Source organism: Oryx dammah, unplaced genomic scaffold (assembly GCF_014754425.2).
Source record: "Oryx dammah isolate SB20612 unplaced genomic scaffold, SCBI_Odam_1.1 HiC_scaffold_10, whole genome shotgun sequence".
In the NCBI taxonomy this organism is placed as follows: domain Eukaryota; kingdom Metazoa; phylum Chordata; class Mammalia; order Artiodactyla; family Bovidae; genus Oryx; species Oryx dammah.
The window spans coordinates 19,799,103-19,943,281 of NW_024070194.1; the positions used below are offsets into that span (position 1 = coordinate 19,799,103).

The 144,179-nt window shown below is 44.0% G+C and overlaps 2 protein-coding genes across 10 annotated transcripts in view; one reads left to right on the forward strand and one right to left on the reverse strand.

The window, feature by feature from the left end:
* The window catches only part of EIF2S2 (eukaryotic translation initiation factor 2 subunit beta), an 18,547-nt gene extending 9,617 nt beyond the window's left edge, over positions 1-8,930 (forward strand). The window contains exons 4-9 of the mRNA XM_040247502.1: positions 138-273; positions 965-1,065; positions 1,651-1,799; positions 4,246-4,302; positions 7,729-7,814; positions 8,451-8,930. Coding sequence (XP_040103436.1) covers positions 138-273; positions 965-1,065; positions 1,651-1,799; positions 4,246-4,302; positions 7,729-7,814; positions 8,451-8,626 — 705 coding nt within the window. The 3' untranslated portion in view covers positions 8,627-8,930. The remainder of the gene's footprint in view (positions 1-137; positions 274-964; positions 1,066-1,650; positions 1,800-4,245; positions 4,303-7,728; positions 7,815-8,450) is intronic.
* Positions 8,931-18,961: 10,031 nt separating this feature from the next.
* On the reverse strand, positions 18,962-104,503 carry RALY (RALY heterogeneous nuclear ribonucleoprotein). Of its 9 annotated transcripts, XM_040247505.1 has the most exons (10): positions 103,997-104,503; positions 67,153-67,235; positions 26,540-26,804; positions 25,339-25,411; positions 25,103-25,150; positions 22,949-23,115; positions 22,160-22,273; positions 21,777-21,970; positions 20,514-20,562; positions 18,962-19,327 (listed from the first exon to the last, which is right to left on the reverse strand). In XM_040247505.1, exons 3-9 carry the CDS (start codon positions 26,793-26,795, stop codon positions 20,518-20,520), a joined length of 897 nt encoding a protein of 298 aa, XP_040103439.1. In that variant the 5' UTR covers positions 26,796-26,804; positions 67,153-67,235; positions 103,997-104,503; the 3' UTR covers positions 18,962-19,327; positions 20,514-20,517. The 9 variants fall into 9 exon arrangements, with proteins under 9 accessions (XP_040103439.1, XP_040103444.1, XP_040103445.1 ...); XM_040247510.1 differs by lacking the exon at positions 25,103-25,150; XM_040247511.1 differs by lacking the exons at positions 25,103-25,150; positions 103,997-104,503 and adding an exon at positions 103,220-103,604.
* Between the last annotated feature and the right edge of the window lie 39,676 nt (positions 104,504-144,179).

Sequence of the window (144,179 nt, forward strand, 5' to 3'; positions counted from 1 at the left end):
GAGATTTCTGATCTATAACTTCAGTTTTGAATATGTAGTACTTTTTTCCCCCAAGGCCATGTCAGCCCGTATCATTTAAAAATAAAAATAATAATAATTCTAGCAGCAAAATGTTGACTCTTATCTCACTTTCTTAGGACCTTAAGATTGAAAGTGATGTTCAGGAACCAGCTGAACCAGAGGAAGATCTTGACATTATGCTTGGCAATAAAAAGAAGAAAAAGAAGGTTGTCAAGTTCCCTGATGAGGATGAAATACTAGAGAAAGATGAAGGTAATATTGGTGGGCTTAACAGCTCATTTCTAGGTTCACGCAAACCTTTGGCCTAGTCTCTTTCATGAATGGGTTCCTTATTTATTTTTTCTTGGCCCCTTATTTCCACTACCAAGTAATGGAAGCTAAAAGGAAACAGAATCTAACTTGATAATGAAAGTTTAAAAGATTTCATGGGGGAGGAACTTGACAGATGTGATTACATTATAACATACTGATTTAGAGTATCAGGACAATTACTGTAACTGAATTTTTTTTTTCTTTTACTATTTTGTTAAAAGTGCTGTTTATTAGTTTCGAAGTACTATAACTACTTAAGAGAATTTAGTACAGTCAGCAGACAGGTTTTTATGGATGTGTTTGTTAAGTGCTTCAAAACAGACATTTTTTCCTTTAATTATCCTAGTGCATTAGTTGGTTTGTTAAATCAACGGTGTCTGTATTACCACAGACTCCTAATTAGAGGGGTCTTTATTAAGGATGATTTATGAAAGTTGTCATATCTCCCTATAGGAATATGGGGTTATTTGAGAGCCTTGATGCCTTTATGATTGAGACTGTTACGAATGCAGTTGTGGGAGGGAAGACAAATGTCCTAAAGCTTTCAGTTCTCTAGATCTGCTTCTCCCTTCCCCTTTTTGTTCTTGTATCAGGCCCTACCCCTCATTCTTACAGTCTTTGTTATCTGTAGCTTTAGAAGATGAAGACAGCAAAAAAGATGATGGTATCTCATTCAGTAACCAGACAGGCCCTGCTTGGGCAGGCTCAGAAAGAGACTACACATATGAAGAGGTAAGACAAATTCTGTTGTGAAAGGGGCTAAACTGTTCACCAGAACTCAAAAGCAGGATAAATGTCCCCTGAATTGAAAGAGCCATTGAAGTACAGGTTGATAATGAAACAGACCCAGAGAGGTCACCACAGCCAATGCACAGCACTGCCTGATGCCCACGTATGGGGCAGGCAGTCATTATAGTATCATCAGAATCCATGAACTTCTAAGATCGTTGGAGCCCCCCTGGAGGGGGACAGAGAAAGGAAGTGTTAATATGGGGCCAAGCTGGTCTGGAGTTTGTTCTAGGTAGTCTAAATTTTACTTTTCCAGGTACCACATATTTTCCCACAGTAACGGTGGAATTAGTAGGAGCTTGTTCGTTCCTTTAACTTTGAATATGGAACTGTTCTGCTTTCATAATGGACCGGTTGCTGTTCAGGGTTGAGAATTATTTTCAGGGAGCTCCCAGAACATGTGATGAATGTGTACATTTGATAAGAAGTAAAGTTTGTTCTTAAAGGAAATGCACAAGTTTCTCAAGTGGGAACTGTATACTCCTGCTGTTAATAAGACTGTACATGAATACCACTTTCTCTCTATAGCTACTGAATCGAGTGTTCAACATCATGCGGGAAAAGAATCCAGATATGGTAGCTGGAGAGAAAAGGAAATTTGTCATGAAACCACCACAGGTTGTCCGAGTAGGAACCAAGAAAACTTCTTTTGTCAACTTTACAGATATCTGTAAACTGTAAGTTGGTTAATGCGGAGTCTCCATCCCAAATGCCAGGTTCTCAGTGGAGTAGATGTTAAATATCCTTAATGTGGACGTTATTGCCGGTGGAAGGAGACAGTACACGGGTGTCAGGGTTGGGCTGAGGGAGGTCACAGTTCAAGTCCGTCAGTTCTTTTGATTAATAGGTCTTAAGGCTTGATTTATTAGGCATCTAAAAGTAAGGGAAGGGAACTCATGCTGACTTATGAGAGGATTCTAACCAGATGGAGTGAAGAGTCAGGAGACTGAGTATAGTCCTTAGAAAGAAGCCTGGGAAGCCCAGGCAGATGGAGAAGCTCATCAGGCTGGAGTGGGCCTGCCAAGCAAGTATAAGCAGTGAGCTTTGGGAAGGCAGCTACATTTAATGTTCTGCTTCCTTGGTTATTGCCAAGACACAGTTGATGAGATTTCTACTTCATTAATTACCATCACATTCCATGCCTGTCTTACCCCCATGTCACTGTCTGGGCCTGGCTCTTCTCAAACTTCCTCAGCTACACCTTTTTTGGTAGGTTCCTTAGGGCAACTGACCTTATCTCCTGTTTGTTCTTTAATTTCATAAGTAATATAGGCTTGTTGTCCATAAAAGGGAAAAAAAGAAAAGAAAGTGAATTGCTCAGTCGTGTCCGACTCTTTGCAACCCCGTGGACTGTAGCCCACCAGGTTCCTCCGTCCTTGGGATTTTCCAGGCAAGATTACTGGAGTGGGTTGCCATTTCCTTCTCCAGGAGATCTTGACCCAAGGATTGAACCCAGGTGTCCCACATTGTAGGCAGACGCTTTACTATCTGAGCCACCAGGGAAGTCAAAATAAAGAAAATGTAATCACTAAAAATTCCCTGACCAGAGTAACCACTTGTTTTCATTGCTTATAGGCATGACTTAAAAAGTTTTAGACTATTTTTTTTGCTGGTGGTGATAATAGTATTTCTATCTATAGAAATTAGATAGAAAATGAGAAAATACAGACCTGCTAAAGAAAATGAGAACTCATCTGTTTTAAGTCCATCATTAAGAGATAGGTAATCATAGTTTAGTATTTTTATGTTTAGCTACTTTTTTTTGTTTTAATATTTATTTGGCTGCTCCGGCTGTTAGTTGCAGCACTTGGGATCTTTAGTTGCAGTGTGTGAACTCTTAGGTGTGGCATGTGGAATCTAGTTCCCTGACTAGGGATTGGATGTGGGCCCCCTGCATTGTGAGTGCAGAATCTTAGCCACTGGATCACCAGGGAAGCCCCCTCTTTAGCTACTCTGAAGCATCTAAATGTTTTTTAATAAATTGGTATTATACTGGTTTTTAACATATTTTTCTCAATATATAGTGAACTTTTTACCCATATCATTAAATAATCTTTACAAATGTTTTTAAGAGTTATACAACATATTCTGACAATTCCTTGGTTGAACATGGTTGCTCCCAATTTTTCAATATCAGGCAGAGCTTCACGGAACAATCCTAATACGTGTATCTTGGCAGAACTCAGAATAGAGCCTTAGGGCGAAAATTCCCAAAAGGGAATTGCCTAGTCAAAAGGAATGGACATTGTTTATAGCAAACATCGGCAAGTTGGTTTCCAGCAAGTTTATACCAGTTTATACTCCCACTAGCAATATGTACCGACCAGTTTTATTATATTTCACCAACCCTTACTCATTACATTTGGGGAAAAAAGCTTTTTAAGATTATAATAGTAGTATCTAGTTATTGGAACAAAATCAAACAGTGCCAAGTGAATAGAATTAAAAAGTGTACTGAGTGGCATTACTCTGTATTTGCTTTTTTCGTTTTATGTGCTTTTTCATTTTATGCTTTTTTGTTTTTAGAGACCTGTATTTTAAAAGCAGGATAGAATGGATGTACCATAATTTAACCACTTCCCAGTTGGTGAATATTTTAGCTGTTTTAAATTTCTGTTGTTGGGCTGCCATGAAATACTTACCTTTTTAAAAATAAATTCCAAACAGGAAATACATAGGAATTGGCATAACAAACACCCAAGTATTCATTGTCTTGATTTGGTGTGTTTTGATCTCTTGATACTTTAACTTCAGATCCTTTTACTTCTTTAAAAAGGGGACTTTACAGTTACAATTTAAGGCCATCTTTATCTTTCTGATCTCTTTTACTTTCCTTCCTAGAAAAAGATCTTATCCTTTAAAGTTGGTATTTACCTTTCCTGTCCATGTCTATAGACATTTACCAGTGTGTATGTACTTGTAAATAAAATGTTATATTGTTTTATGGGCTTTAAAATGTAAACAAATGGTATCATATGTATCTTCATTTCAGAGTTTGATGAACTGTGCTAAAATTCACCAAACAGCTGAGTAATTACAAAACAGTGAAGAGAGTGAGGTTTTTAGAAGTTTTGTTAGATTTCCATGAAAGATACAGTTTATATTATTCCACTTTCTTTTTAGATTACATCGTCAGCCTAAACATCTCCTTGCATTTTTATTGGCTGAATTGGGTACAAGGTAAGAAACTATATTCAGGTTGGTATACAGTTACTTACAGTATTAATGGACACTTTATAAGAACTTCTTTTAACTTGAAAAGATATGTAATACACTTAGGAAAAAAAACATCCACCTGATTGTCAGAAGAACTTTTAGGGCAATGAAGGAGGGAAACTTGTTTATTTCTATGGGAGAGGTTGGCTACTTGGGAATAGGAAAATGGTCCACAGTGGCTCATATGTGAACAGGCCTGTTAGGTATACCAAAGTAAGCTGAATGTCCCTTTAAAAATAAGTAATGTAATGAATATGACTAACATGTTAAGTTTCCATTGTGTGCCAGACTCTTTTGGATACCATCTCAATCTTTACAACAGTTCTGTGGACTGTTAGAAAGTAGTGTTACTCCATCTTAACACATTTGGAAACAGGTTTGGTGAAGTGAGGTTGTATAGGTGGTCACATAGAGAAAGAAAAAAGAAAAAGTGTTAGTCATTCGGTTGTGTCTGACTCTTTGCAACCCACGAAGCCTGTCAGGCTCCTCTGTCCATGGGATACTCCAGGCAAGAATACTGGAGTGGATTGCCATTTCCTTCTCCAGGGAATCTCCCTGACTCAGGGATCAAACCTGGGTCTCCTGCATTGCAGGCAAATTCTTTACCATCTGAGCTACTAGGTCACATAGCTAGTTAATTGCAGTTAAGATGTAAACTCAGGTCTACGTTTCTTGGGAGCTTTTAACTCTTAAAAGCCTTAATCTTGTGCCTTGTTGGTAGTACAGAGGTAATTAAGGTGTTCTCGTCTCTTCCTATCTAGAAACTCATTTTGTTGGAACTGGCTGTATTTGTTGTGGGGTTAAGGAGTAATTTTCTTGACCAGTGGTAGATATGTGGGCTGTGTTGTGGGAGAATTGTATTTTAAATGTAAATTTGTTACAAACTTACATAAACTGATGGAGCAAAAGGTAGCAGTATTTTTCCTACTTCTCAGAGTAATTACAGTTTTTGTGGAGGTGAGGTAAATTATAACAAGTTGTTACCAGTGAATTTATAGTCAATGAGCTAAATATTATAGGGCTATCAAGAAAACTGAATTTGACAGTGAATGAAAAAGATTTTCTGTGTCAAGCACTGGAATCACCTTTGCCTGGAAATTAAGGGTTGTTGTTCATGGAGGATGATAATAAACTCTTAGAGGAGAATCATAGGAGAGGTTCTTAGAAAAGGAATAGATTTAATGCTGCTTGGCTGGATTTTTGTTTACTTTCTGATTTGTAATTTCTTTTTTTCTTTTCACATTTTTGTATGGAATTTCAGCCATACAAAATCAAATTCTTAATTTTGATGAAACCCAATATATCAGTGTGTTTATTTGGTCACTTGTGCTTTTAAGTGTCATACTTAAGAAAATATTGACTAACAGATGGTCATGAAGATTTACGTCTGTGTTTTCTTCTAAGATGACTACAATTTTAGCTCTTATGTTTAGGTCGACAATTTACTTTGCAGCTATTTTTTGGTATGTTAAAAGTGTCAGAGTTGTTTCTTTTGTGTATAAATAATCTAGTTGATCTTGCACCATTTGTTGAGAAAACTATTCTCTGCTCCAGTGAATTATCTTGACACTATTTCAGAAATCAATTGACAATAAAATAAGGGTTTATTTTTGGACTCTCAATTTTTTCATTGATGTACATGAGCACTGTGGCTTTGCAATATATTTCGATCTCAGAAAACATGAGTCCTCCAACTTTCTCCTTTTTCATCATTATCTTGGCTATTCTCAGTCCCGTGCATTTCCATATAAATTATTTATTTATTTATTTTTACGTCAACCAACAAAAAATGATGTCTAGCCCAGAGCCTTGCTTTCTCAAAAGTATTACTTGTCAGCAACTACTTTAAAAAGTTTCTCTTTAAGCATCATTGACAATATGAGCCCTGTGATTTCAACTGTACTTTTGGGGGAGGGGTTGAAATTGCTTTGTAGATACAGTTCACACATTTAAAAATGTATAATCCAGTAGTTTCTAATTTGTTCACATAGTTAACCATCACCACAATTTTAGAACATCTTCATTAACTATATGCAACTGATCAAAAGATTTGGTCTTAGAATTTTTAAAGCTATCTGTAGCTGTTTTCATAGATTATATTTATAGTGCACCTCACTGCTTTGCATGTGGTTTGCAGTCAATAAAAGTGTGATTGTCCTTTGTTGCATGAATGGGTCATCACACAGTTAAGGAATCAGTTTGGTTTTTTTTTTCCTTCAATGGATGAGTCCAACTTTTTGTGACCCCATGGACTGCAGCATGCCGGGCTTCCCTGTCCATCACTATCTCCCAGAACTCAGTGTCCATTGAGTCAGTGATGCTATCCAACCAATCTTATCCTCTGTCACTCCCTTCTCCTCCTCCCCTCACTCTTTCCCAGCATCAGGGTCTTTTCCATTGCATCAGCTTTGCACGTCAGGTAGCCAAAGAATTGGAGCTTTAGCATTAGTCCTAATGAATATTTGGGGTTGATTTCCTTTACGATTGACTGGTTTGATCTCCTTGCAGTCCAAGGGACTCTCAAGAGTCTTCTCCAGCACCACAATTTGAAAGCATCAATTCTTCAGCACTCAGCCTTCTTTATGGTATAACTGTCACATCCGTACAAGACTACTGGAAAAACCATAGCTTTTAACTAGGCAGACCTTTGTCGGCAAAGTGATGTCTTTGCTTTTTAATACACTATCTAGGGTTGGTCATAGCTTTCCTTCCAAGGAGCAAGCATCTTTTAATTTCATGGCTGCAGTCACTCTGCAGTAATTTTGGAGCCCAAAAAGATAAAATCTGTCACTCTTTCCACTTTTTCCCCATCTGTCTGCATGAAGTGATGGGGCCAGAGGCCATATCATTTTAGTTTTTTTCATGTTGAGCTCCAAGCCAGCTTTTTCACTCTCCTTTTTCACCCTCATCAAGAGGCTCTTTAGTTCCTCTTCACTTTCTGCCATATGGGTGGTGTCATCTGCATATCAGGCTATTGATATTTCTCCCGGCAGTCTTGATTCCAGCTTGTGGTTCATCCAGCATTTCATATGATGTACTCTGCATGTAAATTAAATAAGCAGAGTGACAATATATAGCCTTGACAATACTCCTTTCCCGATTTTCAACCAGTCTGGTTTTAGACTTAATTATAAATCATTTGTTGCTGAAGATGTAATTAAAAATTGAATTTAATGTTAGGAAATAAGGGTAAGTTATTAGGCACCAAGTACTTAAATTTTGAGAAACCAGGTAGTATTGCCTCTATAACTTACCTGTGTCATTGAATATATTTTAGTATTAAAATATTTGAATATTTAATATTTATATATTATAAAAATTTAAAATGTTTGATTGGTATTTGATTCCTTATAGGAAAAAATAATAGAGATTTTTTGTTTTCTTTCATAGTGGTTCTATAGATGGTAATAATCAACTTGTAATTAAAGGAAGATTCCAACAGAAACAGATAGAAAATGTTTTGAGAAGATATATCAGTAAGTGTGTAATTTTTAATGCATCTCTCTGAAATGTTCCCATTGGGCTGAAATATTCTGGGTGACAGCCATTGGTTTTTAATGAAGCTAGACAGGCTGGCCTTAGAAGATGAGGGAAAATGATAGTGGTGGAGAACTGGGGTGGGAGGTGGCTCTTGGTAGACAGTTGGGGGTCTGGGGGTGGGATTTGGATTTCCTAAGAGCTGCTGGTTGGTTCTAGGCTGAAGGCCAAGTCAAAGAAGTCTATCTGCATTCAGACCTGATCTGACCTAGTTTTCTTACCTTCCTAATCACTTAAAATTGGCAGATCTGTTCCCACCTAAGAAAGCTATTAAGTTCTCTCTTGAGTGGGTCTCCTATAGACAAAGCCAGGAGTAGGCATCTGGCACGTGTCACTGCTTCTTTGGACATTTGGAGCCTTTTTTTAACCCATGGTTAAGTTTGTGAACTATAACATCAGATAGCTTGTGTTTTCTTACCTCTAGAATAGCTGGGTGTAGCGAAGATAAGCTTTCAGCTTGGGTTCCAGTGTGGGATTGCAGAGTTCAGTAGAAGCATTTTAGAAGAAAGAAAACCTCTGGGTCAGGTTAAAAAACCTGTGGCTACCAGGTAATATTTTGTGTTGTTTCTCCTCAGAGGAATACGTCACCTGTCACACGTGCCGATCACCAGACACAATCCTGCAAAAGGACACCCGACTCTATTTCTTACAGTGCGAAACTTGTCATTCTCGATGCTCTGTTGCCAGCATCAAAACTGGCTTCCAGGCTGTCACGGGCAAGCGAGCACAGCTCCGTGCCAAAGCTAACTAATTTGCTAATCACCACTGATTTTGCAAAGTGTGTTGTGGAGATTTGGCTGGACAGGTTTACCATCAGAGTGGATATACCACTGTATTAAAAACAAGATAGAAAAGCTGCCAAGTTCTTTGGCGTGTGGCTGGTTGGTCTGAAATTCTTGCAAGATGCCGTTGCTGAAGCTGTTGACATACTCATTGCCTACTTTAACAACTGTCAGAGAAATATGATGGGGTAAGGCGGTGCTTTTTTAAAATCGTTCATAGACTTCTGTAAAATGCAAGATAAATTAAAGTTATTATAACAGTGACTCTTTCAATTTGGTTTGTCCTTCAGTTTTCTTTTCTATTAAAGAAATTATGCTTAATGAATTCAGCACAACAGTTTGTGCCTGGGCAGCTCTGGTGAGGTCTCTTTATGCTTCTCCTGAGAACCTTAAGCTGAGTAGTCATTTTCCTTCTCAGTTTCTTGGGATGCCTAAAGTAGACAGCTTCACATGATGGTTGGAACATGAGATCTGGGAGGACAGCCTGTTTTTGGTGTCCAGAGAACAATTATATAGACTTGAATTCTTTTTCATTATGTGGGGATTGTTGCCACTACCTCACAGCTGAGTCCTCCATCTGTTACCATATGAGGAAATATAAGGTGCTAAGTACCTTCCTTAGAATTTTCCTCTTTATTGGCCACTAAGAGAATCTTAGAGATACAGCCGTTGAGTATGTCTTATAACTTGCTGGCAAACCAAGAATAACCGTAGTCGGGCATCTGTTGGTGAGAAAGTGGTGTGGCTTATGCAGTAGAGAGAACTCTTGACAGTCCAAACCATGATGCTAGAGGACACTTTTCTTTTTCCTCAACTTAGAGTTCTGGATTTGAAAAATGGCCCACCACAAATGTTTTTTTCTATTTTCTGTGTTAAAGTAGATTTTGAATGTGATCATGAGAAACCAAGAGGTGATTCTGATTGTGTTCCACTTCTGGGGCCTCCTTCCGGTTCTGCCTTCTGTGGTTTTGGCCAAAAAGGTATTTCCCCCCTGAGCACAAGAGAAAAGATCCTCTTAAATGCCTGCTGTGATCTGCCTTGCACACACCTGCTGAGGGTAAGGGCATAATGCTGCTCCTTTCTCTTTCTTGTTGCCAGACTATTCCAGGAGCAGTCACTCAGCCTTGAGTGTCTTGACCATGTTGTGTTTAATCACTGTGACCCAAAGGATAGGCCAAGTGTTGTAAGGTGCCTTGGTCAAGAAGTGGTAGAGGGGGCAGAGCCCTCCCTCAACCCAGTTAGGTCCTGAAGGGACTACACACTGGCTGAGCTGCCAACACTGCCCTGATGAACTCAACTGCTGTTTATTTCATCTTCCTTCTTCTGTATCTATATCCACACAATTCCCAATTGTTAGCTGTTATTGCGTGAATAAACCAAGGATCAGTGCCTCTTGTGTAATTAGTGCTTTTGTGCCTACGTATGTGTGTTTTGTTCATTTCTTTAGTCGGGAGACAAGGGACTTTGAGAGTTTGGTGACAGATTGGCAGTTTTATTGGCAGTTTCAACCCCAGTTCTTAAGTCCATTCTCCAAAACAGATTGTCCAGATGGATCAAGACTTTTAAGATAGTCCTGTTGAGGTACTATTTGGTCAAAATTGGACCAACTGTAGCAGACCCATTCAAAATGACGAGTTACCCTAGGTTAGCATTCCAGAGGCATCAGCCTCTGTTCTGTCTACTGTACTATCTCAGACCAGCCATAGCCCAGCTGGAAGGGATCTTCTATGGAGGGACAAAGCAAAGGCCATTGAGGGTTTCTGATCAAGAGCAATGTTCTAGTTATAAGGGAATCAGACCACCATTTCCAAAGTGTCTTCAGAAACTTAAAGGGTGTTCCTAATTATGCTGGGGGTGGTGGGGGGGAGTTTTTTGAGACCAGATAAACATGTTCCATGACAAAAGTGAAAGTCTTTTGTATGTGGATGTGCATTTTCTCAAGCATATAAATATGCAATTATATCTCTCGACTTTATACCTGCCCGCAGCCTCATCTACAGAAAAGTTTAAACTTTTCCTAAGATCTCCCAGCCCTTCTCAAGTCTCTGCCCACTTTATGTAAACAACTGTTTTACCCTCAGATCACCATAAGTGCTGAGAGCAGAGTTTACGAGTTCCTTGATGTATTCCCATACCTGGAGCAAGCAGAACATAGCTGTCAGTCTTTATAGCATGTGGTAGTGTTTATCTAATTAAGATGAATTTATAATTTCAAAGTTTTAATTCCCATAATCCTACCACCATAGAATCTTTTCATATCAAGAACATTTTCCAAGTTAGTACAGTATTTTTTAAAACTGCATTGATTATTCATGGTATACCATATACCATTGTCAGTACCCTAAATGGTGGGTATCAGTATAGGCCTTGAACAGTCTAGACTGGCAGCCTCCTATCATTGATTACATCCTGTATTCTCATCTATAAAATGAGAAAATGCCTATCTCAGAGATGATGAAGTATTCTATTTAAAGTGCTTAACCCAGGCCTGCCTGCCTTGCACTGTGCACGATCTTCCTTCTGTACTCCCCTCAGGCTGAATCAACCTGGTCAGAGGAGAGGAGACGCAATGGTAGATGGTACTTGTGAGCGTATCCCCTTTCCCGAACAAGGATGCTCTGCCTTAGCCCTGCCAAGTGTGCAAATCCTGAGGACTATAGGTACTAGCTATTTTTATGGTGACAGTAGCTTTTGACCTTGTGAAAAACTGCTATGCTTTCAGACAGGGTGGCTACCTGTCTCCAGGAGCATCAGTTCAGTTCAGTCGCACAGTCGTGTCCGACTTTGCAACCCCATGAATCACAGCACGCCAGGCCTCCCTGCCCATCAGCATCTCCCGGAGTTCACTCAGACTCACGTCCATCGAGTCTGTGATGCCATCCAGCCATCTCATCCTCGGTTGTCCCTTTCTCCTCCTGCCCTCCATCTCTCCCAGCATCCAGAGTCTTTTCCAATGAGTCAACTCTTTGCATGAGGTGGCCAAAGTACTGGAGCTTCAGCTTTAGCATCATTCCTTCCAAAGAAATCCCAGGGCTGATTTTCAGAATGGACTGGTTGGATCTCCTTGCAGTCCGAGGGACTCTCGAGTCTTCTCCAACACCACAGTTCAAAAGCATCAATTCTTTGGCGCTCAGCCTTCTTCACAGTCCAACTCTCACATCCATACATGACCACAGGAAAAACCATAGCCTTGACTAGACAGACCTTAGTCAGCAAAGTAATGTCTCTGCTTTTGAATATGCTATCTAGGTTGGTCATAACTTTCCTTCCAAGGAGTAAATGTCTTTTAATTTCATGGCTGCAGTCACCATCTGCAGTGATTTTGGAGCCCCCCAAAGTAAAGTCTGACACTTTCCATTGTTTCCCCATCTATTTCCCATGAAGTGATGGGACCGGATGCCATGATCTTCGTTTTCTGAATGTTGAGCTTTAAGCCAACTTTTTCGCTCTCCTCTTTCACTTTCTTCAAGAGGCTTTTTAGTTCCTCTTCACGTTCTGCCATAAGGGTGGTGTCATCTGCATATCTGAGGTTATTGATATTTCTCCTGGCAATCTTGATTCCAGCTTGTGTTTCTTCCAGTCCAGCGTTTCTCATGATGTACTCTGCATAGAAGTTAAATAAGCAGGGTGACAATATACAGCCTTGACATACTCCTTTTCCTATTTGGAACCAGTCTGTTGTTCCATGTCCAGTTCTAACTGTTGCTTCCTGACCTGCATACAGATTTCTCAAGAGGCAGGTCAGGTGGTCTGGTATTCCCATCTCTTTCAGAATTTTCCACAGTTTATTGTGATTCACACAGTCAAAGGCTTTGGCATAGTCAATAAAGCAGAAATAGATGTTTTTCTGGAACTCTCTTGCTTTTTCCATGATCCAGTGGATGTTGGCAATTTGATCTCTGGTTCCTCTGTCTTTTCTAAAACCAGCTTGAACATCAGGGAATTCACGGTTCACGTATTGCTGAAGCCTGGCTTGGAGAATTTTGAGCATTACTTTAGCGTGTGAGATGAGTGCAATTGTGCGGTAGTTTAAGCATTCTTTTGCATTGCCTTTCTTTGGGATTGGAATGAAAACTAACCTTTTCCAGTCCTGTGGCCACTGCTGAGTTTTCCAAATTTGCTGGCATATTGAGTGCAGCACTTTCACAGCATCATCTTTCAGGATTTGAAACAGCTCAACTGGAATTCCATCACGTCCACTAGCTTTGTTCGTAGTGATGCTTTCTAAGGCCCACTTGACTTCACATTCCAAGACGTCTGGCTCTAGATTAGTGATCACATCATCATGACTGCCTGGGTTGTGAAGATCATTTTTGTACAGCTCTTCCATGTATTCTTGCCACCTCTTCTTAATATCTTCTGCTTCTGTTAGGTCCATACTATTTCTGTCCTTTATCGAGCCCATCTTTGCATGACATGTTCCCTTGGTATCTCTAATTTTCTTAAAAGAGATCTCTAGTCTTTCCCATTCTTTTGTTTTCCTCTATTTCTTTGCATTGATCACTGAAGGCTTTCTTATCTCTTCTTGCTATTCTTTGGAACTCTGCATTCAGATGCTTATATCTTTCCTTTTCTCCTTTGCTTTTCACCTCTGTTCTTTTCACAGCTATTTGTAAGGCCTCCCCAGACAACCATTTTGCTATTTTGCATTTCTTTTCCATGGGGATGTTCTTGATCGCTGTCTCCTGTACAATATCAAGAACCTCATTCCATAGTTCATCAGGCACTCTATCAGATCTAGTCCCTTAAATATATTTCTCACTTCTACTGTATAATCTTAAGGGATTTGATTTAGGTCATACCTGAATGGTCTAGCGGGTTTTCCCTATTTTCTTCAATTTGAGTCTGAATTTGGTAATAAGGAGTTCATGATCTGAGCCAGTCAGCTCCTGGTCTTGTTTTTGTTGACTGTATAGAGCTTCTCCATCTTTGGCTGCAAAGAATAGAATCAATCTGATTTCGGTGTTGACCATCTGGTGATGTCCATGTGTAGTCTTCTCTTGTGTTGTTGGAAGAGGGTGTTTGCTATGACCAGTGCATTTTCTTGGCAAAACTCTATTAGTCTTTGCCCTGCTTCATTCCACATTCCAAGGCCAAATTTGCCTGTTACTCCAGGTGTTTCTTGACATCCTACTTTTGCATTCCAGTCCCCTATAATGAAAAGGACATCTTTTTTGGGTGTTAGTTCTAAAAGGTCTTGTAGGTCTTCATAAAACCATTCAACTTCAGCTTCTTCAGCGTTACTGGTTGGGGCGTAGACTTGGATAACTGTGATATTGAATGGTTTGCCTTGGAGACGAACAGAGATCATTCTGTTGTTTTTGAGATTGCATCCAAGTACTGCATTTCGGACTCTTTTGTTGACCATGATGGCTACTCCATTTCTTCTGAGGGATTCCTGCCCGCAGTAGTAGATATAATGGTCATCTGAGTTAAATTCACCCATTCCAGTCCATTTTAGTTCGCTGATTCCTAGAAATGTCGACGTTCACCTTTGCCATCTCGTTTGACCACTTCCAATTTGCCTTGATTCATGGACCTGACATTCCAGGTTCCTATGCAATATTCCTCTTTACAGCATCGGATCTTGCTTCTATCACCAGTCACATCCACAGCTGGGTATTGTTTTTGCTTTGCCTCCATCCCTTCATTCTTTCTGGAGTTATTTCTCCACTGATCTCCAGTAGCATATTGGGCACCTAATGACCTGGGGAGTTCCTCTTTTAGTGTCCTATCATCTTGCCTTTTCATACTGTTCATGGGGTTCTCAAGGCAAGAATACTGAAGTGGCTTGCCATTCCCTTCTCCAGTGGACCACATTCTGTCAGTCATCACTCTCTCCCAAAGGTTTGCAACAACAGAGGCATAGTCCTTCAAGCTTTGTCCCATTAATGGTGGTGCTCTCCAGAGAAGAAATGACCGAACACTTGCTGGGTCTCCTGTGATTGCTGTGGGTCCTTATCCCTGCAAACCTTCCCTGGTAACAGATACTCAAGAACCTTCTAATTACTGCCCCTTGCTTGAAGTGTGGCTTCTGTTTTAAACACAGTATTTGAAACCACTGGAGAACCAGCTGTTCTAAAGATAAGTATTAACAGATATTCTTATTGAACGTCACCATTTTAATGGGCACTTTTTAAGAATTATATTCATTGTACAGATTTTCATGAACTTTTAAGTGAGCCAGGAACCAAATTAAAGCCAAAATATTACATGAGATATTAGCCAAACCTAATATGCTGGGAAACAGCTTCACTATCATTAACTGTTTTGGCCTCAGGAGTTATGACTGCTTCACTTTTCAGTCCCAGCTCACTATGACAGACGTCTCTCACAGGGCCCCAAATCTGGGCTTTTTTTCCCCTTCTTCTGCACTATACAGCTTGTGGGATTAGTTCCCCAACCAGGGACTAAACCTAGGTTTCAGCAGTGAAAGTGCCAAGTCCTAACCACTGGATTGCCAGGGAATTCCCTTTGTGTTATATATAATCATTTATAAAATACATAGATAGTACTGCATAAGTACTATCCCTAATTTGTGTGAGATCCTGTTCTAGGTGCTTTTGAACTATAGTGTTGAAGACTTGACAGTCCCTTGGACTGCAAGGAGATCCAACCAGTCCATCCTAAAGATCAGTCCTGGGTGTTTATTGGAAGGACTGATGTTGATGCTGAAGCTCCAATACTTTAGCCACCTGATGTGAAGAACTGACTTACTAGAAAAGACCCTGATGCTGGGAAAGATTGAAGGCAGGAGGAGAAGGGAGCGACAGAGGATGAGATAGTTGGATGGCATCGCTGAAACAACGGACATGAATTGAAGCAAACTCCAGGAGATAGTGATGGATAGGGAAGCCTGGCGTGCTGCAGTCCATGGGGTCATAGAAAGTCAGACATGACTGACTGAACTGAACTGAAAGAGCAGACTGATGGGAAGTGAAAGACTACTTAGGTTATTGTAAATGTCTTTAAGAGAGAAAAGGGGGCTTAACCTGCTAAGGGAGTGGGACAAAAAACAAGTTAGAGCTAAGACATACCTTGGAAAAAACTAACATGATGCTGACATGGGCAATAGGGTAAAGAAATACACCGTTCTCCAAGATGCAGGATTCATGAAAATAAAGACGTCATTGTGTATGTCTCAGTCATGTCCAACTTTGCAACCCCATGGACTATATATAGCCCGCCAGGCTCCTCTGTCCATGGAATTTTCCAGGCAAGGATACTGGAGCGGGTTGGTGCCATTTCCTACTCCAGAGGATCTTCCCAACCCAAGAATGGACACCTGAGTCTCTTGTGTCTCCTGCATTGGCAGGTGGATTCTTTACCACTGCACCACCTGGGAAGCCCAAAGATGGGGAGGGCAGGGCTCAACTGAGGTCCTTGTGGACATCAAAGTACAGCTATCAGCTGGGTCTCTGTGTATGTCCCCTGGCACTCCTGGGGAAGATTGAGTTAGAGATGGTGGAGGCATGAATGTAAAGTCTGAAGCCATGGGTTTGGTGAGCCAGGAACTCATACAGAAAAATGATGAACAGGTGCCAGCATAAGAGGAAAGGAAATTTGAGTATGTAGAGGAGGAGAGCTGCAAGAGGCTTGTCACATGAATCGGGAGAGGAATTTCAAAGTTCACACTACATCCACCTAAAAAGTGGCTGTGGAGATTAACTAAGGGTAAAATGTGCCTTTTAGATTAATAACAGACCCTCAGAAGTGGTTTACTGTTGTTATGTAATAATTATTTATGAAGACTGTGGCCACAGGTAGAGGGATTTTGATTTACCCAAAGCCAATCAATGCTCCAAAGGGGATTCAAACTCAGAACGGCTGGCTCAGAATCTTTTGCTGTTCTATTTGTATTTCTGTGGTTTCATCAGATGGCCCACTGCATATACAGTGTCCTTATGGGGCTTCCCTGGTGGCTCAGACGGTAAAGAGTCTGCCTGCAGTGTGGGAGACCTGGGTTCGATTACTGGGTTGGGAAGACCCCCTGGAAGAGGGCATGGCAACCCACTCCAGTATTCTTGCCTGGAGATCCCCATGGACAGAGGAGCCTGGCGGGCTACAGCCTGTGGGTTCACAAAGAATCAGACACGACTGAGCGACCAGGCACAGCACATGGGACAAGATCTGACCTGGCCAGGGTTGGCTAACACCTGACACTCACAGACCCATGTTTCAATTCCTTGCCCATAAAAAACATGACCAAATTATCATATTACCATCTCCTAATAGTCTTTAAAAACTGCTCCAAATCCTGATAAAGCACTCTAGCAGCTGCTACTGAATGTTTTGAATTGACAAGTGAAATGAAACCTGAGGTAGGTTAAAAACAAATTATGGTCATAAAGAGGAATTTGGGTTCAGCCATACAATTTGTGTTAACCAACGGAATGTTACAAGCATAACACAAGCAAGGAGCTTGATGAGCACCTACGTATCAGTGCTTACCTGTCTTGCTGGCTAGATACTAGGAGTATGTGGCCCCCACTGTGCAACCACTTGACAAGTGCGTGGTTATCTGGGACCAATCAATTTCCAGTAATCTGCCAGCTCACTTCAGCCACACGAGAGCCCAGATGAGATAGGCAGAACAATCACCCAGCTGGTTCAGAGCCCAAATTGCCAAGCTACAGAATCAGAAGCAAATTAATGTTCACTAATCACTGACTCGATGGACATGAGTTTGGGTGAACTCCGGGAGTTGGTGATGGACAGGGAGGCCTGGCGTGCAGCGATTCATGGGGTTGCAAAGAGTCGGACACGACTGAGCAACTGAACGGAACTGAACAGAAGGTGCTAAATTTCAGAGTGGTTTGTTACACAAATGAAATAAGGCCCACTTACTTGTCTAGGCCAACCCCTCACACAGATGAGCAAACGGAGACCCAGCAAAGAAAAACAAATGCTAGGGTCACAAATCTTACCGGCAGCAGTACAGCGGGGAGAGTCTTAGTTCCCAATCCAGGAAACCCACTAGCAGTGGGAATCTACTAGGATCACAACGGATACTTTAAGATCTTGAAAGTATCCAGAGAATGTCAGTCCTTTGGGCAGAATCAGGTATCACGTTTCTTCATGATCTTTTGCTTTTCAAAGGTTGGAAAGAAAAATGAAACCTACGGAGCTCTCCTGTCCAGACAGGGAAGACAGGCCTGTGTGTGCAGGGTTTTGTGAATGTGAACCTCCCAACTCAAAGGCCCAAGTCTGGGTGTTCTTAGTGGCTGAAGTAGTTCTGGGGCTTTTCTGGGGTGCCAGGTTAGGGAATCCGACTCCTACTCATGTCCAGGGTATTTCCAGGTCCCAGGGTGATTAGACAGGGCCTCTGGGCAGGGCAGATGCTTCCAACCCTGGCAAAGGTTTTCTCTGCTCCTCTGGTGGCCTCTACACCCGGCATATTAGGCAAGCACATGGCCCCTGCTGTACTACCTGTCCCCCAGCTCTGAAAAGTGAGTGCTTCAGTCTAGCATACTGAGGAGGCCCTGTGCAATCTAGAAGTGTTACAGACAGTACAATGGACACACAGCAGTTAGCTTTGGGGACACAGGAACATGGAGTCAGTCTTCATCTGATGTTCACCAGGCACCAAACCCCCTTTAGACTCTGCCCAAGTCCCAGTCCAGGGCAGCACTTCCCTGCCTTGAACAGAGGGAGATGTGCAGGGGGAGCTCAGCAAGAGCTGGGCTTGACCTTCTGGGTGCAAGAACAGACTGCAGGTTCAGGGACCAGAGTACTATGCTGCACCATGGGCCCTTCAAGGGTAGAGGCGCTTCCTGCAACCCTTTCCTCTGGACACCCTCTTCATCTCTCCAGACTGACCAGTTCCTCAGGGTTACTTCTCAGTCCAGGTCTAGATCTCTGACTCACAGCCTCAGCTACTAGCCTCTCTTCCCTTGCTGCCCAAGCTCCCTGTGAAAAAACAAATGTCCTAAACCAGGACACAGAAGAGGAGAAAGTGGTGAACTGTAGAACCATTTCAGAGCTGTGAAAGACCAGACTTACTGAGACTGAGGCCTGAACCTACCACTGCCTGACCAAGAGGATCAAAAATCGTTTGGTACTTCAACCATGAAGGTGCTCTTGTGGGCACTGACACATTTGACCCTCCCCGATAACACTACTGGTCATTTTAATCCCCATTTTAGCCAAGGACACCACCACCCAGGAAGATCAGTATTTGGCACACTGGACAACACTCTCTGGCAGGGAGGAGTGAAGGGGGGAACAGAAGGGCATGCAGCAGACCTGCTTTCTGGTTGGACAGGAGGTCCAGGGCTCCTTCACAAAAAAACACAGCCATCCCATCTCAGAGCAAGTTGGGATCCAATCTCTTTATTGTCAAGGTCCCCTCCCTGTGGGCCCCACCCCGCTCCAAACCTATAGAAAAACCCCAAGCCTGGGAATGTCCTGGGGAGGGGAGGCAGAGTGTAGGGAGACTGTGCTCTGCCCTCTGGCCTGGGCAGTACCAACAGGGAGGGTACGTGAAGAAGGGATGCTGATAACTCCACCTGCAGAGAATGCGCCACTGGCTGATACACGTGAGGGAGGTGGTGCCTGCTGCCAGCTCTCCTCTGGGACCCGCTGGGGGTGCTATCCAGGGGTGGGTGCCCAGCTTGAGGCCTGGTACAGTGCACGCCTTTCTCCTGCTGGTGGCCATCGCTCCTGTCAGACTGAGAGAGACAAGACAGAACGAAGGCTGAGAGGAAGAGTCCCTTTGTGCTCTACGTAACAAGGTCTGGGAAGATGGGAGAGCGCAATGGTACTTGCTGTTTGCAGACACAGGCATGCCTGTGCCCTCACTCTGGCTTCCTAACTTTCTGGCCATGAAACCTTGGGTGACTCTCCTCCTTCCCTAAGCCTCCATGTCCTCACATGAGTCCCCAGCACCTCTCCTTCAAACTAGCTGAACAGGTACAACTTAGCCTCCCAGGTAAAACAAACCACGAAGACTGCCTAAACTTAAAGGTGTGGTGGAGCATATACAGACTCACAGCACGAGTGTGTCATGCATAAAGATACCTCTGTTGTTTGAGACCTTCCTCCACCCAAGTCTGTCATACCCTGGAAAGGGTCCCCAAAGGAATGGGGCAGAGTCTGGGCAGAGCTGGTGTGGCCTGGCTTCCCTCTAGGGTGGGGCAAAGCAGGGTGGTAAATACCAACCAGAGAGTGAGCTTTGAGGCCACACAGCAATAAGTTAGAATCTAGGCTCCACCAGTGATCACCCTGGGATCTTGTGGGATATGTGCTTTATCTCCCTGCCCTCTTCAGTGTGTCAGTTTCTATATCTATTATACTGGCACAATCACAACCCTGGGACACACAGGACATTTCCTCCCGACAGAATCCAACCCCAGCCTCTAATTCTGGCTCCCTGTCCCTACTGGGCGGAGTTGGGACTGCAGCTGCAGGAGACTGGCCCATTTCCCACACACCAAGGATGGCAGGTGTTCTGCCTCTGCTAAAGGTGTTCCCTTAGATGCTTTTCCCTCAGTCCTCAACAGGCTCGGCTACACATCACCTCTTCCACCGCACCCCTCTTTTGCCCCCTGCCTCTCCAGTCCCTGTCATTCTGCTCACACTGGGTGGTAATGGTCTGTTTTCCTCCACTAGACTCAGAGCTCCTTACAAGTGGGGACAGGCAATGCGCTGGGCATGTGCTGAGGGAACTGCTGTTGGGCAGACCTGGCTAGCCCAACCACGATTCCTGCTCCACAACCCACCAAGCCCCACCACAAATGGGCATGGCAGGATGGCGGGGGAACAGAGAGCCTTCACTGATGGGACACAGTACTACCCTGCCAGGTCTACTTCACGGCAGGCTCTCTACTTCACCCTTCCCCACCAGGACCCCCATACCTGCTTACTGCAAGGCCCCATCCTCCGCGTCTGTGTCCTGGCTGTGCTCCTGAAAGGAGGAGACAACAAGGACCACACATCACTCACGGCAAGTCTGTCCTGCCCTGGGGCCCAGAGCATATGTGGAGGTCACATTCGGAAAGGGGGAGGGGCAGTCAAAGGCAATAGCTGCCTCGGGATTCCAACAGGGCAGTCTGAGGGCCCCTCAGGAGACAAAGGACCAGTCAATGAAGTTCTAGGTGTGGCAGGGGACACATTCTCCACAGAAAGTCCTTCTCAGACTGGAGCAGACTGAAAGCCTAGTAGACTGGTGAGCTCCCCATCTTAGGAACATCTAAGCCTTCAATAGGACCTTTATGGAGAGTATGCCTGAAAAGAATAAAATGGGGTCTCTGGCTAGGTTCAAATAAGGAGAGACAGGCTGGGCACAAAGAAGACCTTTCTCTCCACTGTTATGGCCACAAACCCATCTATCCTTATACCAGGACCCAGCCACATGAAGACCCACTGACATCCAGGCTCCAATCCTGGCTCCAACCTGGCTCCACCCTCACTAGCCACAAAGCCCTGGGACAAGCTACTTGACTCCTCTGAGTCTCAGTTTCTTCATGGGTAAATGTAACAAGAGTAATACTTTGAATAGTTCAGGGCTACTGTTAAGGTCAAATGAAGTTAAAAACTGTGAACTACAGGGCCTGGTGCTCACTAAGTATGAGGTAGGTGAGTAGCAGGCACACCTTGCCTTCAGAATCTGGTCGACCTTTCCACTTAAGATGAGCTCCTTGCCTCAATCTGAAGAATTCTAATACCAAACAGGAAGCTTGCTTGCCCCATCTTGAGACAGCCTGTGTCAAGCTCAGGCAACAATGGCTTTTAGAAAATCCTCAGGTAGAGCAGACCCCTGCACTGCTTGTGGCTTCCCCAGGCAATCCCCCTTCTCCTGTACCCTGGAATTCTGCAGACCATGAGCCCTTGACTCTTCCCTTCTCCAACTCACGGGAAAGATGGAGTCCAGAATGTGCCTTCGGAGAGAGAGAGGTCCGCCACAGTCCTCTGTGGGGTTTCTGACTGACAGCTGAAAGAGCTAAGTACTCTCTGTTCATTTCCCCCTCTTCCTCACAGGATTAGAACTCCTGGTAAGGAAGGAGGGAGCTCACAGGGCGGCCAAGCAGTCAAGAGGTGCCCCCCTACTCCCTGCAGCCCTCCTGCAACCAGAGGTACACAAACACCAGTCCCAGCCGCCCCCTCAAGGCAGGCCCTCACCAGCTCTTCCTCGCTGTGTGTTAGCAGCCCCTCCTCATCGCCATCGTCTCGAGCCTGTGCTTCTCCCTGGGGCGTGCCTGCCTCAGAAGCTGTGTCCTCCGGGGGAGCCGGGGGCCGGCTGCTGCCACCAGGACCGCTGCTGCCACCGCCACCACCACCACTGCCGCTGCTACTCTCGCCCTTTTTTTTGCCATCTTCAGGGGAAGGGGTGAGGAAGGGAGAACAAAACTCAGCCTGGGGCAGCTGCCCAGGGTAGCACCTTGGTAGAGCCAAGGCCTCAGCAAGGTGGGTCCAGGTGGGATCGGAGGCCCGTGCACTATCCTCCCCACGCTCTGCCCTGTGCCCCTGCTCACTGATCTGGGCAAGGACCCTTGGAAGCTGACCTGGATTGGCCTTTTGCTCCTCGGCAATCTGCTCCAAGCGCCCCAGCAGGGCATCAATGTTGGACTTGATCTGGGTCAGCTCTGTCTTGATGGTCTGCAGCTCACTGCTCTTTACTGAGAGTGGAGGGAAGTACAAGGATGTCAACTGAGGGCTGGGGGCTTGACGCTAACACCAGACCTTAGCCCCATTCTGTCAAGCAGGAAGATAGGCCAATGGCAGAAACGGTCCTCATCCATGGTCTTTTTCTGGCCAGGGAGAGGCCAGAGCTGCCTGTGGCACCCCGAGACTTTCTTAAGGCCATTCCTACAGTAATGGGCCTGGATTTCCTCCCCACCCCCATGAAAGGATGGATAAAATGGAGGTGTGTGGTGTGTACCTCTGTGTGCACCTGAGCAAGAATGTTTCTCTGCTTATGTTATAGGATGGTATCTGTCTTTCAAGATGTATAAATGTGAGTGCTTTACAATCAGATTTCCTGAGTACCTGACCACATGTGCATCCCAGAATGACTGTGGAGTAGCGAGCCTGTGTGGACCTGTCCTTGTCCTGACTGAAAGATGACACCATTTCCTCACTGAACTCCACGTCACAGCAACTAGGCCCCACCTCCACAAATGTGAGTCTTTTCCTCTTAGAAATGCATGAAAATACTCACTTGGTTGTATTAGAGCAGCAGAACTGTGGGAGATTTGTTCTTTTATCTATTTTCCAATGTAAAAAAATGTGATTCTATTATTTTGCTAATGACAAAATGAAAGTTTATCTAGGAAGAAGATAGAGTCACTCACACTTGATCTTGGCTGTGCCGGTGGTGATGGCTGTAGAGCGGGCAAAGAGCTTGACAGGTATGGTGGTTTTGACACGTCGGACCAAGGGGACGGTGACCCGGGGTCGCTTCACAGGGACTGCTCTGGGAACTGGCACTGGTGACAGGCGGCCCCGATAGTCGAAGAGCCTGTGAGAGCAAATGGGCCAGAGGCTGCAGCATGGCCTGTGGCCAGCAGGGGGCACTGTGGCCTTAGACCAACACATGTAGGGCTGGTGAAGGGATGGGCAGCCTGCACTGCATACCCTTGGCCTGCTCCCAGTTAAGTCCTGAGGGTGAACAGGAAGGCCTTTCTGGACCTCAACAGCTACTGGAATCCTTACTACATCCACCTTTCCTACCATCCAGCCTGAGTAAGGGTAGGGGAGGTGACACAGGTTTACAACCCCATTCAACAGAGGAGCAAACAGAACTGTCCCCAAGACAGAATTCCTAGATCACCCTAATAACCAGGCCTGCTCTACTACTTGACTTGCCTTCTGCTCAGCCAACTGCACCCTAAGCTCTAGTCAGAGTTTGCAAATCTCCCTAAAGCAGTACAAATGCCCAGCTGGACAGAGGTGTGGGAGTGGGAGTCAATTCCTCAGCCTGCCTGAGCCTCAGTTTTCCCACATGCCTAGTGAGGATGACCACCCCAAATTCTGTCCTCCCACATCCCTATAAGACTGCTGTGAGGATAGAACGTGAGAGAACTTAGTTTAAAACACACATGTTAGAAAATGTGATAGGTGAAAGGCCAGGGTACTGAGACCCTCAACTCGATGGGTCTATGACTTGAGAGGCATGAGGCTGGACTCCAAGCCCCTTTCCTCATTCTGGGCTCCCAATCACCATATCCTTCTCACTCCACTTAGGAGAGGGAGGGGCTGGAGGCCCAGGGGAACATCAAGGTTTAGCAGCTCAGTCAGGCCCTCTGTGCCAGACAGTATGCTGCCCTCCGACATCATCACACAGCCCTTTCCAGGAGGGCTTCTTTTCCTTAGGCAGAAGCTCCGTAGGCTGAGTAGGGGTTTCTCCCACCACTGCTGCTTCTACCACCTCCCCGCAGGATCACTGTCCTGATGACAGCCAGGAAACCTGCCGACAGGAGGCAATGCAATGACCCATGCCTGGGTAACTCCTTTGTTTAGGGAGCTCCTGCCCTGGGGTGACAATGGCTGGAGATGGAGAGTCTCTGGGAATGGATCCAGTCCCGGACCCTGCATTTCTGCCCCTAAGGGGAGGGGGCGGCTCTGGCCTTGGTCAGAATCTCTGAACCACAGAATCCCAGAGCTGGAAGAGCCCTGAGGGATCACTTGATGCAAGCCCATTTCAGACTGGGAGGGGATGTGCCCAAAGTCATGTAATTCATTCAGTGGCAGAGCTGAGATTAGCACCCAGGTCTTCTGACTCCCAGGCAAGGGCACTTTCTACCACACTGCACTGTCTCCTGAATCTTCTCACAGGTGAGAAAACTGAGGCTCAGAGAGGTTCTGTTCTTCCTCGACAGCCTGGGGAAGGCCGAGAGGGTGGGAGGGAGACAGAGAAGTGGAAGGAGAAGTTTGGGCGAGCCCCCACCATGATTTCCACAAGAATGTGGCTGGTGCCATGGAGGTTGGGGTCTGGGTGGGTTTGGGGGTAGGTCATAGCCTACCAGGCACTAATTCAGACTTCCCAAGGAGGGCTGGCCTCCTGGGTATAAATACAAGGCTAAGCGGCTCAGGCTGAGTTCTGAGGTACCTTCAGCTGGCTGGGCACTCAGGGAGTTAATAAGGAAACTGCACAGCAGTGTGAAGGCTCAGATTCCCTGCACCTGGTTCTGTACTCCCACTTGCTACATTTATAGGTCCCTTGGCTGTCCAGTCCCATCAAGTCTCACCCCAGGATCAGGAGGAGGAGGGGCAGTCAGGGGGTTAGGAGACAGTGTGGGCCGGGGGGAGCTCCGGCCTGGGCACCTACAAAACTGGACCCTAGTCCCAGCTCTGCCACCAATTTGTGGAGCAGCCCTGGGAAGATGACTATCCACAACTCTGGGCCTCAGTTCCCACTTGGAGGACTGAGTGGGCTGCACCAGCAATCTCTCAGAACCCTTCCAGCTTGGCTGCTTCATGCCTGGGCACGCCCCTCCCCCGCTCACCTGTCGTAGAAGTCGTCCCGGTAGTAATCATAGTCAAAGCTGTAGCCACTGGGGAGACAAAGGGGAGAGGGCCGGGGCTTAGAGATGGCCACTCAGCCCACTCTCCACAGGCCCTCATCTCCAAACACCTCCCCAAATTCTAGGCTTGGCATCCCATTACCACCAGATCTCCCTCTGTGGAAAGAGGGACCAATCCCACCTAGACAGAGACAGACAAACAAGACAGAGTGCCCCACCTGTATATGGCAGATGCTGCTCTCTTTAGCCCCTTGGGTCTGTTGGGCTTCGGCTCTCCAGCCATGTTTATGTCTGTATGGAGGGAAGAGGCAGAGTCAGATGCCGATATATTGTCAGTGCCCATACAACTATCACCCCCATGGACATGTACAGCAATGTAAGTGTTTACAAAAGATGCACATGGACTGTACTCCCTAACATGGACAACAGAGGTCTTCACAAATAGACTCATACATTACATACACATAACTTTACATGTTCATATACATTCAGACACATGCAGGCTTACAATCATACATGCACACACACAATGTATGTCAAATCATATGCATTCCCAAGCTCTCTCACATAAGCATAGCCATCAAACACACACCCTCACACGTATGTTCACGTGTCCAGGAAATAAGATCACACAACTTCACTCATACTTGGCTCCAGCATCCTATATGTAACTGCCCATATGCAAATAAGCCAGTGCACATTCACACCAACCTTTCACTGAACATCTTTATGCCTGGAGTAGAGTTCAACAAATCTCAGGAACTCAATAAACACTTGGTAAATGAATATACGTACATCTGCTCACACACTGAAGTACATTCTGATACTTGAAAAAAGCTGGCTGGGCACTACATATATACCCAGAAAGTAAGGTGTGTGTACACATATTCTCCACGTGACTAGCTGCATCCACTTACCACATATTCAGCAATACACATATACACATCCCTTCTCAAACATACACAAATACACAGAAGTAAGTGAACATATACAAAAGCTATACATGCTTCCAGTGTGGCCACATCACACGCATGTAACACCAAGACCAAGCTTCACCTTATGCTCCCCTCCTCCTGGCTCTCAGAACAGGTTCTAACCCAAGCCAAAAGCAGCCCAATGTAAGAGGCTGTGCTAGTCCACTCTCCCCTTTCTCTGGGGGATCTTCATTTTAACTAGAACCCTTTCACTGTGAAAGCAGGGGCAGAAGTGTTCGCCTGAAACTTCTAAAATTCTCCATACAGGCACTGCCGTAACTTATAAATATAATTAACTTATTAACTATTTAAGTTAAAACATCTCAGACAGGGGTAGTGGGTTATGGGGGACAAGACAGAAAATGGGATAAGAGGGGAGCTAAAAAACGCGGGTCAGCACCTGCCCAGGAAAAATCCTGGGGCAGGGCCATGAAGAGATGCTTACCCAGGGTCTGGCCGGCCAGCACTCGCCCATTCTCTCCCACCACAGCTGCCCGGGCATGGCGCTCATTGGCATACTGGACAAAGGCATAGCCCTTGTGCACAGAACAGCCGGCCACACGGCCATACTTGGAGAAGATGGTCTCCACATCTGACTTCTTCACCACAGCTGTGTTGAGGTTTCCAATGAAAACCCGAGAGTTGATGGATTTGGGGTCATTCTTGTTGGTTACGTTGCTCGTCTGGATCTTCAAGGACATGTTGGCCACCTGAAGCAAGCAAGCCACTGTGAGGCTAGGATCTGACTTGGGTTCATGGGCTGCTCATGACCCACAACCTGGCTACACTGGATGGCTTTGTTCCTTCCTACACACATGCCCCTATCACATCCAACCTCCCCATCTGTGCTTGTTTCACTGGCTGGTGACCTCATACAGGTGCTTTACCTATGTTCTATTATATGGTGCTGACGTGATGAGCAGAACCGGCACGTTTTACATGGGAGGAAATGCAGTCAGAGGTCACAATGCCAGTGAATAACAGGACAGGAATTTGAACCCTGTCTGCTTGACTCAATTCTTTTTAAATTAAGGTTACACATTGGTTTATAACATTACAAAAATGTCATATTGACTTCAATTCTTTCAAACCCACTCCTTCTTTAATGCTAATTTTGAATGTTGCCCCTTGCAGAATCTAAATTTGAAGATCTCCCACAGTTTTTCTTCTGTTCCTTCAATGGTAGAACCACAGCAAAGAGGTCACAGGGTAACTGCAAGTAATGTTTGCTCTAAAACAGTATCATATTATGTGCAGTCTGAGTCCAGACATGGACCATGGCTGTCTTTATTGATATCAGCCATTTTAAAAAAGTGAGTTAAACCTCACTGAGCACTAAGAGTGGCATGCAATATTGAATAATTACAAAAGCCCATAAGTGGTATAATTATCATTCATATTTTACAAAAACAGACTCCAGCAAGTTCATTAACCTGCCAGGAATAGGCATTCAAACCTAGGTCACTGGTCCATAAAGCCCATTTGTATCAAATTTATCACTCTCCTTCCCAGTGTTAAATCCAAGTTAAATACAGTTGAACCAATTATGGGCTTCAACTGCATGGGTCCATTTTTATGTAAATGTTTCTCAATAGTAAATATTACAATACTGCCCATGGCCCATGGTTCCCGTGGTTGGTTGAATCCACAGGTGTGGAAGAACTGTGGATATGGAGGTTTGTTAATTATACACAAATTAAACCCTGTACTGTTTAAGGGTCAACTGTACTACAGTCAGTCAGCACATTTATCTGAGAATTGTTTTTAACAAATTAATTTTTGGAGTTATCCATTTTACACTTACTATTCAGATTCTGTTCTCTTTGCTTACAGATGATACTTTCTCTGCTCTTTGCTCTCTACACTCAGGCAATGTTTTTTATCCCAAAGGGTTGTACAAATCGCTCCTACTCCCCTTTCGGGACAGGTTAGAATCTAGGCACAGGCTCCAAAGGGAAAAGGAAAAGGAGGTTCAGTTCCAGTAGGAAAGGCCTTGGCATTTATATTCCTGGCCCAGTGTTCTGCTCACTGGCATGGGTTGGTGCAACTCCCTTTTGGAACACTCCTATCTTGAATTTGACCCTAAAACTATTGGAGAAAGTGCTCAAGAACCACCAACCAGTGTGCATAAATCAGCTTAAACTAACCATAAACACCTGCCTATTTACTTAATATTTGGGGGAAGAGGGAACTTCTTTTTAGTGAATTAGAGAGGAGCTGAGTACAAGGTGGGAGATCTGTATCTTTTGTCCCACTAGGGTAAAAGGCCGTTTCTCCTCAATCCTCCCAGCTTGAAAGTCGGCACTTTCTGACCAGCAGATGGCACTGTTTGCAAGGAAACCACAACCTGGGCTTGAGATTCTGGCTGGAGAAGAACCTGCTCCTACAGTAGTTCTTACAGTAGCAAGGATATGCTGGGATCAAGCGTGCATCATCACAGGGAAAGATGAGGGGCTGAGAGGGCACTGCTACTGATGAAGAGCCTGGTGCCAGCTTCGGAACTAGCCTGGAAGGACAGACTCTTTTGTTACTCAGTTTGTCTTTGCATCCAATCATCAATATTTATCAACCTAACCAGTGAGGGACACATAAAGAGATTGCCCATGAAAACACTTAACATACTATTTTTATGAAGAAGGAAACGCTCAATGTATGTGGGTTCCACCTCACAGTTCTCTGACAATCCTTCTCTTACCTGGATGACAAGCCAGGTTCAAGGTTCAAAGGTTAACTCCTTGCACATCCATGAGTATATAAGAAATTTGTGGGGCTCCTCCATGAGCATCAGATAACTCTCCCCATTGGTTCAGCTCAAAGTCATTAAGTTTTGGTCCAGGGAGATGCCACCTGCTTTTGGCTGGAGGGAGCCCACCAGGTCAGGTGTGTGGACCAAGATAGAAAGAAGAGAAGGGGGGATGACAGTTCAGAGGTCTACTGGTGACTGCTGCTGCTGCCAGTTACCTGGCAGGGACATGACCATCACCGGGTCCCCTCGGACTTCTTCCTGTTCAGCAGTGTTAATGACCTCTACCGCTACTGAACAGGAAACACTGTTGCGCACCTGTGCTTGGTGCTATAGCGGGATCAGCATTCATCCCTTGGCTGGTGAGCCAAGTCATCTGGGTTTGGCTCTACCTGGTCTTTGCTCTCATCACCTAGGGTTTGGGTCAATGTATACCAAAGGACTTTACAAACTCTGAAGCTCTTTATATGAAAAATTTACTTTGACTAGTTGGAACATCTCTGTTCTACTAACATAGCCATCTGGGGGCTCATCCTAGAAGAGAGTCAAGGTCAGACTGGAACACATTCTGTACAATGCCAAAGAGAAGAGGTCAGAAGCAGTATCAAATGGGGGTCAGTTTTCTGATCCACACAGAAGAGACCTAGGAAATGTACGTATGTGGCTGCTCTGCAAAGTCAAGGAGAAATGTCTGCCTGAAGCCTGTTCCAGGCTGTATTCCCAATCTGCTTTCAAGGTCTGCACACTCTTCAGAGGGCAGGCTGTGCTGCTGTTGTGCATAATCTCAAGGGGCAGGTACCTTTGGAGATTCAGAGGAATGGAGTTGGGGGTGCAAAATGAAAAGGAAGTGTGCTGAAACTAGCTCTCCTGGAACTGCTAGGTTCAGGTACAAAATCCCAAATTCAAATATGGTCTTCCAGGGTGTTATGAACATACCAAGTTGTTAGCCTCATTTATAAGTTATAACCTTTCAATGTTTAGACACATGGTACATGGATCTCCATCTGTACTCCTTTTCTACCTTGCAAATGTGAAAGGCAAGCCCGACAAAGTTGCACAATAAATGCTCAATGAATGTTAGGAGGAAGCAGTGAGGATGATATCCCAGAAGGTGGTGAGAAGGGCTCACGGTGGCCCTTGAACAAGGGCAAAGATGTGGGGGAGACTACGTGAGGCCGAGGTTCTCAGGCGCCTTCTTCTAGCCTAGGACACCAACACCCTGGTCCACACGCCAATATCCCCAACTCAGTCCTCTCCACACAATTCTACCTTGGCTCTCCCAGGCTTCCCACTAGGTTAAGAGTGGGAGCCCTAGAAAAGACATCCTATTCAGCAGAAGCTGCTTGACTTGATAAGCTATTTTCCCCTCTGGGCCAAGCTCTGCTTCACAGATTAGCTGTGTAATTGAAAGCAAGGTGTTTGCAGCCCCAGAGGCCCCATGCTTAGCGATGAGCTAAGGAGAAGTGGGGAGAGGGATTGTTCTTGGAGGTGTGGGGGAGGTTCAGGTTGGGGTGGGGGTGGGGATGGATTCAAGAACCCACCTTGTTCCCAGAGACTTCTGCAACATCAGATTAGCAAAGACTTTAGTGAGCATGGAGCTTATATGCCCTTATTCTGAGGAAGAGAGGGGAATGGACTTGACCAGGATGCCACAGCCAGTGAGCAGCAGGGCCAAGAACCTCATGGGTCCCTCTGACTCTAGGTCTTGGGTTCTTATATTTCACTGTTCCTTCTGGGCTGCTGACAGACAAGCCCCCAGCATAGTGAAGAGCTTGGAAGAGACAATATAGAAATGCTATGTTTGAGAAAACTGCAGACTGGCTCCCAAATAAACATCTTCACCTTTACCTGCTGAAACAACTGCTGCATAAAAGCTGGGCCCTCGAGCTAATTAAAACCCACCAGGAACACAGGCTTTGAAACGCAATTTACAGCTCAAAGGGACGGGCTCACTCCTCTAGGCTAATAAGAACAGAGGAAATTTGGGGAAAAACAAATTATTTTTCCCAGATGAAACATTTCAGATGGAAGCTGTACTGTGGAAGAGTCAAGCCTAAAGGTGATAAAGTGCCAGAGCTTTGCAAAGGCAGAAAAGCCCTAAAGAGTACCTGCACCCCTGAACTCTGGGTAACTGAGCCACCCAGAGGGGCATCACATTAAGAATATCCTCTAATTACTGACTGCAAGCTGTCAAGAGACTTTACATATCTCACCTTACTTAACTCTCACAATAGCCCTATGAGGAGTCATTTAGATAAGGAAAGGAAGCTCAGAGAGACAAAGTAACTGGTTAACAGAACAAAACCAGACCTGCACCCAGGTCTGACTCCAAAAAACCTGTGCACAGAGATGCCTTGGGTACTGATTCCCATTGTGAGACCCTGAGCCGGTCACACCCTCTCCTTGGTCCTTACCCCTTTCCCTTTTCTACTACAATGCCTCCCATCTGCATAGGATTTTAGTGAAGAAAGCTAGTTTCTATTCTTGGTCCTGACACTGTTTGTCCCACTTCATAGATGGAAAAGCTGAGGATCAGCAAAGATACATGACTTACTTAAGGTCCCCCTGTTGGTGAAGGGAGTAGCTTGAGACTTGAAAATCCAGGCTTCCTGTGACACGCTACCTGCCACTGTCTCTACTGGCCTAAGCACTCTGGCTCTGCCTTACTGAGCCTCTCAATGCTGCCTATCAGGACCTAGCCTTCAGCCTGACCTCTGAGGCACACAACCATCGGAACAGTCCCTTCCCCAACTCTATAAATCCTCCTCAGCACTGGATCTCCGCTGCTCGTGGTCCTTACCTCCACCATGCACCCCCACCTCCTCCACCACTCACCCCCACCCACCCAGTGCTACTTACAGCCTCTGTCTGGGCCAGTTCTGCTGATCAGCTCCAGCCTTATTCTCAAGCCTGGAGATGAGTGGTCATACCAGCCTATGGCCGGACCTCTGCCCTTAGATAAACCTGGAGACATCTGGGTGACTCTGAAGGAAAGCAGCTATCAGTGATGGGGAGACTATTTCTGGAGAAAGCCAAGCAATTGTACTGATCAGTACCCAGGGCCTCCTTGGTCCAGAGCCTCCTTGGTTACCAGGCAGCTAGGGGTGACAGAACATCTATTAATCTCGTTAAATTCACCAGGCCTCAGCTCATTATCATTGCCCAAATGATGATTACTGGCCAGACAGGACTAATTTTCCAAGGAGTGCTCTTTAGTTCTTGACCATTCCCACTCCCACGAGAAACCCTAGCTCCCATCAAGCTGAACACTGAGGGCTCATGGGGTGGAAGGGAGTGTAAGGGGTCTAGGTTACATGTCCACGAGGCTTGGCTCTGCTGCTCAGTCACATAACCTGCAACAAGTCATGAGATTTCTCGGAGCCTTGTCATCCTTATTCTAAAAACAGAAATAATCTTTTTCCTGATTACCTTTCAAATTCAATATGATGTGAAGATCCTCTATTGCCTCTGTAACATACTGTAGACAAACAGGGGATTACACTTATTTCTATTATTACCAAACTCCTAACCCCTTCACTAGGTGCTGGGAAACAGTGCCCACGGGCCTTGTCCTCTACTTGCTTTTTAAGAAAGCCTTCTCTCTAGGTACCTGTTCCTTGACCGTTTCCTTAAAACAAAACACTGCACATGAAATAGCAGAAACAGCACAGGCTCTGCAATCAGAGAGGACTGACTTCCAACTGTAGCCCTACCACTTACAAGATATAAACTTAATGAGGTCCTTTATCCTCCCTGGGCCTCAGATTCCTCAACTGCAAGATGGGAATTGTACCAATCTCCCAGGATTAGACCAGTATGTGGCAAGTGCCAGTATAATGGCTGTGACCAGGAGATATTTACATAAGAAATTCAAATGCCCAATGTCCTGTGCAGAGATGCATCTAGCCTGGCAGTCTGGATCCTCCACATTCCAGCTCTAAAGCCTGGTACCCACGTTGTCTCCCAATGCTCCAACTCTTAACCTGAGAATAAGATAGTCAGAGGTAAAGGCCATGCTCTCTCCCCTGTCCTAGTATCTTAGACCAAACCTAGAAACTTTGTAAGAGTGGCCCCCTTCCCCATGACTGTATGGGCTTGGGAGAGGAAAGAACACTGGTGGGAGGAGTTCCAGGCCTTGCTGAACCACTGCTTCACCTCTGAGTCCCACCATGAGGTCTCTAGTCTTACACTCTGTATGAGCATCTCTTAGGCAGTGAAGGGAGACCCCAAAGCAGAAACAGAAGGTAGAGCTGGGGCTTTAGCCATCTCTCCCCACAGTGTGGTCTGAGTATGAATGGGCCCCTATCTTGTACTCTTAACTCCCACCTCTGCTTATGGCCTTAGGCTGAGGTTTGGCATTTGTGACCAGCAGCTCTTAGAGCTATGGAGAGAAAGGCAACAAAGAGTGGGGAGGCATAAACTTGGTCCCCCAGTCCCGAGTTAAGAGTTGGGGAGCTACAAATGATTGTCAATTTCTTTATTTTTGCCAAAGAGGTCATTCTCTCTACCCCCCCACAGGAAGACTGGCCCTGCCTTTGTGGCTGATGTGCCATATGACCGTGAGTTGGGAGCATGTGACCACAAAGGGCCCTTCCATGGTTAACCATTACCAATATTTGCTGAGCACTTACCACATGCCAGGTATTGTACTACATCTTCTGCTGAGGTAAGTTGTGGCTTATATTGTGTCCATTTCACAAATGAGTAAGGGTTGGAGCTTAGCCCTATACAAGCTAGGAAACGGCAGAGCTGAGACTGGTGTGTATGAGACGAGAGCTAGTGCTCTCAACCCTGGCCCAGAATGGCTATCGGTAAGCGTGTACTGTACCTGCCAAGACATCAGTTTCTAACATCTTCTGATCCTTTGGGGAGAAACTCATGAAGCCTTGCTGAGGGCATACTCTCAAGTCCAAGAGCCAATAAGCACTCACTGAGAGCCTGGAGGATGGACTCCTCCCCCTCCTCACACCTTAAGGGGCCGACTCCTCACAGTGATAATGTGGCAAGATTAGTCACTGCTTGCTGTTGGTTGATTATAGCTATTCTTTTCTGTAAATGAAGTTTAAAAGTCATCAAAGGGTTTGTCAGCTGTGACTTATGAGCCTCTTTCCTGCAGGGAAGTCAGGCAGTGACAAATGCCCCTCTCATTCTGCCATCCATTACAAGGCGGAAGGTGCCATGTTCCAATTACTGGAGACCCCGACGAAGTCCATGGAAAACCCTGCTCCAGGCTGCAGCCATTACTCAGACCTGGCAGGACTGCCAGCAGAAAAGCCCTAGGCCCAGACTTCACAGGCTAAAAACGGAGGAAGAGCAGGTTCCTGACTTTGTGAGTCAGCCCCTCTACTCCATACTTGTGTTATCCCTGGTGGGTTTATCCTAGACACATTTCAAAAAATCATGTGGGCTGTCTCAAAGTACCCAGAATCAAGACTGCCTGAGATAGACAGACATGAGGAAATAAGGTCAGGCTGCTGGTGGAGTAGGTAGAAAATGTGATGCTCAAGGGAAAGGGGATAAAACAGCTATGATGTTCAGAGTAGAGACTAAAAGAACCTTAGAGATCATCTAGTACAATCAATTGCCTCAGTACTCAATACCTATTCTATGCTAAGTCCTGTTCAGCTAAATGCTGGGGAGCCAAAAATGAATAAAACATAGTCCCTACCACTGAGAGCTCAGTTCAGTTCAGTTCAGTCGTGTCCGACTCTTTGCGACCCCATGAATCACAGCACGCCAGGCCTCCCTGTCCATCACCAACTCCCAGAGTCCACCCAAACCCATGTCCATTGAGTCGGTGATACCATCCAACCATCTCATCCTCTGTCATCCCCTTCTTCTCCTGCTCTCAATCTTTCCCAGCATCAGGGTCTTTTCAAATGAGTCAGCTCTTCGCATCAGGTGGCCAAAGTACTGGAGTTTCAGCTTCGGCATCAGTCCTCCCAATGAACACCCAGGACTGATCTCCTTTAGGATGGACTGGTTGGATCTCCTTGCAGTCCAAGCAACCTCAAGAGTCTTCTCCAACACCACAGTTCAAAAGCATCAATTCTTCAGCACTCAGCTTTCTTTACAGTCCAACTCTCACATCCATACATGACTACTGGAAAAACCATAGCCTTGACTAGATGGACCTTTGTTGGCAAAGTAATGTCTCTGCTTTTGAATATGCTATCTAGGTCGGTCATAACTTTCCTTCCAAGGAGTAAGTGTCTTTTAATTTCATGGCTGCAATCACCATCTGCAGTGATTTTGGAGCCCAGAAAAATAAAGTCAGCCACTGTTTCCCCATCTATTTGCCATGAAGTGATGGGACCAGATGCCATGATCTTAGTTTTCTGAATGTTGAGCTTTAAGTCAACTTTTTCACTCTCCTCTTTCACTTTCATCAAGAGGTTCTTTAGTTCTTCTCCACTTTCTGCCATAAGCGTGGTGTCATCTGCATATCTGAGGTTATTGATATTTCTCCCAGCAATCTTGATTCCAGCTTGTGCTTCCTCCAGCCCAGCATTTCTCATGATGTACTCTGCATATAAGTTAAATAAGTAGGGTGACAATATACAGCCTTGACGTACTCCCTACCACTGAAGGTAGATGAGATAATTAAGGTTTAAAGAAGTGACTTGACCAAGGGTCACAAAATAAGTTACCGTCGGTGATGGAATGAGAAACCAGGTCTCCAGGGAAGTCGAGAAAATAGAATGACAGGGAGCCTTTCTGCGTGCCAGGCTCTTTGCACAGAACATGGCATAACAGTCAAGAGTGCTAGCTCCCATTCACACCCCAACTACACACTTACTACAGAGTTGGACTTCTGACAAGTCCTCAACCTATCCAAGTTCCAGAAAAATTAGGGTGATAACAAAACTTACTTGAGTGTTGTAGTGAGAATTAAGTAAGATAATACATGTACAGTGCATAGTGGCAGGCACATAATAAGCATCCAAGATATTATTTAATGTCAAGTAGCTCAAAACAATTTGAGGTAGGCATTATTAATCTGATTTTACAGACAAGAAGACTGAAGCTCTATTTAACTCTGACACACTAAGTAAGCCAGTACTTCTCAAAACTACTTGTGGTAAAGAACCAGTTTTTTGTTGTTTGGATTTTTAAACTCCCAATCCATTACAGACCAATACATTTGTAAAATACGACAAAAATGTCAAATTACTGTAAAGTCTCTAAGCACTTAGTCTCAATTTCTGTACTCATCACAAACAGTTAAGTTTGCAAACAAGCATTCATCTATTCATTGGGCTACAATCTGAATAGCACAGCTCTAAGCCACGTTCTGCAGTCCACGGGGTCGCAAAGAGTCGGACACAACTGAGTGACTGAACTGAACTAAAGCTCACCCAGCTCTATCAAACTCTATAAAAAGCAAACCAAAACAAAGTATAGTTTATTTCATTTTTTTTGAGTCCTTTATGCTGATTTCTTATAAAGTTTGGTGTTACACTAATTTACAAAGAACTATTCTGACCTTTTTTTTTTCTTTCTTCTCAAGAGAGAAGAGGGTAAACAGACCAGGGATGAGTTCAAGGATTTGCCACCAAATATTTTAGGAGGTGATTTATCTTGGTCATCTGCTCCAGGTCATACTATATCCTGCAAGCCAAGATGATCTAGGCTTACTGACAACTAACACCCTTCCTGAAGCCTGGCGATCTGAAAGGCAGGTCTATTCCTGAAGAGACTAGTACTCTGAGACCCTCTCACCGCATACTAGAGGACATGAAGAAACAAGCCAGGAAGGGGAAGCATGTTGTAACTCTTCTTTTTGGTATTTCTAATTTTCAGTCTTTTATCATGGCTTCTCTCTCCTTCTAGGGAGTTTCTTGACAGCAAGATGGATATCAGGTTCACAGTTCACTCCTGAGTGCCACTGTACACCCAAGAGTAAGACTGGCTGGGGCAGATGAGTAGCTTTTCACCAGTGTGCCAAGACATAACAATGTATCAGGAAGCTTCCAGGTACCTGGCTAAATTCTCCTCAGTGTACAAAACTCCGTTTTGTTCTGAACTGATGGGGTAGTGCCATCTTTCAGCACAACCCAGAGCTGAGCAGGTCACGTGATGCAGTAGAGGCACGGCTGGCTCCTGAGAACAGGGGCCTGCCGTCCAGCCAAAGCCAAAGCCAAAGCCTACGTGTACAGTGCCACGTGAGAGGCCACGTAACATGGTCAAGAGAGTCATCTCTGAAGCCAAAACACCTACATCCTGCCACTGAACTAGCTGTGTGACATGACTTTCAGTTAAGTATTTGAAGTTCTTTATGCTTCAGTTATCTCACCTATAAAACAGGGGTAGTGACACGCATCTCATGGGTTGTTGGAGGATAAAACTACCTAATTCACATTTAGCATGTCTGGCACATTACAAAGTATGCTGTTGTTATTAGTATTGTTATTGTTGGAACCCAGAAGAACTTTTTCTCAAGAGTATGAAAGGTGGTGAGTTCTACTGTAACATTAATCTAGAACTGAACTGTGATCAAGGAAAGAGTACTATCACTGTGATGCAATAAATTTTAATATCTGGAAATGTGCCTTGAACACAAAAGGAATCACAGGAGTAGGCACTCATTAAGCATTAAATGAATAAAGAAATAAGTATATAGAATAAAGCAGTCCCCCAAAAGGGGGTTGGGAAGAGGCCCCTAAGTGAAGGTTCTCAGAGAGGCCCCTTTGTACCTCAAGGATCCAGAAGGCAGGTTGGACTCCCCTTCTGAGCAGGGTTCCCAGGGCTGATATTGCAAGAAACCTCTGCTTGCTCAGTGTTCTGTGTCTCTGAAGGAACCCCCACATTCTGTGGCTACTCTATTCTGAATAAGGCTGCTGTAGGTTGTACCATGGTAGTACATACATCCCCACTTTCCAGACTATATCACAGGAACACAGAAAGGGCATCCTAACCCCTCCCAAGGAAGGTTTTGCCCTAAGTTAAAACAGTAACAGGGGATTCATAATTCAAAAAAGAAAAAAAATAGTAATAGGGGAGGAACATGCCTGGCGGTCCAGTGGTTAAGAATCTGCCTTGCAATGGAGGAGATGCAGATTCGATCCCTGGTTGCGAAACTAAGATCCATGTAGGGTAACTACGCCTGCGCTCCACAACTGCTGAGCCTTGCACTGCAACAAAAGATCCACATGATGTAATGAAGATCCTGAGTGCTGCAACTAAGATCCGATGCAGCCAGATAAATGTAACAAGACAGGATCGAAAACAGTGAAGTACACTTTTTAAGAAAGTCATAGGGTATTATCAGTTTTTAAATGCTGCTTGCCTGTGGAGTCCCAGGTCCCCAAACCCACTTCCAATAGCTGTGTGAACTTGGGAAGGCCTGTCAGTTCTCTGAGGTCTTTAAGGCTAATTGTCTGTAAAATGAGAATAAAAATTCTTGCCTTGCCCACCTGCAATGGAGGCTGTTTTGCAGGTCAAAGGAGATAACATATGGGAGGACACTGTTACCTGAGATTGCTACAAAAATGTGGACAGGAATATTACCTGGGATGGACAGTTCCTGCACATCTTCCTAGACAGAGGTATCCTGGCAGTGAGCCAGCTGGCTGGAAGCAGACGGTGGATGGTGCACAATTTGGCACTGCAGCCAAGCACTGTGCCCCTCAGGTGTAAGGGCAGTTGATTAAAATACTTTCATGTGGAATCAATATTTTCCTCATTACCACAATCCTTCTCCTTGAGAACACCTAATGCCATCCCTCACAGGCTCACAAAGGCTTGATCCAGCCAAAAGCATATGCATTTGACATAATAAATATATATATTTATTTTCCCTTTCTTTTCCCAGGAAAAGAAAGCTGACCTCTCTCCAGGGTGCTGATCTAAACTTCAACTCAGGGCTCTAAGCACCATCCCACAGTGCTTTATGTTTGACCCTAAAAGGACCACTGAGAATGAAGCCACTCTGTCCCTCTGGTAACGTTAATTTCGTAAATATTACTAGGCTCTGCCTCTTAAGTGAACCACTGAGCAAGCCTGTCCCTGTCTCCTGTTTAAGACTCTTCAGCAGCTTCCCACCACCAAGAATCAAGCCCAACTCCTTCAACGTGGTTTACAAGTCCCTTCACTAGTTAAAGGTTACGAAATCCATACACAACAATCCTCTAAGAGGTTATAAGTCACACCCACTTTACAGATGAGTAAACCCTAGTGCAGAAAGACAAAAGCAGTTGCCCAAGGTGACATACTGAGCAAGATGGTATGAACTGACTTCCCTAAGGGCTAGGTGTCAGATTCCAAAGTATAGACTCAAATTCATAATAATCTTTTCTTGGACTAGTCTATGTGATGCAGTATGGGGATGGGGCATTTATTGCCCAGGCAAACCCTTTCATTTCAGCTTCCTTTGTTGGAAAATGCCAATCTGAATTCTCACTCTCACAGCATGATTGATAAACTTGGCATAATGACCAAAATGTTCATTTTCTTGTAATATGGTACACAGTTGCATAACTAAGTTCAGGATGCCATGAGTATAAAAGTAAACCAATGGATCACAACATCTTGGGGGTGGGGGTGGGGGAGGCCAGCCCTGCAACCAACAAGCATAACATGCCGATACCTAATGAACTTCTAATTTACTCAACTGATGACAGAAGCAGCTGTGGTGTCTATGGTTTTTTTCCTTCCATTACCCTCTTAGAATTCACTAACCCTTTCTGGCCCCCTTTTCCTTCACTAAACAGGTTTCTACACTGCAACAGCTAGTTTAAAAAAAAAATTTCCCCAAAACTTTTGCAGATGTCTCAGCTGCACGATCAACAGCAGGGGCTCTAGACAGAGACAGACAAGGATCACTTATTTACTTATTGTGTGACTTTGGACAAGTCATGAAACTCCTCGAGCCAATGTTCTCTATTCTTTACTAGGCACATACTGGCATATACTTCTTCCCTCCACATACTGAATCACTTCCTGATTCTCACACTAAAACCAAGCCCTGATGATTTGGCCCCCTGCAGCTCTTCTCTGTCCATTCATATTAGCATTCAAATTCATCCTCCAGTCACAATATCACTATATGATTCCGTTGACTAAAATCAAAGTTTTGCTTTATTATTTCAAAATTTCTGGCCATTAATTTTGGTGTCTGTTCTTGTTTTTGAATTATCATAAGTAAATCACCTAAACCCCAACTCCTCTATAGAACATAACTATTGTTAGCATCCTGGTATATTTCCTTCCAGTGCTTTTTCTTGGGTATTATATTTGGATTACATAGTGAGGTCATTCATTCAGTTCTGTAACATAATTTTTTCAATTAGCATTATCACACATTATATATAACATATTTGCCTTACTGCCGCATAGTTTTCAATAAACACAATTTTAAAAATATTGTCATTTTTAATAACCCACTATTTTCCCATGAGTGGATTTATCATAGTTAGACAGGTCATAGTTCAGGTGGTCATGTAAGCTTCTTCCAATTTCTCACTATTAAAAATAACAGCATCTGAGGGAAAGTTCATTCTGTATATTGGATTATTTCCTTAGGACAGAGTTTCAGAACTGAAATTACTAGGTCAAAATGTACAAACATTTTTATGGTCCAAAGTGCTGTACCAATTTACACTGCTATCACCAATGAATGCTACTTTCATGGCAACTTCACCAGAATCATACACTGTATTAGTGGGGGGTGGGGGGGGGGGTGGGCAGGGATGGGGAGCAGGTGATAGTTAACAGGGAAAACAAATCTTCATTACTGTTTTCATGTATACATAACAACAAAAGTCTCCCACAATTATTACACCAAGTTGTGCATCTACAGAATTTTGATTGCCCCAAAGAAGTTATTGTAGGTTCTTAAGCAGAGCAATAATATGCTAAAAATTTACTCATTTATCAAAAAATCATTTATTGAGCACCTGTTTCTGTCAGACACTGTACAAAGTATAGAAATGAACACAGTATAATTCCTGCCTCCAAATGAATTCACAGTCCACACAGTCCAGTGGTGAGGATCTCAGGAAAACCAGAAACTATGTTTCATCTCTTTCATCTCCGTAAAGGCTATGACAGGAACATGTGGGAACTCAGAGGCATGTAACTTACCAAAGGGACAGGGCGGAAGGAAAAGAAAGAAGTCAAAGAAAGGAGTCATCAAAAAGTTCTGATCTTGTCAACAGTCAAGTTGATGTTAGCCCGCAAAGGAAGACTCTACACATGGACATCACCAAATGGTCAACACCAAAATCAGATTGATTATATTCTTTGCAGCCAAAGATGGAGAAGCTCTATACAGTCAGCAAAAACAAGACCGGGAGCTGACTATGGCTCAGATCATGAATTCCTTATTGCCAAATTCAGACTTAAATTGAAGAAAGTAGGGAAAACCACTAGACCATTCAGGTATGACATATATCAAATCCCTTACGATTATACAGTGGAAGTGAGAAATAGATTGAAGGGACTAGATCTGATAGAGTGCCTGATGAAGTATGGACAGAGCTTTGTGACACTGTACAGGAGACAGGGATCAAGACCATCCCCATGGAAAAGAAATGCAAAAAAGCGAAATGGCTGTCTGGGGAGGCCTTACAAGTAGCTGTGAAAAGAAGGGAAGCGAAAAGCAAAGGAGAAAAGGAAAGATATAAGCATCTGAATGCAGAGTTCCAAAGAATAGCAAGAAGAGATAAGAAAGCCTTCCTCAGTGATCAGTGCAAAGAAATAGAGGAAAACAACAGAATGGGAAAGACTAGATATCTCTTCAAGAAAATCAGAGATACCAAGGGAACATTTCATGCAAAGATGGGCTGATAAAGGACAGAAATGGTATGGGCCTAACAGAAGCAGAAGATATTAAGAAGAGGTGGCAAGAATACACAGAAGAACTATACAAAAAAGATCTTCACGACCCAGAAAATCATGATGGTGTGATCACTCACTCAGAGCCAGACATCCTGGAATGTGAAGTCAAGTGGGCCTTAGAAAGCATCACTATGAACAAAGCTAGTGGACGTGATGGAATTCCAGTTGAGCTACTTCAAATCCTCAAAGATGATGCTGTGAAAGTGCTGCACTCAATATGCCAGCAAATTTGGAAAACTCAGCAGTAGCCACAGGACTGGAAAAGGTTAGTTTTCATTCCAATTCCAAAGAAAGGCAATGCTAAAACTACTGCACAATTGCACTCATCTCACACGCTTGTAAAGTAATGCTCAAAATTCTCCAAGCCAAGCTTCAGCAATACGTGAACCATGAACTTCCAGATGTTCAAGCTGGTTTTCAAAAAGGCAGAGGAACCAGAGATCAAATTGCCAACATCTGCTGGATCATGGAAAAAGCAAGAGAGTTCCAGAAAAACATCTATTTCTGCTTTATTGACTATGCCAAAGCCTTTGACTGTGTGGATCACAATAAACTGTGGAAAATTCTGAAAGAGATGGGAATTCCAGACCACCTGACCTGCCTCTTGAGAAATCTATATGCAGGTCAGGAAGCAACAGTTAGAACTGGACATGGAACAACAGACTGGTTCCAAATAGGAAAAGGAGTACGTCAAGGCTGTATATTGTCACCCTGCTTATTTAACTTATATGCAGAGTACATCATGAGAAATGCTGGGCTGGAGGAAGCACAAGCTGGAATCAAGATTGCTGGGAGAAATATCAATAACCTGAGATATGCAGATGCCACCACCCTTATGGCAGAAAGTGAAGAGAAACTAAAAAGCCTCTTGATGAAAGTGAAAGAGGAGAGTGAAAAAGTTGGCTTAAAGCTCAACATTCAGAAAACTAAGATCATGGCATCTGGTCCCATCACTTCATGGGAAATAGATGGGGAAACAGTGGAAACTGTCACTTTTTTTTTTTTTTTTGGTCTCCAAAATCACTGCAGATGGTGATTGCAGCCATGAAATTAAAAGACTCTTACTCCTTGGAAGGAAAGTTATGACCAACCTAGATAGCATATTCAAAAGCAGAGACACTACTTTGCCAACAAAAGTCCGTCTAGTCAAGGCTATGGTTTCTCTAGTGGTCATGTATGGATGTGAGAGTTGAACTGTGAAGAAAGCTGAGCGCCGAAGAATTGATGCTTTTGAACTGTGGTGTTGGAGAAGACTCTCGAGAGTCCCTTGGACTGCAAGGAGATCCAACCAGTCCATCCTAAAGGAGATCAGTCCTGGGTGTTCATTGGAAGGACGGATGCTAAAGCTGAAACTCCAATACTTTGGCCACCTGGTGTGAAGACCTGACTCACTGGAAAAGACCCTGATACTGGGAGGGATTGGGGGCAGGAGAAGAAGGGGACGACAGAGGATGAGATGGCTGGATGGCATCACCAACTCGATGGACATGAGTTTGGGTAAACTCCAGGAGTTGGTGATGGACAGGGAGGCCTAGCGTGGTGCAATTCATGGGGTCGCAAAGAGTCGGACACAACTAAGTGACTCAACTGAAGATGAGAGTAAACATTTAGAAAAGAGGAAACAGCATAAGCAAAGTTGTGGAAGCTGGACCGTGCTTCTATATGGAATGAATAATAGACTGGATGTTGCAAGAGGTGACAGCAGAGAACCTAAAGAGGTCAGATCAGAAAGCCGTTGTGGGCTGTTGAGGAGCTTAGACATCATGGTAGTCATGACCCAGTCCTATGGCACGTGTAGGAGAGTGCTCAATAAGAAGGCACTCTAAGTCCCCACAGGTGTTGAGACCTGAACAACACAAGTCGACTCTCAATCAGAGCATCCCATCTGTGTTAACTCTTTTTGTTTCATATGTTCATCTTCTCTTGCCAAGCAGTGCAGAACTTCTGGGGTATTTTTCACATCACCTGAGCACATTACATTGCTAGGCACATGGCAGGGCTCCAATAATGCTCACAGATCCACTCACTGGAGGTAGCTCGTGAAATAATATACATACTCATGAAACCCTTACTGCCCTGGGATAGCACCTGCCAATCTCAGTGGCTCAGTCACTGCCTCTCCTGGCAGATGTACTGCCTCAGAAAGCTATCTCCCCTCTTCTTGCTCATTCTGCTAAATAAAAAAAAAATGTGCCTGAGTACAAGAAACTATGGGGTTCCCTGGTGTCTCAGATGGCAAAGAATCTGCCTACAACGCAGGAGACCTGGGTTCCGTCCCTGGGTTGGGAAGATCCCCTGGAGAAGGGCATGGCCACCCACTCCAGTATTCTTGCCTAGAGAATCCCCATGGACAGAGGAGCCTGGTGTGCTACTCAGTGGCGTTTCAAAGAGTCAGACACTAAGCACAGCATAACAAACTACAGTATGTGATAACTAAGGAGCATACTGGGCGGCCATCAGGGAGCTCTGAGGGACATAAATCCTTCCCCACAGTACATTCCTCAAGCCAAGGACTCCCTCAGCCCCACTGGCAGTTCAGGTGTGCTACTACAACCCCCTCACCACCATAAAAATAAAACAGGTTTTTCCAATTTAATGTGTTAGAAGTCTCCTTTGAACAGCTGGTGACTTTCTCTAAGCTGTTACTACTTTCTATATTAATAACATCTGCTTTATGCTGACAAGGATATTAACAGGATGATTATTTCAACAATTAATAAAATAGCCATTCATTCATGCCCTGCTCACAGTGGCATGAGCCAAGGGCAAGAGGGTCTGATGTGCTGTCTAAGATCCACCTGAGGAGGCAGTGTTTAAATGATCTGTTTCTGTGTCATCATCTTCCCTCCCAGGCTGTGAGTTCCTAGATGGCAGGAACCACAATCTATTTAATATCAGCATCCCTCTGGCCTTTCAGCATAGACCCTAGCCCAGAGTGGTTGCTCAGGGAGTATCTGCTGATGGGAATTTCATGTACCACTGTCCCCGTTCCTTTCCTCATTCATGCTTGTTAAGAAACAAAGAAGCAGGCAGTACAGATAATGAAGCCAGAAGACTTGGGAGACAGAAAGACATCTTTGCAAAAGCCCAATCCACTCCAGCCTTTAGGAAAGGTTGTTTTACAATGTAATAAATGATCATTATGATTTATTAATTATTTTTGTGGTAGATGCATTACTAAGTACTATACTTCTCATTCTTACAACAACTCTTTGAGGTAAGAATTATATCAAGGTCATAATGGCCCTTTCTGAGATTCTTTTAGAACTCCTGGGTTCAAACCCCAGCTCTGCCATGTATCAGCTGTATCATGCTGGGTAAATGTCTTTAATTCCTCTGTGCCTTAGCTTTCTCATTTGTAAAATGCGAATAGTATTACACTACCTTCCCCATAAGGTTGTGAAAATTTGGTCAGGTAATATACCTGCAAGTGAAGCATTCAGGAATTTTCTAAATGAAATTACTGTTACTACTGGTCCCATTTAATAGATGGCTTCAAATATCACACTCTTAACATTCAGTGAGATTAAGAGAGAGACTACTTCATCAATAAAGCAGGACCAGAACCAATTTCTGATTTGGTGATGGAATCTGGGGCCAGAAGGGTTTTCTGTACACAAAGTCACTGATGTCATGCCCTTGATGAAAACTCTTCAGGACAGCCTTTGTTTTCCATCCCCCTCCTCTGTATCTTGATAAGGACATTCTACAGACCTCTGTTGCAGCAACATTTGCTGCACCTTTGTATTTACCTACCTGTCTTTCTCCATTAGACTCTAAACTCCTAGAAGGCAGAGGCTCTGTTATTAATCTTTGCAATCCCAGCCTCCAGCACTACCTGGACAACCAGTAGACGCTCAGTGAATTTCTGCTAACAGGTGATAGAATCCTAGGTGGGCACTGCTTCAGTCAATGGTTTCCCAGTGTTCCTGACAAAGTAGCTCCTTAAGAGTGAACTGTGTATTTGATGTTCATGGGTCGAACCCAAGTCCCTCATCCGTCAGTAGGGCAGAAGGACAGGCAAAATAGTGATGAGAGAGAAAACAAAGGAGGGACAGAGTGAGAAGCTGGGGACCAGAGGTGTCTTTGTTCAGCAGACTCCAAGGAATAGGGACTCAAAAGAGAGGCTGAATCTCCAGGCCAGAAACTGCTATTGAAGCTCTCTGGGGTGGGGAGGAGGCAGAGGGTCCTCACCAAGTAGAGAGCAACAACAGCTAGAAACTGCCATCCTTGTCAGAAATCAACACAGCAAGGGAGACCCAGTCCACACTCTAAACTATCTGCTGACCCTGAGATGAGCCCAACCACTGGGCCCCACTAGGCTGGCTTCATGGAAAGACTACTGGGCAAAGAGTCTACTAATGTTTAATCCTTGGGAAAGTACTAATTTTTCTATTAATAAATATGAGGATCTACTATATGTCACAATTGCACTAAGCACCTGTAGTACAATAAAGGTTTATCACTAATTTGCTGTCAGACCCTGGACAAGTCACTACCCCTTTCTCTGAGCCTCAGTGTCGTCATTAGACATATGGAAGATAACTTCTATGTCAGGATTATTCTGAGTATCAGACATGTTTTTGGAGGTTTACTGCACAACTCTGCAAAGGTAAAAGTGCTATTTTTTACGAGAAGGCTTAGTAAATGCAAGGACAGCCCTCACCAAATAAATGCCAAAGACAACTCTCTCTGCCAGGTTCTAGACAGAAACCAGCAGCACATTCCTAACCCCTGAATTCCATGGAAGATGGTGATGAAAGAACAGAAATTTGACACATTCTCTTCAAATTCCTCTCAGGATCTTTCCCATAATCACTGGTGTCAGTATTCATCACAAAGAACTACACTACTGGCCTCTTGGATGAGCCCCTTGGTTACAACTGAAACATAATAAAACAAGAACAGACTTAAAATTTTGTGGGTCAGAGGCACCTTTCCAGACACTGAGCTAAAATTACCTGATCCCTGGTGTTTCAACTGTTTGGAAACATTTGGCAGCCATTTAGCCTGTTGTTTCCACATTTTCCTGCTTACTGGCACAAACACATCAAAACAGAAAGCTTGATGCTCTAACAATGCTCTCTGATTAGTGGTTTGCAGAATCCTCTCTAATTTTATGATTTGCTGGCTAGAAGAGGAAGAGCAATGGAGTACAAATGGTGGTGTGGCCCAAGAGAGGGTCAGGCACCCTGAACTCTAGTTTTGGTTCTGCTGTGGACTTGCTCTGTAAACCTGGCTGAGACCTTAACTGCCTGATACAAAAAATGGAGAACTGAACCAGAGTAGTGGTACATGAACTCTTTTATGAAAAACCAGTGCTCTTCAAGATGTTAAGGGCTCCCAGGTCAAATAAAAACAGGAAACAGCCTCCTCCATCCCTTCCTCCCCATCCACCCCAGTCACATGCACACTAAGGCTCTGAGAAGTCAAAAGAAATGCACTTTGCATTATCCAGTCTGACTTTTCTGAGATTATTAACATTCCTTCTGAGGAAGACACAACGGAACAGATCTCTAGGGTCTCTGTCAGCTCTAACCCACTGTGATTTGTATTAGAAGTACTCAGCCAGTGCCTGGAGCACCCCTGCTTCCCACTAATTCAGTTCTCTTAACCCAGTGAGACACTTAAATGATACTCTGACTTATAGAAATGTATTATATGTAGCTCATTTTACTGTAGAGTACTAATTTTCAACGATTCAGAATACAAGACACTTAAAACACTAAGATGGGAAACCTGCAGTTACTAAGGTCCTAATACTTGTTCCATACTGTGTTGGCATTTTTCTATACATTATATCTTTTAATTCTTAGACAGGAGATAAATACTGTTATCCTTTTATCACAGAGAAGAAAACTGAGGCTTGAGGAAATTAAGGAGCTTGCGCAAGATCATTCAGTTAGAATGTGTTGAACACCAGATTTCAAACCTAGGACTATTTGGCTCCCAAATCTTGGTCCTCTTTGGGGCTCTGCCACCATGAGCACCAGACAATTGACCACTGATCTTCCCTAACCTTCCCTGGTCACTACTGTCAAGTGAGAAAAGGAATCCTTGCACTGCTGCCCTCAAAGAGTTGCTCTAACACTCAAAGGCAATAATAGATATGAAAGCACTCTGTAATATATAAAGATATTAATATATAAGAGGCAGGTGAAATGTTGTGAGCAAATGTTGATATTTCCTTTCATGACTTTTTTTGAGGTAACTGAGGTTCTTGCAGGCTTCCCATCATGAAGTTAGTCATCCTTACTCCACCTTTAGTCCTGCTCCCTCAATATAGTGTTTCTTAGACTTTTCCAGTTAGGATTTCAGATAAAGAGAAAACATGTCAATTTCTCAGTACTGATTACTCTTTAGGCTATTTGTCAGTCACACTAAGCAGCCAATCTGCTTAAGGAGTTGGAAGTAAAAACAGCAGAGAGGGTGGGGAGTGTTGAGAGATCTGTAGATAAAGAAGATGCCAGATTCCCCTTAAAACATCACACATGCCTGGGACATAGGTCCAGAGAGTCATTTGGGACAGATCATAGAATCCTTTGCATGAAATCTATCCAGAAGATCAATAAGTATGTTGTACATAGGGGGAGGAAGGGGCAGGATTAGCCAGTTTCACCTTGTTCTGGGATAGAAAATACCTTGGCAGAGACCTGAGCATAGAAACAGCAGTAGATGGGTGCAGGGCTCTTCACTCATCCTGTAGCCCAGAATGGGATCACACCCTTATAATCCACAATGCTGTGGCCATCTGCTCCCTTCAGCTTCTGGCGGAGTAAGGCCAAAAACAACAGCAAAGCATTCTTGGAACCAGGCCCTAGCTGAGGACAGATTAATAGCGAAAGTCCCTGCTCTTAGAGGAAGACACTGCATCAAGATAGCTTGAGCCTAACCAGAGGTTCTCTCGTAAAATAAAATTTCTGGCTCATAGGGTATATTCAAGAATTGTGTGAAATGAATGAATCAGAGGAGCTTTCTTCTATGACTTAGGAGCACCTGTGGTGTCCATCTTCATTCTTCCATGAATAATTCAGTGACTCTGGGCAAAATATTTCATTTCTGTGGGCCTCAGTTTACACACCTGTAAAGCAGGCTCTGTCTACCCCACAAATTGCCTTTGGTAGCCAATGACATAGTAGCTAAGACAGCACTCTGTAAATGGCATGAGATGGAATAGTGGCAGCTGACAAGAACATTGGAACACATGATTTTAAAAGTTCAGAGCCCAATCTGAGTAACACTTGAAATAAGCTCTTCTTCTTTCTTCCCAGCCAATTTAAGTCGCTTTTTCTCATAGTGAAGTCATTCTTTGCATTTCAAGTGAAGGGAAAGGGAAACCAGGCTTACAAGTATGGAACAGAAAAGCTGCCATCTTTCTACTTTTCAGTATCTTTTCAGAGCCACTGTACTGCAAAAGAGAGCACAAGATCTGGGTTTCTAATCCCTAGCTTTTCTTAATCAAAAGCTATAAAACTGTAAACAAGCCTCATCCTCTTTCAGCCTTAGTTTTCTCATCTGTAAATTGCTGAGAAATTTCCCAAGTTATAAGGTTAGGATTAAGAATCAATTAATGATGAAACAGTGTTTTGTAACTCACAAATACCACACAAACACCAGTCATTACAGAGCTGTCTTCCCATCCGGTCATTAGCTATACAGGACAGTGGTTACCACTAAATTGACAGGTAAGATCATGACAGGTGAGATCATCAAACTCAGAGAAAATCCTGATGGTAACACAGCTCAACTGACTTCCTCCAACAAAGGTAATTACTCCTTTCATTTATTACAGGAGTTATTTATTAGTTTGTTGCATCACTAAACTAACTGATCTCAGGGGATAGAGCTACATATATTTTATGCATTTTTGTATCTCAGTGTCCAACACTGGCACACCAAAAAGACACTAAATAAATACTGGCAACACAAACACATCTAGAACATCCAGGACTCCTAATTCCAGGTATAGAGTTCTTCTAAGAGAAAGTAGCCCCAACCTCATAGGCTGACTCATCTTCTCATCCCTTCTTCAATTCCTCCACCCTAGCAAGACTTTCCATTACTGAAGAGTCTCCCAGCCTCTGTAGGCAATGATCCCTCAGGCTTGATTACTCTTCATATGCTTCTTTGCCAAGCTAATTCCTATTCAGCCCTCAGATTTGGAGGCCTTTCTAGTCACCCATAATACTGGTTCAGGTATTCCCTCTCCACCCCTCTTCTCACCCCCCATCTGTTTTATCATAGAATCCTGGCACATAACATGTATCAACAAAAGTATCTGTTGATGGCTGAATGAATGAAATACTGGATCTAGAAATCCAAAGGTGATGCAGGGGAAAGACTCCTGGCCTGGAAGTCAGGAGGATTGACTGTTTCTAATTCTAGCTCCACCACTGCTGTGGTTCAGTGATCTCAGGCAAGCCCCTCTTCTTCTGTGGACCATCTATGAATGAGCTAACATCTATGAATGATCTCAAAAGGTCCTCTCAGCACTGACAATAGATGAGACTTAAGACTCATGCTAAGGGTGAGAAACCTCTGAGGCCAGCTGTGTGCTCCAGAGTATGGGAGGCCCCATATCCACACCCCATGAGCAGCACCAGCCAAGTATATGAACTGTGCTGTCAGCAGCCTCCCAGCCTGTTGGTTTACTTAATTCCTCCTGATGAAGTGCCAAGAATAAATCGTAGGTGAGCAGCAGAGCATTTTAATGAGTCCAGAGCCTAATGAATCTTTTCCTTCCTGTGTCAATTAGAATTTCAAAGCTAGGGTCCCCAAGGACCAATTTATTAGGAACAGAGAGAAGCCTTTTGTTCATCAGCTGCTGCCTGAGCTACCTGCCCTAGCCCTGTATGTCTGCTGTGTAACAATCTTGCTTACTCATAAATATGCCACCTGGTGAAACAGACTGTCTCATATTTCTGGGGTCTGAACTTGAGGAAGGAAAGGAGAGGTCAGGTCGACTTCTGGGGGTGAGTGGGGAAGTAGTGAGAGAATCAGAGCAGCACTGACTTGAATGTCACGTCCCAAGGATACTGGTCTTCAAAGAGCTAACAGCAGTAGATCAACTTGCTATTCACCCAACTATGTATCAGGTATTGTGTGAGACCTATTTGTCTTAAGGTATTTCTGAATCCTCACAACAACCCCCGAAGTAGGTATCAAAGGCACTATCTTCTTTTTCTGGCCATGCCGTGAGGCTTGTAGGATGGGATCTCAGCTCCCTGACCAGGGATTGAACCCAGGCTGTGGCAGTGGAAGCCCAGAATCTTAACCACTAGGCAACAAGGAATTCCCTCAACAACACTATTTTACAGACAGAGGCACTGGCTCTAAGAATTTTAAAGAACTACAGAACTAGTTGAAGAACTAAACAAGGGACACAATCAGTAGTTGGCAGACAGGGATTTGGACTCACATTTGTGCAAATCCAGAGACTGGGCTCTTTCCATCAAATCACAGCAACCTTGCCAGAGGGCTGGCAGGGCCAGTGGCTGATGTCCTGAATGGCAGAGATGGCCTGTGGGCAGCCAGTCAGGTCATGTTGGACACTTGCCACCAACATACTTGTCTTTTTCCAGGGCACAAGCAAGAGTGCCTGTGCACTGCTGGTTCTTCCACTCAGTGGAGCTGGCAACTTCACTTATTCCCAGAACATAATCCAAATCAATTCACCATTGACACTAACCCCAGACTCCTGTGCTGTGTCTTTTTTGCTGCAGGGGGGTTTTCTCTAGTTGCTATGAGCAGGATTTACTCTCTAGTTGCAGTGCAGTGGCTTCTCATTGCGGAAGCTTCTCTTGTTGCATAGCAGGGGCTTTAGAGCATTTGGGCTCAGTAGTTACAGCTCACAGGCTCGAGTAGTTGTGGCACAAGGCTTTAGTTGTCCCATGGCAACTAACTGCTTTGGCAGGCAGATTCTTAACCAATGGACCACCAGGGAAGTCCCCAGAAATCGTTTGACTTATGAGGAGTTGCCAATCCTTGACTTAATACCCTCCAGGTACCCAGCTGTCTTGCCTCTCATACTGTCCTCTTCAAATCACACAGGGCCAGCCCAGTTGCCACTGCAAGTCATCAACAGCAGCACACTCCAGGGTGAGAAAGTAAACAAGTCAAGTTTCCAAACGGTTATGAAATGGAATTTTAGGACTCTGGTGGGAAAAACAGTTAAGAGTGAGGTCAAGACAGTTTGTCCAAATTTACACAGCTAGAAAATAGCAACAACTGGAACACAGGCATATACTGAAACTTAAGGTGGTATCTGTATCTGCAAAGAGCAAGAATAATACCAAAAAAAAATGACATCAGTGGCTTAAAAATATTTTTTAATTTTTAATTTCAAGATAATACCTCCATTTTACAGATAAGAAAACTGCTCTCTGAGGTCAACTAACTTATCCAAGAGAGAAAGAGCTAAATGAGGGAGAGGAGAATAAAGGAATTAAATGGGATCCAAGTTAATCTTGGATAAATAGCTGTATGGAAGCAGGGAGGCAAGGGAAGGGAGGCTGCACCATTAGAGTTACCATCCTGGCCTTACTACTAACTTGCTCCATGTCCCTGAATATTAGTCTCATTTTCCCATAGGCCAAATGGACCTCAGGGCCCTGTATCTGGCCTCAGCTGTCCCCTCTCCAACCTTACCCCTAAGGGGCCAAAAAACAAAACATCAAACAGAAGCAATATTGTAACAAATTCAATAAAGGCTTTAAAAAATGGTTCATCTTAAAAAAAAAAAAAAAGTAGCAGGTACTTGTTGAATGGACCAATGTATAAACTACTGATCTCTAAGGTCTCTTTCAATCCTGGCATGCTATGATTAACTTATGAACTTAGAGAACTCAGAAGCTCGAAATTCAAGCCTGGGTGAACTTAAGTTTAACCTGTCCTTTTGGCTCCAATTTTTGATATTTGCTTTGCCTCACAGGGTCTTCAAAAATCATCTCCAAATTTAACAATCACATCCTAACACACAACTACACTCATGCACAGATAGACAACTATATGTCACTTAATTCAACAATGCTAGGTATGAAACACAGAATTTTCTTAATGTGGAAAATGAGGCCTTACAGTGTAGTCTCGACTTACTTTGATAACTTTAACCCTAACCACACTCCATTCCTGAAAGGCTATGCTCTGGCTACACTGGACTGATTACTCTTCTCTAAGACATACATGGAGGCTTCTATAACTTCAGCCCTCACTGGTCTCTTCGCTTGGAAGCTACAGACTACCCTTCTCAACTGCCAAATACTTCATCTTTCAAGACTATCAAATATCTCATCTTTGAAATGCAACTCAAATATCACCTCTTTTGTGAAGCCTTCCTTGATCAGGAGGGCAGGGCAGTTAGTCCCCATATTTCCAAAGCACTCCACAATGCTTTCATTTATAGTGATCATCACTGCCACCTACTTACTTTACCTACCTGTTCTCCTTGATCAGCTATGGGTTCCAAAGGTCTTGACCATGTGTTTGCCTTCTCCTTATCCCTAAGGACCTACTCCTGTGCCTGGTACAAATGGCTATCATATTGAATGCTAACATGGCACCAAAACTAACACTTCTTAACCTTCGCTGGCAGACTGGATCAGGTCAGTCTTCCTTCATATTGTCCTGAAGTTGTGCAATACTTTCCCTAATACTTCTACCACTAATATGAACTTTTATGGGACTGGAGAAGAAGCTGAAAGGAAAGAAGAGAAATAGTATTTAAAGAGCCTTGAATGTCATGCTAAGGAGACCGGATTTTATTTCAGAGGTTTTATGAGCAGGAAACTGATAGGAATAAGATATGTATCTTAAAACCTATGGAGCGAGAAAGGAAGTTATATTTCAGGGGCAAACATTGGAAGTAGGTTATCCCCGGGGCCATTTGGATGCAAAGAGGTCACAGAGTTCCACCTGGAGGAAGTTTGTTTTGAACAGAGTTTTACTCAGAAAAAGGAAGTTATATTTCACTAGCAAAGACAAATTTGTTGTTGTTGAGTTGCTAAGTTGTATCCCACCCTTTTGTGACCACATGGACTACAGCCTGTCAGGCTTCTCTCTCTGTGGGATTTTCCAAGCAAGAATATTGGAGTGGGCTGCCATTTCCTTCTCCAGAGGATCTTTCTGACCCATGCAGTAGGTACCAAGTCTACTGCACTGGCAGGTGGATTCTTTACCGCTGAGCCACAAGGGAACCCAGGGAAGCAAATTAGTTAACAATTAAAAAGTCAGTGAGAGAGGATTATAATCTGGCCTTGGATGATAGCACTGCGGATGAGAAAAGCAAAACAGCTGACACAAAAACTCATAATGAAAGCAGGTGCCTACTTTGCCCAAGTAAAACTCTGCTCAAAACAAACTTCCTCCAGGTGGAACTCTGTGACCTCTTTGCATCCAAGATGGTCCCAGGGGTAACCAGAAACAGGGAAAAAAGTCTCCATGACGGGGTGAAGGGGAAGAAGCAAGTCTAAGATTAGCAAAGGCCAAACTCCAAGCCAGTGACCAAGGTTGTAGGAGACAGGTTAAGGCCCTGCTGATGGCTGCCAGCTGCAGAAGCTTCAGGAAGGAAGTTGGGTCTGTGCCCTGAGCAGAAAGATGCCTTCCTGAGTTGGAAGAGCTCTGACCAGCTTTAATGCCAGAGACTCTGATCATGTTCAGTGGTGTGTTGTTAAGGAAAATTATTCAGAAACTGGAAGTAAGGCAAAAAGAAAACTGTGTGACCCTTACAGTCATGTTAGGACTTCTTTTAGTATGCATCTGAGAGTCACATGATATTCTTGCAGAAGAGAATTTTGTTGGACTTACTGTTCACAAACAGGGCCCAAATATTTTAAAACTCTGCCAAGTTACAAGTTACTGTATAGAAAATTGAGAAAGTGCACTTTTTTTAAGTAGAGAAGACAATATGAAATGTTACGTTTTCATTAGGACATTAATTTTGGATCTCATTTAGCAACCTCATTTTAATCCTTTTTCCACTATCAACATAAATCGTTTCTCAGCAATTCTTGTTCTGCTAGTTCCCACAATGAGTTAAATACAACTTTACACACACTCACCACGTGGATGAGAATTATGCCCTGACATGGTACACACATCCACAGGCCTGCCCACCTACCTCACAGGAATCAGATGCCGGGAGGCAAAAGACGCCTGACATCTAGGCACAGAACGTTAGTGAAAGAGAACATGTGTTATGAAATGACATTAAGTTCAGTGTTGCAAAGACGGCACAAGGCTGAGAGTCAGACCCGCCACTAATTCACTGTGTAACCTTGGGCCTATTACTGCCCTGTGCTGGGCCTCAATTTCACAATTATAAAATGGGAAAGTTGACCGAGGTCAGTGTTGTTTTATTGCAACCCTGCAGGTTGATGTCAGATGCCTAAGGCTGTTTCTGATGAGGGTAAGGGGGAGGCTGGACCAGTGGCCCCTGGGGCCACCATTGCCATTTCTAACAGAGCAGCTCTGTTTGAGACATTGAACTATGTGTTTAAATAAAGGACTTCTCAAAAAAACTGGTAACTGTTAAGATCTCTTCCTACTAGCCATAAAATCCCATCATTTTATGGCAAATGATCTTGGGGAAAATATCTCCTCTTAGCCTACATTTAAAAACATATCATTTAGAAGAGGGTCTCATTAAGAAGGCCCAAGGCAATCGCACCCAACTCCAGTACTCTTGCCTGGAAAATCCCATGGAGAGAGGAGCCTGGTGGGCTGCAGTCCATGGGGTCGCCACTGAGCAACTTCACTTTCACGCATTGGAGAAGGAAATGGCAACCCACTCCAGTGTTCTTGCCTGGAGAATTCCAGGGACGGGGGAACCTGGTGGGCTGCCATCTATGGGGTCGCACAGAGTCGGACACGACTGAAGCGACTTAGCAGCAGCAGCTGAGCAGGAAGGAGTGAGGCAGGGGACCAGTGGGCAGAGGAAGGCTCTCAGAAAAGGGCGGAGACTAAAGGCCTCCTCCTTTTGCAAATGAAGACTGATGGGGACCCAAGGCCACAGACAAGAACTCTTTCAGGAAGGCTTAGATTCACTGACCTTATCAAAACTAAGGATGTGGACTCTAGCCCCTGACTCTGCCAAATAAAGGCAGATGCCTTCAGTTTCCTTATATAAGTAAGGAAGGATCTCTATAAGAAAGGCACTTTGTAAACTGAAAGTGATGAAAGGTTTAAAGACCTATTAGAGCAATCTTCTTCTTAACTCTTTTATATATGTATGCCTTTGCCTCCTCTCTTGCCAGGTCCCTGAAGGAAGCTCATCACACTTGAGATATTCACACCCCATGCATTTCAGAGCTGGGCATACAAGGGGCTCATTGAGTATTCCCCTCATTCCACTTTGAAAATGACAAGGACACTTCTTACTAGAGAATCCACGTTCCATGTTGAAGACGGAAACCTGGCCTCTCACTTAGTGATTGGACCTCTGGGCCACACACTTGGATCCTAGAGAACTTGATAGAGTACCTTGCCTCTTCCTGAGGCAGGGTAGAGCAGAAGAAATTAATGGGAAAATGCACTGAAGGCATGCAGATATTCCCAATTGCCAATTTCTAAAGCCACCGAATCCCCCTTTCTGGGCACTCATGAACACTTTACCCTCCCGGAAAGGCAGAGGCAGAGGCAGTATGATACTCAGGAAAGAACTAAATGCATGGGGCCTATGGAGCCAGGGGACCTGAGTTCAAACACCAGCTCTTTCATGGACTAGGTAGATGACCTCTGACAAATTCATTTACTTCACTGAGCCTCAGCTTTTCCTTCTGGAGCAATTAATAACTTAAGGAGTTACTAAGATTAACAAAGATAGTTTTAATTTAAAGCACCTATCACAATACCTGGCACATAGTAGACACTCAATACACATGACTTCCTTCAAGAGAGAAAGAACCAATAGCAAAAGATGACTGAAGAGATTCACGTGACAGGTGGGAGTCGGGGGGAACCTAGGGGCCAAACTCCAGCCAGCAGCAGATCAGAGCTGTGAGTGGCTCAGGATGGGAATGGGCTGATTTGGAGAGTCTGTTGTGCTATTCTAAGAGCATCTGGATCCTGTATCAGCCAAAGCAAATCAAACAGGAGTGCTTGTGAAGAGCTTGTTTCTAAAACAAGTGCGGGCTGTGTTATTGACACACACCCCAGGGGAACTGAGAAGACTGTTGGCAGAGATGTTAAGAAAGCTGACATGCTTTCAGTTCCAATCTTTGCTACTACATACGTAGCTGACCTTGGCTCTAGAGGACAAGAAAACCCTGGACAAGAGAGAGATTCTGGCCTGAGCTTGACTCTGAGCAGGTGGTATCATCTCTCAGGCCTCAGTTTTTTTCTTTTCCAAATAATAACAATTCTTTATGTGCCTACTCTCTTATCACTATCCTCATTTTCAGATGCTGATACTATGGCTCAGAGAGATTAAGTTAATTCCTGGCAGGAATTTGAAGTCAAGGTCTGTTGTCAAAGCCGGGAGTCAAAGCCAGCATGCAGGATCTCAGTTGCCCAACAAGAGATCAAACTCATGCCCCCTGCATTGGGAATGCGGCATCTCAACCACTGAAGTGTCAGGGAAGTCCCTTAGCAGTCTTTCTATTCTATTGCATCATCTTTCAGTGTTAAATGAGGGGGTCAGACCAGGTGGACCAAGGCATTTCTGGACTTGAAAGTTTTATGATTCACAGTGGCTTGAAACAGCGGTTTCAAAAGCATTCTAAATATTACTCTAGTGCTACCCTGGCAAGTTAAGAAGCCTTCTGTAAATGAAATCCTCAACACCAAGGGCACAAGCTGGATACAAACCAACGTGAGAGCCAGAAGAGAGCGGATGATGAAATTTTAGGAAGCCCTAAAAGGCCCTTGGAGAATACACCGCCTAATTCATTTTACAGATGGGGATATGGAGGCTAAAAAAAGAGAAACAGCTTTACTGGCAACACCCAGAAAGCGGGTAACAGAGCACAAGCTGGGCTCTGTGCCTCATGGTCTCTCTCATACTTGATAACAACTCAGTCTCCAACCTTCCAGCCTATTCTGATTTTATCATTGTTTTCTTCACCCTCCCCCAACCCCAAATGTTGAGAGACAGGCTACTGCCCCTGCAGCCAACTCCCAGATACTTCTCATTATACTCAGATAATGACTCTTTCTAACTGTCCCTGTTGAAGCCTTAAGCAGGACTGAAGGTGAGCCTCCTCTTTTGCCCCACCCCTGACTCCTTTTTTGAACCACAGACCAAGTGCCTCTGGAAGCACAGAACTGGAAGAGATACACCACCAATTATAGAATACCTTTCTGCTTCATTCCCTCTTTTTGGAGCTGAGGAAACTAAGGTTCGGAGATATTAAATACTTCCGCAAGGTTGAGTTAGTAGAAATGTAAGAGCCTGGGTCACAATACCAACTTTCTACCACAACCTGACACTGAACACATAATATCAGAATTTATATCAACCACGAGTGGCTTGAACACCAATCCTAGCCAGGCATTTTTTTCATCATCTCCTATTAGCACCACAATAACTGTATAGGCATTCCTACCATTTTGCAGAAGAGGAAACTACAGCTCAGAGGTTAGCCACACAGGAAATGAATGTCCCAGCAAATTCAAATCTTTGGCTTTATAGCTTCCTCTCTTTCCCCAGTAGCATGTAGCCTGAGATTTTCAAGATTTACAATGGTGGGAAAGATGCAGTTAATTAAATTTCCTGAAGACCCGTTATAACATAGATAACATTGTCTCCTGCCCTATGCACTTAAGTAAAATAACTCTTGACATATTATGCTAACTGGGGGTATGGGGAGGGAGATGAAGGTAGAGGGTAACAGTAGAGACCCAGATTAACACAAAATAATGGATAGTTCAAAAGAAGCAATTTCTGCTTTTGTGTTAATGTGATCTTTTGTAGAATACGTTGGGGGCTTTTCTCCGTATCTGCCCCATTAAGTCGTAAGTCCCCTTTTTCCATGTCCTACTCATCTCATGATTCCGGCATCACATCGGCTGATGGACCTTGGCTTCCTGATGTATGATTTCCCAGCTTGAGTTTTTGATCTCTTGGCCTTATTTTGAAGCTCAGATCCTACCTCTCTGCCACAGTCAATGGCCTTAAAATTTCCCTCTAGGAGCTGCCAGTCCCTCCTCTGTCAAGTTTGTAGCTCCAGTGGGACAGAAAGATCCTCTAATCTTAATGAAAACTGGGGAAGGAGGCGGACACAGGGCCTAATGGGACCCAGAGTCTTTTGCATACTACTCCTTTCCTCTAAGTGAGCTTGACCTCCCTGTTTCCTATGACAGTAACCCTCAAGAAAGCCAGCTGCCTCTGGAACCAAAGTAATAAAATGTGGGCAAAATTCCTGGATGGGGAAAGAACAGAGACAGCTGCATCTAAGCTGAACTGCTCTCAGGGCTTCAATCAGAGTTTCTCCACAGAAACCCCTGGAAGCCACTGGATGATTAACACTGGCAGACAATGAACACCCACTTTACATTAAGCTGCAACGTCCACTTTGGTCAGCTGTTCATGACCCACACCTTGAAGGGCAATAGTGTACTGCCACAGCTCCCGCTCTTTTCAGGCTGTCCCAGTCCCTAGGACCATAATTACTAACATTAATAGTCCCTTACATGCATATAGTATCTAACAGTTTCATACAGCACTTATTTGAAATGCGTCTTTCACAGCTGCTGGATAGAAATTGTTATTTCATGTCTACAGATGAGGACGTGAGAAATAGATTCAAGGGATTAGATCTGATAGAGTGCCTGATGAACTATGTATGGAGGTTCGTGACACTGTACAGGAGACAGGGATCAAGACCATCCCCAAGAAAAAGAAATGCAAAAAAACAAAAAAGGCAAAAAAAAACAAAAAAAATGGCTGTCTGAAGAGGCCATACAAATAGCTGTGAAAAGAAGAGAAGTGAAAAGCAAAGGAAAAAAGGAAAGATACACCCATTTGAATGCAAAGTTCCAAAGAATAGCAAGGAGAGATAAGAAAGCCTTCCTCAGTGATCAATGCAAAGAAATAGAAGAAAACAATAGAATGGGAAAGACTAGAGATCTCTTCAAGAAAATTAGAGATACCAAGGGAACATTTCATGCAAAGATGGGCTCAATAAAGGACAGTAATAGTAAGGACCTAACAGAAGCAGAAGATATTAAGACGTGGCAGGAATACACAGGAGAACTGTACAAAAAACATCTTCCCGACCCAGATAATCATGGTGGTATGATAACTCACCTAGAGTCAGACATCCTGGAATGTGAAATCAAGTGAGCCTTAAGAAGCATCATTATGAACAAAGCTAGAGGAGGTGATGGAATTTCAGTTGAGCTGTTTCAAATCCTAAAAAACGATGCTGTGATGCTGTGAAAGTGCTGCACTCAATATGCCAGCTAATTTGGAAAACTCAGCAGTGGCCACAGGACTGGAAAAGGTCAGTTTTCATCCCAATCCCAAAGAAAGGCAATGCAAAAGAATGCTCAAACTACTGCACAATTGTACTCATCTCATACGCTAGTAACGTAACGCTCAAAATTCTCCAAGCAGGTTTCAACAGTACGTGAATCGTGAACTTCCAAATGTTCAAGCTGGTTTTCGCAAAGACAGAGGAATCAGAGATCAAATTGCCAACATCTGCTGGATCATCGAAAAAGCAACTGAGTTCCAGAAAAACATCTATTTCTGCTTCATTGACTATGCCAAAGCCTTTGACTGTGTGGATCACAATAAACTGTGGAAAATTCTGAAAGAGATGGGAATCCCAGACCACTTGACCTTCCTCTTGAGAAATCTGTATGCAGGTCAGGAAGCAACAGTTAGGACTGGACATGGCACAACAGACTGGTTCCAAACAGGAAAAGGAGTAAGTCAAGGCTGTATATTGTCACCCTGCTTATTTACCTTATATGTAGAGTACATCCTGAGAAACACTGGGCTGGAGGAAGCACAAGCTGGAATCAAGATAGCCAGGAGAAATATCAATAACCTCAGATATGCAGATGACACCACCCTTATGGCAGAAAGTGAAGAACTAGAGAGCCTCTTGATGAAAGTGAAAGAGGAGAGTGAAAAAGTTGGCTTAAAGCTCAACATTCAGAAAACGAAGATCATGGCATCTGGTCCCATCACTTCATGGGAAATAGATAGGGAAACAGTGGCTGACTTTATTTTTCTGGGCTCCAAAATCACTGCAGATGGTGACTGCAGCCATGAAATTAAGACTCTTACTCCTTGCAAGGAAAGTTATGACCAACCTAGACAGCATATTCAAAAGCAGAGACATTACTTTGCCAACAAAGGTCCGTCTAGTCAAGGATATGGTTTTTCCAGTAGTCATGTATGGATGTGAGAGTTGGACTATAAAGAAAGCTGAGCACCAAAGAATTGATGCTTTTGAATTATGGTGTTGGAGAAGACTCTTCAGAGTCCCTTGGACTGCAGGAGATCCAACCAGTCAATCCTAAAGGAAATCAGTCCTGAGTATTCATTGGAAGGACTGATGTTGAAGCTGAAACTCCAATACTTTGGCTATCTGATGTGAAAAAAAAACTGACTCATTTGAAAAGACCCTGATGCTGGGAAAAATTGAAGGCAGGAGAAGGGGATGACAGAGGATGAGATGGTTGGATGGCATCACCGACTCAATGGACATGAGTTTGAGTAAACTCCGGGAGTTGGCGATGGACAGGGAGGCCTGGCGTGCTGCAGGCCGTGGGGTCGCAAAGAGTTGGACAGGACTGAGTGACTCAACTGAACTGAACTGAACACTGAGGAAACTTTTACAGGGCACAAATAAGTACCCTTATTTGTAAGCGCACTTATTTGGTATCTGCCTTTAAGCCTTCTGTTTTGATGCAATCAAATTTCTGCTTAGAATCTCAGTCATTAACAAGAACTCCAAAGCCATCTGTCTCTGAAGTCTGTGAGGTGGGCCGTGGTCTCCTCTAGCTCTGTATCAGGCAAAATCTCCTAGGAAAGTGGAGAAAGCTTGGTTTTCCATGTATCACATCACCACCAACTAAACTGTCCACATCTGAGGCCTGTCCCAGCCAGCATGGGGGCACATACCCTTTGTCTGAGGGTGAGGGATCTCAGGCCCACCCACACAAATCTCAGGTGGTGGGGGGGCACCTGGCGCAGGCAGGATCCAGGCTGCCATGTGCTACGGGTCAAGCCCTAGACCCCTTCCTGCTGGTGGCACAACACTTTGGACCACCTGTCTCCCCAACTGTGTCTGAGTCAGGCCCTCCCTGAAGCTCCAGATAGTTCTCCAGAGACTACTACTGAGGAGCATGTGACAGTCCGCAGGTCAGTCATGCCTGAAGAAGAGTTTCATTTCGAATGCGAGTGCCTTAAAAAAGTAACGGAAGACTTGAGAAACTAGAAAAAGAACAAACTAAATCCAAAGCAAACTAAAGTTAGGAAAAACAAATATTAAAGTAAGAGATCAGTGGAACAGAAAAACAATGAAACCAAAAGCTGGTTCTTTGAATAAAATCAACAAAATTAAACCTTCGGTAAGGCTGACCAAGAGAAAAACAGAGAAAATACAAATCACCAAAATCAGGAATGAAAAAAGGGTTATCACTACTAAAAGAGTTATCACTACTGACCTTCTAGAGTTAAAAAAGATTATAAGGCAATACTATGAACAACTTTAAGCCACAAAATTAAACAACTTAGATGAAGGGGACAAATTCCTAGACACATACAAATTAACAACACACAAAAAAAACAAAAAACACAGTACATCTGAGTAGACCTATCATGAGAATTTTTGAATTAGCAATTAAGAATCTTCCGGCAGAGAAAAGTTCAGGTCCACATGGCTTGTTCTATCAAACATTTAAAACGGAAGACTTCCCTGGTTGTTCAGTGGTTAAGAATCTGCCTGTCAATGCAGGAAACTTGAGTTCAGTACCTGGTTCAGAAAGATTCCACATGCCTCAGGGCCACTAAGCCCATAAGCCTTAACTATTGAGCCCAGGTGCCTAGAGCCTGTGCTCCAGAAGGAGAGAAGCCACCACAATGAGAAAGAAGCCCGTGCACCACAACTAGAGAAAGACCAAGTGTACCAACAAAGATCCAGCGCAGCCAAAAATAATTAAAATAAGAAATATATTTCTAAAAAATTCAAAAAAGAAATCACAATCCTTCACAAACTCTCCCTGAAAACAGAGGGAAGACTCTCCAGCCTAAGAGACAAGTATTACCGTGACACCAAAACCAAAGATATAACAAGAAAACTAGTGACCGACATCTCTCATGAATACAGGCAAAAATCTTTGACAAAATATTAGTAAACCAAATCAAGACCATACAAAAAGGATTATACACTATAGCCAAGTGGGATTCATTCTAGGAATGACGTTGGTTTAATATCCAAAAATCAATTATCATAGTGCCATATTAGTAGAACAAAGGATAAAAAACCACACAAACAAAATTCAACATCCACCCATAATAAAACCTCTAAATAAACTAGAAATAGAGAACTTACTTAGCCTCATAAATAGAAGTCTACCAAAAAGCCCTGCAGCAAACATCATACTTACTGGTATCACACTTAAGTACTCAGAAAGACTGAATCCATTCTCTTTAAAACTGGGAACAAGGTAAGAGTGTCTGTTTTCACCAATTCTGTTCAACATATTGGAGGTCCTGGCTGATACAATCATGCAGAGGGATTTTTTTTAATGGATGTTAGATTATGTCATTCATCTACTCAAAAATATCCAGCGGCTTCCTATTTCGCTGAGAATAAAGCCCCACGTGATCTGAGTCCTTGTCTACCCTTGTGACTTCTCCATAATCCACTCCTCCTATTGCTCAATTCATCTCTAGCTACACTGGCCTCCTTTGTTCCTCAAAACATTAAGCATGCTCCTATTTCAGGGCCTCCAAACTTACTGAACTCTATGCCTGGCATGTTATTCCCCAAGATATACACACAGCTCATACGACTTCATCTTGTACATTTCTGTACAGATTTTATTTTCTCATGAAGGCCTTCTTTCATCACATGGTCCCTCCCTATTCCCTTTTCCTGCTTTATTTTTCTTCATACATATTCATTTGTTTATATTCCACTAGAATTTAGGCTACAGGAGAGAAAACTATTTTCTTCATTGCTACATTTCAAACACTTAAAACTGTGCCTGGCACATAGTGGACACTCAATAAATAGGCACTGAATGAATGGATATCTTTAAAAGGAAAAGACATTTATATTCAAGAGAATGAATAAAGGCAGGGTTGGGGCTGGGGGGTGAGGGGAACCACTATCCCAAGAGGCTGAGAAGGACTGGAGTTTTAGGCCACGGCTGAAGAGTTAGTGTAGAATAATAGAAAAAACTTGGCTTTTTAGAGCCAGATTCTTCTAAATTCTAAGTTTATTAGCTCTTCCAGTCACTGCCTGTGTGTCCTTCTCTGCTGCTGCTGCTGCTAAATCGCTTCAATCGTGTCTGACTCTGTGCAACCCCATAGATGGCAGCCCACCAGGCTCCGCCATCCTGGAGATTCTCCAGGCAAGAACACTGGAGCAGGTGTGTCCCTCTCTAAGTCTCTATAATTTATAAAATGAGAATATCACCACCTACCTTTCAAGGTGTGATAAAAAGGAAATCAATTTATGTAGAGCATTCAATTAGCATCTAATACTATAGCAGACACTGCAAATAATTAAACATTCTTTGATACTACTGGCCTTCAAGAACTACCTTAAAAATTACCTAGCCCTACCTTACTGAAGTATACAGATGTCTACAGGGCTGTTGCCCTTAAAGTACAGCCTTCATACCCATTTTGACTTTTCTGTCTTATCATTCTTCTTTTATATCTCCCTTACAGTTGGCTTTCAGCTCTCACCTCTGCTGCTGCTAATATAGCAGCTCCTCCTCCCCTTTATATGCCCTGTTCTTAATCTTCTGGGGGTTTAGAAACCAGATTGTTAAGCTTGTTACAACAACACATAAAAATAGGAATAAATTAGCACTGTGCAAGGTATTAAGGATAACAATGCTTTGCTACCTTTTGTTTTTTAGCTGGATTCTGGAAAATTGAGGATGTTAGATAAATAAGCTATTATGAGTATCAGTATATTATACAGTTTTTTACATGGAACCATTCATATTTTAAAAGAATCAACAATGGAACTACTTCGCAGGGCAGTTGTCATAAGAACAGTAAAATCCAAGCTTGATGCCCAGGCCATGGAAAGGCTAGAAGCTAAAGAACATTAGATTAACCAAGACAAAAGAGATGACAGCAAGCGTCTGGAGATTTAGAAAAGGAGGGAAGGTTGGCCAAAGCAGATTTCCAGGAGCCTCAGGTGGAGGCACGGATCCCTCTGTGCACCCTCAGGCGGGCAGTGGGAAGAACAGAATGTCCCTTACTATAGAACACGAAGAGAGTATGAAGACCTCTATCACCAGCCAAGGGCAAGAGAAATGGTGGGAAAAGTGCAATGATCACGGCCTCTGATAGGATATGAAGCTACAGTATTCATGAGTTTTCACTAACAATAGTGAGGGATGGCAGTAGGTAGGGAACCTAGGGCCAAACTAGGAATAGCCCTCCTGGTCTAAGATAACAGTAGGTAGCAAAGCAACATCCCAGTGGAAGCAGTCAGTGAGTACAGACACATGCTGCGGGTGGGCTCCTGAAAACAACCATAATATCTGTACTGGCTGTGGACTTGCAGCCAGGCTGTGAGAGTGCATTTAGACCTGTGCTCCGCAGCCTACATGCTGCAAATGATGGCTGCCAATGCTGCCTGGTTCTGTCTCTGTGCCCTGGAAAGACTGAATTTGTGGAACTTTTCAACTTTTTTCTGGTAGGGCCTGCAGCAGGAGGAGAGGAAGAGAAGAGCATGGGAGAAAATTTACAGTGTAGATTTCCAAAGCAAAACCTTCCCTTTTGCCTTTGGGGAGTGGGGTGGCTAAAGGTCAGGGACTGAGATGCCAGAGAAACCTATAATACTTTCTTCTCACTTCTCTCACTTCAGTTTTTACAATTCCCAAAGCTTTCCAACTTGCATTTCCCATTTGATTCTCTATAACATCCTATATGGTTGGTGTACACAAAATAAACATGTGAAGGTACATGGAGGCACTCTAACAACTTAAAAATAGGGAAACAGATTATCCAAAGGTAACTATTGAGAGAGACAATAAACCCCCAGGTTTTCCAACTACAAGTCAACTCATCAGGTCCCTGTCCATGCTAGCCCAAGTGCTCATGGGGTCCCAAGTGTTACAGATGTTTTCTTCTCCTTCCACTCATATTTAAGCCTGGGTCTCCGCCTGCTTGGAGGTTCTTTCTTCCAGCCTCTTGGCCCACCTCACTAAAAATGTCCTGGCTCAGAAGGGACCCCCAACTCTTGCCTGCCTTGCTGTGCCTTTTAAATAACTAGTCCTCCTTCCTGAACCCCTAAGAAGGTCTGTCTTCTTGAATTTTATAAGAAAAATCATGATTCCAAGGAGATTAGCAGTCCAAAGAAAGCATGCCAAGTCAGAGAGAATGGTATTCACAGACTGACCTGGATTCTAAGATCAGCTTTATGGATTTCCAGGCGTAAACCCTGGGCATTACTACTTCAGTTTCCTAAGCCTCAATTCTCTCATCTATAAAATGGGATTTTATATAGTATAAATGAGATCCATAACACAACTGATTCTTAATATGTTGATTTCCCATCCTATTTCACCATCTGCAGTCTTCCTTCTAAAATTTGCTGGACTTTCCCTTCACAAAGCCCCACTCTAACACTCCATCCCCAGCTCCACTGATGATCCATATTGTGCAGGACTGATAAAACCACAGGATTTCCCAAAACAGAGTCTGGGCTTGGTAAGTCACACTCAAGACTGAAATCAGAAAAGTCTATGAAGGGCTATGAAGTCATGTTAAAAGAGCTTGTGGAAGATATGAAGGCAATGGCACCCCACTCCAGTACTCTTGCCTGGAAAATCCCATGGACGGAGGAGCCTGGTAGGCTGCAATCCATGGGGTCGCTAAGAGTCGGACACGACTGAGTGACTTCACTTTCACTTTTCACTTTCATGCGTTGGAGAAGGAAATGGCAACCCACTCCAGTGTTCTTGCCTGGAGAATCCCAGGGATGGGAGAGCCTGGTGGGCTGCCGTCTATGGGGTCGCACAGAGTCGGACACGACTGAAGCGACTTAGCAGCAGCAGCAGCATGAAGTCACGTTAAGAGAGCTTGTGGGAGAATGGGTTTAGCTAGGTCCAGGATACCACGCAGCAGAAAGTAGCAGGCAGAAGCCAGAAGGAAATGAGCGTGCTTTTGCTTTATTCATGGCAAGTGATCCCAGACTGTCTGCCTATGACAGTCTCTTAGGCATGGAGTAGGAGAGTAATTACCTGTAAGTTATCTGTACGAAGGGTAAAAATAAGCCCCAAACTAGTCACCCTGTATCTTGGCCCAAGCTTGCCCAGGTACCCTCACTCACCAGTAGCAAGGCTGAGCTCAGCCAGCAAGTTCCTCTTTTGTGTTACAGGGTCAGCACCGACTGCCTCAGGGAAGAGGGCTCACCTAAAACAGAGAGAAGTCAGTCAGGGTCTTGCTCAAAACAGGCCTGAGCTTAGGTCAATGCATGCATTTGAAGTTCCTGCCCTTACAGGTCTTGCAACCTAGCGAAAAACAGGTTAATAAACAGTTTCAGGTTGTGCTAAGGGCTATAAAGAAAAATAAACCAAAGCAAGGAAAGAAAGAACGACTATGAGTGAAATGAGGTCTATTTTAGATAAAAGTCAAGGAAGACTTCTCCAAGAAACAGTCGCTAGACAGAGACCCAAGTAAGGAGGTGAGATCTGCAAAGATCAGAGGAAGAGAGCTTCAGAGAGGGGAAATAAGCACAAAAGCCCTGAGGCAATAATGGGCAAGAGGAAGCCTGTTACACTAAGAACAAGAAAGTCTACAGAACTAGAATGTAGTGACAGAAAGAGGTTCCTCCAGGCTTCCAAAAACCTAGACCCCAGATGGGACAAACTTCCAAGCACTATGAGGTTGACTTCAGTTTTCTGCACTTACCCCGTCCTCTGTTGGGACAGAGACACTCCTATATTATTACTTGGAATGTGGGGTAGAAATGACTGGGGTAAAGAGAACAGTAGCACAGTGCCAAGCCTTGTTGTAAACACTTTGCTTGTATTAACTCATTAAATCTTTATGAACTCTTGTAAGGTTGGTGTGATATTACATTCTTCACTTTTTCTAAGGGAAAACAGATACAGAGATGCTAAGTAAATTTGCCCCAAGTCACACAGCTAATAGATGGCAGACTTGGGGCTTCAACCTGAGTTCAACCTCCAGGGCTTGCCTTCTTAGTCACACATTATACCACTTCTCAAAAAACAGAAGGAAAAAAGACAGAAAACGCATGCTCTAGTCCTGGCTGACATGACTCAGAGCCCTCATTTATACCCAACGCTGGGATACTCTCCATTTACTTGCAGTCCAGGCTTTTTACTAAACACCAGTTGACTCCTGAGTCCTTCAGCCAGGTAGTTCCAAAGGATACTGTGAGCACAAAGCTATGATAATCACCACCACCACAACAGTCATTTAACTGCCATTAACCTTAATTTAAGGCACACTTTGAAATCGTCTAAGTACTGGGTTAAGCACTTTACATGTACTATTTTATTTCCGAGAAGGAATGACAGCTGCTCTAAGAGCTGGGTAGAAGGATCTGGGGGCAGGGCTCCAGGTATGAACAAAGTAGCAAACACAAGGAACTAAAGGATCTCTGCAGGCTGGGGTTAAAGCCCAAAAGCAAGCCCCAAAGCAGAGGCACTAAGAGCTGGGAGGTAACAGGAAAGGACTATCAGCTCCTCCAATTAAATAACATGTCAACAAACTGTGAACCCTTCTCCCATTTCCCAGTCCCCATGGTTCAGCAAACAGGGTAACAATTCTCTCAAGTACATATTTAGACTTCGAAATGTTCAGACTCTTCAACCCCTTCTTCCCTCATCCCCAAGTCCTTGAAGGGTTTTTTTTTTTCTTCCTAATGGCTCTACATCCAAACCATCTTTATTCCCCACTGTGTCAACGTCCTCTTGGTTCAGGATCTCATTATCTCCTGCCTGCACTGCTGGAATATTTCTTAGAATTTACTGACATTACAAGGACAGGCTGTTAAGAGTAGCCTCTTCCCTGATCTCTCTTTCACTAGTCTTCCACAGCTCCTTCCACTCCAATCTATTGGAGCCCACACTTTTAGACTCCTGTTCCTAATGCCACTCCCCTGCTCAAAAAAATGGCATGGCTCCAAATCACCTCAGCCTTGCTCTCTAGACTCTTACACCCCGGGTCTGGTCATCACTTACGACTGTGGGCCTTCCAGTTACCATACTTTTATCCATGTTGCTGTCTCACCTGGAATGACTCTTCATTTATTCATATTCAAATTCATCTTAATCTTCAAGGCCTAGCAATTAGGTGAAGTTATCCTGAACCCTTCCTCTCCTCTCCGTTATGTTCCTGAAAATACCTCTGGCTGTGACTACAATCACAGCTCTGTCCTCACCATCCACTAAGGCTTCAGAACAGTTCCTCTGTTTTTCTTCCGTGTAAACATTACTACAGCTTCTAGACAATAAAGACCTAGTCAGTTAAGATTTCTGTTCAAATTTCTAATACTCTTACTATGGATCTATCTCCTAACAAGAGATCGGAGTTTTAATCTGAGCCTCAGATTCCTTAATTATAAAATAGGGATACAATTCCCACTGATACAGAATCAATGTGATACTGTAACAGAAGAGGAAAGGGCAAGAGTGAAGGTGGGAGACCCAGCCAGATCGTTAACAGCTCTTTCTATCAACTGCAAATCCTCCCAAGTCTTCTATCCAGTTACTCAAAAAACAATTCCTGGGTCTAGTTAGCCACAGTTACAACTCTGGGTTGGGGATTATAGCAGATGCAGGGATGAAAGAGAACAAATCTTATCCTTGGGCTCCTAGTAGTCCAGGGCAAGACTGTGTCAACTTCCTACAAATATACTAAGAATATTAGGCAGGCTATGGAAAACAGTATGCAGGTACTTAAAAACTAAAACAGAGGTACTGCATGATCCCACTCCCAGGCACACATCCACAGAAAACTCTTAATGTCCACAGCAGCACTATTTACAATAGCTGAGACATGAAAGGTGTGTCTTGTATACACACACACACACACGGGAACATTTTTTTATTTTTTGCTTTTCCTATTTATTTTTTTAAAAATCCAAAATAGGTCAAAAAGAATAATCATTAGAACTACCCTGGTGACACACTGGGCAAGAATCCCCCTGCCAATGCAGATGACACAGGCTGGATCCCTGGTCTGGGAAGATCTGACATGCCATGGAGCGCCTAAGACGGTGCACCACAACTACTGAGCCTGTGAGCTGCAACAGAGAAGCCATCACAACGAGAAGCCCGGGCACCACAAAGAAGAGTAGCCATTGCTCACTGCAACTAGAGAGAGCCCGCATGCAGCAACGAAGACACAGCAAACTCAAAATTAAAAAAAACAACAACCCAATCATCAAGGATACAGGTGCCAGACCTAAGGCCAAAGGGTAGATAGGAAAGTATGCCTACTTCAGAAAGTTTGGAAGACTTGTGTTTTAAAAGCTGGATCTAACATAAATAGCTAGCTGAGTTTTCCATTGATCCAGCTTCCACTGCCCTACCTCCCAACATGGCACAACTGACTTGCCTTGAAGGCCTTGGCTGAAGAACTCCATATACACACAGCCTGGTACAGCAGTACTCAGGTAACTGGAAAGATCTCATCCCACTATGGTCTCATTCCAGACCTGTCTTCATTGTGTGAGTTCTGCCACCTCTTGAAAATATGGCTATAACAAGACAACATTGAATCTTTACAGTGAATTAATAAAACCACAATGGAGTATTAGCCATAAAAAAGAATGAAACAGTGCCAATCTGCAGCAGCATGGATGAACCCAGATTATCATACTAAGTGAAATAAGCCAGAAAGAAAAATACTGTATGGTATCACTTATATGTAGAATCTAAAATATGATGCAAATGAATATTAACAAAATAGAAATAGATTCACAGACACAGAAAACAAACTTATGGTTACCAAAGAGGAAGGGGTGATGTCAGAAGAATAGAAGTTTGGGATTAGCAGATACAAACTATATATAAAATAAACAAGGTCCTATTGTATAGCATAGGAATCTATATTCAATATCCTACAATAAATCATATTGGAAGAGAATACAAAAAAAAAAAAACACATTCATATAACTGAATCACTTTGTTGTACACCAGAAACTAATACAAAATAACACAACCTTATAAATCAAATATATTAAAAAAAAAAAAAAGAATATTGTGCACAACCTAACAGTTTCAAGAGTGCTATGTATTGTAAAAGTAGGGGGGGAGGGGGAATCAGTCTGACTAGAAGTGGCCTCAGAAGCTTCATTTGAGCAATGGCTTAGGCCAGGCCTTGATGCAGGGTGACAGAAAGACCTGGGCTACTGCTGGACTAGTTGTCATGTTGGCAACCTTCCTAATCCTAATAATACCCTGTGAAGCAAGTGATGGAATGCGCACTTTATAGCCAAGGTAATTGAATATGGGTCTTCCCTGGTAGCTCAGTGGTAAAGAATCTGCCTGCCAATGCAAGAGACACAGGTTCAACCCCTAGGTTAGGAAGATGCCCTGGAGAAGGCACCCAACTCCAGTATTCTTGCCTGGGAAATCTCATGGACAGAGCGGCCTGGCAGGCTATAGGCCATGGGGTCACAAAAGGGCTGGACATGACTTAGTGACTAAAATTGAAGATGGGTGAGGAGGCTAAGTGTATCATTCAAAGAGCTGGTAAACAGCAGAGCTAGGATTTGAACGTAGGTCTGCTTTACTTTACTCCAAAGTCTATGTGCTTGCTTCATCATCTGCCTTACTCATGTAGCAACATGAAAGAAGACCAGATCAACTCTGGAGCTCTTTCTACCTCAAAATCCAATGATTTGAATGGGGGTAGGGGGAGGGGAAGAACTATACAAAAAGATCTTCAAAATCCAGATAATCACTCACCTAGAGTCAGACATCCTGGAATGTAAAGTCAAGTGGGCCTTAGGAAGCATCACTATGAACAAAGCTAGTGGAGGTGATAGAATTCCAGCTGAGCTATTTCAAATCCTGAAAGATGATGCTGTGAAAGTGTTGCACTCAATATGCCAGCAAATTTGGAAAACTCAGCAGGACTGGAAAAGGTCAGTTTTCATTCCAATCCCAAAGAAAGGCAATGCCAAAGAATGTTCACACTACCACACAATTGCACTCATCTCACATGCTAGTAAAGTAATGCTCGAAACTCTCCAAGTCAGGCTTCAGCAATATGTGAACCGTGAACTTCCTGATGTTCAAGCTGGTTTTCGAAAAGGCAGAGGAACCAGAGATCAAATTGCCAACATCTGTTGGATCATCGAAAAAGCAAGAGAGTTCCAGAAAAACATCTATTTCTGCTTTACTGACTATGCCAAAGCCTTTGACTGTGTGGATCACAATAAACTGTGGAAAATTCTTCAAGAGATGGGAATACCAGACCACCTGACCTGCCTCTTGAGAAATCTGTATGCAGGTCAAGAAGCATCAGTTAGGACTGGACACAGAACAACAGACTGGTTCCAAATAGGGAAAGGAATACATCAAGACTGTTTATTGTCACCCTGCTTATTTAACTTATATGCAAAGTACATCATGAGAAACACCGGCTGGAGGAAGCACAAGCTGGAATCAAGATTGCTGGGAGAAATATCAATAACCTCAGATATGCAGCTGACACCACCCTTATGGCAGAAAGTGAAGAGGAACTAAAGAGCCTCTTGATGGAAGTGAAAGAGGAGAGTGAAAAAGTTGGCTTAAAGCTCAACATTCAGAAAACTAAGATCATGGCATCCAGTCCCATCACTTCATGCCAAATAGATGGGGAAACAGTGGCTGACTTTATTTTGGGGGGCTCCAAAATCACTGCAGATGGTGATTGAAGCCAAGAAATTAAGACACTTACTCCCTGGAAAGAAAGTTATAACCAACCTAGACAGCATATTCAAAAGCAGAGACATTACTTTGCCAGCAAAGGTCTGTCTAGTGAAGGCTATGGTTTTTCCAGTGGTCATGTATGGATGTGAGAGTTGGACTATAAAGAAAGCTGAGTGCCGAAGAATTGATGCTTTTGAACTGTGGTGTTGGAGAAGACTCTTCAGAGTCCCTTGGACTGCAAGGAGATCCAACCAGTCCATCGTAAAGGAGATCAGTCCAGAGTGTTCATTGGAAGGACTGATGTTGAAGCTGAAACTCCCATACTTTGGCCACCTGATGCGAAGAGCTCTATCATTGGAAAAGACCCTGATGCTGGGAAACATTGAGGGCGGGAGGAGAAGGGGACGACAGAGGATGAGATGTTTGGATGGCATCACCAACTCAATGGGCATGAGTTTGGGTAAACTCCAGGAGTTGGTGATGGACAGGGAGGCCAGGCATGCTGCGCTTCATGGGGTTGCAAAGAATCGGACACGACTGAGTGACTGAACTGAACTGAGGGGGAGGGGAGAAGAGAAGAGGATGTTTACTGCTGCTGTGACTGAAGCGACAGCAGCAGCAGCAGCAGCAGCAGGGTCTTCTTAACTGTAACAACTCAAGTATCTGACAGAGTCTGGCAAGTAGAAGACACGAAGTACTTTCTAGAAAGTCCAACCAAGATCTCAAGCTCCATGTTCTGACTCTGAGCTCCATGTTCTGACTTTCCATGTCAAGTCATTTCACCTTTCTGGATCTTTTTTCTGTATGTGTGAAATAAGGGTCATAGTATCTACTTTCCTGCAGGATTTTCTGATGGATCAAGCAAGACTGTCAAGAAACAGTTAAACTATTTAAGTCTATTTTTAAAAAAATAAAGAAACACAACAGCAGCAACAACAAAAAAAGGTTATTAGGAATAAATGAGAATAACTAAGGCTTTGGGCCTTAATGATGAAAAAGTGAAAGCATTAGTCATTCAGTCATGTTTGACTCTTCGTGACCCCATGGACTGTAGCCTGGGAATTAAAAGATGCTTACTCCTTGGAAGGAAAGTTATGACCAACCTAAACAGCATATTAGAAAGCAGAGACACTACTTTGTCAACAAAGGTCTGTCTAGTCAAGGCTATGGTTTTTCCAGTAGTCGTGTATGGATGTGAGAGTTGGACTGTGAAGAAAGCTGAGTGCCAAAGAATTGATGCTTTTGAACTGTGGTGTTGGAGAAGACTCTTGAGAGTCCCTTGGACTGCACGGAGATCCAACCAGTCCATCCTAATGGAGATCAGTCCTGGGTGTTCATTGGAAGGACTGATGTTGAAGCTGAAACTCTTAATACTTTGGCCACCTGATGCGGGGAGCTAACTCATTTGAAAAGACCCCGATTCTGGGACAAATTGAGGGCGGGAGGAGAAGGGGATGACAGAGGATGAGATGGTTGGATGGCATCACCGACTCAATGGACATGGGTTTGGGTGGACTCCAGGAGTTGGTGATGGACAAGGAGGCCTGGCGTGCTGCGGTTCATGGGGTCGCAAAGAGTCGGACACGACTGAGCGACTGAACTGAACTGACCCCATGGACTGTAGCCTGCCAGGCTCCTCTGTGTTTAATTCTCTAGGCCAGAATACTGAAGGGAGGAACCATTCCCTTCTCCAGGGTATCTTCCAGATCCAGGTATCAAACCCTGGTCTCTTGCACTGTCAGCAGATTCTTTACCGTCTAAGCCACCAGGGAAGCCCCAATGATACATAAGTAATAGCAAAAGTACATTTTTCCTTTCTCTTAAGTCTTTTTTATTGTTTGATTCATCTTTTGTGGTACTTAGATGGGAAAAAAAAAAAACCTATCATTGAGTCACTTATGCCAGGCCCAGTAGTCTTGTACAGGTGTGAGAGTTGGGCCATAAAGGTGGCTGAGTGCCACAGAATTAATGCTTTCAAGTTGTGGTGCTGGGGAAGATTCTTGACAGTCCCTTAGACAGCAAGGAGATCAAACCAGTCAATCCTAAAGGAAATCAACCCTGAATATTCATTGAAAGGACTGATGCTAAAGCTGAACCTCCAATACTTAAGCCACCTGATGCAAAGAGCTGATTTATTGAAAAAGACCCTGATGCTGGGAAAGACTAAAGGCAGAAGAAGGGGAGGGTAAAGAATGAGATGGTCAGATAGCATCATTGACTCAATGGACATGAATTTGAGCAAATTCTGGGAGACAGTGGACAGAGGAGCCTGGCATGCTGCAGTCCACAGGGCTGCAAAGAGTCAGACACAACTTAGTGACTGAACAACAACATCCCTACAGAATCCCTGCTGTTTAGAGTAGAGCAAACTCCAGGGAATACAGGAAGATTGAAAAGGTGTTTCTGAAGTGACACCTTCCTTGGGACAGAGGAAGGAAAATGGAAGCTAGTTCTCTAGGCCTCCAGGGTGACAACCGAGGCACAAGTGAGCAGTCACAGGACATAATCATAGCATAACAGCTCCAGGTCCAATAAGGCAGCGCTCTCCTGCAGGGAGTCTCAGACCCATTTCTGGTACCATCAGTACGTGAAGGTGCGCAACTGCCCAGACAGCAGGGAGTATGAGACTGGCCACAGAGCAAAAAGTTTTTGTCCCAGGAGCCACATCTGCCAATCTATTTTAGTTCTGTTCAGGCTGCCCCCTAACATCTTGGCCTCAAAACCCTAACTGCCTCAATCTTTGTGAGGTCAGCTCTTCCCAGCCTGGACCAAACCCCATGGTCTTGCAGTTCCAAACTCCTTCCAAAGACAAGAATACCTGACCTTGACTCTGACTGGCTCTATTGTGTGTTGCCTATGCCCCAGCATAATAAACCAACTGGCTGTGTTGCTGTGGGGGTTAAAAAGATGACCTCACAACATAATAAAAATGCAGCCAAGTCACAAAATGGCTCAGTAAAACCCTCTTCTACTCCGCAATAAAGACAGGTGTCAGGATGCACAGCATATCACAAAGAGAGGCCTGGGAGGGCAGCTGCTTTCTTAATGACAGGTGACATTAGGGCTCTCGAGCCCAATTCATGTCCATGTATGAGAACACTATACATGCCATAAATAGATGAAACTCAATCCAGGCAGTGTCTAGGCTGCCTGGAGGAATGTCCAGAGAATACAACAGACATGCAAGACAATCATTCTTGCCTCTGCCTTTTCTGGGCAGCTAATAGTATTTCTCCCTCCTCAGCTGAAGCTGTCTCCAGTTTTCCCCTTTTCCTTTCCCGAAAAACCAACCCTGCAGGAATCATCAAGGGAGGCACAAGTAATTACTGTTTTCTTTTCTTCATGCTAATGAGACAGTTGGATGGTTCCCCTTCCCCCTCCGGAGCTGGAAGGGAGAATCTAAGGCTTTACAATCTGTAACCAACAAACCAAAGCTGGGGCAAGAGAGTGCACTGCAAATGAATGGTATAGAAGATGGCTTTTTGTCCCTGATGAGACCAGAGCTGGAAGAGGCCCCACCATTTTACAGAAGGGGTGTTAAGACCAGAATGAGGAGAGAGCTGTCCAAAGTGGTGGAGGAAAGGAAAGCAGGCAGTGGCAAGGCCCAAATCAGTCTCCTTTCTTCTAACCAGAGCAGTTCCCACATCATTCAGACTTCCTATAGTACAGATAACTTTGGAAGTGTCCTCAATGTGGAACCTGGAAATGCACATTTCAAGTTTACATATAAGTTTCCAAATAGGTATTTAGAAAGCAATGACAAAGCTCTACAGAAGTGGATTCAGCCCCAGGACTGGGGCTCTGGGGTGGAAGGCCAGGACCTCAGAGACAATGCCAATTTTACCCCAAATTTTAAGCCAGAAGTAGATGGTCAGGCAAAAACACAATCTGTGAATTTTAGTTGAGATTCAGTGTAGTTACATGAAGACTGTAGATACCAAGGGTGGGGTCAGAACTAACTTTAAGAATGAATTTCAGGCCTGATGGATAAAGAACCACTTTAGAACACTAGGACCTCAGTCAGCTAGTCCAATCCTCCTATTTGACAGATGAAGAAATCAAATCTAGCACTATTGGAGGCATCACAGAGAAAGACCCAGGGTGAAGCAGCAGATTGAAAAATGCTATGCTCAAAGCTAGCCATGACCTGCCTGCCTAGCCATGGTCAGAAAATCAGGAAGACAGGGCCTCCGGGAAAAAAAGCCACCATTCATAAAGGCTGTGGTGAGAAGAAAATGGTTCAAGTTTTTAAACTGGAATAATCTGCAGAATCGTAACAAAAATTTTAATTATTTTTTAACCTGAAGACAATCTCCAGTCAGCCTCTAGAACCTCTTCCCTTCTCTCTCACTTCTATCCTAGCTCTATCACCTCAGGTGGATTCAGCAACTCAAATTCAGCCCTCAAATAATTCTGACTCCTGGCAAGAAATACTTAATTCCCATCCCCTAGCCATAGGGCCTGGACATCAACCCTTCCTCCCTGCTCTCCTAGGCAGCATGGCAGAGTGGAAATAGCAAGCACACAGATCTGGGTTTGAGCCCTGGATCTGGCCACCTAAACTGGGTATCCTTAGGTGTTATTATTTAACTGCCTTCCTGAGTTTTGATGTCTGTTTTTTCCACCGTTCTCCCCTACTTGGGGAGAGGGAATACTTAGATATTCCTCTGTATCCTCAATGAGTCAGTCACTGTCTACTGAATGATCCTCTAAAACTCAGTTCCCACATCTGTAAAATGCTATCTGTGATAGTATCACCTATCTCAGAGTCATGAAAAAGAACAAAAAATGTAAATTGCCTGGATCAGTGTCTGGCCCTTATTCCTCTACTCTATCAAGGATGTCAGGGCCAAATGTTTGCCTGTACTGAACTAGATGGCCCATCCTGAAGACACCATGCCTCGCTGAACCCTAGGGTCAGCTGGACCTGACCTCCAGTGTCTGTTCCACTCCAGTAATTAGACTGAGTGCCAGTTACTGAAACCTTGTCAATAAAAACAGCTAACGATATGACTCTTCTCTTCATATTCAAAGGCAGTGAATTTGAAGCAAATGAGGTGTGTACTTACACAAATACTCCAGACTGAAAGGAAAGGGGTACACAGGACAAAAGGGAAAAAAAGGGAAAAGACTGTGATCCTAAGGTAGAGTCTTACAGAACAAAGTCCAGATCCCAAGAGCTGGCTAAAGTCATCTATCTGAAGGGCCAGAGACCAAAACAAATTGGCTGAGGTCACACAGAAAGCTGAAGGGAGAAAGAAGTTTGGAACCCACCACTGCAGTCTCCCATCTAGTGATTTTTCCTGTCGTCCAGGGTAGACACACATAGTCCTAGGAAAAAGGGAGTGAGGCACTGGGGGCTCAGGGTAGTGGCAGGGAGAACATAAGAGATGCCAAGTGATACTTACGTCGTTTCCTGCTTTGAAAGGTGACAAAGAAATCAATTCAGCCTTTTGTTTTGCAGGGACCTAATACGCTTTGAAAGTTGAAGGGTAGAAATATCTGGACAGAACAAGTGCCAGCAGTTAGGGAAGGGGAAGGGCACAGTATGCCCTCAAACTATCATGAGCCCTTCTCCCACAACCTCTGCCCACCTGTCCCCAACTTCACAACTCAAACTATAAACTATTTTCCAAGTTTTCTAGGATATCTGTCTTTCCTAGACATAATCTAGGGAGTGAAGCATAGATAAGTAGCAGAATAAGAGTTCTGTGTCATGAGGAAAAACCTGATTGGTCCTTTTCTTTGTTTCAGTCAACACATTCACCTAAACTTCTGGGAAAGTTAAGTGATTTGCCCAAGGTCACAGCTAATAAGGGCAAATCAGGACTTACCCATGTCCTGTGTCCTTTGTGACATGGTGACCTTCAGAAAATTTGACTCTTACAAAGTTGTGAGAGGTAGGTAGGGGAGGTGTTCTCTGTTTTATCATACTGCCTCAGCTTCTGAAGTCTCATTTGACACCTCCAATTCATTTCAGGCTTACTCTTAACATTTATCTCCTCTTACAGAACTTTCATAATTTCTTTCTAACTCAGAGATCAGCAAACTTTCTATATAGGGCCAGCAGTCTCTGTAGTATTTGACTCTGCCAAGGTAATATGAAACCAGTCATAGATGAACAAATGAGTGTGGCTGTCTGTGTCCCAGTACAACTTCATGGAAAGAGGCTGCAGACTGATTCAGCCCACAGGCCACAGTTTACTTGACATCCGTTCTAACTAATCTACTGTCTCCAATCACCCTGTCTCTCAATCCACCACACATACTCCTATCACAGCCCTACAGCCCCAACGGACTCCCTTTACCTACAGGATAGTTTAAACCCTAATCTCATCCTCTGTCGTACCCTTCCCTGCTCACTGTATTCCAATCACAGCAGACTGTCACCTAGCAACTTCCTACCTTCCATCACTTTATTCCCTAAAACCTGCAATGCCCCTCTCCATTCCTCTGACAATATTGCCTGTTCGGGGCAAGTTCACATGCTAACACCTGTGGGCAATTTTACCTTTTTCTGTCTTATGTAACTAGTCACTATATGGCTGTCCTTCATCCACTACTGCCTCCCTACTACCCCCACAATTCTAAGCTTCTCAGGGGGCACAGAGTGTGTCTTATTCAACTCTGTCTCCTCTGCAGTACTTAACACCCAGTGTCCACTGACTGAACAGGCTTTCGGGCTACGAGAAAGTAACTAGAACATGGGGATCTTTGGTCCTAACAGAACTCACAGCATCAACAGAGCCTTCAGGCTGTTTCAAGGACTGTCTTCCTCCCTCCCCAACATGTTTCCTTGTCTGTCCAGGTAACTAGTCAAGACAGGGGTCAAGACCAGGCATTTCACTAAGTTGCTTCTAGCCTATGCTGATACATGTGAAGAGAAGAGGAATCCTATTTTCAGAGCTCCTTGTCCCTGACCTCAAACTGTAACCTTAATACCAGCCATCAACTGATCCCAGACACAGATGTAGCCCTAGATCAGCAGACAGCCCTCTAAAAAGTGCAGGTCCCCCACAGGCAGGGGATTTCACCCAGGGACAGGCTCAGGGCATGCAGACCAATCTCAACTGAAGCAAGAACTCAAAGGTATGTGGTAAGAATCCAGGAGCAACACCTCTGAATGCAAAGGGACCACTGTGGAGATTCAGGGGTCCTGTAACCCACAAGTAAGACTATTCTAGCTTGAGGAAGCTGTGAGGTCAAAGACTAATGGCCGATAGGGAAAAACAAAACAAATACACAGAATTTTTCTCCTAAGCCCAGAACAGAACATTCCATCTGGGTAAGTAAGCTTGTCACAGACATGGGGTACTTAGCATATCTGCCATTCCAGGATTACAGCTGTCAAGTTTTAATTAGGGTAATTAGAGTTAAAAATGTAATTTCATTTCAGGGGTATTCTGAATAGATCCATTAATTTCTTTTTTAAAAGAACACAGGAAGGAGGGGCAGGCATGCAGAGGATTTTGGCATCAGAGAAGTAAAGCCCTCTGCCTGGGTGGACGAGGTTTCAAACCATTGCCAAGAACCCCCAGCATCTCTGCAGGTTTGGCCCAGAGGGCAGAGGCTGCTGCTCTTCAGCTTTCTTTCCTAGTTTTGTCTCTAAAACTGTTTCAGTCAGCGTCTGCTAATAAACCCACCCGTCTTCTCCCCCACCTGCTCCCGTGTTACTGAGTGGCTACTATGACAGTCCTAAGTCTAGCAAGGGGCAGAGCTGTCAGTCTGACTGGCTACATGTTGGGCAGTACTCTAATGCCTACCCCCACCCCCCTTATCAACTGTTCCTGGACCCATCTTTGTGGTTTCCTTTGTGCTAGTTCCCTGGTCTGGAGTGATGTCCTTGTGCCCCTACTCTTACTCTTCCTTCAGAGCCAGATTAAAGTTATCTCCTCCAGGAAAAAACCTACCTTCATGCCTCTGTGATTCCAGAGTACCTTGGATACGCCTCTATTAAGGCACACAAAGAATACTGTGGTTTCTCTAACTCTGATGTTAGACTGTGAAGTCTTTCAGGGCAGGGACTGGGTCTTGATCTAGGAATCCTTAGCACTAGCACAAGCCCTGACACACAGGAGATACTCAACAAATATCTGTTGGATGACCAACTCCAGGGGGAATTTGGCCTGAGCACATTAGCAGCTGAGCATACTAAGCCCCTGGGTTGTGCACAGGGCTAGTACAGAAACCTGACTTAGCCCTCTCACTGATCCCAAATGATGACTGATCTCTCCCATTAGAGCCTACTCACTCCTTAGAGTCCTTGGAAAGGCAATGAGAAAGCCAAAGCAAGCAGAGCATCTCCCCTTATCCTCCTCAACCACTGGTTTTAAGAAATTTCCTCCACTGTTTGAAGGGCTTTGGCTTCCCTTGTGGCTCAGTGGTAAAGAACCCACCTGCCAAGCAGGAGACTTGGGTTCAATCCCTGGGTCAGAAGATCCCCAGAAGAAGGAAATGGCTACCCACTCCACTATTCTTCCCTGGGATATCCCATGGACAGAGGAGGCCTGGCAGGCTACAGTCCATGGCACTGAAAGATTCACACACAACTTACTGACTAAACAACAACAATTGAAGGGTTTCAGGGAAAAGGTCTCAGCTCCAGTTCAGTCTACAGAAGGGTAAGGGACACCCCTGGTTGAAAAAAACAAAAGTCCACCAGCTTGGTTTAGAAAAATAAATCCATCAACTTCAAATCAGTGTTATAGATGCTCAAAAATACTGTAGTGCAGTACAATAGAGAACATGCTATGTGACACAGGGCAGCCAAGTCACTTCACTTCTCTGAGCTTGTTTCCTTTTCAACCTATCTGGGTGAGTTGCTAGGGGAAATGAACATACAAAGAGGCTTTATCAACATTAACACTAAATGATTTTTCCATCTGAAGAAGGGGCCTATATTACGTACCTAGCACTATATTACATGAGTTTATAGAGGCGAGGAAAATATATCAAAGGGGGATACACATTAACCATTTCCCCATTTGCTCAGGACAGCCCTGCCTGCTGGTCCCTAGGGAAAAGGGCTATACCAGCAGGACCTTTGTGTCGACAAGCATAACCAGATCTACTTCACAGTAATCAGATTCTCCCCAGCTAGGAACACTCCTCCAGCTTCCTCCCAGGCTCCGGAGGCCTGGCTGCAGGCCCATATCGATCCATTTCTAATTAGGATCTGTGTCAGAGCTTCTGACAGAAGGTCAGGACCTAGGCTGCCTCTGCTGGCCTCTGGCCAAAGCCCAAAATGCCTTGCCCAGAATGGACAGAGAATGGACACTTTAGTGGTAGAAAAGTATCCCAGATTGAACTTATCATAAACCAGCAGGAAATTTTAGAGCTGAAAAGATCCTCTATGAGCATGAGCTTTGTTGTATTACAGTTGAGAAGGCAAATGTCCAGAAAAGATAACTTGTCCAAGGTGGTACAGAAAGGTAATGTAGATCTTCCTCTCTATCAGTTTCCCAGCCTGGCTGCACAACAGGACGACTCTGGGGACTTGTTAAAAATACAGTTCTCCCAGCCCCACCCTAGAAAGTCTAATCTGGAACATCTACAGTGGCTCTGGCTCTTCTGCCAGTATATGATCACCTTTCAATTGAAGCGAACCCTGGTATCACAGGATCCAGTTTGGAACTAGACTGAAATACACCTTGGCACATAACAGTATCATTTAGAAGCAATCCGCTATTGTTTGATCCAGCCCTCCCCCACCTGCCATAGTAACAGTTACTCTAGAGGCCTTAGTCAAAGCATCTGTCATAAATGGTTCTGACTTCCTAATGGTCTGCTAGTGTGGCTGTCAACAAAGACATTTCCTTTCAAAACTAGTCTGAAACTAACGTGTCTCTTATGAAAATTAGAAATACTGACTGAGAGACATTTAAGAAATAGTGAGAAATGGTGTGGTGCTGAATATGTGGCAGCGGGGCATGGGCAGATGTCAGTGTGTACGCAGGGGAGTATTTGTGTGGATACATAAGGGAGAGGGCAGAGTGGTGTCTGTAAGACAGGTCTGCAGATATTTGCACGGCACACACAATTCTGGGCATCCAGGTAGAAAACAGTGGGACAAGGGTATGAGAGGACAAGTGTGTGGGTATGCAGGAGGAGGAAGTAAGATGACCTCAAGGTATAAGGGAAGGTAAGCATGGATATGGACAGAAGAGAAGAAATATGTGCACCTTTGTAACTCAATTGTGTGTTTATGTGTTGCAAAGCATATAAACCTACAGGGATAGAAGGGAGTGTGTGTGTGTGTGTGTGACCCAGACACCTATATGCATGAAGAAACAGATCCATGAGCATTTCTGACTCATCTAGCCCGAACTTTGCCTGAAGGCACATACCACTTAAGGGCAGGCCTGTCTGCAGAAATCCTCATTAAAACTGACATTCTGACAACTACTAAAAAAAAATAAAATGATAACACCACCCCCAGCATCGTGGGAGGTTAAAAAAAAAAAATCAAAGCCAATAAAACGTAAGAGACAGATGAGACGCAATTATGCCATGATTACTTCTCAGCTTCACCAGAGGAGGTGTTATTTGGAGTTAAACATTGTGTAGTTGATTCAGGTCTCAACCCAAAGGCCTGATTTCCTGGGTTGCCTGGGGAAGAGGGCAAGAAAGAAGAAAGTAGGTAGAAAAAGGTAACAGAGTTGAAAAAAAACAAAAGACTGGACAATTGGGAAGATGAAAGGGAAAGGACTGAGAAGAAACCAGAAGTAAAAGACAAGGGCATCTCGAGAGAGGGAGAAGGGAAGGAAAGGAGAACAGAAAGAAAAAAAAAGGTCGAAGAGGACAGAAGAGAGTCTCCTTTTTAGGCTAGCCTGGAATCTGGGGCATGGGTAAATCAGTAAGTGGGGCCTGACCTCTGCAATTCCTCATTGCTTTTCCTCTAACTATTTCCTCCATCTGGAATGTTCTTCCCACCATCTTTGCCAACTGATCTTCTAAATCTTCAAAGAAATGGTCAAATGCTACCAGCTTCTAGAATCTTCCAAGATTTATCTCAGAAGTTCTCTCTCAAGAACTCCCATAAACTGCCAGAGCACTTTGTCATATTGCACTTATAGCATTTAACGTTCAATCTTATACCACAGGAATCTGTGCACGCATATTTCTGTCATTCATTCTGCAAGTACTATTTGTGCCAGGCCTGCTTCAGAGACACAAAGGAAACAGAGATAAATAGCACACTGTCCCTTGGCCCACAAGGTCTCAATTTTATGAATGAGAGCAGAGTCAGGGGTCACACAGCACCAAAGGACAACTATGGAAGTACAAGCAAAGTACAGAAAAGATCAAAATTAACTCTGCTTATGGAGTGACCAGGCAGAGCTTCACTGAGGAGATAGCATTTGAACTGGTATGAAAAAATGAGTAGGAATTTGTCAGGCAAAGAGGAGAAGGAGCTGAAGAGTTTCTACTCAGAGGGAACAGTCAAAACAAAGTCATTCTACTGAACAGGAGCACAGGGAAACAGTGGGTGTCAAAACACTGCTGCTGACAGAAGGCAGCAGCATGAGGCAGCCCGAGACTATATGAGCCTTGTAGTCATGTCCATAGTTGAAAAGTAATCTTTTCCAACCTGGAGTGGAGGTGGAGAAAAGGGGGTACTTTAAATACATATAATCTCCCTTATTTAGTTGCCCTACTTTAGAGCAAGTCCTCCTCAAACTCCTAGAAAACAAGCCCAATCCCTGGCTCTGCCTACTGCAGTGGGATCATAAGAACTTCCCATGGAGGAGAAGGGCCAACAGTGGGAGAAAAAGAAAGGGGGTGCAGAAGGGAGGTAGTAGGGTGTGAAGTAGGGTTCAAGGAGGAAAGAGCTGGAAGGGAAGAAAAAGAGGAAGAGAAGCAGCAGGAAAGGCACAGATCTATCTTGGCACTGAGGTTCTTTGTTGCTGAATTGTCCTCTACATCTTTCCAGGTAGAAAAAATAAGGTCAACATGATGCTAGTGACAGAAATAGACCCACCGCACCACGATGCAGCTGAGCATATTACTAACTGCCACCTCAACCCTCCCTTTGCTTAGGATAGCACTGTACTAAGAAGTGGTGTTCACCCAGCTCTAGCAATGATCCCAAAGTATGCCAGAAACCCCAAGCCCATGCCCTAAGAGCATGAGGCAGGAAGCACCAAACAAAGGTCTGCAGTTTGAAGCAGGGGCCTTGCTGCTTAGGATCCTAGCAGAAAGCTGTGTTACATTCTCCAGATTTTAGTCTCATCAGGAAAACAAGGGGAGTAAACATGATGCTCTCCAAGGGCTAAGATATTACAGAAGCTGTTACCCACAGAGGATGACGCTTCATGTGGGAATTTTCCCAACCTAACTTGATAGTCTTAACTTCATTCTTTCTACTCCAAGCTATGACCAGTTTGAAGCCAAGAACCAGACTCAGAATGGCAGCAATCCTTGACAGTATCATCCATTTAGCCCTGTCCAAAGAGTAAACTCTGGGAGATGTGATGGACAGGGAGGCATGGCGTACTGCAGTCCATGGGGTCACAAAGAGTCAGACGCGACTGAACTGACCTGAAAGACTTGCTCCTGCCTAGACCTGTTTATCTCGTAGGTCACAAAAAGATGCTTAGGCCCAAGAATTTGTTTTGTCTGACCCAAACAAGTTAAAACAACAACAACAACAACAAAAGTTAACTGCCAACATTTAAAATCAGATCTCTTTCCTTCTAATTAGATTTCTAGCTTCTCTTAAAATTACCAAAGATCTAGCAACACTAGACCCTCTGTGGTGAAGGTCAAAGGGCCTATTATAATCCTGTAATTTATTTAATGCCTTCTCACTTAATCTAAAAAATTTATGCTAACTTATCATTCATTTAGGGCTTCCCTGGTGGCTCAGTGGCAAAGAATCCGCTTGCCAATGCAGGAGACACGGGTTCAATCCCTGGATCAGGAAGATCCCCTGGAGAAGGAAATCGCAACCCACTCCAGTATTCTTGTCTGGGAAATCCCACAAACAGAGGAGCCCAGGAGGCTACAGTCCATGGGGTTGCAAAAGTGTTGGACACTATTTAGCGACTAAACAACAACAATCATCCACTTCATAATATGACAACTTAAGCATAAACTTTTAAACTATGCATAATAATAAACTAATCCAACTACAAAAAAATATTTGAGCATACCGAAACTTATCCTGTGATTTCATGCGTCTCAGTCTGAAAACTCCCAACAAAGTACATCCATTCACTTAAAAAATACCTAGGTCCTGTGGTAAGTACTGCAGTTCAGTTCAGTTGCTCAGTCGTGTTCGACTCTTTGCGACCCCATTAACCGCAGCACACCAGGCCTCCCTGTCCATCACCAATTCGTGGAGCTCACCCAAACCCACGTCCATCGAGTCAGTGATGCCATCCAACCATCTCATCCTCTGTCATTCCCTTCTCCTCTCGCCTTCAATCTTTCCCAGCATCAGGGTCTTTTCAAATGAGTCAGCTCTTCCCATCAGGTAGCTAAAGTACTGGAGTTTCAGCTTCAACATCAGTCCTTCCAATGAACACCCAGGACTGATCTCCTTTAGGATGGACTGGTTGGATCTCCTTGCAGTCCAAGGAATCTCAAGTCTTCTCCAACACCACAGTTCAAAGGCATCAATTCTTCGGTGCTCAGCTTTCTTCACAGTCCAACTCTCACAACCATACATGACCACTGGAAAAACCATAGCCTTGACCAGACGGACCTTTGTTGGCAAAGTAGTCTCTCTGCTGTCTGGGTTGGTTATAACTTTCCTTCCAAGGAGTAAGAGTCTTTTAATTTCATGGCTGCAATCACCATCTGCAGTGATTTTGGAGCCCCCAAAAATAACATCTGACACTGTTTCCCCATCTATTTGCCATGAAGTGATGGGACCAGATGCCATGATCTTAGTTTTCTGAATGTTGAGCTTTAAGCCAACTTTTTCACTCTCCTCTTTCACTTTCATCAAGAGGCCCTTTAGTTCTTCTTCACTTTCTGCCATAAGGGTGGTATCATCTGCATATCTGAGGTTACTGATATTTCTCCCAGCAATCTTGATTCCAGCTTGTGCTTCCTCCAGCCCAGCATTTCTCATGATGTACTCTGCATAGAAGTTAAATAAGCAGGGTGACAATATACAGCCTTGACATACTCCTTTTCCTATTTGGAACCAGTCTGCTGGTCCATGTCCAGTTCTAACTCTTGCTTTCTGACCTACATACAGGTCTCTCAAGAGGAAAGTCAGGGGGTCTTGTATACCCATCTCTTGAAGAATTTTCCACAGTTTATTGTGATACACACAGTCAAAGGCCTTGGCATAGTCAATAAAGCATAAATAGATGTTTTTCTGGAACTCTCTTGCTTTTGCCATGATCCAGCGGATGTTGGCAATTTGATCTCTGGTTCCTCTGCCTTTTCGAAAACCAGCTTGAACATCTGGACGTTCACGGTTCATGTATCGCTGAAGCCTGGCTTGGAGAATTTTAAGCATTACTTTACTAGCGTGTGAGGTGAGTACAATTATGCAGTAATTTGAGCATTCTTTGGCATTGCCTTTCTTAGGGATTGGAATGAAAACTGATCTTTTCCAGTCCTGTGGCCACTGCTGAGTTTTCTAAATTTGCTGGCATACTGACTGCAGCATTTTCACAGCATCATCTTTAAGGATTTGAAATAGCTTCACTGGAATTCCATCACCTCCACTAGCTTTGTTCATAGTCTGGGAAAACATTAATTAACAAGATAGGTGTGGATCCTCCCTTCGTGGAGCTCGTGTTCCAGTGGTATATAATGGGATGAACCAATATAGAATCGGAGGCACAAAGAAACACTACACTGAGGATCTCAAGTATATTCCACAACCAAGGGACCCCTTAAGGCAAGTTGTTTAACTTCTCTAGACCTGTTTCTTTGTCTACAAATGGGTAAGATTTAATTAGGCAGTTGCTGCTCAAAGTTCTTTCCAGCTCCAAATTCTACTAGCATCATAAAAACTTAGCCCAATACCCTTTTCAAGTTCCTAACACTTATTAGCTTTCTCCCTTTATCTGGGAAATCAGGATCAGTTGTCATGGAAATTACCATAGAGCTCCACATATTGGATGATGATGTTAACAGTAATTACAAGAAACCAAAGGGAACAGGCAGCAAGAACAGTCACTTACTCAGAAAGTCACCTGCTTTCAACACATAGGAGCTGCTCTCACTGAAGCTAGTGTGGTGGGGGGATGAGGGGGGCAGGAACTAATTCATAAGTAAAACAGTGTTGCTTTGTATTTAGATGTTGTGGTTTCTTCCATGAGACAGCAGATTTCATCTCAGGTGAGTTGTTAAGATGCAAAAAAAAAAAAAAAAAAAGCCAATTTTACAAGGACAAGGTTCACTGAGCCTTGATTAGTTCGTTTTCCTTGTGAAATCCTAAGAGAACTTCTAGGCATCAGAACTTCTAGGCATCAAAAGTTACTTGCAAAATGAAGATAATCCACCTAGTCCCATGGACTAAGACTGTAACTGGGTGAAGTTCCTTCAAAATTAGAGAGTTCCGTCTAGTGCTGAGTTGGCCCAGAGGGACCAAGCAGGTAGCAAAAGTTAAGTATAGCGGACGAAGTGTTTCAAAGAAAAAAGTGCTAGCCTGGTGACAAATGGCAACCAGCACTGGGCTTGGGTAGCAAAGAAACAACAGGAAATGGTGTGGGCTTTGACAAACTTGAGAATTAATATTCTCTACCTAAGAGAGTCAGCCAATAAGGAAACAGAATGTGGAATGAGGGAGACAGAAATGAAGAACATGATTCTGTATACTCAAGCATTCTGCCAAAATGGTATGTGGCCAATTATGATATAAGAAGCCTCTGGTGGAAGGCTCAGGGAGTGAAGCCCTGTAGAATAGCTGAGGACTCTCACCACTCCTGTGAACAGGAAAATGCTCATGGTCAGCATCTGGGTCCAGCCCCTGCTACTTCCTCAAAAGTCCTACTCCCTCTTCAGGAGAAACCAGTCACATGGCAGGGCCTCTGATCTCATACATATTACCTCCACTGAAAGCCCTAATACCCCTAGGCTGGGTTGCAACTCAAAGTAAGTACACTGTAGGCTAAACACAATCTAAGATGCTGCCAGTCTGCAAACTCTGATCCAAAAGGTAAGATCCTTTGAAAAGATCTAGAACAGAAAGGACTTAGGACTCCTGTTTTTCCAAGGAGCTATCCAGGGTCCTAAATCACTTGGTTCCTGAGCTTTACAATTCATGACTTTATAGTCTTCTCCTCTGGCTTGGGCATCCCTGGTAGATCAGACAGAAAAGAATCCACTTGCAATGCAGGAGACCAGAGTTCAATCCCTGGGTTGCAAAGATCCCCTGGAGAAGAAATGGCTACCCCCTCTAAGTATGCTTGTCTGGAGAATTCCACGGACAGAGGAGCCTGGCAGGCTACAGTCCACGGGGTCCCAAAGAGTTGGACATGACTGACTAACACTTATTCCTCTGGCTTGATTTACTGTCAAAGTATCTTCTTTAAAGACTTAAAAAATATATTCAGTTCAGTTCAGTCACTCAGTCATGTCCAACTCTTTGCGACCCCGTGGACTGCAGCACACCAGGCCACCCTGTCCATCGCCAACTCCCAGAGTTTACTGGGAGTAAAACTCATATCCACTGAGTCAGTGATGCCATTCAACCATCTCATCCTCTTGCTGTCCCCTTCTCTTCCTGCCCTCAATCTTTCTGAGCATCAGGATCTTTTCAAATGAGTCAGTTCTTCGCATTAGGTGGCCAAAGAATTGGAGCTTCAGCTTAAAACTTCAGTCCTTCCAATGAATATTCAGGACTGATTTCAAGAGTCTTCTCCAACACCACAGTTCAAACGCATCAATTCCTCAGCGTTCAACTTTCTTTATAGTCCAACTCTCACATCCATACATGACTACTGGAAAAACCATAGGCTTGACTAGACAGACCTTTGCTGGCAAAGTAATGTCTCTGCTTTTGAATATGCTGTCTAGGTTGGTCATAACTTTCCTTCCAAGGAGTAAGTGTCTTTTAATTTCATGGCTGCAGTCACCGTCTGCAGTGATTTTGGAGCCCCCCAAAATAAAGTCTGTTGCTATTTCCACTGTTTCCCCATCTATTTGGCATGAAGTGATGGGACTGGATGCCATGATCTTAGTTTTCTGAATGTTGAGCTTTAAGCCAACTTTTTCACTCTCCTCTTTCACTATCATCAAGAGGCTCTTTAGTTCTTCACTTTCTGCCATAAGGGTGGTGTCATCTGCATATCTCAGGTTATTGATATTTCTCCCAGCAATCTTGATTCCAGCTTGTGCTTCCTCCAGCCCAGTGTTTCTCATGATGTACTCTGCATATAAGTTAAATAAGCAAGGTGACAATATACAGCCTTGATGTACTCCTTTCCCTATTTGGAACCAGTCTGTTGTTCCATGTCCAGTTCTAACCGTTGCTTCCTGACCTGCATACAGACTTCTCAAGAGGCAGGTCAGGTGGTCTGGGATTCCCATCTCTTGAAGAATTTTCCACAGTTTATTGTGATCCACACAGTCAAAGGCTTTGGCATAGTCAATAAAGCAGAAATAGATGTTTTTTTCTGGAACTCTTGCTTTTTCGATGATCCAACAGATGTTGGCAATTTGATCTCTGGTTCCTCTGCCTCTTCTAAAACCAGCTTGAACATCTGGAAGTTCACGGTTCACGTACTGTTGAAGCCTGCTTAGAGAATTCTGACCATTATTTTACTAGTGTATGAGACAAGTGCAATTGTGCAGCAGTTCGAGCATTCTTTGGCATTGGAATGAAAACTGACCTTTTCCAGTCTTGTTGCCACTGCTGAGTTTTCCAAATTTGCTGGCATACTGAGTGCAGCACTTTCACAGCATCATCTTTTTGGGTCTGAAACAGCTCAACTGGAATTCTATCACCTCCACTAGCTTTGTTCATAATGATGCTTCCTAAGGCCAACTTGACTTCACATTCCAGGATGTCTGGCTCTAGGTTGGTGATCACACCATCATGATTATCTGGGTCATGAAGATCTTTTTTGTATAGTTCTTCTGTGTATTCTTGCCACCTCTTCTTAATATCTTCTGCTTCTGTTAGGTCCATACCATTTCTGTCCTTTATCAAGCCCATCTTTGCATGAAATGTTCCCTTGGTATCTCTAATTTTCTTAAGGAGATCTCTAAACTTTCCCATTCTATTGTTTTCCTCTATTTCTTTTCATTGATCACTGAGGAAGGCTTTCTTATCTCTCCTTGCTATTCTTTGGAACTCTGCATACAGATAGGCGTATCTTTCCTTTTCTCCTTGCCTTTTGCTTCTCTTCTATTCACAGCTATTTGTAAGGCCTCCTCAGAAAACCATTTCCCTTTTTACATTTCTTTTCCTTGGGGATGGTCTTGATCGCTGCCTCCTGTACAAGGTCCATCCATAGTTCTTCAGGCACTCTATCAGATCTAATCCCTGGAGTCTATTTGTCACTTCCACTGTATAATCACAAGGGATCTGATTTAGGTCATACCTGAATGGTCTAATGATTTTCCCTACTTTCTTCAATTTAAGTCTGAATTTGGTAATAACGAGTTCATGATCTGAGCCATAGTCAGCTCCCAGTCTTATTTTTGCTGACTGTATAGAACTTTTCCATCTTTGGCTGCAAAGATTATAATCAATCTGATTTCGGTATTGACCATCTGGTGATGTCCATGTGCAGAGTCTTCTCTTGTGCTGTTGGAAGAGGGTGTTTGCTATGACCAGTACATTCTCTTGCCAAAACTCTTATTAGCCTTTGCCCTGCTTCATTCTGTACTCCAAGGCCAAATTTACCTGGGTAACTATTATATTCAAGACACTCCAGTGATACAAATGTCCTAAACTATACTTCTCCTGAAATTTGACTTTACTACCTATATTAGCTGTATATCAAACTGGACTCCTGTTCCACCTGTCTGCCACCCAAATTACTACAGACCCAAAACACTACTCTGCTGTACCCTACTCCTATATACAACATTCATTTTAAAATGTGGTTAGCCAGTAAGATGAAGGTTCAGCAATGAGATGAAAGAATCTCAAGAGAATACCTTTAAGACTCTTCTCTCTGGACTCCACAACTAAAAGTTCCTTTTCTTTGCAAACAGCACTATTGCCCATTACAGTCAGGTGTCCTTGGAAGTAAACAGTACAATGCTCAATGTATGCTCGCCTCTGAATCAAGATGGCATTCCCCAAGCTTCACTCCATCATTATTCTATCATCTCCAGATTCTATTTCCATAAAAGCAATAACACATCTCTGCCAAACAGAAAAGAAAAAAGACTAACTGCCCTTGAAATAGTAACTCAATCCAAGAAAGGAAGGTTTATTGCTGGAAAAACTTTGTTTCTTATTTATCAGATCCCTCAAGCTGGATTTATGAGGAGGGAGAACACAACAAAAATGTTTTTTAGGAAAAGGCACCTGGCAGCAGAGACAAACATGACTTAGAAAAGGGCAAGACAGAATGCAGGAAAGTTAATTAGGAACCCTAAGGGGTATTAATGATCCTATAGCCCCATAATGGCCAAAACTGGCTCTCTGTCTGAAACAGGTTATGGTGCTCAGGCTATTCATATGAATATCAACCACAGCATCCAGGATCATGCCGTCAGATGCTGGGCCCTAAAATCATCACAGGAACACAGAATGCTGCTCCTGTCAGGGCCCTCAGTGCACACAAAGAAACTGAGGCTCATAGAAGTGAAAATTATTTGCTCAAGGTCACAGAATGGGTGAACGGTGAAAAGGAACAAGCAGAGGCTTTGAAGACAAGAAGGTCTGTTCAAATTCAAGGCTGCTATGAGGCCTTGGGCAAATTACCCAACCTTTCTCAGTCTATTTTTGTAGGGCTGCTATGAGGATTCTAAGAGATACTGCCCTCTAGATACAACCACAAATTTACAGGAAACACAGACTACAGAGACATATTAAACACACCACAGATAAGGCAACGAGCAAAATTTCTACAGGAAAAACAATCCAGTTCCTTCAACAAATAAAGGGGGGAGGGCTTCCCCGGTGGCTCCGTGGTAGAGAATACACCTGCCCATGCAGGAGACATGAGATCGATCCCTGATTGGTGAAGATCCCACATGCTGCAGGGCAACTAAGTGTGTGCATCTCAACTATTGAGCCTGTGCCCTAGAGTCCATGCCGTGCAACAAGAGAAGCCACCACAATGAGAAGCCCGTGTGCTACAACTGGAAAGTAGCCCCCGCTCTTTGCAACTAGAGAAAAGCCTGTGCAGTAATAAACACCCAGCACAGCCAAAGATATATAAATAAAATATTTTAAAAATAATAATAAAGGGGGGAAAGTGAACTTATAAGTGTCTGGAGTGGTGATGGCTGCACAATGATATGAACATACAGAATGCCACTGCACTGTATGGCTAAAGTGGTAACTTTTATATTGTATATATTTTTTACCACAATAAAAAAAAGTTCAAAATTTTTTTAAAAAGGAATACATTGTGAAATACTTAAGGACAAAATATGATGATAGCAAAATTTCAAAGCACAGGATAAGGAAAAGTAGATAAAGGCATAAATGAAATAATACTGACCATGAATAGATAACTCCCGAAGCTGAATGATGGGTACAACATGCTTCATTAACCTACTGTCTACTTTGCATATGTTTGAAATTTTCTGTATTAAAAGTAAAGAAGATTTGGTTAGGTTTAAATCCTGGCATCTCCATTTAGTAGCACTGTGGCTGTGGGTTTATTTCTTAACCTACTGATGTCTCAGTTTCTGATCTATATGATGAGGAACAATAGCACCTACTTCTAGGATTGAGATGATAATGATTTTTTATATTTAGACATATATCTAAAATTTATATACAATATATTAAAATCTTATATGTAAATATAAACATGACTTCTCTAAGATTATATATAAATTTATATTAGCTAGGTAACACACACACAAAGGGCCCAGCACATAGTAACCTTCAGTTAAGTATCAGCTCTATTACAATGGAGACCCAAATCATGGCAGCTGTTGTTAATATAAACGGCAGAGTTAGGTCTAGAACCCAGGCCAGATTTTTAAAATCAAGTATTTGACACATCTCCTTGCTAGACCAGGTCAATGACCCACTGGCAACTCTAACATCCCCGGTGTTTCCTGACAAATACCAGAAAACCTAGTACAGGATCAGGAGCTGACTAATGTTTAACACGCTTCTCTGGAAGCAGGCAGGGCCACCTTGTTCGCCAAAACCAAGTAATTTATGGTACATTTCCTAATATCTGCTGACAGAACAAAGAAGAAAGGCTCTAGGACATGATCAATGTTCACATCAGCTTTCAAAGTGATTTGGTAAAACCATACAAAATAAACACCCAGCTAGGGTGCACCATGCAGGATAAGAGCTGACAAAGAAATGGCAATTTTTTCGCATTCTCCTTCCTACCCCCTATATTTTAAGAGAAGACAAACTCTCTTTCAACATACTTCAAGTATGATTGTTTGCTGGATTAACTGCTTCCTTGAAATGATAAAATTATAGACAAAGAGCTCATTCTAATCCTATCAATTTAAATACAAATTGGCTTAAGAATATTATTACCTTTTCCACCTGTTCTAGGAGACTATGAGAGGGTATCACCCATTCCAAATTATGGGACATGTCCTCCCCATTCTGATCAACAGCAGGAATATGGATGCCACTTGATCTATGAGTAGTCACACATCTCCATTTCTGCTCATCACTCCCATTGCACACAGTGTCCTCTCTCCATCTCCAGAGCCTAAATCACCTGTGACCATACTTTCTGGAAACAAAAGGGAAGAGGAGAGAAGCACCACGTGAGAAAAGTTATCTGGGTGCTGCTTCTGGGTAATCAAGGAGATCTGGTCCAAACACAGAAACACTGGTGTTTCATATTATAAGCACAACCAGAAGGAATATTAGAACTTAAGATGGTCCTGGATAATACATGGTCACTATCTTTGTCCTACAAAGACCAGTATAAATGCTCGCTTCTCCAACAATGTTCCCTAGGCACCACAAATGAAGCAATCCCTCCCTCCCTCTGAACTTTCCTATCACTTTACCCCTTTATGGTACTGCTAAAAGTTCATACTGTAGCTCTTACAACTCACTTGTGTAACTACACACCAACCAGAATAACAAAAAATGAAAAAGACAGATAATGCTAAGTGTTGACAAGGATATGGACCAAAGGAATTTTCTCATGCACAACTGATGAGTGTGATCTGGTATGCCTCTGAAAGCTGCCAATAACCACTAAAGCTGAACTCTATGGACTTGAGTTATGTGGTTGGAGAACACTCACTGTTTCCCCTTAACAGTTCTGCCCACAGTGCTTTGCTCCATCACTGTCTCAGTCTAAAATACTTCCAGCATTCTTTCTCCCAACCCAAGGCTGATCCAGGCCACTCTTCCTGGTCACTGCAGCCCAAAGAGATCTCCTCTTCTATAGAAAACTCTGCTATTTACCTATTACCTCTGACAATGACTTGGGTTCTTCATGTATAAACTGTATTATCTGGTTTTATAATGTAGTTTTGAGTGTAACATCTAACCTGCTCCTCACAATACATTGTGAGGAAAGCAAGATATGAATTATTAACCCTATTTTATAGATACTTCTGAATTGTGGGGCTAGAAAAGGCTCTTGGAAGTCCCTCAGACAGCAAAGAGATCAAAGCAGTTAATCCTAAAAGAAATCAACCCTAAATATTCGTCAGGTGGCTGAATACTTTAGCCACCTGATGCAAAGAGCTGACTCATTGGAAAAGACCTTGATACTGGGAAAGATTGAGGGCAGGAAGAGAAGGGGGCAACAGAGAATGAGATGGTTGGACAGCATCACCAACTCAATGGACATGAGTTTGAGCAGGCTCCAGGAGACAGTGAAGGACAGGGAAGCCTGGCATGAAGCAGTCCATGGGGTCACAAAGAGTTGGACACGACTTAGCAACTGAACAACAACAGATGAGAAAATGAAGTTCCACAGAGGAGACAATGACTTGTTCCAGTTTTTCTGACCAAATTAGTTCCAGGAAACAAAAGATCTTAGTCTTCTAAACCAAACTGTTTTATCAGCTACAACTTCATGATTACCTTACCTCCCCAGAGAACACAGGTTCCCTGAAGACAAGAGACTGTTTTACACATTTACATCCCTCACAGCACCAAGGGAGGCACTCAGTGAGCGCCATACAGTTTGGCCGATTGATTTCAATACTGTCCCCAAACTATGAGACTGAACACAGGCTTATTTCCTCTTTTTCCAGACCTCACGAACAATGTTAAATTGTTGGAAGAAATCACGAACAAAACACAGCATCCCAAATAACATTTCTTTCTTGAGGGAAGGGACAAGAGACGAGGTAGAGCCCTTCAAGACAGGGTAAGCTCAACGTTTCCTCCATTTCATAGGGCTCCATGCTGCTAAGTGTTCAAAGAAGGCTGGCAGAGGCAGTAGCAATGGGTTTCAAAAACCACCCATTAGTCATAATTAACAAGTCAAATATCGATCAAATGTGAATTCCCTGACAGTCTGGTGGTGAGGACTCCGCACTATCACTGCTGAAGGCCTGGGTTCAATACCTGCTTAGGGAACGAACTAAGGTCCCACAAGCTGCATGATGCAGCCAAAATCAACACAAAAAACAACTATGCTGGAAACCACACCTCAATTCTACTTGCAAGCAAAACAGAGAGTGATCTTATTTTAAAACTGCATATAAAACTTAAAATAATTAAATCTGAAACTTAATTTTCTTCATCCAGTCATGCTCAACTCTTTGCGACCCCATGGACTGCAGCCCACCAGGCTCCTCTGACCATGAGATTTTCCAGGCAAGGATACTGGAGTGGGTTGCCATTTCCCTCTCCAGGGGATCTTCCCAACCCAGGGATCGAACCCGGATCTCCTGCACTGCAGGCAGATTCTTTACCAACTGAGCTACAAGGGAAGCCCTCAAATAAGAAGCTAGACATTATCAACTTTGGAAATCAGTCAAAGAACTGATGTGAGAACAGGGCAAGCACTAGGCAGGCATCTGCACCTCCAAGCCTGGAGGACAATGTTGCCTCTTACCCTAAGGTTCTTGACTTTACACAATGGCTGATAGACACCTCAGCAACAGAGGAGAAAATCTAGATAACAGGCAGAAGAAAGGAAGACAGGGACGGAAGGTCAAAAACAAACTGAAACACTGAAAGTGAGATATTCAAATAGGCCTCCTGGCCTAATGCTACATCCATTAATTCTGCTATTTTCAGTTTGAACCCTCAACCAAAATATCCAGGCCAAGGCAGCAAAAGTATAAGCTAGGACCTGTTTTATTTATCTGAATGTAATTTGAAGGCAGCAATCATGTCCAGTTTGGTTTATATGTTCTCCATAGGGAGAACTCATAGTTGGTACTCCAAATTCCTGCAACAAATAGTTAGACTTAGGGATGGAAAGCAGCTGATATAACCTTGCTACAGCAGCTAGGTAACCTACTTATCATGGTAACTCTACCCAAGACCCTAATTTTAGTAAAGTTAATTTTTTGGTATGAAAATCAATTTAGGATGAGCCTTTTAAGGTAGGAAGAAAAGTTATTCTTGTGTTCAACTGATTCAGGCACAGCTATCATTATTATATTGAGAGCACCATTTCTCAGAGCCAGCTTACTGCTATCTGGAAGAACAAAGTCTCAAAGCCTTTTCACATGGTCTGTGTTAAGCAGAGAACAACATTTGACTTCTCAGAGCAGCATGATCATACCTTCGAGAAAGGAAACCCAGACGTAGAGCAGACCTAGAGAAATAATGAGTTATGGACACGATTCTTTTAAATCTACTACTGCATTTGCTTTCACTAGCACGAAGAACTGCGAAGGAAAACTAGACAAACAGATCAACAGACACCAGGCAAACACTACCTTTAACTAGGCTTAGTGGAATCCTTCATAAAACAAACAGGAGATAGCTAAATATCAGATAAAGGCCTCTAGAATGAAAACCTGGCCAACAACACTAAATCTGACCTTCCAAATGAGAATACTTACGTGGAATAAAGCAATGATTCTTACCTTGACAAATAAACAAAACTATTCAGTCTCTACAGATGGCATTTTAAGGGCCAGGTAACCTCAGCAGACGTTATCTCATAAAGCCAAAGCTCTAAGGAAATGCAAATTGCTGGTCCAGTGTTTTTCCAGTCCTAGTGGTCTTTGGGAATCTTACAGTGTTTTTTCAACTTTCCTTTTATTCTATGATTTTAAACAGCTTGCTATATTTTTGAATATAACTTTTTAGTCGTGGGATCCAAGTTTGCCCCATGGGACAACAGCTCCAAGTTTATAGTGGAACTCAGTAGATAATTTGGTAAATTCATCTCACAAGCAATTTTTCAGCAATTTGTCCACTCTTAAAAAGCAATATCCATCTGTTTATATACTGAAAGATGTCTATGAACCCAGAATTTAACCCTGCGAGATACTCTCAGTATTCTCATAAAGCCCTTCCTCCTTTCAGAGATAAATTCTCAAGCTACTCCCATAAAACCAGACATTCAGACTGTTGAGAGGTAGAAGTATGATCCAAGATTGTCCAGTCCAACCCTCGTGCTTTACAGACAGGAAGACTGAGATCCAGGGAGTATTAGGTAACTACAGTAAGCATGAGTTTGGCAAGTGTCAAAAGCTCACTGAATGCTATCCCCGCTCCCCCAGTGGAACAGCACTGGGCATGGTGGGAGAATAGTCAGATTCGCACTTCAGTCAGTGGAACACTCCAAATACATATGTCTGAGCCTAAGAAAATCTGAATATTCAACCACAATCTTCCGAACCCTACCCCAACATAGAGAGCAGGAGAAGCAAACAGTTTGAATGGCTTCTTGGAGATGCAGACTAGAACCTAGGGATAATATCCAATCCTTCCTCCCCTCCTCCCAGGAGGCACAGCACATTTATTCACATGGAGGCCATTATGAAGTGACAGAAAGACGAGGAAAATGGAAGGGCTGCAGAAACAGAAGAGATAACTAACAATACTTGAGCAGATGCCTATCTCAGGTTATTCGATAGTTACTCCCCACTAGAACCTCAAATCCTTTTTCTGTCACCAGGCCTCACCCTTCAGCCCTCTGATTATTTTATGAAGCAGTAAGAAGGAAAGAGGCTTGGCCAATCCCATGCACTGAATGAGCAGCCAAGGACTAGACCGAACATCCTCAGGCCCACAACTAGACTCCCATGTACCCCACTGCCCCTTCTTTCTCGTCCTGAGAGTCTGTGAGCTATATCCCACCATGGATCTGAAACTTTCCTTACAGTACCAAGGGGGCAGTTGTAGGACAGCAGGCTAACATTACTGCTGCCATCTTCCTCCCTCCAGTTGTACATTTTATAGATAAAGCTAAAATTGAATTAAAACTAGGTTTTCAGTCACTTATGTGAAAATCCTACACCCCTACCACTGCCTAAGGAAGAAAGGGGAGATAAGGGAAGAGGGAGGGAAGAGAAAGGAAGAAAGAAAACACCTCTCCAAAAGATAAGCCAGTCTTTTGTTTTCAAAAAACAAAGATCGTGGCATCCAGTCCCATCACATCATGACAAATATATGGAGGAGAAACAATGGAAAGTGAGAGATTTTATTTTCTTGGGCTCGAAAATCACTGCAGATGGTGACTGCAGCCATGAAATTAAAAGACACTTGCTCCTTGGAAGAAAAGCTATGACCAACCTAGACAGCGTATTAAAAAGCAGAGACATTTCTTTGCCAACAAAGGTCCATCTAGTCAAAGCTATGGTTTTTCCAGTAGTCATGTACAGATGTGAGAGCTGGACCATAAAGAAAGCTGAGCACCAAAGAACTGATGCTTTTGAACTGTGGTGCTGCAGAAGACTCTTGAGAGTCCCGTGGACTACAAGATCAAACCAGTCAATCCTAAAGGAAATCAGTCCTAAATACTCATTGGAAGGACTGATGCTAAAACTCCAATACTTCGGCCATCTGATTCAAAGAACTGACTCATTAGAAAAGACCCTGATGGTGGGAAAGATTGAAAGCAAGAGTAGGGGATGAGAGGATGAGATGGTTGGATGGCATCACCCGACTCAATGGACATGAGTCTGAGCAAGCTCTGGGAGTTGGTGATGGCCAGGGAAGCCTGGCATACTACAGTCCATGGGGTTGCAAAGAGTCTGACACGACTGAGCGACTGACCTGAAAACAGTCTTACCTGTCTTCTCCTAGATTTCTCCCCAGATTTCTCCTCCTGGCTCAGTCTTTTCTCTGAAGTCTAGGCTTAAACAATTTCTCCAAGGAACTCCTACCCTTACCATCCATGGATGGGTTAGTTTCCTTCCTCCATGCTCTGACGGTGCTTGTTCCTGTCACAACTCTTCTCACACTGCCTGTTTCTTTGTCTGTCTTCCCCGAGACACCCAAATTCCCAAGCTTAGTGCTGTGTGTGGCAGATGCTTAATAACTGTTCTGTAAACGGAAAACTTTCCAATAATGAGGTTCCCAAAGAAACAGAATCTCAACAGGTAGCCTATTCAAATGTTGGCCAGGTGGCCAGCTGGTCTATGACTTTAAGTCCCTTAACTACAAAAGATTCTCTCCAATAAACAATTCAGTACTTTCTGACTTTATTATCATACTCAGGGATTTGGCGTTTAATATGTAAGCAATACTGGGCCATCAGATTTTTAAGGCAAGTGCAACATGATCAAATCTGTTTTTGTTGCCCTATTATCCATCTTTGGAACATGTCCCAACCCAACCCTCTGTTGGCTTCAAGACAAAATTCCAACTACACTTCACAAACAAACCCCACATGCTACCACCATACCCCCCAAAGCACACAAAGACACAGAATCAGTCAAACCAAAGGGAATTTTGAAAGACTAAATGCAGCATTTAATTCCATCTTAACCACCTGCAAGCAACAAGGATCCATAAATACCCTCTAGAAACCCAAAAACTAATCCCTCTTGTGTGCCTTTATGGAAAGAGGAGGGCACGGAGAGGGAGCATTTCATAAAGGTAATCCATTTAATCATCCTGAGCAGTTCTGATCTGAGCTGCTGTCATAGCATTGCTATTCTTGATCACTGCAGCCCCATACGCCCAAACCCAGGATGGCCAGAAAGGAAGATGCAAACAAGGAGAGGCTGGGAAGTCCCCTGGATTCTATCTCAAGAGCAGGGATTCCCTTTGGAAGACACAGAAGGGGCAAGCAGAAATCTGCAAAAAAAGGCTTCAGTGATAAGGAACTTTAATCTGCAGAGTTGGGGGAAAGAGGTAGGGAAGGTTAACCAAAGGGGTACAAGCAGGCCTGGGTCCTTGTTGGGGAAATGCATGCCACACCCTACTGCAGATGAGGCCTAATCATCATTTTGCATTTACAGAGCACTCTGGGCTTAAGGGAGGCAATAAGAGTGCCTGCTTTGCCAGTCACAAAAGGACAAATATTGCATGATTCCATTTATATGAAGCACCGAGAGTAGTCAAATTCAAAGGGAGAAAATAGAATGATAGTTGCTAGGAGGGAGAAAGGAATGGGAAGTAAGTGTTTATATGTAGTTTCAGTTGAAGATGAAAAAGTTCTAGACACAGATGGTGATAATTATACAACAATGTAAATATATTTAATGCCACAGAACTGTACATGTAAAAGTGGTTAAAATGGTAAAATTTTATCTTATGTGTACCTTTACCAAAAGAAAAAAAAAAGCATACCAGCTTTAAAATTATATTGTCTGCAGTTATCAATTACATGCCCCTGAGCACGTCATATAAACTCTGTTTCTTCTGCAAAACAGGTTTAATAATAGTACCTAATTCACACAGTAGCTTTTGAGAACTAAATGAGATACTCCGCACAAAGTCCTTAATCCAGTGACTGGTACATGGAAAGTACTTAATAAATGTTAGCCTACTGCCACAACGCACTTTCACAGCCATTTCTCATAGACCCCACATAACCCTGTGAGAGTTTACAGATAAAGAAACTGAGGCTCAGAGAATCACAATGAGTAGCCCAGTTCATGGTGCCACAGCAAATCAAATCCTATGACCATGAGAGATGTCCTGTCCTCTCCACTTGTTAATCTGGTGATCTAAGGCTAGTGCCCTAAACCTTGCTATGTTTCAATTCTCAATCAGACCTGTAAAAAAGGAAGTATAAGCCAAAGGCTACAAGCTACCTTACTGAACTAGATGAGAAATGAAATCAGATAATGGTTACAAAAGAGAACTATAAAACATAAACAAAGTACTATGCAACTAAAGTGGTAATTTATGGGACTGCTTGCTTTGCCAGTCACAAAAGGACAAATATTGCAATGATTTGTTTTGCAGCGCACAAAATCTGGCTTCCTTTTAATGCTGGGACTAAATAACTTCCTGGTGATTTCATTTCACTTGGGATTCTGGGTCTTAAGGCCTGAATAACTAGTTTAGTGTTCTTTCAAAAGGTGGCAAACTATGGTAGAAATAAAAATATTACTGGACTGGGAGTCAGAAGACTGAAATCCTAGTTCTGATTCTGTCACTAAAGCAGTCTGTGAATTTAGACAACTTACTTCTCCTTTCAGAGGTTCAGTTAAGGGGAAAGGGAAAAGGCAGGAAAAAAAGTTAAGACTAGAGAGGACCCCTTGGCAGTCCTATGTACCACTACTCTGAAATCCACAATCTTGGAAAAGGGATCCTCCAGACTCCAGAGAACTACAGCAAATATCAGTAGACTCAAGACCTGGCCTAGGAACACCCCTGCCTGATCTTTACACACCAGGCATCAAACACACTGGAAAACTAGAACACTTGCCAAAGTTAATTTTAGTCCACTTTTACCCCTCTGGGCCTTATCTGAAAATAAGAGAAATAAATCTCTAGTTGAAAGCAGGAGAGTCTAAGCAACTGACTTGAGCCACTTTCTGCTCCCCCTCCCTTTAAACACTACAGAACAGACAAGATTTGGAGGAACATGCCATAAACAAACAAAGATGGACCTCATTGTTTTAAATGACTTAACGCCTTCCTTGAGCCAAAAACCCCAGGGAACTTTAGTGTGCTGGAAATCTGGAGTCCTCTGTATCCACCCACTTCTAAGGGGCAATATTAGCAAGAAATTTGTAATTACTTCCTTTCCCTCCGACCTCGCACAGATCCAGGATGGAATTTCATCCATAGTGGACACTGGCCCGTGAACCAGGGAGGACAGAGATAGGTCTCTCATCTAATGATGGGACTCAAAATCCGTTCTGCACTAAGAGATTACACAAGCTCACACTAAGAAATAAATAACAGACACCAGCACTACGGCTTTACACTTCGGTGGCTACACACTGTGATTTGGAACACATTCTTTAACGTCTCCAAGCCTTATCTCTGTTTTTGTAAATGGGGGTAACCTCAGAAGGCCGTCTTGAGCATTGTATGAAACAGGCTGCCGAAGTTCCTGCGTCAAGTCCGTTAAATGTTACCTGTTGGTATTAAACACTTATCTCACACATCAGTTTGCTCCCTGAATCCACAAAATACCCTGCAAGGCGACTTTCTTTCTCCCGGTTCACTGAAAGGCAAGCTGAGGCTCGGCCGGGAAAAGGCTGCGTGAAGTGCGGCGCGCGGCCCCAGCTCGAGAGCCTGCTGTTGTTCCTCTAAGAAGCCCAAGGTGTGCCACGAGCCCAGGACCGAGAGAGGCGGGGACCGAGGAGGCGCTCAGGTCCTTAGGGAGCCAAGCGGGTCCAGTTTTGCGCGCCTCGGGGATCCCACAGACCCAGCGCGGGAGGGAGAGTCGGAAAATGCCCCAGGTCTGGGCCGGAGCCGGGCCCGGGCCCGCCCGAGGCCTCCCCGGCGCGGCCTCCACTCCCCCCTCCTCCCCTCGGCGGGCGGGGCGGGGCGCGAGCACAAAAGACTCCAACTTCCGAGCGGGCGCGGGCCCACCCCGCCAACTCCTGGCCCAGGCCCGGCCCGCGGAGAGGAGGCGGGCAGGGAACGCCAGGGCGGCAGGGAGCGGGAGCTGGAGCGGGCGCGGGCGGGCCCGGCCGGCGACCCAAGGCGGCGGGGCCGAGTGGAGGGGAAGGTGCGAGGGAAGGGGGCTGGGAGTTACTCCGGCTCCCGAGACTCCCAGAAGGGCCGAAAAAAAGAGTTTCTAAAAATAGGCAGCGGCCAGCGGGAAGAGGTGGGTGACCAAAAAGGAACCAGGAGCACCCCCTCCCCGCACCTTGAAGGAGACGCCCCGGCTCGCGGCCCCCACTCACCCGCGCTGAGAGGTCTGGAGGAAGCCGCGCGGCGCGGAAGGAGGCGGTGCCGCCGCACTCGGGGGCGGAAGGGAGGGAGCGAGGGAGGGAGGAAGAAGGCGGCCCCGGCCGCAGCGTGAGGAGCTGAGTACACGCGCGGTAGTCGCCCCCGTCGCCCCCTCGGCTTCTCTCAGCTCAGCCCGTCCTGCGTCCGCGCTGCTCGCGCACCCCACCGCACTGACAGCGGTGCGAGCCCAGCAGCCGTGAGTCCTCCCCTTGGCCCGAACCACTGAGGCGCGCGGCGGTGGGGGTGCCCGGAGCGGCTTCTTTCAGCTTGACCCTGCTTGCCGCTCCGGTCCGGGCCCAGTCACCCCTTGCCCTCGCCTCGGTCTCCAGAGAAGAGCCCGGCGACGCTCGCGCGGCGTCCGCAGCCCCGCCCTAACAGCCTGGCTCCCGAGACGCAGCTGCTCTTCCCACCCCCTCAACCTAGCTTTGGAAAGGTCCAGAGCTTCGGCGGGGAGAAGAGAAAGGAGGGGTCGGGGCGGGGCCTAACAGGGAGAAGGCCTGAGGTGGGAGCCTGAGGAGGCGGGGCTAGGGCGGGAAGAGACGCTCTCTTACACCAGTACGGAGCGTAAGGCGGGGCGGGGCCGAGAGGGTGCTAAGGCCGAGAAGAGAGGCGCGCGAGACGAGTATGGAAGGCAGTGGAGGCCTCGCAGACCCGGGAAGGGCGAGCATGAAAAAGAGGATGAGTGGGCGGGGCGGGGCCTACCCAGAGGAGGGGTCAAGAGAGGAGGGAGGCCCGGGCGAGCTTGGGGAAGTAGAGGCCCTTAGGGGATGGTGTTGGAGGCGGGGGCTGAAGAAAAGCCTAAAAGGGAGGAGAGATTGAAGCGGGACAGAAGGAGGCGGGCCCGGAAGCCGAACCAGGAGGAGGGAACCCGAAGGTGGCCACTTGAGGAGGAGCCGGAAGGAGGGCGGTGGGCGGTGGGGGGGGGGGGGCAGGAGGAGGAAAGTAGGGCTGGAGGTGGGCGGAGCCTGGAGAAGGAGCCCAAACAGGTTGCGGGTGGGGCGGTGCCAGGAGGATGCGGAAGTAGGAGGGAACGCCGGGTCCTTTCAGTTTCAAGGGAGCTTGGTGCGCGGACAGGGCCAGGGTCCACGCTGTTGATTGGGACTGGGCGGAGACGCCGCCGTGAGGGGCGGGAGGAGGTGCCACTTCCACCTGAAAAAAAATGTTAAATTCGAGTAACTTAACCTTTGGATCTGGATCTGGATGTTTGTCCTGCCTCCTGAATATTTCTCCTGTCGAAAACTCACCTAAATCAATAGTGCAACCTCCACGGAGCAGCCGGGTGGGTTCCCAGAGCACGCGAGGATCGTAAGCCCTTCAGCTGTAGACTTCCCTGAAGGCTGGGAAGATGAGATTCTCCATGCATCGTCCGACTCATGATTCTGTGATTGTATTTTTCACATCCCAGTGAGAGATTTTATTTTGGGGGGCTCCAAAATCACTGCAGATGGTGACTACCGCCATGAAATTAAAAAACACTTGCTCTTTGAAAGAAAAGCTATGACAACCTAGACAGCAAAGGTCTGTCTAGTCAAAGCTATGGTTTTTCCAGTAGTCATGTATGGATGTGAGAGTTGGACTATAAAGAAAGCTGAGCGCCGAAGAATTGATGCTTTTGAACTGTGGTGTTGGAGAAGACCCTTGAGAGTCTCTTGGACTGCAAGGAGATCTAACCAGTCCATCCTAAAGGAAATCAGTCCTGAATATTAATTGGAAGGACTGATGCTGAAGCTCCAATACTTTGGCCACCTGATGCAAAGAACCAACTCATTGGAAAAGACCCTGATGCTGGGAAAGATTGAAGGCAGGAGGAGAAGGAGACAACAGAGGATGAGATGGTTGGATGGCATCACCGATGGGATGGATATGAGTCTGAGTAGGCTCTGGGAATTGGTGATGGACAGGGAAGCCTGGCGTGCTGCAGTCCGTGGGGTTGCAAAGCACTGGACACAACTGAGCGACTGAACTGATTTTTCACATCACTTCTTCCAGAACCTGCCTAAGAGACTGGATTCCTGAGCACGGAACAGAGTTTGAAATGAACCCTGCCTGATTCTGCCAGACCAGCAGTTAAAGCTACACTTGTGTTGTTTAATGACCTCTGTATCTTGCTTCAAAAGGAAGAGAAATCAAATTAGAGAGATGGTGACTACTGAGCCCAAGGCCAAGAGTGTTCTTCCCCCACCCCTTCTAACTTCTGGTTTCTTCTTATGCCTCAAGTCTCTGCTTAAATATCACCTTCTGGGAGTTCCCCGTTGGTCCAATGGCTAAGACTCTGCTCCCAATGCAAGGGACTTGAGTTTGATCCCTAGTCAGGGAACTAAGTCCCACATGCTGCCACCAAAAGATCCCCCATGCAGCGACTTAGACCCAGCGCAGCGTGCCCCCCCCCCCACCAAAAAGAGTTTGGGAAAAAAACCTCAGAAAGATCTTCCCTGAACAGTCACCTTAAAGATGTTCTCTATTTTGCCAAACTAGGCCTCTTGTTCATGTCTTTTGTGGCATTTCTTAGTCTTGTCATTTATTGATCAGTTTACATGTTTTTGCCCATGTTCTGCACTGGAAGGTAAGTTCCATGAGGTCAGGAATCAGACTGTTGTGTATATCACTGTGTCACTAGATCTAGTGCATAAACCCAGTGTTCAAAAAACACTTGAGGGAATGAATGAGTCAATCAAAAACCAGTTAATGAACATGGTCCCTGCCAATCTCCTCTGCTCTGTTTCTGGCTAACCCCTGGTGCCTCACCTCCCTCTCTGTGTACTAGCCTTACCATGTTTGTTTGACTAGACCACAGTCTCTTAGCTCTCTCTGATATAGCACATTCTCTACTTGAATTGCTCTTCCTTTCTGCCTAGATGCCTCCTGTTCAACACTCAACTCATGGATGACCTCCTCTGAGAGGTCTTCTCTGACCAGCCCCCACCACTTTCTGTTCACGGCCTCAGTTATAAAACCTCTGTGCTGGTGACATCATCTTCCCTCCTGGCATCCTGCTGGCACTGAGAATTATGATCATGGCCTATAAAGTCCTGTGTGATCTGCCTCCTCCTACTCTTCAGTCCTTATCCCCTATTGTATTCCTCTCACCTCATCTCACTCACTCCAGCCACAATGGCCTCCATCCTGTTCTCTGGCCATGCCAAACACACTGCTAACCTTAGGGCCTTTGCACTGGCTCTTGTGTCTGCCTCAAATGCTCTCTTCCCAGATACTGGCATGGCTGGCTCCTCCTTCAGGTAGCTGCTCAAATGTCACTTCCTTAGGGAAGCCCAAGGAAATGACCCACATTTAAAATAGCAGCACTCTACTCCTCTGCACTTCCTCACACCATTTCTTAGTGAATTTTTCTCTGTAGCAGTTATCACAACATGAAGTATTACATTTATTGTCTCTCCCACACGCTTACCTTTCACTGCAGTGATCTCCACAAGGATTTTGTCTGTTTTTTTCATTCCCCAGAACCTAAAACAGTAGTTCCTCATTTAATATTAGTTGAATGCATGGTTATGAATTCAACAAAGAAATGCTAGGAGTACTCTGCGTCATCCAGAAGAATCCTTGAAGATTACCGTATAAAGGGAGATGTTTCTGAGGAAATATACTGGCAACACTAGCTTACACGGAGCATTTACTAGTTGCCAGGCAATCTGCTAAGTGCTTTTCAAGCTTGTTCCCACAACAGCCCTATGTTCAGTTCAGTTCAGTCGCTCAACTCAACTCTGCAGCCCCATGGACTGCAGCACGCCAGGTTTCCCTGTCCATTACCAGCTCCTAGAGCCTACTCAAACTCATGTCCATTGCATCAGTGATGCCATCCAACCATCTCATCCTCTGTCAGCCCCTTCTCCCACCTTTAATCTTTCCCAGCATCAGGGTCTTTTCCAAAGAGTTGGTTATTCACATCAGGTGGCCAAAGTATTAGAGTTTCAGCTTCACCATCAGTCCTTCCTATGAGGTAGTTACTATTATAATCCCTATCGTACAGAAACTGGCGAAGAGGTTAATTTTCCCAAGGTCACACAGTTAATAAGTGGTGGAGTCCAACTTTAGAACCTTCACACTGAGTCACTATACTGCCTACCTTCTGATTATTAAAGATCTACCACTATTGGTCTAATAAAGGTAAAGCATGAAGATGAGATATCCTTTTGCCTTCTGAACAGTGTGGTGCCTAGAGTTGTGGCAGAATATTTTCTTAGCCACTATATTAGGGTTCTGCAAAGAAACAGAACCAATAGGATATGTTGAGATATATAGAAGAAGAGATTTACTAACAGGAATTGGTTCACAGTTATGTGGGCTTGAGAAGTCCCATCATCTGCTATCTGTAAGCTAGACAACCAGGAAAGTCAATAGTATGATTCAGTCCAAGTCCAGAAGCCCAAGAGCCTGGATCACCAATGTCCAGTGTCCTGGGCAAGAGAAAATGGATGTCTCAGCTCAAGCAGAGGAGCGAATTCATCCTTCCGTCTTTCTGTTCTATTCAGGCTTCAACAGATTGTAAGATGCCCACCCACATTGCCCTTCTTTACTTAGACTACCAATTCAAATGCTAATCTCTTCCAGAAACTCCCTCACAGTAATACCCAGAAATGTTTTACCAGCTATCTGGGCATAATTTAGCCCATCAAGTTAACACATAAAATTAACCATCACAGGGACTTCCCTGCTGGTCCAGTGGTTAAGACATCACCTTCCAATATAGGAGGTGTGGGTTTGATCCCTGCCCAGGGAACCAATAAGACCCCACTGTGTCTTGCATCCAAAAAACAGAAGCAATATTGTAACAAATTCAGTAAAGACTTTTTTTTTTAAGTTTTTTTAAAAATTAACCATCACAGCCACCATGAGAGAAGCCAAATAGAGAACAAAACCCATCACACAGAAGAGGGCAGGACGGAGAAAATATTGCTGGAAAAAATGAACCAGAGACCTGATAAAGACATACCTGAAGCTTGACATACCTCTAGACTTTTTTGTGCACCAGTGTAAATTTAGAGTTTGAATAATTTGAGTAGGAATTTTTAAAAAACTTTTAAACAGAAAAAGATTTCCTAACAGAAGCAAATGAGTAGGGTTCAACAGGCGGAGGTATTAATGTCTCACATTTTTATGAAGTATTTGTTTGCAGAATGCTGGAAGGTATTCCAGACAGAGGGAATAGCAAGTATGAAGGCAGGAATGTAAGAGCTTGAGGTTTCTGCACCACAAGGTATAAACTGAGTTAGATTTCCTGGTGGTCCAGTGGCTGAGACTATGAGCTCCCAATGCAGGGGGCCCCGGTTCATTGCCTGGTCGGGGAACTAGATCCCGCATGCCACGACTAAAGATTCCATAGGCCACAACTAACACCTGGTGCAGCCAAATAAATAAATTTTAAAAAGAAGTAAGGTAGAACTAGTATTTGGAGGAACAGATTTCTCCACTCAACTTTGTAGGCGGTGGGAATAATTGAAAGGTCCTGAGCAGAAGTTGCTTTAAAATGATGAAGTGTCAAGGTTGGAAGAACTTTTGAAAGCAATCTGATTTGATTCTAGGTTCTGTTTTTGTCCCCATCTCACAGACGAGGAAATGTGGCAGGCCGATGTCTCACAGACGGTAGGTGAAGGAACAAAGATTTGAACCCAGGGCCATCTGAGACCCAACTCATGCTGTCAATGACCTCCTGTCTCCACCATTGGAAATTAATTTCTGCCCTCTGAGCTCACCCAGAATGGGTGAATCCTTTTTCAGAGATTTGACAATGACATTGGTAGAGCTACCCAGATCTGAATTAGGAAGATGGATTCAAGGGGAGGGAAGTGTAGAGGGACTCTGCCTTCGTGGGAGGCAAAGAAAAAGGCAGATGAGGAAAGCAGGCAAATGAAGAGGAGGGAGCAGATGACAGAGAAGTGATGAGGAGAGTCAGCAGGACCTGGAGAAGGAACAGATGGCCATGGAGGGATGTAAGAAGGAAGAAATTAAGGCAGACACAGGCTTGTGTGTAGAACAGGGGTTGCCAGATCAGATACCTACAGGGCCAGGCAAGTACCATAAATAAACAAAGTGGTCAGGTTTAAAATAACAGGGAGTCATGGGTTCTGTAGCAAGCCTGGAGTTCATGCCCCTTCTAAAGGAGGTACCTACAACTCATGTGGGAGTATAAGCTTCCAGTGTGGGCAGTTGCCAGGTGTGAGGAGAAAAATAAGCTCTAAATTCAAATTTTTACACAAAATCTTTTGGTTTTTAAATGCTGGAAACTAATTCAAATTTTAAAAAGAAAAAAAGCATGGTGCTGGCCGAAAGACCAGCTGAATTTGGCCTGTGGGCTGCCAGATCATGCCTTCTAATCAGTTTGGATCCAACCCCCTGTTCATTACTTAACAATACTGTGTGCTCTCAAGGAAATGACTATACCTTTCAAGTCCCAGGTTCTTTTTTCCCCTCTAATTTAATTGTTTTTAAGTATAGTTGATTTACAATGTTGTGTTAATTTCTGCGGTACAGCAAAGAGATTCAATTATACATATATATATTCTTTTTCATACTATTTTTCATTATGGTTTATCACAGAATATTGAAAAGAGTTCCCTGTGCTATACTGTAGGACCTCGTTTATCCATCCTATATGTAATAGTTTGCATCTGCTATTCCCAAGTTCCCAATCTTTCCCTCCCCGCCCCGACTCCCATTGGCAACCACGAGTCTGTTCTTTACGTTTGTGAGTCTGTTTCTGTTTTGTAAGTATGTTCATTTGTTTCATATTTTAGATTCTTCATATAAACGATATCATATGGTACTTGTCTTTCTCTTTATGACTTACTTCACTTAGTATGATAATCTCCAGGTCCACCTATGTTGCTGCAAATGGCATTATTTCATTCCTTTTTATGGCTGAGGAATTTTCCTTCACATATATATATGTTGTTGTTGTTGTCCAGTCACTAAAGCATGTCTGACTCTTTGTGACTTCATGGACTGCAGCACACCAGGCTTCCCTGTCCTTCACTATGTACCAGAGTTAGCTCAGATTCATGTCCATTGAGTCTGTGATGCTATCTAACCATCCCACCCTCTGCTACCCTCTTCTCCTTTTGCCTTCAATCTTGCCCAGAATCAGGGTCTTCTCCAGTGAGTTGCCTCTTCACATCAGGTGGCCAAAGTATTGGAGCTTCAGCTTCAGCATCAGTCCTTCCAATGAATATTCAGGATTGATTTCCTTTAAGATTGACTGGTTTGATGTGTTTGCTGTCCTAGGAACTCTCAAGAACCTTCTCCAGCATCACAATTCAAAGGTATCAGTTCTTCGGCACTCAGCCTTCTCTACGTCCCAAACTCACATCCATACATGACTACTGGAAAACCATAACTTTGTCTAGACAGACCTTTGTCAGCAAAGTGATACCTTTACTTTTTAATATATATAAAACCTCACATCTTCTATATCCATTTATCTGTTAATGGACATTTAAGTTTCTTTCCAGGTCTTGGCTATTGTGAATAGTGCTACTATGAATACAGGGGTGCATGTATCTTTTCAAATTGTAGTTTCCTCTGGATATATGCCCAGGAGTGAGATTGCTGGGTCATGTGGCAACCCTGTTTTTAGTTTTTTGAGGAACCTCCACACTGTTTTTCATAATGGCTGCGCCAATAAGTCCCAGGTTCTTATCTGCAAAATGGGGATAATTAATTCCCTACATCCTGGACTTCCCTGGTGGTCCAGTGGCTAAGGCTCTGAGCTTCCAATGCAGAGGGGCTGGGTTCAATGCCTGATCAAGGAACAAGATCCTGCATGCTGCAACAAAGATCAAAGATCCCGCATGCTGCAATTAAGACCCGGTGTAGCCAAGTAAATAAATAATTTTTTTTTTTAAATTCCCCACACCATAGGGTTGCTATACTGATTTTTTTTAACAAGATAAATGTATGTAGAGCACTTAGCATTCAGTGCCTGACATAGAGCAAAATACCCAGACTGGTTTTATCATCAGTGTGAAAGTTATTCTTTCTCCTATAACTCATAAACTCACAAACTATTAGAACAGGAAAGATCTCCAAAGCCATCTTATCCAGGGGTCTTTAAACCTGTTAAGCTACAGAACCCTCTGTTAAGCCAGACCTTTCACAGAAACGCAACACATAAATGGATGAGAGAGAGGAGTTGGCTTTGTTTGAAGTTTGGGCAGGGAACCCAGAGTGCTGCCTTCTAGGCTTCCCCACCCCAACCACCAACCATCTTCTTTAAACAGTGGTCGCTCCACAGGGTGTTGCAGAACCAACTTTGAGAATCATCATTCTATGCCAGGTGGTGCTAGTGGTGAAGAACTTGCCAATGCAGGAGACGTAAGAGGCATGGGTTCGAGCCCTGGGTCAGAAAGATCCCCTGGAGGAGGGCATGGCAACCCACTCCAGTATTCTTGCCTGGAGAATACCATGGACAAAGGAACCTGGCAGGATGCAGTCCATAGCGTTGCACAGCATCAGACATGACAAATGACTTAGCACACACGTGCCTATTCTATGCCAGGTCCATTTCACAAATAAGAAAACTGAAGTTCAGAAAGGTACAATGATTTGCCTAAGATTCAGTAACAGAGAGGGATTCCTGCTTCCCAGGCTAATGCACTTCTCAACTGGAATGACACTCTCCTTATGGTCCACCTGCTTGAGAATGAGCCCTCTGGGGTGAGGAGTAGCCCCACTAGAATTGCCCCAGAGCCCCAGGATATAACCAGGGTTCTCAGTTCTCAGGCTAACAGAAAGAGAAAAGGAATTTATCGAGAACATGTCAGGGAGCTCCCAGAAGTGATGGGAAGGCTGGACAACCAAGCTCAGAGAATTGAAATGATGGGATCAGGGACTTGGATATTACTAAGACTCTTTCCTCAGTCCTTGTCTGCGTGTAAGCTTTCCTCCTCAAAGCTGGACAGTTGGCTGCAGCAGCTCTCAGCCCTCAGAACTCTCAGCTGCTCCACTAGTGAGACCAAAGCTTTCTGCTTCTGCTCTTGACAGGATTTTAAGCCTTCCTTAAGGGAAGGACTTGGATTGGTCCAACATGAATGGGTGCTCATCCCTTTACCAGTTATCTATGGGTGCAGGCGGAGAAGGCAATGGCACCCCACTCCAGTACTCTTGCCTGGAGAATCCTATGGATGGAGGAGCCTGGTGGGTTGCAGTCCATGGGGTCGCTAAGAATCAGAGATGATTGAGCAACTTCACTTTCTCTTTTCACTTTCATGCATTGGAGAAGGAAATGGCAATCACTCCAGTGTTCTTGCCTGGAGAACCCCAGGGACGGGGGAGCCTGGTGGGCTGCTGTCTATGGGGTCGCACAGAGTCGGACACGACTGAAGTGACTTAGCAGCAGCAGCATGGGTGCAGAGCCAGGTACTGTGACTGGCCCACCTTGAGCCAGGTGCCTACTCTTGAACCAATTATCGTGAATAGGCAGGTGGCGTGAATAAGGAGATAGCAATGCCCGTTGGAACCATCTGGTCAGAGAAGGGAAGAAGAATTTCTCTCCTCCAAGAAGCCTATCTTATCTCCTTTGCCAGACACCCTTGCCGCTTGCTAAGCATAAACGAAATGATTCACTCTCCAAGATTCGTTGCCCTTTGTTTATAACTATTAAAGCACGCGTTCTGCTTGGCTAGGGGATGGAGGCCTGTCTTGTCCACTTTTGCATCCTTCCAGCACAAACAAGAACCCCCAGTGAGTGCTGTCAGGTTAGGTTGGACTGAACTGACCTTTGGAGACATTTAGTCCCACTTGTCCATTTTACAGATAGGACAATAGGCCTAGAGATGGGAATGCACACATCACGTACACTGAAAGGAGGCAAGTTGCCAAACTAGGGCTGGAACCCTCTTACCTTGATTAAAGTACAGATGAAAACTGTATAAATTTAATCCTTGCCCATATGGGTGTCTGAGACCTGAAGAGAAGCCGTTTCTCATTTTGGATGTACCTGCTGGCAAATCTTAGGAGGCTGGACCTCCCAAGTATTCAGTCATTGCTGTCATCAGAGCCAGAAATCGAATAAGCAGGACTCAGTTCCAACCCCAAACCTGTCTCTTACTGAACAAGCTCCTGAAGCTAAATCCCAAATTGCACCTCTATAAAATGGGCATAAGTTATATTTACCTTGACACTTGCTGGGAAGACTAGAAATAATGTCTATATTGTCCCCAACACATAGAAGTTCCTCAAGAAATGGTAATGTCTTCTAATGATTGTTATTGATGACAAAGAAGATGAAAAACAAGAGCCCTTCTTCTCAAAGGGAAGAGAATCATCCCTGAGGTTGGTCTCTTGGAAGACATGATTCCATATCGTCTCTATCCTGAGCAAATTCCCTTTGGAAGGGAACAAAGGAAATCCTTTTGTTAGGAAGAGAAAGAAGAGTTGGCAGGCTATGACTGTCTCTGCCTCTCCCTGAACCTTGCTCTGTTTCCCCTTTTCCAGACTGCTCCAGCCCACTGCCCTGCTGAGCTCAGGTCACACTCACACTGGTGTGAGACCACCAGCTTTGAGACATGCTAGCTGGGAGGGAAGGAAGTGCATGTGACAGAATGAGGAGACTCCCATGATGGTAGACGGCAGGTTTGGAACACCTGCTCCTGACAGCTCTAGGTTATGGAGGAAGCTCTCGAAGGTCACTACAAGGTTGTGTGTGTCTCCTTTCTCACTGGCTCAGCCCTCAGAGCCTTGTCTCTCCTCTCTACCTTACTACTCGGTCTCCAAATTAGGTTTTTAAAAAATATTTATTTGGCTGTGCCGAGTCTTAGTTGTGGCATGTGGGACCTTAGTCTTAGTCACCGGACCACCACAGAAATCCCCAAATTAGTGTTTTTTTTTTTTTTAATAAAACAATAGACAGGCTGGCTTCTTTAAAATATGGCCTTTAAGTAGGGAGCAAATCATGGCACATCTTCCCTCCCAATGCCTCCCTTACCAGAGCCTGCCAGTCTCTGGCAGGTGATAGAGTTCTGGTCAATAATATGCAAGTGGGAGTCTCTTGATGTTACTCACCAGAAAAGTTCTTCTTCTTTTTTTTTTTTTTAAGAGACAGACTCAGATGATCTTCTTCAGCCTTTTGCACTTACCTTCATGTTCTGCCTGGAACACAGATGTGATGGACAGAGGCACAACAGCCTTCTTGAAATCTTGGGAACAGAAATTAACTCGATAAGAATGTTAAAGCAGAAAGAGCCTGGATTCCTCCAGATCTTATGTGAGATGAATAAAGTTCCATAAAGAGTATGTGCCACTGTTAATTTTCATCTGTCCTACTTGCTGCCAAGCACATTTCTGACTCATACAATATATTATCTGTAATACTCAATAAATATTAGCTATTGTTATTTTTGCCTGTGTTACTTTCCATGATCATAACCATGAGTGGGTAGCTGTGCTGTGGGTGTTATCACCCTTAGTTTAGAAGTGGAGGAAATCAAACTTCTTCCCAGAGTGGGTTGTAAAGTTTCAACAAGATGGGCAGCCGTAATAACAGCAAATATTTATCCTTGCTTGCTTTGTTGCTAGCACAGTTCTAAGTGTTTCACATATCTTAACTCACTTACTTCTTACAGCAACCCTGGACAAAAACACTTTTATTCCCACTGAAAAGATGAGGAAACAGATTCAGAGAGGTTAAACGATTTGCAAGGTCATATACCTAGCAAGCTCTAGATTCAGGACATGAACTCTGCAGTCTTGGGACTGTGTCTGGCAAGTGTATGTGTGTTTAATTAAAAAAAAAAAAAAGACTACAGGAACTTCTCTGGTTCAGTTCAGTTCACTTGCTAGAGTGATGTCCGACTCTTTGCAACCCCATGAACTGCAGCACACCAGGCCTCTCTATCCATCACCAACTCCCAGAGTCCACCCAAACCCATGTCCATTGAGTCGGTGATGCCATCCAACCATCTCATCCTCTGTCGTCCCCTTCTCCTCCTGCCCCCAATCTCTCCCAGCATCAGGGTCTTTTCAAATGAGTCAGCTCTTCCCATCAGGTGGCCACAGTATTGGAGTTTCAGCTTTAGCATCAGTCCTTCCAATGAACACCCAGGACTGATCTCCCTTAAGATGGACTGGTTGGATCTCCTTGCAGTCCAAGGGACTCTCAAGAGTCTTCTCCAACACCACGGTTCAAAAGCATCAATTCTTCAGCACTCAGCTTTCTTTATAGTCCAACTCTCACATCCATACATGACCACTGGAAAAACCATAGCCTTGACTAGACAGAACTTTGTTGACAAAGTAATATCTCTGCTTTTTAATATGCTGTCTAGGTTGGTCATAGCTTTTCTTCCAAGGAGCAAGTGTCTTTTAATTTCATGGCTGCAATCACCGTCTGCAGTGATTTTGGAGCCCAGAAAAATAAAGTCTGACACTGTTTCCACTGTTTCCCCATCTATTTCCCATGAAGTGATGGGACCAGATGCCATGATCTTTGTTTTCTGAATGTTGAGCTGTAAGCCAACTTTTTCACCCTCCTCTTTCACTTTTTTTCATCAGGAGGCTCTTCTCTGGTAGTCCAGGGCTTAAGAATCTGCCTAGTAGTGCAGGAAATGGCAACCCACTCCAGTACTCTTGCCTGGAAAATGCCATGGACAGTAGAGCCTGGTAGGTTGCAGCCTTAGGGGTCGAGAAGAGTCGGACACAACTGAGAGACTTCACTTTCACTTTTCACTTTCATGCATTGGAGAAGGAAGTGGCAACCCACTCCAGTGTTCTTACCTGGAGAATCCCGGGACGGCGGAGCCTGGTGGGCTGCCGTCTATGGGGTTGCACAGAGTCGGACACGACTGAAGTGACTTTGCAGCAGCAGCAGCAGGAATGCAGGGGATGCAATTTTGATACCTGGTCGGGTAACTAAGATTCCACATGCCAAGGAATAACTAAGTTTATGAGCTGAAACTATGAGCCCTTGTGCCTCAACTAGAGAGTCCAGGCACTATAAGAGAAGGTCCTGCATGATACAACAAAGATCCCATGTGCTGCAACCAAGGCAGCCAAATAAATAGTTTTTTAAACAAAGAAAAAATGTATGTAACTCATAGACGTGTAGTGACTTGTGTAAAGCCATACAGCCAAGGGACTTCCCTGGCGGTCCAGTGGTTAAGACTTCGCCTTCCAGCACAGGGAGTGGAGGTTCGATCCCTGGTCTAGGAGCTAAGATCCCACATGCCCCGTGGCCAGAAAAAAAACAAAACATTAAACAGAAGCCATGTTGTAACAAACTCAATGAAGACTTAAAAAAAAAAAAAAAAAAAAGGTCCACATTAAAAAATCTTAAAAAAAAAAAAAGTTAAATAAAATAGTCATACAGCCAAAAAGAGGTGGTGAAACCGAACCCAGGATTTGGACCCAGGACTGGCTAACTCAAGACCCATATCATGAAGGGAATCCCTGTGGGTGAAGAAGTGTGTGGCCTGCCATGTTGAAGAGTCACATGTGTTTCCACTGTGAGGCAAGGCTTTGCAGAGAGAAAAGCCTAGAGTTATCAAGGCTGCTGCCTTATCCAGATGAAGAATCTGAGGCTCAGAGAGGAAACACAACTCACCCAAGTTGTCCAACTAAAAGAGGGCAGCGATGGGCCAGGAATCCCACTCTACTCCACCACAGCGGGGACATAGTGGTTTGAGGAGCTATGTTCATCTCTGAATGCAATAAGCCTTACAGACAGAAACATATCAGCAGTGAAGGGCAACCTAACCATTACTTATATTCATTAAGAGAACATTAAATTGAAGGGACACATGCCTGCCATCAGTTACCAGCCAGTGCTCTGACAGCCTCATCACCCCCTGTGAATCCAGCTGGGCTTGTAGGGGGCACATAGAGCAGCCCCTCACTCCCTGGCTCTTTACTAAAGTGCTTAATCGTCCAAGAGAAAACACCTAGCACTCCTGCCCGGCTCTGGGTGAAGCTGCAATAAACTAACTGAAACTAAATGGCTTGAATCTTTGCAGGGAAGGGGGCCACTCGTAGGAAAATATAGAACACATATTCATTCAACAAATATTTGTTCAGCATCTTTTATGTGCCAGGCACAGTGCTACGAGCTATGAATATGAGCACAACCAAAGCAGGTGAAAGGCCCTGTCCTCATTGAGATGGTATTTGTGGGAGGATGGAAATCTACCCTCTACAACTCACAGGCACAAAAAAAGTATAGGTTCTTTATTTTTTATGTGACAGGTTTTTTTTTCTTGTGCCTCATCTATTTATTAATAAGACAAAATATGAACCTGATTATTAATAGTAATTTAGTCTTCCAGTTTAAAAATCTCAGATGAGTTAGTACTTAGTATTTTTTGAATAAAAGTTTCCCCTTTCTGTGCCTCTACCCCTTCCTTTATTCAAGACAGTGTATAGGTTTCGACCAGTCCACACATACGTATCCTTGTGCTGTCCTTGGACTGTGACCTAAGAGGTCACAGAACAGCACATGGACCTATGTGGACCACCCTTCACACCCTTCATTGATTCAGCAGTAGGGTGGAAAACCCTAGGATATCTTGGTTTGGGGGAAGGAAAACCCAGCTACAGCCAGCTGGCAGAGCCCTAGCCATATCTCCTCAGCACTCCAGCCATGCTCCAAGGATAATTACTGCAGGTATAATCCAAAGGACCTGGCCACTGGAGCATGCTTGGCGTATATGCTGGACAAGGCAGTAGTACTGGTGATGTAATGCCCACAAAAATACTCTTCAACCAATGACCAGCCAGCATCTTCACCCATTGTATAGAAAAACTCTGAGGGGTGTTCTTAATTGCCTCCCGGAGTTCCCCAGTGGAATTAAGCTCCAGTTGCCTCAGTGGTAATTATTTGACCACACATGATTTTATTGTCAGCCTTTCCTTCTCTGTCTCACTCCCCACTCTACTATCAGCACTTCCTGGGATCATCCCCCACTCCCCACCAAATAAACTAATTGGTTTCAAATCTGGACCCAGGATCTGCATCTGAGGGAACCCTGAGACATCGTCCATTTAATATTTTTTAAAATGTCATATTCATTATATATTTATTGGGAGATGATAGATAAACAAATATGATAGAAGCTCTTTTATCTCATGTTATCAAGAGAAATATTTGATCAGTGCATTAAAAATATTAGTTCAGGGACTTCCCTAGTGGTCTACTGATAATCATAACATATGATGCATGCATATCTTAAATATTTTGTTGTTCTTGTTTGGTCGTCAAGTCATGTCCAGCTCTTTGTGACATCATGGATTGCAGCACACCAGGCTTCCCTGTCCTTCACTATCTCCCAGAGTTTGCTTAAACTCATGTCCATTGAGTCCAACTATCTCATCTGTTGTCCCCTTCTCCTCCTGCCTTTAATCTTTCCTGATACCAGTGTCTTTTCCAGTGAGTCAGCTCTTTGCATCAAGTGGCCAAGGTTTGGAGCTTCAGCTTCAGTATCAGTCCTTCCAATGAATATTCAGGGTTGAAAACACTTTAGTCTAATTTAAAATAAGTAAATGTACAGTTAGGTGACAATTTTCTGACACAGAGCTAATCTTCAGAAAATCCTGCATTGCTCACTAAGGCTTCTGAGTGCAGAAGTGGTGCAGATATGCTTGGGGAGAGCTTGGAAAGGCAAGAAGCTGACGGAAGGAAATTGATCAGTGGCATGGCACAGCCAGTTCTAGAACTCAAGGCTTTCAAGTCTGGAGGCTTGTAAGACCAAGGCATGTCAAAGGAGGATGCCCCACGCTTTAAATGGAGTCAAAATTGCAGTGAAACTGGCTGGTCACCAGCCTTTCCAGGAGTCCATGGGCAATGGGCGATCATGTTTCCCAGCAACACTACTCCAAAGAGGTGGGCAACTGCTGTGTAGTGTCACATCACAAGCCAGCTACTCTGGAGGAATTGAACCTGACTCACCCACTGACCCACAGAGACAAAATTCAGAGGGCTCCCAAAGAGCGGTGAGAGGGAGCTGCCTCCTGGAATAGTATGTTACTTTATGGTAGGGTCACAGGACATCTATGTGGGAGGTTTTGTCAGATCACCCCACCTCCAGCCATTGTATGGATGGACCTCCACTTTTCTCCAGCAAAGTGGAGAAAAGGTTTGGGACAAATTTTATAAGGAGCATATTCTCATAAGGACAAATTCTCATAAGGAGCATAGAGGGCTTTCCTGGTAGTTCAGTGGTAAAGAATCCGCCTGCCAATGCAGGAGACATGGATTCAATCCCTGAGTCGGGGAGATCCCCTGGAGAAGGAAATGGCAACCCATCCAGTATTGTTGCCTGGAAAATCCCATGGACATAGGAGCCTGGCGGGTTACAGTCCATGGGGCTGCAAAGTCAGACGTGACTTAGCTACTAAACAGTAACAACTTAGTGATTAAACAACAATAAAAGGAGCACAATAATTCACACAACTTAAAGTGGTTTCATGGTTCCTAATGATTTTCCCCATGGCCCTCCTAGTGCTCCCTATCTTTATTCTAGAAATGGAGCCATGATTATGTGACTCAAGCCAGGCCAGTTAGTGATATCTGGAATTTTTCCTATCAGAGCTGAGAAATAGATGTTCTCTATACTCCAGGAGCTACTAAAGCTGGAAGGCTATGATGCTGGAGTTGCCAGAGGCCACATTCCCCTCCAAGTAGAGAAAGACCATCTGTGAGAGGCAGGAATGACTCCAACAAGCAAAGAGCAGCAGAGAGGAGAGAGAGAAAAGCCTGACAGTGTTTGCATGTCTAAATCTAGTCCTTGCTGGGGTCAGCTCCATTCTATACTGTCCATGGTTTGGTTACGTGAGCCAATACATCCCCTTTTCATGCTCAAAGTAGTTAGAGTTGAGTTTCTATCGCTTCAAACAGAGTCTTTGACTAACACAGATATTCTCAGTGATAGCAAAGATGAGGAGCCTTCAAAAGGCCTCCAGGCAACAGATGTTCACAAGCAGGAGCTGGGACAAGAGAGGAAGAGCCACAGAGAGACTGCACATAAGAAATACCTTCTGGGGACTCGGAATATATATACCCCTGCTTAATTCTTTTCACACACAAACACACACCAGGAATAAAGGGGAAAAAGAGCCTTGAGGAAAAGATAGTTATAACACAACACTCTTGAGTCAGGTACCTTTTTTTTTTCAACTGTTTTCTTTCTTTTTATCTATATCCATTTCCTCTAATTACAGTCGTTTTTTGTCTCTAGCTGTTTTTTTTTGGGGGGGGGGGGGCGTGTTGGGTCTTTGTTTCAGTGTGCAGGCTGTTTATTGCAGCATGCTCTAGCTGTGATGGCTGAGCTTAGTTGCCCTGTGGCATGTGGGATCTTAGTTCCCCAAAGAGGGATCGAACCTGTATCCACTGCAGTGGAAGGCAGATTCTTAACCACAGAACCTCCAGGGAAGTCCTTGAGTCAGGTACTTATTATTTAACCTCCTTGTAATGCCCAGCCCCTCAGTGTATTCTCTCTCACTCTATAAGGCACCAAAGAAAATATACACTTTAGCTATTATTCTGACTCTTACTCCTCTCTCTTTCCTGAATCATTTCTAAATTAATTTATTACCTTTTATAACCTTATATAACCATAAAAGCTAGAACAGATCCATTCTGTATGAAGAATGGCACAATTCGTATCTCTTCTCAAACAGAAGGCCTCATGTGCATGTAAAAGCTGGAACATAAAGCACTGGGGTTATTTGTCAATCCAAGAGTAGGCCTCAGCCTGGTGGGAAGAGGAGGGAGCTTAGAAAAATGAACTTGGGATCCATGTTTTATTTCTTTTTTATTCTTGGCAAGAAATGTTAGTTAATTGAGAAAAATGAGTGTAAGTTTTTCTAAAGCCCTGTTCTTGGAGTAAGGGGAGGAGTTCATTGTGTGAAGAGTCATCATTTGAGGCTTAACTGTTCTTTAATACTTTGGGGTTGAAGGGAAAATATGGAGGAGGCTTTGTAAAGAGGGCTTGAGGTCTTGTATGAGTAAAAAATGCTGAGAAGAGGAACCATGGGCTTTTGATAAATGGAAAGATTAGCTTGTATTCAGGAGTACCTCTTCCCTTCCCCTCTACCTCCATGGATGTAGTATACTTCCTTGCCCTTTGGCTTTGGGCTTGGCCATGAGACTTGCTGTGGCCAAAGGGTTTGAGGTGTACTTGTGCAGCTGGACACCCTCTTACAATTCAGTCATCATCAGGAGAAAATCCTGTTCTGGTTAGCCCACTGGTTCAAGGAGGAGAATGAGGAAAACATGGAGCAGAGTCACCCAACTACCAAGAAACTCATAACCCCAAACCAAATGCTGTTACATCACGCCTAGAGTCTGAGGTTGACAGTTTTGTGGTATTACCAGTGCAATAGCTAATGGATATAACGCATTAGTGTGATTTCCCTTGAACTGGAAAACTAGTGAAGACTGGCAACTTTTGGGTTATTTTACTAACAAAAGTTAAACTTCTGACATGAGTGACCCTTTTACCTTTTATTATTACTGGTGGAAGTGGAATCAGGAGTTGGGGAGAGAATGATGGAGTTTTAGCCCTGGGACCTCACAGCACAATTTCGCCTATCTGACCCAGGTCATGGAGTTTGAAGCCAGCATATCCATGCATGTGGTTTGTTGGGAGAGGCAATGCACCGTTGGCCCTATGCCTCCATTCATATTGCTGGATATGCAAAGAATGCAAGGCGCTGACTGCCCTCTACCCAGGCTATTTCTCAGGATTGTGTTTGTAGGAAGCAACCTTACAGAGTGAAATAATATCTTCCCCAGACAAAGAGTTGACTCATTACTGTTGATGATAAAAGTGGTAGATTCTCCAAGCTCAGTAGTCTCCCTGTAACAGAACTTATCTGTGTGTGCAGGCCCACCTGTATCACTTCCTTGGGCCTTGGGAGATATGAGGAATCAGAGTAAGCCTGACTGTCTGGCTACACTTTCCCTGTAAGTGCAGCAGTCCCAGCACCTAGGAAGCAGTCTAGCTTCACCGCTTATAAGCAGGGTAAATTCGCAGACCCTTCACGGCTCCTGACTTGAGTCACCTCTCATGAACGTTAATTGTCCCAAAGCTCTACACAGGAATAAAGTTTGTGAACTCCTTCAGATATCAGGATCCCTCCCACCCAGGGCAACTTTTCAGCACCAACTTGGGAAAGAGAACTTCATAAATTCTCAAATGTAAAAGTTAGAAGGGACCATTGTGATCAGCAGAAAAGCTTAGAGCAATGATTTCCAGAAGGTGGGATGTACCCTTGTGGGTCACGAGATGATTTTAGATGATATGTGAAAGAGCATGATTTTAAATTTCAGAAGCACTTGTTTATAATATGCATAAGAAAAACACTTCGAAGTATTCCTCTTGAAAGACATATTTAAACAAAAAAATAGATTGCTGCTAAGTCGCTTCAGTCGTGTCCGACTCTGTGCGATCCCATAGACAGGGGCCCACTGTCTCTGGGATTCTCCAGGCAAGAATACTGGAGTGGGTTGCCATTTCCTTCTCCAATGCATGAAAGTGAAAAGCGAAAGTGAAGTCGCTCAGTCGTGCCCAATTCTTAGCGACCCCATGGACTGCAGCCTACCAGGCTCCTCCGTCCATGGGATTTTCCAGGCAAGAGTACTGGAGTGGGGTGCCATTGCCTTCTCCAAAAAATAGATTAACAGAAATATAAGTTGTTGTTCAGTCATTAATTCGTGTCTGACTCTGTGACTCCATGCACTATAGCACACCAGGCTTCCCTGTCCTTCACTATCTTCTGGAGTATGCTAAAATTTATGTCCATTGAGTCAGTGATGTTATATAACTATCTCATCCTCTGCCACCCTCTTCTTCTTTTGCCTTCAATCTTTCCTAGCACCGGGGTTAGGCAAGGCTAAAAGTATGTTTAAGTTAGGCTGGGATTATTTAAAGGCTGAAATCAGTAAGGACTCGACCACAGCACCTAACGTAGCTCCTCTACATTGCTTGGGCTTCCTTATAGAGTGGCAGATCCAGGGTAGTCAGGCATCTTGCACAGGGGCTCAGGGCTTCAAGAGAAACCCCTAGGAGAGGTCGTTAAGATGAGTCCTAATTCAATACGACCAAAGTCCTTATAAAAAGAGGAGATTAGGACACAAGCTTATATATGTGAAGACACAAGAAGGCCATCTATGAGCCAAGGAGAGAATCCTCAAAAGAAATGAATCCTACCAACACCTTGATCTCATACCTTTAGCCTCCGGAATTGTGAATAAATTTCTATTGTTTAAACCACTCAGTCTGTGATACTTTGTTGTGACAGCCCTACCAAACTAATACAGGAGTCTAGAGCAAAGCAAAGAGATCTTAGATGTGACACTAACAGCATGATCCATAAAATGTAAAATAGATAAATTGGACTTATTAAAAACTTGCTCTGGGAAAGACCTTAAGAGGATGAAGGCATAAACTACAGACTGGGAGAAAATTGTTGCAATTCACATATCTGACAAGGAACTATGCAGAATACATAAAAATCTCAATACTCAACAGTGAAAAAAAATCCAGTTAGGAAATGGGCAAAAGACATGAATAGACGTTTCATTGAAGAAGATAAACAGACGGCAAATAAGTACATGAAAGATGTTCAACATCATTAGCCATGGGGAATTGTAAGTCAAAACTGTAATAAGACATGCCTATCGGAACAGCTAAAATGAAAGATAGTGGACTTCCCTGGGTGGTCCAGTGGTTAAGAATCTGCCAGCCAATGATGCAGTTTCCCTGGTCTGGGAAGATTCCACATGCTGCAGTGCAACTAAGCCCACGGGTCACAACCACTGAGCCCACAACTACTGAAGTCCATGTGCCTGGAGCCTGTGCTCCACGATAAGAGAAGCCACTGCAATGAGAAGTCCTCACGCTGAGACCAGAAAGTAGTCCCCACTCACTGCAGCTAGAAAAAGCCCACGCGTAGTGATGAAGACCCAGCAGAGCCAAAAATAAAAGCTGAAAAAATAAAGATTAAAAAAAAAGAAAAGTGACAATGGCAGATTCTGGTTAGGGTGCAGAGAAATCAGATCAACGTTGTTGGTAGAAATGTAAAATGGTACAACTACTCTGAAATTATTTTGGTAGTTGCTTACAAAACTAAATATACAATTATCATACAATTCCAATCTGTTTGGAAGAGCCCCACACTGGAAATAGCCCAGACGTCTTTCAGTGGGTGAATAGTCAAAAAAAAGAAGCTGTGGTGTGTCCATGTCATGGCATACTAGTCAGCGAAGGAAAAGACTGTTGATGAACGCAACAGCTGGGATGAACCTCTGGGAATTAGGCTGAGTTAAAAGGTCAGCCCGAAAAGGTTACATACTGTATGATTCTATTTGTATACCATTCTTCAGATGACAAAATTATAGATGTGTGAAACAGAAGAGTGGTTACCAGGAGCAAGGAAAGACGAGGAGGGGGAGGTGGTGTGGTTGTAAAGGGCAACACACAAGATCCTTGTGGAGATGGAACTGTTCTGCACACTGACTGCGTCAGTGTCCATATGCTGATGGTGGTTTCACACCACAGTTTTGCAAGATGTTACCATTTGGGGAAACTGGATAAATGGTACATGGAATCTTTTGGTATGATTTCTTATATTTGCATGTGAATCTATGAATGTTTTGTGTTAAACGAGAGAGAGAATGGAAAAGTTTTCTTTACTGTTGTAATAAGAGCTCCCTGTTAAGCAAAAGAAAAAAAGGATCAGAAGAGAGTGTTTGCTTGCATAGAGAAATCTGGGAGGATACAGACAAAACTAATTCAAGTGCTTCCCTGAGGAATCCCTGAGGGTGGGGAGAGGTGGATGCGGAAGGGAGCAGGTAGAAGTATATCCATTTTGATAATGTTGGCCTTTTCAGCTTTTGAGCCATGTGAAAACCAAGAAAAACAAACAACAAAAAAAGATTCTTCTAGCTGCCGTATGGAGAGTAGATTTAGAGGGACCACGGGGAGACTTGAAAAAGCCAGAAAGACTTCACCTGGCTAGAGAATAGAAGAGTTCTTCAATAGCACACTCTTCAAAGCAGCATAATCCACCTTTTGTGGGTTTTTCTTTTTTTAATTTAATTTATTTATCTATTTTTGGTTGTGCTGGGTCTTCGTTGTGGTCCGCGGGCTTCTTATTTATAGTGGTTTCTCCTGTTGCCGAGCATGGGCTCCAGGGTGTGACGGCTTCAGTAGCTGTAGCACTTGGGCTCAGTAATTGTGGCACACAGGCTTAGTTTCCACATGGTATGTGTGATCTTCCCGGACTAGGGATCGAACCCATGTCCCCTGCATTGACAGGCAGATTCTTATATGCTAGATCTCCAGGGAAGTCCCTACAGGCTTTTTTTTTTTTTAATTTTTTGGCTGCACAGCATGGCATGTGAGATTTTATTTCCCCGACCAGGGATTGCACCTACACTCTCTGCATTGGAAGCTCTAGAAGCTCGGAGTCTTAACCACTGGACCACCAGGGAAGTCCCATAACCTGCCGTTTAAAACAAACCTGTTGGCCCCCGCTTAGAAAGGTTTTTCACCCACCGGATTAGGAACAGCAGCCCAGCATGACACAGAAGACATTTCACAATGTGATTCCCAGCTGATCTTCCCAGGCTCATCCTCTCTTGCCACCCCTTGAATCATGATGTTCTTTTTATCTGAATACTGGAAGTACTGTCACACCTCTGTGCCTTTGCCCATGCTGTTCCTTTTGCCTGGAATGCCTTTCTGGTATACATCATCCTTACAATCTCCAACTCCTTAAGACCAAATTCAAGGTTCTCTGCCCTTGGAAGCTTTTCTGACCCATCCATCTCCTAAAGTCCCATATGCAATTAATTGCTCTTTGTTGACTAACTGCCATTTTATCCCTTGTGACATTGGCATACACTCAGGTGTGAGTTTAATTAATTGTTTATAAATAATTAATTGAGGGGTCATTTGCTTAATAACCTTCTCCCCTGCTAGACTGCCAGTTCCAGGAGGGTAGGGACCAGGTCTGCAAATAATCTTACTGACTGAGGCAGTGTCTAGGACCCTGGAGCTTACAGCTAAGGGGTTCTTGGAAAGGCTTGGGATCTTGAGCCCCCATTTTCTCTCTCTTTTTTTTTTTTTCAGCTGTGCCACCAGACATGCAGGATCTTAGTTCCCAAACCAGGGATCAAACCTGTGACCCCTGCAGTAGAAGCACGCAGTGCTAACCACTGGACTTCCAGGGAACTCCTTTGAGCCCCCATTCTCTTAAAGGAGCAGCATTCTGAATGGTGATGCCCAGAGCATGTTCTAATTGGCACTGGAAAGGACTGAATTGTCACCTCCTTGTTCGGCTCATAGGCTCCAATCAAGCCTATATGGGTTAAACCCCTCCGGCAGGACTGAGAGTAGGTGGGGGAGCCTAGAACCGCATGTCCCACACAGTAGCCACTAGCCGCAAATGAGTAAATTTAAACTAATTAAAATTAAATCAATTAAAATTCAGATCTTTAATCAAGCTAGCCACATTTCAAATGCTCATCAGCTGTCGGTGGCTAGTAGCCACTGTATCCAACACCACAGAATTAGAAAATATTTCCATCATCATAGGAAGATCTACAGAGGGTCACAGTCTAGAGAATTACACTCCCCCTACTTTTCTTTTCTTTTTTTTCCTTGGCCACACAGCTTGCAGGATCTTACTTCCTTGGCCAGGGATTGAACCCATGGCCACGGCAGTGAAAGAGCCAAATCCTAACCGCTTGGACTACCACGGAACTCTCAAGAATCACCCTTTACTTCGTGCTTCACACAAAACAGAGCACTGTGTTAAAGTATCTCGAAGGGCGTGCTTAGGAGCCAGACTGCCTGGATTTAAATCCTACTAGCTGTGTGGCCTTGAGCAAGTTATTTCACCTCTCTGAGCTTCATTTTCTTCAACTGTAAATTGGAAGTCATAATAGATCTACCTCATGAGGTTGCTGTGAGGATTCAATGAGATCATACACGTAATACACTTGGAATATTACTGGCCCACAGTATTAACTGGCCCAGAGCATTAGCTCAGTACTTGGTTGGTTTATTGTCATTTTTTGTTTTTGTTTAAATCTCACAACAATCCTATTAAATAAGTACTGTTATGATTTCCATTTGCAAAGGGGGAAATTGAGGCTCAAATAGCTGAAGCCACTTATGAAAATTCACATGGTGAGGTAGTGGCAGAGCTGGTTTTGAACCCCCAAGCCCCTCAGTTTTCTAGGCTTCTTCCTTTTTGAGGGATGGGGATGGATCTGCCCCGAGCTCCAACTGTAACTTGATCTAGTTCCACAGTCCTCCTTGCCAAGAAGAGCTCCTGCCAACCTTCCTACGGGCTCCAAGCACTTGACTGATGCCCCAGCCCCATCAGCGGGGGGCCTCTGCCATCAGCTGGCATCCATCAGAAAGCCTTCTCCTTCCTGCTGCCCTCGATGAGATGCTGGACCCAGAGCACTGTGCAAATAGAACATGAATTCTGCTGACAGGGTAATAACAAGGCTCCTAAATCAGCACTTGGACTTTTTGCTTTACATATATTACTCAAATTACATGTCAGGGATTAATATACATTATAAACCAGATGCGCCAGTTACATATTTCTCTCTGGAATGTCTCTTGGGTGCCTCCTGAAACTGCCACTGCTGTTAATCACACATTCTTCCCACCATGCCTGGGCCCTGGCGGGGCCACACCAACAGCAGGAGGGCCAAGGAGGGGTCAGGAAGGATGGGAGGCCTGGAGGAGCTATGAGGAACCAGAGGCCGATTTTCATACTTTGGAACCAGCCCAGCTGTTTTGTGTTTCACAACCACTCTTGTAGCTTTCTGCCGTGCAGGCTGTGGCAATCAGCCTGTTGTGTCCAGTGCTCAGGCAAGGTCTGGTCCGTAGCACCTGTTCTGAGGAGGTGGCAGAGGTTGATGATTGCCTACTGGAGGTCTATTTTCTCTTTGTTTCCAGTGAACAGAACCCTGATATTGTTTGGGGCTGCAATGTATCAAGCTAAAAATATTCACCTTCATAATATCTTTGTGGCTAGATATGGGTATATGAGTTAGTTCTGGCCAATGAGACAGAAGAAGAAATATGCTGGGCATTCGTGGGAAATCCTTACATAAGGACTGTCCCTCACTTCTTGACCCCTTTTCTCTCTGCCTGGAACACAGTCATGATGGTCACAGCTGAAGCCATCTTGCAGCCATAAGGTAACAAGCTTCAAAATGAAAGCCTACAAGCTGAGATGGAGGTATGGAAAGGTGGAAGGAATCTGGAATCATGAGGCTGTATCTGAACCTTTCTACCAGCCTTATTCTGCTTCGTTCAGACACATTTTTACATAAGATAAATAAGCTACCATCTTATTTGCAGTCTACCAAAGTTATTTGCAGTCACTGGGGTTTATCACATTTCTGATACATTTGCCTTCAGTATCTCTGTCATCCACAGAGAAGCAGCTCTTAGGGAACATCCTCAGTCCTTGCTTCTCTTCTTTGAAATGTACTCATCACCACATGCTTGCCCACACCTGCTTCTCAGAGAGTTCTCACCATATTCCCTGCTGGGTAAGCAGTGGACCATGGCCATAGTTGATGGAGTCAGTGGACTAAACCCAACCCAACCAGATTCTCTTCCTGAGAATTTCAACTGAGCCCAGAGATTTGTATTTAGAACACACACTGGCATCAACAGCCCATAGTGACCCTGGGGTGGTTTTATTTTTCCTGTATAGTGTTTTTGTCCTGTGCTTTCCAGGTAGTGCCAGTGGTAAAGAACCCGCATGCCAATGCAGGAGGCATAAGAGACTTGGGTTCAATCCCTGGGTCAGGAAGATCCCCTGGAGGAGGGCATGGCAACCCACTCCAGTATTCTTGCTTGGAGAATCCCCATGGATGGAGGATCCTGGTGGGCTATAGTCTATGGGGTCACAAGGAGCTGGACACAACTGAAGCAACATAGCATGCATTATGTTTTTTTTTAATATTAGAAACATCGTTTCCAATAAAAATCTGGATCTCTGGCTTCTCTTGAAATAGTGGAAGTTTGGCATCACTGGGTTCACATTCTGTGGAGCAATAAATGGCTGCTGGTGAGAAGTGGCAATTCCCTCTAGAGGGACATATGCTCTTCCATATTCCATAGTCCTCACTTTGCCCCAGTGTGCTACTGCACATCCATGCCACTTATTCCTGTTGCCTACCTGGCTCCTTTTGGCACTGGAGTTTACAACATATGCTCTAATTAGTCACCATAAGGCCTTCGAATCATGATAATGATAATAATGCTGCTGGTGAAGATAACAATAGCAACAATTATTGATGACTATTATGAGCCAAGTAGTTTAGGGAGGGCTCTACATATATTATCTTATTTAGTCCTCAAAACAAGAAGACCCCTACTATGATCACTGTGTGTGTGTGTGTTTTCAGTCTCTCTGTCGTGTCCAGCTCTTTGACTGTGCAGACTGTAGCCCTCCAGACTTCTCTGTCCATGGAATTGTCCAGGCAAGAACACTGGAGTGGGTTACCATTTCTTACTCCAGAGGATCTTCCCTGTACAGAAGAGGAAAGAGGTACAGTAACTTGACCAAAGCCTCCTAGTTAGAAAGCAATATATCTGGGATTCAAATCCAAGCATTCTGGCCTCAGAATGGGTGCTTCCCAACCAATAGGTTACAGCTACCTTCTCATGAATTAAGACGAAGAGACAGAGAAGGACACAGCATATGTGCAGACAAAGTGGAAGAAACAGATATCAGAGTGGGAGGCAGAGAATGGCCGCTGTGGACCCTGGCTGTTTTCTGGTTCCTTGTGAAGTTTGGATACACTCCACACAAGGAAACTTCCACCAGTTGGAATTCATATATGCAAGCAACAGAAACAAACTGGTAGATTTCAGCAGAAGAGGAATCAGTGAAATAGACACTGGAGAGTTTTCAGAATTGCTGGGAAGGCTGGAGAACGAGAATGGCCATCAGGGTGGCAGAAGCACAGGGCTAGCCTGGTAAGGACCCTGATGACCCAACCACAGAATGTCAGACCCTTCAGCCTCCCCTTTAACCCTGCTAAAACTTCACACCTGATGCTAGGCACAGCCACTGGCCCTCCTGCCTGGGCTGCCCCAGAGGCTGAATATTGCTGCCTCTATGGCCATTAACACCAGATTGGGCTTCTCCATTGCTTCTGTGTCTTCGTGTCTCTGGCTCCTCAAACCAAGTCTAGTGTGTCCCTCTAAATGCCAAACACTAGCTGCAGAGGAGACTGGGAAAGCAAGTAGCTAGCACTTCCACATTCTACATCAGGAAGGGAGCTCTACTTCCCACTAAGATTCGTCATGGCGGGAAATTCTCCAGACATACATATGGGTCTCTGAGTCTGAGCAGCCAAAAGGGACAACTGTGTAATAAGACTTTCCTTCCTTCCTTTTTTTCTTTCTTTCTATTTTGGTGGTGTGGGTCTTCATTGTGGCATGCAGGCTTTCTCTAGTCATGGCTCACTGACTTCTCTTGTCGTGGAGCATGGGTTCTATAGCACATGGGCTCAGTAGTTATGGATTCTCTAGTTGTAGCGCATGGTCTTAATTGCCCCATAGTATGTGGAATCTTGGGGAAGGCGATGGCAGCCCACTCCAGTACTCTTGCCTGGAGGGTCCCATGGTTGGAGGAGCCTGGTGGGCTGCCGTCCATGGGGTCGCTGAGAGTCGGACACAACTGAGCAACTTCACTTTCAGTTTTCACTTTCCACTTTCATGCATTGGAGAAGGAAATGGCAACCCACTGCAGTGTTCTTGCCTGGAGAATCCCAGAGACAGGGGAGCCTGGTGGGCTGCTATCTATGGGGTCGCGCAGAGTCAGACACAACTGAAACAACTTAGCAGCAGCAGCAGCAGCAGTATGTGGAATCTTAGGCCTCTGATCAGGGATCAACCCATACCACTTGCATTGGAAGGCGAATTCTTAACCACTGGACCTCCAGGGAAGTCCCCAGAGTCAGTGCCTTTTGTTTCCAAAATTTTCTTTTCTGTGTGGTCACAAGGATTCTCCTTTGCTGCAGGTGGAAACAATTCTCTATGCTACTCCCCAAATCCTGAGTTGGTGACTCCTCTGAAATTTCTCCACATGGAGCCACTGGTCTTTCTAAGTTATAAAATGTCTGCCCAGATCTCAATAGCCGCCTGGTTGGAGCTGTTTCTTTATCCTTTAGTGCCTACACATTCCCATCTTCCTCTCATAACTTGATCCTCCAGCAAATTCTCATCCTGGCTTCCCACCTTGTCTTCAAGTGCTCGTTTCTCTGTGATCCAGATTTTGGCCTCTCTCTCCTGCTCCTGCAAAGAACAACATCCCATCTCTACCTTAATTACATTTTAGTGATGCCATTGCCAGCGTGGTTTTAAATTGTTCTTGCCTACGTTTCTGGTGGCAAAATTCAAATTTCTCCTTATTCTTTAAAGTTTTGAGTGGATGACCTAGACAAGTGAGCAATGACACTATGAAGACTGAGCTCAGAGAAGTGATGTTTAGCACTGTGATCATATAAAATCTGGGCACAGTTACGACAACACAGTAAATACATGATTACAATGTTTAATGTACACAGTAACAAGTGACAGTCATATTATTAAAAAAAATTAGCACCACAATTCTTGGGAAGATGTGGCCGTGTAGTGAACTCTGATATTCCACACAGACAGCCCAACAGTCCTGAAGAATGAAGGACTTGTTCCACCAGCTACTGTAAGTACTGATGGCAGGTGACCCTTAGCTGTGAGCCTTCTTTGAGAATTTCCTTGGCAGCTGTCTTTTTGAGGCAGCCTGCATACAATGATTGACCCACTTGAGAGTGAAGAGACCTGATCCCCTTGAAGATTTATCCCAGCTTTAGTGCAAAAGAGTTAGTTGCTCACTCATGTCCAACTCTTGCGACCCCATAGACTGTAGTCTGCCAGGTTCCTCTGTCCATGGAGTTCTCCAGGCAAGAATACTGGAGTGGATAACCATTCCCTCCTCCAGGAGATTGTCCCTCAGGGATGGAACCTGAGTGTCTTGCATTGCAGGCAGATTCTTTACCGTCTTAGCCAGCCTAAGAGTCCGCCATGGAATCAGAGGCTTTTGTTCTGACATCGTGGTTTGACTTCTTCCTCCTATTCTTTCCTCTTTCTTCCACAGAGCACTCCCCAAATAATTTCCTGCATGCTAATCTCCATCTTGGAGTTTACTTCCCAGAGAACTCAAGCTGCAATCTTCCACACACACGCACAAACACACCCATGTCCACGCTCATTGGAATGTGATTTTGCAGCTTCTCCATTCAAGAGATAGGGTCTGTTTCTCCCCTCCTTGAATCTAGACTGGCCTCGTAACTTGTTTTTGTCAATAGAATGAGGCCGAAGTTATACTGTACCAGTTCTGAGCTGGACCCTCCAGAAGCCTTGCCTGCTTCTGCTCTCATTCTTGGAGCCTGCCACTTGGAGCCTGGGCTTCCCTTGTGGCTCAGCGGTAGAGAATCTGCCTGCCAATGCCGGAGACACGGGTTCGATCCCTGGTCTGGAAGGATCCCACAGCCAGGGGGCAACTAAGCCCATAGACCACAACTATTGAGCCTGTGCTCTAGAGCCCATGCTCTGCAACAGAAGAGAAGCCACGGCAATGAGAAGCCTGTGTACCACAACTATGAGTAGTCCCTGCTTGCCGCAACTAGAGAAAGCCCAAATGCAACAATGAAGACGCAGCACATCCAAAAATAAGTAAATAAATAAAAGTATATTTAAAAAGAATATATACAAGCTACCTTGAGCTCCAAAATCACTGCAGATGGTGACTGCAGCCATGAAATTAAAAGACGCTTACTCCTTGGAAGAAAAGTTATGACCAACCTAGACAGCATACTCAAAAGCAGAGACATTACTTTGCCGACTAAGGTCCGTCTAGTCAAGGCTATGGTTTTTCCTGTGGTCATGTATGGATGTGAGAGTTGGACTGTGAAGAAGGCTGAGCACCGAAGAATTGATGCTTTTGAACTGTGGTGTTGGAGAAGACTCTTGAGGGTCCCTTGGACTGCAAGGAGATCCAACCAGTCCATTCTGAAGGAGATCAACCCTGGGATTTCTTTGGAAGGAATGATGCTAAAGCTGAAGCTCCAGTACTTTGGCCACCTCATGCGAAGAGTTGACTCATTGGAAAAGACTCTGATGCTGGGAGAGATTGGGGGCAGGAGGAGAAGGGGGCGACCCAGGATGAGATGGCTGGATGGCATCACGGACTCGATGGATGTGAGTCTGAGTGAACTCCAGGAGATGGTGATGGACAGGGAGGCCTGGCGCGCTGCGATTCATGGGGTCACAAAGAGTCGGACACGACTGAGCGACTGAACTGAACTGAACTTGCTTGTGCAAGCTAAAAGACACGTGACCAAATTGCAGCTACTCCTCAGCTAACAGCCAACCATCTTCCTGAAGCAAAGCCACCTAGCTGACCACGATGTATGAATGAACTTAGCCAAGACTAGACATACTGCCTAGCTGAGCCTAGCCCAAACTGTTGACCCAGATAACCATGAGGTAATCAATAATGTTGTTTTAAGTCAGTTAAATTTTGGGTAGTTTTGTAGCAATTCCTAATGGCTACAGGAGGGAACTGTATTTGAGAAACCGTCTTGAAAAGATAGAAAGTAAAACTGGGGCAGGAGCATCAGGCCCCAAGTGACACAAGAGATGATTGAGCAAGTTTCCATGAGAAAATGGAAGGAATTTATTTTTTGCCCCAGTGAAGCAGGTAGAGAGATGAGACTAGGGGTGGAGGCATAAAAAGTAGGTAAGGAGGAGAGAGTTGTTTGCACAGTGGTATGTGACTGGGAACAATATGGGTTGAAGCAGTAGGTGGGATCCTCTAATGGGCTTGGGTCTGTATGCATGGAGATGAGATGGCAGAAGGACATTTAAGCACAGATGAACCTAATAGTTATTTTGAATTTCTTTGTATTTCATTGATGTAATCACTTCTCTGTTTATTTGCAACCCATCTGATCTTCAGAAAAGGCTTATACAAAACAGGAATTCTTCCACTCTGCTGGTGGAAAACCAAGACAGCTACTTTGGAAAGCATTCGGTAGTATTTATCTGTTGCTGCTGCTGCTAAGTCGCTTCAGTCGTGTCCGACTCTGAGCGATCCCACAGACGACAGCCCACCAGGCTCCACTGTCCCTGGGATTTTCCAGGCAAGAACACTGGAGTGGGTTGCCATTTCCTTCTCCAATGCATGAAAGTGAAAAGTGAAAGTGAAGTCTCTCAGTCCTGTCCAACTCTCAGTGACCCCATGGACTGCAGCCTACCAGGCTCCTCCACCCATGGAATTTTCCAGGCAAGAGTATTGGAGTGGGTTGCCATTGCCTCCTCCAAGTATTTATCTAGTGCAGTCCAAAATGCACATGCTCTTTGATGAGCAATTCCACTTCTAGATTTTTTTTTTTCACTTTTTGGCTACTCCATGCACTATGTGGGATCCTAGTTCCCTGACCAGGAATTGAACACATGGCCCCTGCTTTGGGAGCTTAGAGTCTTAACCACTGGACTGCCAGGGAAGTCCCTCCATTCCTAGATTTTTATGGAGAAATCCTTGTGCATGTGCACCAGGAAATGTGTACAAGAATGTTGCATTATCTGTAATAGAGGAAATTTGGAAAAGCCTTAATTGTCTACAAGTAGAGCTTTAGATAGATAAATTTGTAAATATTCATATGATAGAACACTATATATATAAGTTATTATGGAGGCTTCCCTGGTGGCTCAGATGGTAAAGCATCTGCCTGCAATGCAGGAGACCCGGGTTCAATCCCTGGGTTGGGAAGATCCCCTGGAGAAGGAAATGGCAACCTACTCCAGTATTCTTGCCTGGAAAATTCCACGGATGAACTACATGTGTATTTATATCTAGCTATATATATCATCAAAGACAGATCAAAAAATACATGATTGCATGAAAAAGCAAGTTGCAGAAAATAAAATATGATACCATTTTTATACATCTTAAAATTACACTAAATAGTGTTACAAGCATTTATGAATACAGTATATGCAGTGAAAATATGAAAACCATTTGGAAGGACAGACACCAGATTCCTGATGGTGAATTCTTCTGGGGAGGAAAATATACATGGGAGATTTCACTTTTAACCTTACTAGATTTATAAAATCAGGGGCAAAAACTATAAAATAATAGCATTAAATTCTGACAGTTGGAGGACATGGGTATTTCTCTCATGGTATCATCTCTCCTCTGTTCTGTATTTTAAAATTTTATCAACTGAGAAAGAAATTTAATTTTACCCACGAATGCTTTTTGTGATTTGGGTAGTTTATTTATCTGTGGGTGAATTTCACATCTGGGTCACAGATCTGTGCCAGAACCAGTCCCCAGAGGCGGATGTTACTGTGCCTGTGGACCCCTGGAGTGCCGGATTCTTGAAGAGTGCTTTGTGGATGTATATAGACCGTGGGCCTGGAATCTGACTCCATCTTACTGAGATCACTCACAGCGAGAAACCCAAGGGTACATCTGGTTACATGTATTATGTTACCCTGACAATAAGACCAGTGGTAAGCTGGTCCTATTGTATAAATTACATGAGCAGTGAAAAAATACTCTTCACTTTGCTAATGAGGGTTCCAATTTCTCCCCATTCACCCCAACACTTATTAGCCGTATTTTCCCCTTTCTTTTATAGCCCTTCTAGTAAGCATGAAGTAGGTTCTCATTGTGTTTTTGCTTTGTGTTTCCTAATAGCTAATGGTGTTGAGCAGCTTTTCACGTGCTTCTTAGCAATTTGTATTTCTTCTTTGGAGAAATGTTTATTCAAATACTTTGTCTGTTTTTTAATTAGGCTTTAAAAATTGCTGAGTTATAAGAATTCTTTGCTGTTGTTGGGCTTCCCGGATGGCTCAGCAGTAAAGAATCTGCCTGCCAAGGCGGGAGATGGAGGTTTGATCCCTGGGTCGGGAAGATCCTTTGGAGAAGGAAATGGCAACCCACTCCAGTATACTTGCCTGGAGAATCCCAAGCACAGAGGAGCCTGGCGGGCTATAGCCCATGGGGTAGCAAAGAATTGGAGACAACTCAGTGACTAAATAACAAAAACAACAACGACAAGAATTCTTTATATATTCTGGCTATTAGACTCAACAGATGTATGATTTACGAATATTTTCTTCCATTCTGTAGGTTGTTTTTTCCCTATTGTGGCACAAAAGTTTTAAAATTTGAACTAAGTCCAAGTTATCTACTTTTCCTTTTCTTGTTTGTGCTTTTGATGTTATGTATAGAAACTACTGATGAAATTAAAGTTACGAAGATTTTCACCTGTTTCCTTTCTAGGAGTTTTATATTTATTAGCTCTTATGTTTAGATAATAATACACTGCTTGATACATTTTTTTTTTTAGGATACTGAAACTACTCTGTATGATATTATAATGATAGATATAAGTGATTAAGTGAAAGTTGCTCAGTCATGTCTGATTCTTTTTGACCCCATGAACTATACAGTCCACAGAATTCTCCAGGCCAGAATACTGGAGTGTGTAGCCTTTCCCTTCTCCAGGGGATCTTCCCAACTCAGGGATTGAACCCAGGTCTCCTGCATTGCAGGTGGATTCTTTACCAGCTGAGCCACCAGGGAAGCCTTTGATATATTTTGAGTTAATTTTTGTACCTGATGTGAGATAGGATCTAACTTCATTCTTTTGCACATGGATGGTTGGTTGGCCCCTCACCATTTGTTCCAGGCCTCTCTCCTGGCTGTCTTCTACCTCTGTCTCTTCATCTGGTCTTCCCTCTATGCTTGTCTCTGTATCAAATTTCCCTTATTTATTGGATTGCCCAAAAAGTTTGTTCGTGTTTTTCCATACAATTGTTCAGAAAAACCTGAACCAACTTTTTGGCCAACCCAATATAAGGATGTCAATCATTAGTGGTTTGGGCTACCCTAGTTGCTTCATTTTAACTTGATTACCTCTGCAAAGACCCTATCTCCAAATAAGGTCACATTCTGAAGTCCTAGGGGTTAGACCTTAAACATATGAATTTTGTGAGTCACAATTCAACTCTTTAACAGTTATTGGTTTTGTTTAGTTTGCCAGGTTGTGGTTCTGCCTTTTTTTCCTGCTTTTATTATTTCTTGCCTATATGCTTAAGTATAAAGAAAGGATAAACTATTAGGATATTTCAATATCCTTTCTTAACTAGAAGGTTCTTCAGTTTCCTTTGTAACTCTTGAATCAGAAAGCGTTCACCCTACTCCTTGGATTCATTGCCTTTAGGAAGAACTATATCTGTACTGTCCAATTTGTAGCCACTTGCTACATGGGGCTATTGAGCACTTGAGATGTATTTAGTGTGAACTGAGATGTACTATAAGTTAAAATAGCTCCCCAGGTGGCACAGTGGTAAAGAATCCTCCTACCAAGACACAAGAGATGCGAGTTTGATCAGGAAGATCCCCCTGGAGTAGGAAATGGCAACCCATTCCAGTGTTCTTGCTGGGAAAATTTCATGGACAGAGAAGCCTGACAGGCTACAGGTCATGGAGTTACAAAGAATTGGACACAACTAAATGAGTAAGGAGATCAGCCCTGGGATTTCTTTGGAAGGATTGATGCTAAAGCTGAAACGCCAGTACTTTGGCCACCTCATGCAAAGAGTTGACTTATTGGAAAAGACTCTGATGTTGGGAGGGATTGGGGGCAGGAGAAGAAGGGGACAACAGAGGATGAGATGGCTGGACGGCATCACTGACTCGATGGACGTGAGTCTGAGTGAACTCCGGGAGTTGGTGATGGACAGGGAGGCCTGGCGTGCTGTGATTCATGGGGTCGCAAAGAGTTGGGTATGGCTGAGCGACTGAAGCGAACTGAACTGAAGTGAGTAAGCATGCACACATTAGCTAAAATACACATTGGATTCAAAGACAGAACAAAATAAGAAATCATACAAATGAAAAATAAAAGATAGGGAGGGAAAAATTAAGGGTATGAGTTTAACAGACACAAAATAATATATATAAAATAGATAAGCAACAAGGATTCACTGTATAATTAATAACCTGTAATGAAATAGGATTCACTGTATAATCAATAACCTGTAATGAAATATAATCTGCAAAAGAACTGAATCACTATGCTGTTCACCTGAAAGTAACAATATTGTAAATCAACTATATTTGAATTAAAATAGTAAATAAAAACAAATAAAAGATTTTAAATATAAATTGTTTTTCACGACATACATCACATTCTACATTTAATAATATTATATTGATAACATGTTGAAATTATGTTTTTATATAAGGTCAAATAAAACATATTATTAAATTAAGATCACCTATTCCTTTGTATTTTTTTTAATGTGGTTACTAGAAATTTTTTGTTTATTTTGTTTTGGCCACACCACACAGCTTGCAGGATCTTAGTTCCTCCACCAGGGACCAAACCCATGCTCCCTGCAATGGAGTAGTGGAGTCCTAACCACTGGACCACCAAGGAATTCCCTAGAAAATTTTTAATTATATATATGGCTTGCATTTGTGGCTTATATTATGTTTCTACTTACTCTATATATTTCTAGAAATGTATTTTACATTTCTAGTGTTGACCTAGACTTTAGAAACCCAAAAGGTCTGATACTCATCTGGCAATGACAGTGTTTAGGGGATTACTTTTTTCTCCTTCCCAAGGACACACTGATTTGCTGGTAAATGTTTTGTTGACAGAAAACACACAAATTAAGTCCCCACCAGGTCACTGTGCTAGGTAAATCTTCTGTGGGGCATGTCAGTATATATCCACAAGTTCAAGGTATCAATTATCCTCATGACCTGATGTGTTCCTCGCCTCTCCTGATTTCATCTCTTTTTGGAACAAGGTCCCCAAGCTCTAATACCTCCTGGCTGGGTCTGCAGCTTCACTCTTAGGCAGCCTGCATCTGAGTAATAATTTATTCCCTGAACTGGCTCTTCAATCTTTGCAAAGGATGTGCCAAATGCATCTCAAGATAAAGTCAGTTTCTCCAACCCCTTTGTCCTTCCCTTCTATCATTTTAGAATTTGTAAGATGATATAAGTTTCTCTTCCTCTTGTCCGAGATGAAAGTGTAAATGAATAATACGCACCGAAAAATGTAAATCTTGAGGAACTCAAAGCTCCTATTTGAGAAAAACTTCAAATATCTATTCCAGATCACACACAGGCCACCCAGAGGGAGGCATCCATCGTGAAATTCAATTACCAGACCTCAGTTCAGCTGCTCCCTGGAAGGCCAATTAATTCCCCTCCTTTTCTGCATGTGGAGGCCCTTTATAAAGCTGCAATTAAGGATTTTCTAGAGGCAGAGCATGTTTTCCCTTTTAGGTAAATATAATGAACCAGAAACGGACCTTTATTCTTTTGGTATGGCAAGGGCTTCAAAGGGCAGAAACCAGCCCATACCCCATGGACAGAACCCTTCTTCCAAGTCTCTACCAAGCAGGTTTCCTGGGTCAGCCAAGCGAGTGGAAATTCTGACATGCTTTCTTTTTTCCACATTTGTAGAGGATCTCCTCTGGCCAGATGCTGGGGAAGCCACAGAGAACAAAGTCCCTGGAAGCAGCAGCGAAACAAGGGCTAACAACACATTAGCATCATGGGATTTTGTGAGGGGGAGGGAGAGCTGTGTGATAGCAGTCAGATACCTCGTCTGATTGTCCCTTTTTTTTCCCCCTTTTATTTCATTGTAGTTTCTTTCCTTACAATTTTTTGCTACAGAACCCTTTCCATGAAGCAAATCTCATGAGAGAGAAGGATAAGTTGTAAAAGAGACATCAGTGAAACTACTCCGGTTGAAGCGGGGATGGGTACAGCAAAGCCTCACAGAATAAAGCCTCCCCTTGCTACCTAAGGCAGACCTTGAACTTCCATCAGGCAGTTTAAAAACCACTGGGTTGACAGGACTTCCCTGGTGGTTAAATGGTTAAGAATACTCCTTCCAATGTCGGGGATGTGGGTTCAATCCCTGGTTGGGGAGCTAGGATCCTACATGCTGCAGGGCGACAACATCCGCATGCTGGAACTACCAAGTCCGAATACCACAGTTAGAGAGCCTGGTGTGTGGCAAGGAAAAATCTCGCTTGACACAGCAGAGATCCGGAATGCTATGCCACAACTAAGACCCCAACACAGCCAAATAAATAAATATAAAAAGTATAAAATAATAAAAGAATCTGCCTAACAATGTGGGGGATGCATGTCCTAAGACCTGTAGGGAACTAAGATTCCACATGCCTTAGGGAAACTAAGCCCCTGACACAACAAGAGAAGCCCAAGAACTGCAGCTACTGTCTAGCTCCAAAGCAAGCTCCCATAGCCTCCTAAAAATTCAAAGTACCTTCAAGGTGAGGAGGCTGCTGGTGCCTAATGCCAGGAGGAAGGAAGGAAGCAAGTTTTTTCCAAGAGTTTGTCAGATTAATGAGGCAGTCACTGGCTCATCCAAGCAGCTAAATGCCATCTAAACATGTTACAGAAGCACTTAACAGAGGCTTCAGAGACAGTTCCCCCGAGTCTGGAGTCTAGCATCCACAAAGAGTAACAGGGCATGACGGGGAAGCTGTGAATTGGACATGGCACACAGCTTTCTCAACTAATAAACAACTTCTGCTAACTTCTTCTAAGTTCTGTGCTCAGGTGTTCACAAATACAGCCACGGGAATGAAAGGGCTTGGGGACTGGCCTGAAATAAACCCATGTTTAATTCCCAAGTTTAAAAGCCACAGTCTATCAGGAAACATCCAAGGTCTCAGCATGAGCTCCCAGAGAGGCCAGGTGGTCACGGGCTAAGCAATCCTCTACAGGAGGACAGCTTTACTAAGGCTAGTGGGTCCGTTTCCAAGATGGCTCACCTGTGTGATTGGCAAGTTGGTGCTGGTTTCTTGCTCTTCTCCAGGTACGACTCTTCTTAAAGCTGTTTGGGCTTCCTCACAGCATGGCAGCAGGGTTTCAAGAAAGAGATTTCCAAGAGACAGAAAGTGGAGCCTGCCAGTTTCTTAAGGCCTGTGCCTGGAAACTGGTACAACATCATTTCTACCATATTCAGTGGTTAAGCTTTCACAAAGCCCAGACAAAAGGGAAGGGGACATAGATCCCATCATTCACTAGCTGGAGAAGCAAAGAATCTTAGGGCTATATTTTTTAAATTGCCAGCATGAGAACTTTCTCTTGTATCCTATCATCATAGGAAAAGCATGGCAGAAAGTTTATTTGGGGAGCTTCCCTAGTGATCCAGTGGTAAAGAATCTGCCTTGCAATGCAGGGGAGACCAGTTTGATCCCCGGTCTGGGAAGATCCCTGAGGAGCAACTAAGCCAGTGTGCCCAACTACTGAAGCCCATGTGCCTACGACCTATGCTCTGCAACAAGGGAAGCCACTGCAACATTGAAGCCCAGTTGCCACAACAAGAGAAAACACACACACAGCAATGAAGACAACACAGCCAAAAAATTTTAAAAATCCAAAAATAAAAATTTTAAAGTATTATTTTTGTCTTCCTTGGGAGCTAGCTAGACTACTGTACTGAGGATTCAGACATTGTCTTTAGATTCAGTAGGAAAGGAAGAAGGCGTGATTGATTACTGACTCCATGGACAAAGGGTGGAGAGTGGAAGCATATGTGCCAAGCGTTTGCCATTCATCTCTCAAGTGGTGGGTCCAGATTCTGTCTCTGGAAAACTTTTCTCTGTCTTATCCCTCCATTGCTTCAGAAACTTATTTTATTTACTCATGCATGTGTGCATACATTTCTTCATTCTCACATGGATTTAAGCTATATTTATTAAGTCGCTCTTCTGCTCTAAATACAGTATTGATGAATAAAGAAGACATGGAAACTGCACCCATGGAATGTACGTTCCATGGGGGAGTCAGACATGAGTAAGTATACAAACACATATGTAATTAAAATGTGATAAAATGGGGATTTCCCTGGTGGTCCAGTGGCTAAGACTCTGCACACCCACCACAGGAACTTGGGTTTGATCCCTGGTCAGGAAGCTAGATCCCACAAGATGCAACAAACATGGGACTAAGACCTAGTGCAGCCAAATAGATAAATATTTTAAAAATAATAATAAGATAAAATGTGAGAAAATACTATGAAGGAGCCCAAAGGGGGCGCTACTGTGACTATGCAGGAACTCAGCAAATATATTCATCATCTATGGACAAGCACCCAGTGGACTACACAGACTCATTCTTCAACAGACACTCCATGTGGTAGTGAGGAGCAATGGATCAGACTTCTTTCTAGTTCCTTCAACAGATGGCATTGGAACTCTACTGAAGCCTTAAGACCAAATTGTCCCCTAGGCTTTGAAAATCTAGGCATCAGAGGAGGCCTAAAAATGGAAGATTTGGGCCCTTTTATAAGTATGGCCTTCCCTTGTGGCTCAGCTCGTAAAGAATCCATCTGCAATGTGGGAGACCTGGGTTCTACCCCTGGGTTGGGAAGATCCCCTGGAAAAGGGAAAAACAACCCACTCCAGTATTCTGGCCTGGAGAATTCCATGGACTGTATAGTCCACGGGGTCACAAAGAGTTGGACACGACTGAGTGACTGTTTCACTTTTATAAATATGGATAGCACGTGAGGACTCGAATGAGTAAAAAAAAAAAAAAATAAGGTAGTCATATTTGTGCCACAAGCTGGCAAAGTGTGTCATTCTGATGATTCCAGTTTAAAAAATCTCAGGCACATGACTTGAACTGAGACCCTAGAGCTCAGTGAGTAGGGTTATACACTGAAAAAGCTGAGCAGGCTATGGGATGGGAGAGAATGTGATGAGTGAGGAGTTTCACCCCCAAAATGGAGGTTGATTTCAATTTCATCAGATTCCTTGTGGACTATGGGACAGAATGTTCTCTCTGAGGAAACTGGGGTCTGAATACTAGAAGAAGGATGAATGGATGTGGGGTCCATCTGTGAGCTCTAGGAAGACACTGTATCTGGAAGTGGGAACAGGACTGTCCTTAGGGTGCATAGGCCCTTGATCAATATGTTTTGGGGAGCCTCTTACCTATATGAGGGCTTTGTAGGTGGTGCTACTGGTAGAAAATCCGCCTGCCAATGCAGGAGACAATCCTTGAGTTGGTAAGATCCCCTGGATG

Coding starts and splice junctions, on each gene's coding strand:
- RALY (XM_040247503.1), bottom strand. CDS start 63,358: ATGATTGTATCAGCCAGGACCTCCAATATGTTGAACAGAATTGGTGAA. Junction 25,151..25,338: donor GCAGCATCTGCCATATACAG/GTGGGGCACTCT, acceptor TTGTCTCCCCAG/TGGCTACAGCTTTGACTATG. Junction 22,274..22,948: donor CGGCACAGCCAAGATCAAGT/GTGAGTGACTCT, acceptor CTCCACTCTCAG/TAAAGAGCAGTGAGCTGCAG.